Source organism: Astatotilapia calliptera, chromosome 3, assembly GCF_964374335.1.
Source record: "Astatotilapia calliptera chromosome 3, fAstCal68.1, whole genome shotgun sequence".
Taxonomy (NCBI): Eukaryota; Metazoa; Chordata; class Actinopteri; order Cichliformes; family Cichlidae; genus Astatotilapia; species Astatotilapia calliptera.
The window spans coordinates 81,113,264-81,257,442 of NC_137424.1; the positions used below are offsets into that span (position 1 = coordinate 81,113,264).

The 144,179-nt window shown below is 43.5% G+C and overlaps 6 protein-coding genes and 3 long non-coding RNA genes across 10 annotated transcripts in view; 4 read left to right on the top strand and 5 right to left on the bottom strand.

Moving 5' to 3' along the window:
- Positions 1-5,967: 5,967 nt before the first annotated feature.
- LOC145425953 (uncharacterized) lies at positions 5,968-9,417 on the top strand. The gene is made up of 6 exons (XR_013906722.1): positions 5,968-6,307; positions 6,497-6,766; positions 6,886-7,128; positions 7,212-7,391; positions 8,365-8,428; positions 8,746-9,417. It is a non-coding gene; the product is annotated as an uncharacterized LOC145425953 (long non-coding RNA).
- Positions 9,418-15,697: 6,280 nt separating this feature from the next.
- Positions 15,698-19,216, top strand: LOC145423559 (butyrophilin-like protein 10). The gene is made up of 4 exons (XM_080296215.1): positions 15,698-15,779; positions 16,113-16,469; positions 19,028-19,144; positions 19,200-19,216. The coding sequence occupies exons 1-4, from the start codon at positions 15,698-15,700 to the stop codon at positions 19,214-19,216; spliced, it is 573 nt and encodes a 190-aa protein (XP_080152341.1).
- A 126-nt stretch (positions 19,217-19,342) lies between these two features.
- On the top strand, positions 19,343-32,106 carry LOC113014861 (uncharacterized). The gene is made up of 7 exons (XM_080299431.1): positions 19,343-19,825; positions 20,861-21,199; positions 28,833-29,174; positions 29,249-29,584; positions 30,502-30,586; positions 30,933-30,996; positions 31,113-32,106. The coding sequence occupies exons 1-6, from the start codon at positions 19,606-19,608 to the stop codon at positions 30,973-30,975; spliced, it is 1,365 nt and encodes a 454-aa protein (XP_080155557.1). The 5' UTR covers positions 19,343-19,605; the 3' UTR covers positions 30,976-30,996; positions 31,113-32,106.
- Positions 32,107-46,461: 14,355 nt separating this feature from the next.
- On the bottom strand, positions 46,462-66,559 carry LOC145423560 (uncharacterized). Its single transcript, XM_080296223.1, has 10 exons — positions 66,492-66,559; positions 64,216-64,620; positions 63,877-64,140; positions 63,514-63,768; positions 63,182-63,430; positions 62,793-63,050; positions 50,428-50,730; positions 50,065-50,334; positions 49,860-49,943; positions 46,462-49,737 (listed from the first exon to the last, which is right to left on the bottom strand). Exons 1-10 carry the CDS (start codon positions 66,557-66,559, stop codon positions 49,671-49,673), a joined length of 2,223 nt encoding a protein of 740 aa, XP_080152349.1. The 3' UTR covers positions 46,462-49,670.
- LOC145425930 (uncharacterized) lies at positions 51,690-56,547 on the bottom strand. Its single transcript, XM_080299424.1, has 2 exons — positions 53,592-56,547; positions 51,690-53,525 (listed from the first exon to the last, which is right to left on the bottom strand). Exon 1 carries the CDS (start codon positions 55,369-55,371, stop codon positions 53,707-53,709), a length of 1,665 nt encoding a protein of 554 aa, XP_080155550.1. The 5' UTR covers positions 55,372-56,547; the 3' UTR covers positions 51,690-53,525; positions 53,592-53,706.
- A 16,738-nt stretch (positions 66,560-83,297) lies between the features above and the next one.
- Positions 83,298-110,729, bottom strand: LOC113010230 (uncharacterized). 2 transcript variants are annotated; one of them, XR_013906718.1, is made up of 4 exons: positions 110,514-110,729; positions 104,158-104,306; positions 83,479-83,807; positions 83,298-83,398 (listed from the first exon to the last, which is right to left on the bottom strand). It is a non-coding gene; the product is annotated as an uncharacterized LOC113010230 (long non-coding RNA). The 2 variants fall into 2 exon arrangements; XR_003270305.2 differs by having other exon boundaries at positions 104,158-110,726.
- LOC113029744 (uncharacterized) lies at positions 89,590-95,113 on the bottom strand. The gene is made up of 4 exons (XR_013906710.1): positions 94,708-95,113; positions 91,862-91,951; positions 91,424-91,503; positions 89,590-91,174 (listed from the first exon to the last, which is right to left on the bottom strand). It is a non-coding gene; the product is annotated as an uncharacterized LOC113029744 (long non-coding RNA).
- Positions 110,730-113,423: 2,694 nt separating the features above from the next.
- On the top strand, positions 113,424-137,356 carry LOC113014876 (uncharacterized). The gene is made up of 10 exons (XM_026156673.2): positions 113,424-113,523; positions 121,723-122,079; positions 123,860-123,973; positions 124,404-124,748; positions 125,317-125,655; positions 133,761-134,102; positions 134,177-134,512; positions 135,052-135,136; positions 135,498-135,564; positions 135,682-137,356. Exons 1-9 carry the CDS (start codon positions 113,487-113,489, stop codon positions 135,538-135,540), a joined length of 1,998 nt encoding a protein of 665 aa, XP_026012458.2. The 5' UTR covers positions 113,424-113,486; the 3' UTR covers positions 135,541-135,564; positions 135,682-137,356.
- LOC145425963 (uncharacterized) overlaps positions 136,661-144,179 on the bottom strand; it is an 8,040-nt gene continuing 521 nt past the window's right edge. The window contains exons 2-6 of the mRNA XM_080299487.1: positions 142,222-142,263; positions 141,875-142,141; positions 139,860-140,099; positions 139,310-139,546; positions 136,661-137,989 (exon numbers count right to left, since the gene is read on the bottom strand). Of these exons, the coding sequence (XP_080155613.1) occupies positions 137,892-137,989; positions 139,310-139,546; positions 139,860-140,099; positions 141,875-142,141; positions 142,222-142,263 (884 nt within the window). The 3' untranslated portion in view covers positions 136,661-137,891. The remainder of the gene's footprint in view (positions 137,990-139,309; positions 139,547-139,859; positions 140,100-141,874; positions 142,142-142,221; positions 142,264-144,179) is intronic.

The following is a 144,179-nucleotide window of genomic DNA, read 5'->3' on the forward strand; positions in this document are numbered from 1 at the left end:
ACGAGCACGGTAACTAGTTATTATGCCAAAATCAGGAACGCGTTACTCGTTACTGGGATTTAGATAGGATCGTTACTCGTTACTTCGTGTGGTGGCTATCGCGGAGCTTCCACAGATTCAGTAACATTAGCAAGTGGTGGAGGCCAGCAGGTGGATGAAGGAAAAGGGAGGCAGAAGGAAAAGAGACCCGAAGCGGCCGCCCAGTGAACTGAACTTCAGGTAAGAAGTTATGACCTGCAGTCCATCTGGGTCAGATATAAACCAAGTTTAGGTGGAGTTTATTTTCGTTATGCTGACTTTTTCGTACTGCGTGCTAGCTAGCATGACGGAGTTTCTATACAGCTGGGTGGGTGCTATGTTACTGATGTTGAACTTTATTTTGTTCATAAGGTTAGTTAGTAGAGTTGCCAACCGTCCCGTAAAAAACGGAATCGTCTCATATTCAGAGAAAATATTACGCGTTTCTTATTGAGGTGAAAAGGAACAGTTTGTCCCGTACTTCAGCTAGAATGAAAAAGACACAAAGCTGGAGTTATTCTGTCTTTCCTGCACAGCTGCCTCTTCTTCTCTCATTCTCTCACCCTCCCTCTCCTGTTTCTACTTCAATCATGAAACTGATCAATGATCAGCTGATCTGCTTTTCTCTCTTGTTTGTTTATCGCCCACTTTGCGCCAGAAAGAGGAAACCAGCAGATGTCGCGCTAAACAACAGCAGCACGTTTAAGTTTGATCAGCTGTTGTTAGAATTTATTTAATATTAATTTCTAGTATCAGCTGATGTTTGCTGGAGCCACAGCTGTAAAGCTGCTGGTCATGATGTCGGTTTGGATATGTGGTGAGAGGGAAACATGAAGATGAAACCAGGAGATGTCCTTACTGAATCATCAGAGCTGAACAGGTGATAGAGAAACAGGTTTACCTTTTAGGTGACATGAATGAGTTGAAGGGAAGTTATGAACTGTTTCTGAGAGACAAATAACACCAGGATCCTTTTTTAGGTAGCTGACAGCTGGTAACTGTGCAGGGGCGGATCTAGCAAAGTGTTGCCAGGGGGCCAGGAAGGGCTCTATTCAAATTCCCCAGGACGATTTTTTTGTCCCAGTCCAGCCCTGTATGCAGCTCATCTGCAGTCTGGTGTTACCAACATCTTCCTACTCAGAATATGTTTGAAAACATATTCAGCGATGCTTCATCTCCTGCTTTGCATTTGTGTAGGCAGCCGTGCTAGCAGTGTCCAAGCGTTTGTTTATTGGTTTTGTTTTTTCCCCCCTTTGGGAAGGTCTGGTCTAGCACAACCCCTCACTGGAATGAGACAATTCTACAACAACAGGAAAAGCAAGACGCAAGTCACCAGAGCTCTTTTTGTTACTTGTGCACGAGGGAGAGAACTCTGTGTGTCCTCCAGTGTCTCTGTCTGTCAGTCCAAACCTTCAGCAGGTCTTCAGAGGATCTTCTTCAGTGTCTCTGAGTTGTGTTGATGATGGACAGACAGCTGATGGATGGACAGTGAAGAGGACCAGAGGAGGACTCACTGAGGACTGTGGAGCAGCTGCAGGCTTTGGGAGGGTTCATGGTTCCTCCTGTGTTCTGGATCGCTCCGTCTCCTCTGGGGGAAGTTACTTCTGTGAGAACTCATCTGGACAGCAGAGCGATGAAGTGTCCATCAGTGTTTCAGGTACAGACAGTCAGCTGTTCCAGCTGTGTCTCCGTTATCATTAACTCTGTCTCTGCATCACTGTTTCTGTGTCTGTTCCTCAGATAAAGGGCTGGTCCAGGAGATCCCTGCAGTGAGGACAGGCGATGATGTGGTTCTGCCTTGCAGACGGGTGCATGGGGACATCATCACAGCTCATTTCTTCATTAATGGAAGTCATGCCGATGGACGACCTCGTCCTTAATTCTTCTTCATTCTGTCTTTTTTTTTCAGACATGACAGATGTGACCGTGTATGTATTACACAGTTTCTCTGCTTTAGTGATAAAATGGTAAAATGGTAAATGGCCTGTATTTATATAGCGCTTTACTAGTCCCTAAGGATCCCAAAGCGCTTTACATATCCAGTCATCCACCCATTCACACACACATTCACTATTAACTATTAAAGTTTCTCACCACAAACATTCCTGTCTGAGTCTTTGTCCAAATGAACTCTGCCTGCTAAGAGTTTCCATCCATAATTCCATAATTGTCTTTGTAAGTTGTAAGCTGTTCCCTGTTAATGAGTTTCATTGAGGTTTATTTGTTATTTTGGGGAAAATGATGTCTGAAATCACATTTAAAAAATTACACTTAGCACCTAGCATCAATCAATATTACAGTAGATAAGATATCTATTAACACTCACTGTATGAACCTTTCTATTTCACGCTACCCTTTCAACATCACGGCTCACACCTGCAAAAGCGCTTAATCATGGCTTGTTTTTGTTGTGTTTGGTGGTTGTAGATAATGGTTTCTATGAGCTTTTAGCTGAGATTCAGAGGTTTCTGTGGAACTTATATTTCTGACCTGTGTTATAACTGATTGAACGTGCCCCCTTTTGCCCCCGGTACCAGGGGCGTGGAGCTTAACAGGATTCAATAATTCATCCCTGAAGTTAAACTCTTACACGTCAAACACAAAGCTGATGTCACGATCGAGACAGTGAATCCGTTTAATTGTCAAGGAACTCAAAGCATTAGCACCATCTTGCATAACAATGTAAATGACCTAATTAAGCCTAATGACACAATGACATTAAATAAATGGCATCATAAGGTTATGTGAGGCAGCAAAATTTTACCCCAACCCACACAAACATATTAAAAATAGATAATAAAGGGAAACAGTGTAGCTGCACTTTGTGTTAAATCTCTTACAGAAACTCAAACGACATCTCAGCTGCTTTAAAGCATACATGACTTTAAACATCTGTCACAGCAGCAGGTTTGGTCAGTGACGCTGGAGGTGTGAACAGGGAAGTGACGGTGCTGTCGCTGAAGTCCTTGTTCTGTCGCACTTCAGTCGGTCGTCATCCAGACAGCATGAAGACTGCATGTGTCTGTCTGCTCCTCGGTGAGTCCATCACACACTTCCTACTCTCAGCTCTAACCAGTGTTGGGAAGGTTACTTTTAAAATGTATTCCACTACAGATTACAGAATACATGCCCAAAAATGTATTTTGTAATGTATTCAGAAAACATTACTCAATTCAGAATACTCTGGATTACTTAATATATTATCATGCTTCCTAAAACTACATGAATGTACTATTGCTGTGTGATATATTACTATTACTGAAGGCTACTCGCCATATCAATACAAACTAGATTTTTAAATCTTAATATACATGAGTAACAGTAGGTGGACATTAGGTAAGGCTGCACTTTTTGCAGCGATCTTGTATAGAAAACTATTCAGCGGCAGGTCCGCGGCTCGAGCCGTATTAAAGGGACCTCTGGTTAATACGTCGGGTTCGTGTCAGGCTCGTAGCTGAAAACTAGCTTTACTTTGTTGTCTGGGTCAACTTTGCAAGCGAGAGACAGAGAGGTCGAGTCTTAATAGTTCAATTAAAACTGGGGTCGTCAGGCACTCTTTGGTTATTATTATATTTACATGCTTCATACATGATATACCTGTAACACTCTCTCAATTGCCTCCATATAATTTTTTGAATAATAATTTTTACAAATATTTCTTCACATCATTTATGCAGGCCGCAAGTAGAGGTGACATGGGCCGTAAGATTGAGACACAGACATTTGAGCCTCTTAATGCGTGTTTTGTTTGAGTTTCCACCGGCGTGAAATAACCACAAATAGAGAGGGGACAGCCTAACATATGAAACAGGAAAAGAACGATGTGTAGTCCATTTATTTCAACAAAGTAACTGTATTCTGAAAACCACCTTTTTAAACGATAACTGTAACAGAATACAGTTACTCACATTTCCCAGTAACTAATTACTGATTACTTCCCCCCAAAAGTAATCCCGTTACTTTACTGATTACTTATTTTCAAAAGTAATTAATTACTTAGTTACTTAGTTACTTTTTAAAAACACGATTTACAACCTGAATAGGTGATAAAGTGATACATCTTTCAGCCCAATTCTACTTTTTCTGTATAATCCATCATACAAAATGTAATCAAATGGAAAAGTCTCTTTTTTTTAACTTGTTTTATCAGTTATATGCAACATTCTCTGCCTGGAAGAAATTTATTTAACATTTAAACCTATTTTCTGCACATTCCAGCACATAAAATAAAATAGGTTTTTGTGTTTACACTCACTCTTTCAAATACATGCAAGTGAAACACAGCAGAAGATAAATAAAAATTAAAGACTCAGCGGTCCTGTTGCTCTATTTTTACCTGTAAAGCTGTAAAGCAGGAGTGGGGTAGGCGGAGGTTTACCCTGGTGCAGGTGTGCCGCGGCGGTCAGTGGAAGAATCCACGAGATTCTCTGTGAATTGGTAGCGCACTCCCGGTGCTTGCTTGGAGGTTTAGGAGGGCGGGGGGGGGGGGTTTGCTGTAAAAAGAAGTTTTCTTCCCACGCACAACGGACACTAACGTTTTTGTCACTTTTTATGGAATCAAACTCAAAGTAAGGTCAGTACTTCCACATAGGGATGGGTATCATTTAGGTTTTATCCTATACCAGTACAAAACCGTTCCTTTTCAAATGGTGCCGGTGCTTAAACGGTACTCAAACCGGTGCTTAAAGAATGGAGAACACAAACTTTGTCCAAAAACCTCTCATGTTCAGCTGTTTTTTTTCGTAAAAAGATAACAATGTTAGCCTTTTCTGCAGCTATAGGGTATATATGGTATCACTCTTGGCTGGAAGCAGTGATTAAACAATGGAAAAAACACAAACTTTGTCCAAAAACCTCTCATGTTCAGCTGTTTTTCACTTTTTCTTTGGTCATTTTAGCCTTTTTGGCCAAGGTGAAGGGAGTATCTGCCATCATCATCTGCCATGGGTTTTTCTCTGTACCTATGAAGCGCCTTGAGGCAACTTTTGTTGTGATTTGGCGCTATATAAAAAATTAAAAGTGAATTGAATTGAAAATTGAATTTAGGCCCACAATACTTTATAGTTTTGCTTCATCTCATTGAGGTTTGCATCATTCATTCTAAGGAGCTTGGAAAGAAAAGCATCTAGACTTCTTTAAGTTTCTTGAAGAGGTTTCATCCGAGAAGCTTCTTCTGTTTTAGGGTCAAATGGTGGAGAGTCCCAGATTTAAGCCCCGAGGGAGTGTCCCCCCTCAACGGGGACAATTGACCCCTGTTGATCCTCTACCTAATCACATGAGCCTAGGTGTGAAAATGGGTGTAGGTCACAATCAGCCAAGATTTCACGTGAATTCATTGTCAAACCTGGCTCCACCCTATCATGTGATTTCCTGAGGTCAGATGGCTCAGATGGCCCAGGATGTGAGTGGGCGTTAAGGATTCTGGGAAAGGATCTCAACACTGGATTATAGATAGCAGATAGTTGCTGTGGCTTTTTTCACTCCTCTTTAAAACCATCTATCTTCTCTGTCCAAAATGTGAACTTTGGCATCCACACACAGTGACCTTTGCCCCTTAGATGCAGCTAGACCGCCGAGTCTTGTCCCATCTATGTTGTGCCATGAATCTGAATCTGCCCAAATAGCAAAATTGGTATGGCCCCGAACTGGCCCACACAATGTGCTTACACATGGCCCACATACTGCAAAGAATGACGGCCCTTCAATGGCCCAGATCTGGTTTGCCAGAGGTGGCCCACACATGGGCCAGCACAAAGCCAGTTGATTCTGGCCCCAGATGTCAGCCTAATGTGTATCTTAATCACCTTAATGTGCCAGAACATTATAATGCAAAAGAAACACGACAAAACTCTGTTCAGACAGTGAATGGACTGATTCCTATATAGCACTTTTCTACTCTCCCAGATTACTCAAAGTGCTCTATACAATAGCAGACCCCCCAAAATCACTACCTTTATAGTTCTCTGTGTCCATAAGGCACCAAAAGACTGGTGCCTGCTCTGAGGTGGAGGTGATTTTGCAACGTTAGGCGTTCAGTCTCTCTTTCCAGCAGTAATGTATCAGTTTTGCATCCAGTTTTATTTAGTAGCTTCTAACAACTTTCAGACGGTTAGTGAATGGAGCAGTTTCACTATTATACGTTTTTGATGTTAGTTCACAGTATTTGATGAGGCTATATTCTCAGGAATTATAGTAATTCCCACACAGTGACCTCTGACCTTTACTGACCTTTGTCCTCCTGTTACAGGTGTGTGTGTGCTGCTGCTGTCTGCACCGACTGTTTCTGCAGGTGAGTTGATGAAATGAAAACAATCAGTGAGACTCCAACAAGAACACAAATACATTTACTCTGTGTGTGTGTGTGTGCGCGTGTGTGCGTGTGTGTGCGTGTGTGTGTGTGTGTGTGTGTGTGTGTGCGCGCGCGTGTGTGTGTGTGTGTGTGTGTGTGTGTGTGTGTGTGTGTGTGTGTGTCCTCCAGTGTCTCTGTCTGTCAGTCCAAACCTTCAGCAGGTCTTCAGTGGATCTTCTTCAGTGTATCTGAGTTGTGTTGATGATGGACAGACAGCTGATGGATGGACAGTGAAGAGGACCAGAGGAGGACCCACTGAGGACTGTAGAGCAGCTGGAGGCTTTGGGAGGGTTCATGGTTCCTCCTGTGTTCTGGATCGCTCCGTCTCCTCTGGGGGAAGTTACTTCTGTGAGAACTCATCTGGACAGCAGAGCGATGAAGTGTCCATCAGTGTTTCAGGTACAGACAGTCAGCTGTTCCAGCTGTGTCTCTGTGCAGATGTTTCCAGAGGTTGGATGTAAAATTCCTGTTTTTCCAAAGACGTTGTGTCATGCTCTGTTTGTGTTTCTGTTGGTTAGATAAACATGTGATCCTGGAGATTCCTGCACTTCCTGTGAGGACAGGAAGTAACATGACCTTGCGTTGCAGACAGAGGAATGGTGGCACAGTCAGAGCTTATTTCTTCATTAATGGAAGTCATGTTGGGTCTGAATCTAAATCGGAGCTCATCATCACAAATGTCCAGCAGTCTGATGAAGGTCTCTACTCATGTTCTACTGACACATTTGGAGAATCTCATCAGAGCTTTCTGCGGGTCAGAGGTCAGAACACTGACATCACTTTTGTTTTAATGACCTGCTGACCTGACAATGAACTGACTGAACCATCTTCATCCTCACCACAGCCTGCACCTCTCCTGTTAACTCTCCCGATACTTCTGCATGTCCGTGTACTGGCACAGCATCGCCTCCTCTCTCCTCCTCCTCCTCCTCCTCCATCGTTGCCATGATAGCCGGTCTGGTTTCTGTGATTCTTCTGGTTCTAGTTCTGCTTGGAGCTCTGCTCCTCTATAGGAAATTAAAAGGTATAAAGTCTTTTAGATTTAACAGTTTGCAGTCAGATCAGTGTGGATCATATAAGAGTCTACAAGAGTGCAGCAGTGTCACATTCCTAAACCGTCCTCTGAAAGGCAGTGGGAAACCATTTTAACAGTGCTTCAGATGCTTTGCGATAATAATAATAATAACAACAACAACAACAACAACAACAACAACAACAATAATAATAATAATAATAATAATAATAATAATAACAATAATAAAAATAAAAATGATGTGAGAGCTGTTTCTCCTCTACCGTCATGATCAGTGCCCGGGCCTATAAAAGGGTTCACTCTGTTAAGTTGTTAGAGTTTAAACCAGTGCAGGACCAGAGTACTGTTTAGTTTACTTGCTCTTGTACTTTAAGAATTAAGTGATTATTTAATTAATCTTTAGCTGAGTGTTAATGTCCACTCTGGGCTCTACAATATATTTTGCATTAGAGTTTAAACAAGTAAGACCTGTGTGGTTTCATCTGCTTCTGACATACTTTATAATGTGAAAGTTTATGAGCTCTCATCTCTGTCAACAGGAAGCAGCCCATGTGTAAACTTCATATCCTGTGGTCTACATACCTTATATGTACCTGTGTCTGTGACAGGATGTGGTGTTTATGCTGCTACTCTTTGTGTTTGATGCTTGGTCAGCTCAGCATGAAAGCATTAAATTAAACATAACCTCATCCAACCAACACATTTTACAGGCATGTGTTACTGACTGACCTCCCAATAAAAAATAATCATAATAATCATTTTCATCATTATCATCATCATCATAATTAACAGGATGAAACCTTGAGCAGAACCTGGAGCCCAGATCTGCTGTATAACTGCAGTATAACTAAGGAAGGATTTGAAGTGCTCTAATAGGGTCATATGGTACTATAAGGTCACAAAGGACTTCAAACGAACAGTTTATTCACTAGAATATGTTTTTGTTTCCTGCTTCATTTATCAGGAAGGAGTGACTCATCTCCTCTTTCAGATGTCACCTATGCTGATGTCTCCTTCACACAGGACAGGTGTGTGTCACCAAAACACCAAACAACACCAACACCAAAACAACCCACCCACACACCATCCTTTATAGTTTCAGTCAACACACAATTTCTCACTGTGTGTGTGTGTGTGTGTGTGTGTGTGTGTGTGTGTGTGTGTGTGTGTGTGTGTGTGTGTGTGTGTGTGTCCAGACAAACATCCTGCTGATCCATTGAATGCCCACTTGGACGTAAGGTCTTACCCTTCAGGTAAACTTGAGCAAAAACTGATGATGATGGTGGTGATTCAGTGTTCACCTTCACATCTACCTGATATTATTCCCTCATATTTCTGTCCCCAGGGTGTGCTCAGGTCAGTTATAGTCAGGTGGTCTTTAAAAAAAAGAAGAAATCTGATGGGTTGACAGGTAACCTTGACAACAACTCCTGAAATAAAACGCCATCAGCAAACTCAAAATAACCACCTCAACCTGACATTACATGTTCTGTTTGAGCTTGTAGGGGGAGGTAGAGACAGCTTCTGTGCTCACTGACATTAAACACAAAATGTTAGTTCTGCTGGATCAGTTCAATTTATTTTATTTTAGCTGTGAACATTAACCATCTGAGCTTACAAGTGTAAGGGCAAGTGGAAATGTGGTCCCAAATCTTAAATTGCACAAAGTCAGTGCAAATCCAAAAAAGGAAGCAGGAAGCGAGGGCGACCCAAAAGTTGGACATCTCAAAGGATGAGGAGAGGAAGATCAGAGATGCACAGCTCCCACCGCCAATCAGGATCTCGCCTCGACAACAACATATGACAACTCCATCACCCCCAACCGGGTGGACCTGAGTCTGGTTCTGCTTAAAAGCTCTTCCTGTTAAATGGGAGTTTTTCCTTCCCACTGTCACCAAAGCCCTTGCTGATAGCGGGTCGTAAGATTCTCTGTATGTAATATTGTAGGTTCTACCTCACCTGGAGGTGACTGTTGTTGTGATTTGGTGCTGTATAAATAAAACTGAATTGAACAGGAGAGGATCAGGGTTCCTGAGTGCACAGGAACACTCAGCTGATCTGTGCGTCACGTATGTTTTACAGCACCGGCCTCCAAACGTTTGGTACCAGGCCACGAGAGTTGAGGCTCGGGTGGGAAATTTATGGTTTTCAGGGCCTTTATCGTTACATTTTTAAATGTTTTTATCATTAACTCGGTTTCCCTGGGTCCGCGTGTTATGAATAAGTCCTCTTTTTTTGTCACTGGTTTTATTTTGTTGTATTTATCCACAACACCTAGAGGCCTGTTACCTAAGGTGACCATGAGTGGTAACAGGATGCAGAGAGAGAGCAGACATTGTGGGCTGGAGAAACATGATGGAATAAAACACAAGCAGGGAAACAAGGCACCAGAACTCACACAGCTATATAAACACAGACACAAAGACAGAGGGCAACAACGCGGGGAAATCTAATAAACAAATCTAAACAGAGTAATCTAGGTTATCTAGAATTAGCTCCACACTGACAAAGTGGACCTAAAACATAAGTAATAATACAAAATGACACAAGAAAATTCAAAACACTCAAATGACCCAGGAACGTGACAGCTTCCTGTTACAACAGAAGTTACTAGTAGATGTTGAGCACAAGTCTGAATCAGTCTTAACAGCAGTTTTTCTTTTTTCTTTTAGTGAATTAATTAGAAAATTACACTTTTACTTCACATTTTCTGGTCGAGGTTTATTCATTAGTACCCTGAGATGAAGTTTATTTCTACAGCACCTTTGGAGACAAGCATCAAGTTCATCGCAATAAACTACGATTACAGAGCTCAGTGGCGGTCCTAGTCTGTTTGGTGCCCCGGGCGAACACTCCCTCTACACACACATTAACCAGGTAAAATACATATTTAGGCAGAATTTTGAAAATATCTTTTTTCATTTTTTAGCAGAATAGTGCATTTTTTCCAATTCTGTTTTAAAAGTCAGGTCAAGGCTCCAAAAGCCCAAAGGCGATATAAGGGTGGCAGCTCACAACAGTTTTTGTTTGCTGGATCATTGTAGTTCAGCTGGGTGTCTTTCCTTTTGTTATATTTTAGTTCAAAATGTGTTAATTACATAAATAAAATGTAATTTTCTCTGTAGCACTTCATGGATTTCATAAGCAACACACCTTAGTTGTTCATACAAAGCATAAAAGTGTAAAAAAAAATAATATATAGTGTTATCTTCATTTTAGATGTCAAAAAGTATTTGCGGCTCCCAGTGTTTTCTTTTGCGTGGAAACCGGGTCCAAACGGCTCTTTCTGTGTTAAAGGTTGCTGACCCCTGTTCCACACCTTAGTTCACAGATTCACTTTGTCTTGGGTTTATTTCTGGGATTTCACACAACCCAGGATTCAGATCATGAATACATAATGGGCTTGGATTTACAACATTATGAATGAAATGTGGTCTAATTGGAAGAAGCAGGGCCCCCCTCCCCTTTCCACGGGTTGTGTGTGAGACTTTAAATCATCAGACTGTAAATTATAAATTTTAAATTGTTATTGATCCCTTTACCCCGAGTCCTAAAGTGTATATTTATTTTCTTACTTGTGCAAATTCCCTGCTGACTCGGCCTCAGGATGTCTAGAGGGAAGAATCAAGCGCACCCAAATGAGCGCATCAGTGATCATGTGCGCATCACGCAGAAGGAGAGTGAGAGACGAAAAGCAGCAGCAGAGGATGGCAGTGGTGTCGCAGTTTGTGTGATTCCGTGTACGTTAGTGAGAATCCCCCGCCGCCCCGCCCTCTCCTCCCTGTGCCGCAAGCAGCAGGCGCACCTCGCAAACGGAGGGCGCCCTTACTCCCAGCAAATGGGCGATAGAAAACCGATCGGTGCCTGTACCATTCCCAATATGGCTGGCTGATGTCGGGGCAGCATGAGTACGAGCATTTTTTTTATTTTTCATTTTTTTGCCGAGGCCCGTGATGCCGCCCCCCACCACGATGCCGCCCCGGGCAACCGCCCGGGCAACCGCCCGTGTCGCCCGTATCAAAAACCGCTACTGACAGAGCTTTACAAACTACAAACTCTTTACATTACAATTGTGATACACAATGTAACTGTAATGTAATTTAATATGTAATTGTAAAATACAATGTTACAATTGCAAACTACGACACAGAGCGATTTAAAAAAAAGAATAATAGAGAGAATAAAAATAGAGCTTTTACTGAGCTCCTGCTGTCACTGACTGCAGCACTTTTCCCTCGGATGGAATAAGGAAGTCTCTGAATACGTCTCTATGAGCTTTGTCTTTGAAGGTTGAAACCGAAAGTAAAACTTTCTTGTACAGCTGGAAAGTTAGAGCCGTGTGAGTTTTTGGGTGTCGGGTGGAGCAGAGTTGGTTTTCGTCTCTGCCAGGAGGATGAAGAACCTCGTGTCCTTCCTGCTGCTCGTGCACGGTAAGAACTTTGAACCCGTGTATAGTTGGGCTGCCGTCAGCCACAGGGGGATGTTTTCAGTATTTACCGGTCCCTGCTTCAACTCAGTGAATAACAGAATGCTGGATGAGTCACACTCAGTCACAGCTTAGTCTGTTACTCTCCAGGTTTTACAAGTAGTTTTGTATTTTACAAATGAAGCTTTGTCTCCGACTGAATGCAGAGTTTATTTTAACTCTTATATGTTAACCCAGTTTTTTTTAAAACTTTTAACCTTCCTCTTGTGTTAGGGTCTGCACCGACCCATTTTAAATTTTAAATGCATACAAGAATCACATAAATTTGTCTATTGCATCAAGGCTTTTTGACTTTGTCAGGAACCTTTATTTAAACAAAATAAAACAAAAAAAAATTTATTGCTGAATTATAAAATGCTCTGGTAGAAATTATGACCTTTGTGTTGTTAGGGTCGGTTTTGACCCAGTTATGATAATACGATGATAAAGCAATAATTGGAGCTAAAACTGAAATCCTAAGTGCTGAAACACTGACAACCAGCTCCTCTTCTATTCATGTGAGCTTTCTCATTTTGCGTGGCTTTCCAGTATACCTGCACAAAAACATAACAAACAAAGACAGGCATGTCTATACATGTCAGGTGAATTCTCTTATTTGAATGGTCATTTGACTTGCAGAGTGCACATTTACAATTTGTAGCATGCAAAAATGAGAAGAAGATTTACAGTGAGCCAAGTTCTGGATCACATTTTTGGTGAAAATGAAGGAGAGGACACAGAGCAGCATAGTGATTCAGATGAGGAGGTTTCTGAGGAGGAAGACAATGTGGAGTATTATCCAGAAGACACAGACACATCTGATGAGTCAGATGAGGAAGTCACTGGTGCTGAAGCTGCTCCTGCTGAACGATTCCAAAAGTGGTAAGATCTTTTGGAGCTCAGTACCTCATGATGTACATGGCAGGGCAGCTGCTGCAAATGTCATCAAAATGACCCCTGGAATCACAAGGTTTGCTCTGACCAGAGTCAGTGACATCAAGACATGTTTTGAGCTATTTATGCCATTGTCACTAAAAAGAATCATCATTACTATGACGAACCTTGAAGGAAAAAAGGTCCACGGCCACATGTGGAAAGACATTGATGAGGAATACCTGGATGCTTTCATTGGTGTTCTTCTTCTTGCTGGAGTGTACAGATCCTGCAATGAGGCCACTGATAGTCTATGGGACGCATCAACAGGTAGAAATATTTTCCGGGCAACAATATCACTTCAGACATTTCAAATGATATCAAGAGTCCTCAGATTTGACAACAGAGAGACCAGAGTGAGATCTGACAAGCTTGCTCCCATCAGGGATGTCTGGGAGAGATGGGTGCAGCTCCTTCCGCTGATGTTCATCCCAGGGCCAGAGGTGACAGTGGATGAACGTCTTGTTCCTTTTCGAGGAAAATGCCCCTTCCGGCAATACATACCCAGTAAGCCAGGGAAATATGGCATAGAAATCTGGGCAGCCTGTGACGCATGAACCAGCTGGAATCTGCAGATTTACACAGGCAAAGCTGCAAGTGGCATCCCTGAGAAAAACCAAGGAAAACGTGTGGTCCTCGATATGACCAGTGGACTGCAGGGTCACAATATCACTTGTGACAATTTTTTTACCAGCTATGACCTCGGACAAGAACTTCACAAGAGGAACTTACCATGGTGGGAACAGTGAAGAAAAATAAACCTGAGTTGCCTGCTGAAATCTTTCAGGTGAAGGGCAGGGCTCCACTTTCCTCAAAGTTTGCTTTTACAGACACCACCACTGTTGTCTCATATTGTCCAAAAAGAAACCGAAATGTGATACTCATGTCTACTCTTCACAAAGATGCAGCTGTATCATCAGGAAGTGACAAAAAGCCCACAATTATCCACGACTATAACAAAAACAAAGGAGGAGTGGACAACCTGGACAAGCTGACAGCCACGTACACATGCCAGAGAATGACCAGAAGATGGCCAATGGTTGTGTTTTACAACATCCTTGATGTGTCTGCATATAATGCATTGTGTTGTGGAGCCACATCCACGAAGGGTGGAACTCAACCAAGAAAAAAACAAGCGGAGACTGTTTCTTGAAGAGTTGGGAAATTCCCTTGTCAAGCCACACATTAGACCAAGATGCTGCAGCCTTTGTCAGACAGCTGCAGAGCTCACCCAGCACTCCATCCATACCATCAGCAACACAGAGAGAATCTGCATCAGCATCCTCCTCAGCCAGCGCTGCCTCAACATCAACCAGAACAGCCCCAACCCCAGTCAGGCCACCTGATTCGAAAAGAAAGAGGTGTCAGGTCTGCCCAAGCAGTAAGGACAGAAAGACAAATGTATTGTGTTTCAACTGCAAGAAATATCTCTGCAAAGAACACACAAAAAGTGTCACTTTTTGCCACACATGCCTCTAAAGCCACACATACACAAGCATGTTCTTGCACATAGAGGTTTTCACTCTGATTTAGCTTTGTATTAGTTTTGGAACTTGTAATTGATTTCTATTTGTTTGATTTTCTTGATTGGCTGTTGTTTATTTGACCATGCAAATATATATTTTGCGTCATGACCTGTTCTGCTTTACAAATTTTTCAGTTTATATTAAAGTTCTATTGCTAAAAAAAAAATACTTTTTTGCCTTTTCTTGATGTAAATATATATGGGTCGAAATTGACAATAGATGTCACTTTAGTTATTAATATTAATTTAAAAAAAAAAAAAATTTATTTAAGAGATGGTTTCTGTGCCCCTCAGTATTAATCAGGTAACATAACAACCTTTTATTTATATATGTTTCTCCTGAGGTTCATTTTACCTTTTTTTTTAATTGAAATTGAGGGGTGTACTTACAAAAAAGGCCCAAAGGTCCACACCGAAAGTATTAACACCAACATTTTCATGGATAAGGAAGCCTAACTAGGTAACCAAGAGATGAGAAACAAATTGCATGATAGCATATTCTTTTTAGTGTATTTTATAACTGATTTAATACACGGGTCAAAATCGACCTGTTAACATGAGAGATGATAACAGAAAGCTAACCCAAGAGGAGGGTTAAGAGCATGATTAGCATGTTTCAGAACCTTTTCACAGTAAAGGAAGCGGTTGGCTGATCTCGGGTGACCTGTAGGAACTTTTATTAATGTCTTTCAAACAGAAGCAACACAAATGGTTGACATTTGTGTTGCTTCTGCTTCTTCTCAGCTTTACGTCATTAATACACCATAATCCCTGAGCTCTGACCAGGAATGCTCCCACACAATCTGCAGTGATCAAACGTTTGCATTTCACTGATTTTACTGTCAAAGTAGAGGATGATGCTGGTGTGCCAGGAAGAAGTTTGCGTGTGTGTTTTTAGCTGGACTGAAAAGGATTTTTACCCTGAGGCAGGAATGTTCAGGCTTAAAATGACTTTATATCATTTATGACAGATTAGATTAGATTAGACCAACAAGTCATTTACAGCAATTTGAATACAGGCAATAATTTTTTTGCCAATTAGCAGAAAATGTGTGTGTGAGCAGACAGCAGACAGAGAAGCGCATATGCTGAATGAGCTGCTTTTAAGGAAATAAACATGTCTGAGGTCAGGTTAATCAGGGTACAGTAGGTGTGCAGTTACGTGAGATAATGAGCTTGTTTCAAATGTAAAAAGTGGAGTTTTGAAAACATAGAAGGTAAAAATATGAGCTCCCCGAGAAATACTCAAGTACAGAAACCTGAAAACGAAACATCTGGAATTCAGAGAAGCGCTGGAGTTTGAAAATGGAAAATGGTCCATGTTTCCTCTTTAACATCAGTCTGTGAGCTGAGGATAGCAGCGGTTCTGGTCTGATGGAGGGTTCTAGCTGCTCAGCTGTCCTGGCTCTGCTTCGTCCTGTTGTTGAGCTCATGATGCTCCAGATGTTGTCAGCTGGTGAAAGGTCCAGACGGTTCAGCAGCCGGACTCGTCTCTTATGAAGCTGTGTTGCTGGAATAGATGAAGTCTGCGGTTTAGCATCCTTTGCTCAAACATGAAGGCCTTCCATTAAAACTTGTCTGCATGGAGCAGATGTTTCTTTGGCACCAATTTATACCTTTGAGCGCTGATGGAGGCTCCTGATGAGCTTCAATATGTTTTCAAAGGTTTCTAGTGTTACACACTGTGGTCATTACTGGTACTAATTTAAAACCTCTTGTTATAACTCATCCCGACATGTGACCCACCCTGTGGACAGACTGAATGACGACACTCTGTTTCTCTTATCAGTTTCCCATCATGCCTCAGGGGTGGAGGTGTATCAGGTGTATGAGGGGGAGGAGTCTGTCCTGCTGCCCTGTCAGGTACCTGTTAATGTTTCCAGTAGCTCCACAGCAGTGGTCTGGGACCGTGATGAGTTCAAGATCCCAACAGTCCACATGCGTGTGCAGAGCGGCGATGATATTCTGAACGATCAGAACCATCGTTACACCAACCGAACATCGCTGAAAGCCGACGGCCTGCAGACTGGAGACCTCAGCCTCACCCTGAGGAACCCTACAGTCTCTGATGGTGGGACCTACACCTGCATCGTCCGCAAATATGGACAAGATCAGAGCAAGACGCATGTGCAACTGAAGGTCAAAGGTCAGTGTGTGAAGCTGTCTGTACTGTCGTTATGATGTGTGTACAGTAATGTCTGACTGGAGTCTGAGATGTTGTAACTCTGAGCTCACACATCACCACTGGCTGATAACTAGGGCTGCCACAAACGATTATTTTGATAGTCGACTAGTCAGATCATCATCCATTGGATGTAAAACACCGGGACCCCAGAGTAAATTCTGAGCATCTCACACTTCTGATGATCAGCTGTCTGCTTGACGTTTATTCAGCTGTGTAAAAACTATAACTTTAATCTCAGCCAAACCGATTTACTCAGGAACAAATAAAATACTGACAAAAGCCAAACAGTAACATTTTTAAGTTATCTAAGTGACTCATATATCATGTTTAACCTGAGTAGCGAAAGACGGCGGTGGGTTTGAAAGCGATTTGCCGGGAGTCCGGTGTTCTCACGGCTCTAGTTAGCCTCGCCCCCGGCTAGCTATCGAGCTAGTGGGTAACAGACGTCTCCGAAAACGTCGGAGCGCTTTTGAAAATATGTGGTGTCTTGATAAACTGAGCAGATATTTGAGGTTTACACAGCTACATTCTCGCCTGAAAATATGTTAAACGTTTATTTTGTGACCCAGAAAGAATAATAAGAGTAATATTAAAACTAACTAGCTGCCGCCATTGTTGGAAACTGAGCTGGGCTGCGCTATGAATTCTGGGACACAGCTTCTTCTTCTTCGGGGTTTAACGGCAGCTGGCATCCTTGTACATGCACTGCTGCCATCTTCTGTTTCAGTCCGTTATTACACTCTTAAATCCTGCTACTTATTCCTGCGTCTTTTGTGATCTTACAAAGCTTCAAACGACGCGTCGACTATTAAATCAGTCGTCGACGATTTTGATAGTCGACGTAATCGTGACTAGTCGACTAATCGTGTCAGCCCTACTGATAACACACATTCCAAAACACTTAGTACAGGTTAGTGGAATTATACAAGTTCCATGGCCATTATGGGACACTTCATTAGGTACACCTGTAAGCTGTTCATTGATTTAAATATCTAATCAGCCAGTCACATGACACCAACTTACTGCACCTAGGCATGTAGACATGCTGAAAAAAACCTGCAGAAGTTCAAACTAACCAACAGAATGGATTCAATTCAATTCAGTTAAATTCAGTTTTATTTATATAGCACCAAATCACAAGAACAGTCGCCCCAAGGCGCTTTATATTGTACGGAAGGACAATGATGGAGAAGGAACAATGATTTTAGTGACTCTAAATGTGGCAATGAGTGCTGGTTTGAATACTTCACAAACTGGTGATTTGCAGGGATTTTCCCTCCAATCATTTGTGAGTTTACAGAGAAGGTCTGAAACACAGCTGCAGGCTAAGGCCACACCTTGGTAAATGGTAAACGGACTGGTTCTTATATAGCGCTTTTGTACTGTTCTGAGCACTCAAAGCGCTTTACACAACTTGTGCATTCACCCACTCACACCCATTCGCACAAGCACATTGTTCTAAGTGCTTTCTAAGTAACATTCACACACATTCATACTCTGATGGATGCATCGGAGAGCAATTTGGGGTTAATATCTTGCCCAAGGATATTTGGCATGCAGACTAGGGGAAGACAGGAATCGAATCACCAACCTTCTGATCAGCAGATGACCTGCTCTACCGCCTGAGCTACAGCCACATCTGTCTGCTAAGACCAGAGCACAGACTCACTGGACAACAGAGGGGTAGCATCTGTTTCCTGGCTTCTGCTGCAACATTCAGATGGTAGAGTCAGAGTTTGGTGAAAACATCTTGAAAGCATGGACACTTTTGGCCACTTAAATACCAACTGAGCATTGTTTAAACCCCACAGCCATGACTGCTAATGCTGACCGTGTCCATCCCACAATGACCTCAGTGTATGCTTCCTGCAGGGTAACAAAGCTGAGATCATCTCAGACATGACAATGAGTTTACTGCACTCTGACGGCCTCCACAGTAACACATCTCAGTCCAACAGAGCGTCCTTGGTATGTGCTGGAACAGAAGAGTCACATGATAAATGTGCAGCGTGTGAGTGATGATGTCACATCTGAGCCATTAACAAGCAAAGGAACAGGATACCAGCAAGGTGTACCTAATAAAGTGTCCAGCAAGGCTCTGTGACAGTGGCTCTGTAATGGTGTGAAATCTAAACTGAGAGATGTCCAAGTGTCTCCAGCAGGGGACACAATTCAACTTCAACACATATACACTCACTGCCACTTTATTAGGCACACCTGTTCAGCTTTTCTTTAATGCAAATATCTAATCAACCAATCACATGGCAGCAGCTCAGTGCATGCTGTAACTAATAAAATGTCTGCTTAGTAAGAACCCATCATGTTTTCACTTATAGGTTGCTGACATCTTGCTAGTTGAGCTGTAGATTGTATGGTCCACTTTTGTTACATTAAATAAAAATTGCACCTAAAATGATTTTATTTTGTGAATGAGCTCATTGATCAGGACACAGAGTAGTGAACGAGTGAGGAAATCTGCTGTGAATGTTTCATGTTCAGGTTTCTTCTGTTCACCACAGAGCGGCCTCCGACCTGGCCCTGGGTCCTCTCTGGCATCCTGGCTATCTTGGCTCTCCTGGCTGTCAGCAGTGGGATCGTCATGTGTTATAGATATAAAAGGATGAAATGCCCAGCAGGTATGATGACCTTGTATCTGCGTGTGCTGCTGTTTGGTTTGTTGTTGTAAACCAGAACTGGACAGGAAGTAATGAGTGAATGATTTTCCTCTTATTCTTCCTTTGTGGGCACTCATTTGATCTGAGCTTTGTGCAGTTGTGGCTTGATGCTAATTTGCAACATTTGAGATTTGTGGCCCTAAAGATCTCCAGTGGATACAGTTGTTCTTATTTTTCTGTCCTTCATGACTTGGGCACTGAAACAATCAAACACGTTCTCTTTGAGGTCCTGGTAGAATGATGTGTTGGTTGTTGGTGTTGTGTGCACACCTCATGTTCTGCTCTGTTTCCTCACAGACAGTCAGGTATTGTTGGTGGAGATTTCAGAGGGAGAGAAAAAGTCTGTCCTGCTGCCCTTTAAAACCACAGAGGATCTTCCCCAGGACGCAACAGTGGAGTGGAGACTCACTGACCCCAAACACATGCAGGTTCACGTGTATGACAGTGGAAAAAATCAGCCGGACAAACAGGACGAGGTGTACCAAGGCCGCACAGAGATGAAGGAAGAGCCACTGAGAGATAAAGACCTCAGTCTGAAACTAAAGGAGCCCCGTGTTACTGACACCGGAGTCTACACCTGCAACGTCAGCAGCAAGGATGGAAGCCTCCTACTTCAGAAAGTGGTGTCTCTCACTGTCAGAGGTGAGTGGAACAGCTTTGATTGTCTTCTGGATCCATATCTGTACAAGATCAAACTGCTGCTGACACATTTTCATTTGAATGAATAAATGCAGACATTTTGATTAAACTTGCGAACTGAGGGAGCTGTGTGAATCCGATTAAGGCCTGCACAGACCTCTGAATGAAAAAAAAAACATGGGATAACATCTGCCACTTAATTCCCTGTTTCAGCTCATTAACTCATTAATTTCCACACTGCTTGTTTCTTCTACAGAACTTAACATCTGGCTGTACTATGTCAGATCTCAAAGGAGCTTGCAAAGAAAAGCGTCTGGACTTCTTTAAGTTACTTGAAGACGTTTCACCTCTCATCCGAGAAGCTTCTTCAGTTCTAAGGTCAAATGGTGGAGAGCATGTGGGGGGTTACTCCCACTAGGTTTATATCTGGGACTCTCCACCATTTGACCTTAGAACTGAAGAAGCTTCTCGGATGAGAGGTGAAACGTCTTCAAGTAACTTAAAGAAGTCCAGACGCTTTTCTTTGCAAGCTCCTTTGACTATGATGACCTGGATGACTGAGAACCTTCACAGACATATGTCAGATCTCCATGGCAACATATCCATGACAAGAATTTTTGTCAATAAATTTACCACTGTCAATATAACAACACAAAAATAAGGGTCCATCACACCACATGTGACACACACAGAAGCAGAGTCAAAACAAAAGTTTGATCCATGCTGTGTAGCAGAGGCTGTGATTCCTGCTGACTCACTGCTTTGTTAAAAACACAAATTCCCCAGCATCATGCTGAAGGGTAGACGCTGTAAGTTTCTGCAGGTGTGACAGAATAAATCCAGAAGACTAAAGAAAGCAGCAGATAGCAGAGCAAAGCAGCAATTTGTGGAGCCTCACACATCAACACACAAGCAGTCGAGCTCCAAGTCAGAGAAACACTGGAAACAGGAGCTGCTGGTTACACAGCAGAGGACATGATGGAGGATCCACCTCACTGATGTCTGTCTGTCTCATGTTCTACTGTGTTCTCCTCTCAGAGAGCCAGATGGAGATGGTGGAGGTGACAGAATGGAACAAGTCTGTCCTGCTGCCCTTTAAAACCAAAGATGACCTTTCTCAGGATGCCACAGTGGAGTGGAGACGCTCAGACTCCAAACACAAAAAAGTTCACATGTTTCAGGGCAGCCAGCACCTTTCAGGTGAACAGGAGGAGATTTACAGAGGTCGCACAGAGATGAACAAAGAGGCGCTGAGAATCGGAGACCTCAGTCTGACCCTGAAAGACCTCCGACTAACTGACAGTGGAGTCTACACCTGTACTGTCTGCACGCATGGAAAAGTCCTGAAACAGAAAGTGGTGGTGCTCAGTGTCAGAGGTCAGTAAGCACATCAGAGAGGCTGTGGTATGTTGTCATTTCCTGTTGTCAACACTCTGGACTCCATTGACTGTATGAAAAACATGAAAAAAGGAAATCTGCACTACTGGCCAAAAGTTTTAGAACACCCCACTTTTTCCAGGTATTTATTGGAATACATGTTGTTCAATTCCAATGAATAGCTTGAAATGGTACCAAGGTAAGATGTGAACTGCCAGAGAAATCTTCACTTTCTAGTTTGTACAATACTTTCATTTCAAAGTGCAATTTTACGACATAATTTTCAATAAAAAACTGTGGTGTTCTACAACTTTTGACAGGTAGTACATCTGACCAAGCATAACCATCTTAAACTTAACATAAATAAGCAGTTAGCAGTGGCACTTCATTACTTTGTGTGTTAGATATTTAATAGTTGTTCTGCCTCGATTAGAGTTAACATGTTTATAGTCAGTGTTGGGGAGTAACGGAATACATGTTACGTATTTAAAATACAAAATATGAGTAACTGTATTCCGTTACAGTTACCATTTAAAAAGGTGGTATTCAGAATACAGTTACTTTGTTGAAATAAATGGATTACACGGCGGTTCTTTCCTTGTTTCATATTGTGGCGGGTCAGGACTGTTTGGGTTTTGTTTGACAGCTATGTTCTGTTGTTCCAGGCGGCAGCGTTACGGTTGCCATGGTTACAGGGTGACGCTCTCTCTCTGCGTGTTTCCTGGGTGAGAGAGCGCCTTTTTGTTGTTGTTGTGCTAAGCTAATTGAGCCTGTGCACGAGACAATGCTAACTTCCTGGTTTGAGACCGGATGTGGGGTTGTGCATTTCCGGTAGTTTTACTTTGCGGTCAATCGCTACTGCGAAGATATCCTCCAAAATCATGTCCAAAACTCGAAAATGGAAAGATCGCGTTAGGTTACAAAGAGCAGAAGGCGGGAACACTCACCACTGTTGTGTCATAAAAAATCTAATGACCAACTTTGATGTTTAAAGAGTTTAGATCGATCAGTTGTTTACGTCACTCAACACAAGCAGAACTGCAGCAGAAGACACCTCGTCCACACTCAGAAGCACATCTCTGTGTAGTGACTGGTCTTATGATTTAAACAGGCAAATGTTCAGCATTCAAACTACAGGTGAAGAATAGTCAAACCAGATGTTTCCCCGTTATGTCGAGACCAGCTAGTCAAGTACACACCTACACAGCATGTTAACAAACTGTGAAAAAAGCCACACAAAAAATGAATGATTGCTGGTAACGGTTTCTATACATTAGTATTTACGAAGGGTATGTTGTGACTTACCTTCAAAATTACAGCGGTCCCTCGCTATAACGCGGTTCACCTTTCACCTGCTGTTTCACAGATTTTTTAGTGCAAGTTTGCTACTTATTTTTTTACGTCACATTGTGTCCTGCGTCCTGATCGCTGCAGACGATCTCCTCTGTGACGTCTCTCCTGTACAGTACAGAATCGCTGCATCAATGCTGGCAGTGTGACTCTGAAGTGCAGTGCTGTATGTCCACGATGCCCACAAAACGTTTTGCTTGATTTCACCTATTGCTGGTTATTTTTAGAACATAACACCCGCGATAAACGAGGGACCGCTGAGAAATATAACATTTGAATCCCTTTTCTCTTTTGCTCTGAGGCGCGGGGGGAAAATATCGACAAGTCGATGAACATCATTTACAGATATATTGGGTAAATGCCCGAGACATCTATAGAAATGTAAATCGCCGCTTGATTCATTCATTTGCTTAACTTGTTTTGGACTGTAAACAGGGCGTGAATAGGACACCGGAAACAAAGCTCCCCACAGGAGTTTCCGCACCGGAAGTAGCATATGCTAACGTGCAAATAGTCTATAGGCAGAATGCTACCAGTATAGCTCTAAAGAATGTAGCATCATAGGCAGTGTAGTCCGTGCTGCAGGGAGAATGGACTGTCATACTCGTTATGTGTCTGTGAGCGAGGGAGGGAGAAAAAGGAAAAGTACGAGTTGTCATCGAGCAGAAACGGGAGCTGGAAGCATGTAAATATAATAACAACCACTGCAGCCAAGAAGAGTGCCTGACGAGCCCAGCTGTAAGTAAGCTATTAAGACTCGTAGGGCTGCTCAATTAATCGAATTTTAATCACGATTACGATCTGGGCTTTCAACGATCATTAAAAATGACTGAGCCAATTATTAGCCCCTCCCTCGTGCTTTACTCTCGCGCTGCTCCATGTGGCAAATCGAGCGCACCTCTCTGCATTTCGAACACGCACCACAACAATTAAGAGGACCCAAGGGAAGCTCGGAAAGCTCGGAAAGCTAAGCAGAAGTTATTTGGAGAGGAGAGTGACTGCCGTTGGTTGAAAAGAGAGGTAAAAAAAACAAACTTCAGTGGTGTGGAAACATTATGGGTTCGCGGAGTCAGACGTGGATCAAGTAGACATAGTGGTCGTGTCCAAATTCATGGGCTGCATCCTCCTGAGGCCGCATTTGTAGACCGATTACGTCACAGCGACGCGCCGAAGGCTGTCCAAATTCGTAGACTCCTCCGAATGCAGCCGACAAATGCGTCCTCCTTTTCCCCGAATTTGAAGGATGGGTCGGGTGTGTCCTTTGTGGCCTACCATATCCCAGAATTCATAGCGCGGCCCAGCCAAACTCCAGTTTCCAACAATGGCGGCCGCTACTAAGTTTTAAAATTACTCATACTAATCTTTCTGGCTCACAAAATAAACTTTTAACATATTTTCAGGCGAGGAAGTAGCTGTGTAAACATCAAATATCTGCTCGGTTTATCAAGATATCGCATATTTGCAAAAGTGCTTCGACGTTTTCAGAGACATCTGCTACCCACCAGCTCGACAGCTAGCCGGGAGCTCGAGGGTTACTGATGCGGCCGAGAGAACGGCACAACTCCCGGCACATCATTTTCAGATCACCGCGGACTTTCGCTGCTCGGGTTAAACGTAAAATATAAGTCACTTAGACAATCTAAAAATGTTATTGTTGGGCTTTTTTTCAGTGTTTTGTTTGTTCGTGAGTAAATCGGTTTGGCTGAGATTAAAGTTATTAGATTAGATAAAATAAAACTTTATTAATCCCCCGGGTGGGTTTATCGAGGAAAACATCTTATTTTACTGTCACTATATATCATTCATAAAGCACCGTCATTATTTCATCGTTACTTCATTAGTCTGTATTACTTATCTTCAGTTTATCATGTATCATTTATCGTTTATTTCAGAGCACGTAGGATAAAACCCATTCTAGATGTAATACTCTATTATGAAAAAACCACCAGTTTCGCTGTGGGTCCAGTCAGGCCGCAGTAAAAAGTCATATGAGGACACGGTGAACTTTTGTTGGCTTGGACCTACACTCACAAAACTACACAACATATCACACACTTTTTTTTCTCTAAAGTAGCAGCTGATGTCTATATAAGGAGAACTTTTGGAGTGAGGGGAACTTCCTGAGTTCTGAGAACTGACTGATACTTATCATGTGACTTGACGTCATCATTGCAATAAAAACCTTGTGAAGAGATTGTTCGAGGGAGATCAGCTCTTAAAGGCTTGTGATGCTCATCTTCCCCATATGTACATATGTATAATAAAAATCACTATTTTGACATCTACTGAGGACCATGCAGTCGTTTGTCTCCTCCTCAAAAACTCGAACCTTGACAGGTTCCTCCTTGGTTTTTACACAGCTGACTAAACGTGAAACAGAAAACTGATTAAACAGAAGTGTGAGACAGTCGAGAATTTACGCCAGTGTCCTGTTATATTTTAGATAGCAAGGATCAGACGGCTGAGTTTATTAAACTCCACCAAGACAGCGGTGACGCTAATCAGAAGGCTAGACCGTCCAATTTCACGGCCGTTTACTTCCGGCCTACCCGACCTTCTGAGGACCCGGCCTTCGCGGTCTACGTGGGCCGGGTCCTCAGAAGGATGCAGCCCATGAATTTGGACACGACCGCCGTGTAAACTTTGCTACGGTGTCATAGCTGCACCACAGAGCAACACTGCAAAGTTCACTAAACATAGATGTTTAGATTTTTCATTTATTTTTTATATTGCAAACATTTGCACTGTTATCAGTATTTGCACACTGTTTTATATTATTTTTTAAAGTCATTATTCAATACATTGTTATTGTTAACCCTTTAAATCCCTGTAGAACCGGAACCGTAAGCTAGCGCAATAATTTTTTTGCATATGAAACCAGAGGAGTTGTACTTACATCTTATGCCATCAGCTTGTCCTAGGTCACGGTTTCCTTCCACATAAAGCTTTGCAAAAATTGCATTAAACGCGCTTGCAGGAACAAAAATATAATATTCCAGAAACAGGCTTTGCCGATCCGATCAGCTGTTCGTAACACTTCCCACATTGAAAAAGACGTCAAGACGAACTATCGCATGTCCGCCATTTCCTGTTCGAAACCGGAAGTGACGTCATTTTTCGCAGAAAATGTAGTTTTTTACTTGTAGGCCTTAAAAGCCTATACTGGTGTTTTTATAAGTCATTTTTGCCTTTTCTGAATAGTTTCTGGGATGCTTAGAACTCGAATTGCACTGCTGGAAATAGTTTATTTTGATGCACATGCTGTTTTCTTTGCAAATTTGCATCATAGGATTGTTTTTTGTTTTTCCTGCAGTATATAAAAATTGCTGTATCTCCAAAATAAAACTATGAAGACACTCAAAATAAATTTCCTGTGGTGGGAAACTATTTTTTGCAACTTTTTTGTATTTAAAGTTTTGAGGGATAAACCTCTTAAATTTCTCCAAGTAGAAATATATGTAAAAAAACAAAAACGATTTTTTTGTAGTTTATTGCACTTTTTGCAATTAATGTAATTACTATGGACTTAATGCATACATATTATTAAAATATGGGCTATAACAGTTGTATTGATATATAGCAACTTGAAATGCTCCCAAAAATGGCTACACAGCATGTAAAAAAAATAATATAAGCTCTGGCGGACTTGGTTCTATGGTAGGTCTTAAAGGGTTAAATAAATATCGTCAAATAATCGAGATCTCAATTTCAGTGAAAATAATCGTGATTATCATTTTTGCCATAATCGAGCAGCCCTAAAGACTCGACTGTACACTGTGTTCGTGTTTTCCTCCAAAAACAATAAGCTCCATTGCAGCAGCCTTTCAACTCCTCTCCCTGTCTCTCGCTAGCAAACTTGACCCAGACAACAAAGTAAAGCTATTTTTCGGCTACGAGCCCGACACGAACCCAACGTATTAGCCAGAGGTCCCTTTACTACGGTTCTGAGCCGCGGACCTTCAGTAATAGTAATAAATCACACAGCAATAGTACATTCACGTAGTTGTAAACAGCATGATAATATATTAAGTAATCCAAAGTATTCAGAATACTCTGATTGAGTAACGTAACGGAATACGTTACAGAATACATTTCGGGGCATGTATTCTGTATTCTGTAATGGAATACATTTTAAAAGTAACCTTCCCAACACTGTTTATAGTAAATCCCAAAAAGTTGATTCTGTTCATCTGGATGTCACATTTTCAGTGGGAGAAACATTTCATTGTGTGTGCTCAGCCCGTGTGAGGTTTATGTGTGTATAGATGTGTGTATTACTTTGTGTGCCTCCGACTGAGTGTGAAAGAAACTCATCCCAACACCTTCCTACCAAGTCCAAGGTGTTCTGGTTGTGGTGTTTAGAGCTGCCTACCAGTGGGTTCAGGATCGAAGCCAAAAACTTTGATCTTTCAGTTTCAGTACTGAGTAAAAAAATGTGTGGTTTATTTTAATCAATGGGTTTGAAAAGCAAGGGCTGAAATTTCTTTGAGTTTCTCTGTAAGCACTCATTTAAATCCTGCTGTTAAAGGTATTTTACTATTTATTTGAATTTTTCTAAACATCTGCTAGGGCAAACTCACCTGCAGCTAGAGTATCATTGAGAGAGTAAAGAGCTGGTCCAGTTTCAGTGACCTAGAAGAAAACCACATTGTTCTTCCTCTATCCAAAGTACGACTAACGGATGGACTCTCCCTTCCAGCACCGTGGCACAGACTTTCCCAGGGAGGGTGAGGAGTGTGATCCTCCTATAGCTGGAACACACCCTCAGGTCCCCCTTCTTAAGCTCCTAAGACCCGAACAACAAATTACCAGATTTATTTTTACCTGATTTTTGTTTCTAAGAAAATGAGAGCCACATATGAGGATATTTGTTTAAAATTTCAATAGAACAGTAACAGTATAATGTCCTCGTAAGTGGATATCAGGGGTATGTAGAGCGAGATTTAGTATTTTGGTCTAAATAACCCAAAATGTGATTTCCAAATATGTGGATGCCAGGTCCTAGGAGGTTAACCATCTTAAAGCCAACCAGACTCTGCTTCTTGGAGTGGAGTCCTGCTGACTCCAACTACACACAAGGCCCATGACAGAATCCCAACAAGACAGTTTTTTTTCCATGGCTTCTCTGAACCCTTCCCACATCCTAGTTTTTCCTTCAGCTACCACCCAAGCCACGTTCTGCTTAGCCTGTTGGTACTCATCAGCTGCCTCCTAATTCCCACAGGGAAACAGAGCCCGATAGGACTCTTTCTTCTGCCTGATGTCTCAGTCAGAATGCTGTAGGTGATGGGAGTTGAAGATCTTAGAGACCAGGACTTGTGCCAGGTATTCCCAGAGAAACCTTGCTATATATTTAGGTGCGCCAGGTCTCCAATGCATACAGTGTCCAAGACATTCGGCTTCAGATTGATCATCAATCACATGCATACACATGCTTACAAGTGCACACACATACACACATAGTGCCTTGTCTTTTGTAACCATAGGGGGGTTTTACAATGGGAGGTGCTTGTGTGTACTGTAACTGTTTTCAATAAAAGGCGGTAAGTTGAGTCGAGGTCGTCTGTGGTTGGATTCAGTGCTTTCCTGAGACACCAAGCGGGCCTCCCTTGGTAGCAAGTAAAAGATGTTCGTCTTGTTTGTCGTTAATGACAATAAGTTTCTTAACCAGCGGGGCCTGTGGAAGCGCAGACCCAACATCTGTAGTGTCTGTTTGTCTATTCTGGCAAGTACATTGAAAGTAAAGCAAAAGATGGAGTACTTGTATATGTATACACATAAAGGGCCAACAAATGTGCCTGTGTGAACATTCACATTAAATAAATATTGTACCTGGAACTGCTTATATCCCTCATACACGCTCCTACAGGCTTTGGGGGTTTCCGATGATGCACTAAACAAATTTTTTTCATGCCCATATTTCACTCCCTGTATGTTCATACGCCACTAGTTCATGTCCTGAACTTTGTCTTCTCTCTGCTGCAGTTTGTTATTTGTCCTGTTTGTTATGTGTGGTCTCTCTGATCTTCTTCCTCTACCCCCTCACCACCCAAAAGATGGCTACACCTCCTTGATCCTGTTTCTATTGGAAGTATCTTCTTTTAAAATGAATGAGATTACCTGATCAGTGTGGTTCTCTCTTTGGTATTTTAGAGTTATTTTCATTGTAAAGCACTCGGATATACTTTTGTCGGGATCTGACACTACATAAATCAAACTGATATGAATTAACTGCAGCACATAACTTCTGCCTGTCTGTACAACTTGTTTCTCCTTTCTTCAGTCTACGAGCTTCAGACAGTGGAGGTGACACCGGGGGTGAAGCCTGTTCTGCTTCCCTTCAAAACCACAGCTGACCTGCCTGAGGACGTCAGAGTGGAGTGGAGACGTTCAGACCTTGAAGATGTGAAGGTCCTTGTTTATGAGAACAGCCAAAAAAAGCATGAAGAGCAACACCAGGACTATCAAGGCCGCCCTGAGATGAATGAAGAGCTACTGAGAACCGGAGACCTCAGTCTGACCCTGAAAGACCTCCGACCTACTGACAGTGGAGTCTACACCTGCACCGTCTACAAAAATGATGGAGCCATCCTGAAACAGAAAGTAGTGATACTCACTATCAGAGGTCAGTAAACTCATCTGAGGTCAGTAAATGTATAACTTGTGTCTGTATTTACAGCTCATGTTGTATTTTATCAGGCTACAAGGTGGAAATAGTTGAAGTAACAAAGGGGAAGAAGTCTGTGCTGCTACCCTTTAAAACCACTCTTGATCTTCCCGATGATGTCACAGTCGAGTGGAGGCGTGGTGATTCCAGAGACACAGTCCACACCTATCAGCACGGCCAAAACCTGCTAGAAGAACAGGGACAGGATTATAGAGGTCGCACAGAGATGAATGAAGAGCCACTGAGGACTGGAGACCTCAGTCTGACCCTGAAAGACCCCCAAAACACCCACAGTGGTTTCTACATGTGCACAGTCTCCCAGGGTGAAGACATCCTGACACAGAAAATTGTGATGCTTACTGTCAGAGGTCAGTGAATGCAGCTTCCTCCACCCACTGCTCTTTTAGTTGAGGAACTGCTGTGAAAACATCAAGTGTCCATTTTTGTTGAGTGTCAGATGCCAAATAGATTCACTTAATACACTCATTCTGAAACAATATTTAAATGTTAACCATTAGTGTAATTTTATGGTTCTGCTTTGTCTTGAAATGAGGAAAGGTTCCCATAGTTTTCTTTGATATCACTGAGTAATGTCATGGTCCTGGGCCATGTGGGCCCAGTATTCTTAGTTTTCATGCATTTTTGTATTTTGTTCTTTATTTAGGCCATGTTTTCTGAGTTGCCCTGTTGTGTTGTTCCCTAAGTGTTTTCCCTTCATGGCTCTTCCCCCCTGTGTGCCCTCTATGTATTGATGAGCCCTCGTCTCCCCTTGTGGTTGTTTCATGTTTCCCCAGCCCGTTATGTCGGTGTTTTCCCCGTGCTCTCTCTCCTCCTGTCGGAACCTCTGCCTCTACATGTCATGTTCAGTTCACCCCGCCCTGTCTCGTTATGGTTATCTGTGTCACCTGTGTTCCCCGTGTGTTCCCACTTTCCTCGTTAACCCTCTGTGTATTTCTGTCTGCGTCTTCCTCTGTTCGGCGTCGCGTTCTCCCTCATGTCGTGTGGATCTCCCTGTGTCTCTCCGCGTATGTTAGTTTACTTTTCCCAGTTTAGTTTTGTATTTCCTATGTTCTGCCATTCCAGCATTAAAGCTGTGATTTTGAGTTCATCCCCGTGTCTGTGAGTTTTGCTATTGGGTCCTTCTCCTGCCTGCCACACAACGTATCATGACAAGTAATGGTTGCAGTCCTGATTCCGATGTTTCAAATATTCTTGATAACTCGCACCAGAGATTGAAGACAAGTTAAATGAGACTCTGAATCAATGTTGTCTGTTTCCTCTGCAGGAAAACATGGTGCAAGCTTTACAGAGCAGTTTCAAGGCTTCAGAAATAAGAGAAAACCCATGACTGATGGACCTTCTCCCACTGTGTAAAGTCCTCTTCCTCTTCCTCTTCTTGTTGTTGTCTGTTGTAAAGTTGGTGTGAAATGTAAAGACTGGAGCTGGACCATTTATAATGAATCTTTAACTCAGCGCACATCCTGCAGGTTTAAATCCAATATTTGCTAAAACCTCAGCTCACATCAGAACCTGAATCATTCATCCTTCTTTCAGTCTTCTTTACTGATCAAGTTTGTTTTATTTATATTAAATATCTAAGTGTAATCATGTGACTCATTATTTGGAACTTGGTGTCAAACTGGAAATACCAATGTTACATATGTTGATCTTTCGCTTGCTTCTTCCTGGCTGACTGTTCTGTCTTCTCTGGACCAGGATTCATGAATCTATTCCACTCACTACTAAAGAAGCAAGTTAAATGGAGGAGAAGAGCTGGCAGGTAGGTCATTGTGCACAGCCGTCCTTCTCACAAATGTTTGATTCAAATTACATGCAGATCTGTGTTTGATCCAGTGTGTATCTCTGACTGACTGTTCTCTCACACCTTTGGAAAAGGACGATCTTTCGGATTACCTTTATATTGGGGCCACTTAGTTTTCCCTGTATACTCCTCTTTGGTTCCACTTTTAGAAAACATAATCTCGGATGGACACCTGCTCATTCTCTGCAGCTGGATCCTTCACTTCCTGTCTGACAGACGCCGAGTGGTCAGACTGGGCAGCATCACCTCATCCCCCATCACACTGAACACTGGTGCTCCACAGGGGTGTGTACTGAGCCCTCTCCTGTACTCACTCTACACCTACGACTGCACAGCCACTAACAACTCCAACATCATTGTGAAGTATGTGGACAACACCACAGTGGTGGGTCTTATCACCAACAGTGATGAGACGGCTTACAGGGAGGAGGTCACTGTTGCCGAGACAACCATCTTACCCTCAACATCGCAAAGACAAAGGAGTTGATAGTGGACTTCCGGAGGTGCAGAGAAGTACACACCCCCATCACCATCAACGAAGCTGCTGTGGAGAGAGTAAGCAGCTTCCGTTTCCTGGGTGTACATCTGGAAGACGATCTCACATAGTCAGTACACACAAACAAAACAGTCTCCTTCTTTCTCAGGAGACTGAAAAGATTTGGCGTAAGCCCCCATATCCTCAGGACCTTCTACCGCTGTGCCACTGAGAGCATCCTCACTGGATGCATCGCCACCTGGTATGGCAACAGCACTGCTTACAACTGCAAAGCTCATCAAAGAGTAGTGCGGTGTGCTGAACGGATAATTGGAGGTGAGCTTCCCTCCCTCCAGGACATCTACAGGTCGACATTCGTGTAATTGTCGATTTCGACACTATGCATATTCAGTAATGCACATACACTCTTATATTTTTACATGTATTTATCCATTCATATATTTTGCTTTGTTCTTATGTTTTTGTATTTTGCACACCTGTTGCTTGTGAAGCTTGCACACAAGAATTTCACTCTCATGTGCTGTTCCAGTGTACCAGTAATGGGATGTGACAATAAAAGTGATTTGATTTGATTAGAAGTTTAAAGACGGTCTGTCTTTCAAGCTTTGAGAGTTCCTAGTGCATACATCTGACACGTTTTCTTTGGATTTTCTTTATTGATTGTCTGGGTCAGCTGCTACAACTACTCAGATTCATGAGCATGTGGATGCCGAGGGTCCGGGCTGATGCAAAAATGTTTATGTACCCCCTCTGCTGAGTTCTCCTGATACAATTTACTTTCTCTAGTAAAATTAGGTCTGAGACTTCATTAATGATAAAGTTAAAGCTCTGATAGATTGTTGCAGTAGCGACCCAAGCTCATTAAGCAGACCAACTTGTGTTATTACAGACCTAATAGGCTGTTGTCTTACTGACCATGAAAGCAACCCTGGGTAAGATATTGATCCTAAGATATTGTTTTGGTCTCAAGTGGTCTCGATGACCGACCTCGTCAGGTACCCTTCATGTCCCTTTTGGAGCTAAAAAGAGGTCAGGCTAGCTTTCCTGCTTGTCAATACAAATGAACATGTGTAGACCTTCAGTGTGCTCACAGACATGCTCCAGTGTGAGGGGAGTTCATTGATCAAGTCTGCACCTGGAGAAAAAGTGTCTCCTCTTTATTACACTGTGACTTGTAAGAGACATTTTTACATTCTTATACCTGTTGTTGTCTCCATCCATCCATCCATTTGCTTCCGCTTCTCCTTTTCAGGGTCGCGGGGGGCGCTGGAGCCTATCCCAGCTGTCATAGGGCGAGAGGCGGGGTACACCCTGGACAGGTCGCCAGTCTGTCGCAGGGCCAACACACAAGGACAGACAACCATTCACACTCACATTCATTCACGCATTCACACCTAGTGGCAATTTGGATTATCCAATTAACCTATCCCCACAAGCTGCATGTCTTTGGACGGTGGGAGGAAGCCGGAGTACCCGGAGAGAACCCACGCAAACACGGGGAGAACATGCAAACTCCAGAAAGACAGAAAGACCCCGGCCTGATGGTGGAATTGAACTCGGGACCTTCTTGCTGTGCGGCAACAGTGCTAACCACCGTGCCACCGTGCTGCCCTCTGTTGTTGTCTGTGAAGTAAATATACAAAGCAGGTCACGATGCAGTTTAAAGTAACCTGTGTAAAAGTGACTTTGTTGTCTGGCTTCTGAAGATGGTCCAGTTTATACAATACAGATACATTAGATTAGCTCTCTTCGTATTTAATGTTTTAATTTATTTTCATGAATTTATTTAATTAAAAAGGAGAGACTTTAGAGAAATCCCCCCCCCCCCGTCAAAAGTTGGCTATCAATCCAGTCCATATGCTCTGGCACAGGCCCTGCCCACTGATCACCCGGCAGTGCATGAACTTGACTTTTACTTTCATCTTTCTGCACATTCACAGTTCCAGCTCATGTTTGTACTGCAGGTTATCAGAAATGACCATTAATGCTGAAGCAATGAAGATGTGACAATGACCGATAGTGAAACTGAGACACTGACCAGAGAAGTTCAGGATTCTGGTCAGACCAGAGACACAAAAACACAAAAATAAAAACAAATAGTGGATTTGTATGATCTCTGTAACCAGTTTTATGGATTATCCTTATGGCCCTTTTTTGTAATAGAAAGATTGATGATAGCGAACATTTGTAAGTATTGCCCGAAACCTCTGCACAGTAATTCAAATACGGTGCAATCAGGGAACAATAGAGAATGTGGAGTGATTTGTGGTCCAGAATGTGTTTTACTTTACTCAAGATTGAGACACTTCTTGAAATTTTGTTATGTATATGATTTATATGAGACTTCCAGTTTAATTTATCATCTATAATCACACCAAGAAACTTATGTTCAAGTACTCTTTCAATTTCCACACCATCTACATGAAGCTGCACTTGTGCATTTCTAAGGGAATTCCCAAATAAGATAATTTTAGTTTTACTTAGATTTAGCGATAGTTTGTTCCTGTTAAACCATTTTTTAATTTTGCACATTTCTGAAGTAATTGTATCCAGCAGCTCCTTTAGATTCCCCCCAGAACAAAAAACATTTGTGTGATTTGCAAATAATACTAATTTTAATATATCAGATGCCTTACAAATATCATTTATATAAATAACAAATAATTTTGGACCCAGTATAGAGCCTTGTGGAACACCACAAGCAATGTCCAAGCATGATGAGGAATGGACACCCAGCTTCACAAATTGTTTCCTGTCACTGAAATAATTTTTCACCCATTGCAGTACAACCCCCCTGATCCCGTACCGTTCCAGTTTATTAATTATTATGTCATGATTGATTGTGTCGAATGCTTTCTTGAGATCCAGAAATACTCCAGCTGCATACTGTTTCTGATCTATAGCATTTGTAATCTCCTCAATTGATTTGATTAATGCCAGAGATGTTGATCTTTTTGATCTGAATCCATATTGACTGTCAGAGAGTAATTTATATTTATCTAAGAATTTGTCTAATCGTTTATTAAACAGGTTTTCTAGGATTTTGGAGAATTGTGGTAGTAAAGAAACAGGCCTGTAATTTGTGAAGTGGCGTCTATCCCCGGTTTTATACAGCGGCACAACTTTAGCTATTTTCATTTTGTTTGGCACTTTTCCCGTCTGAAATGATAAGTTGCAAATATATGTTAGAGGTCCTACAATTCCTTCAATGACCTTCTTGACGATTTTCATGTCAATATCATGACAATCAGTAGATGTTTTATATTTACACATGTGTACAATGTCAATTATTTCTTTTTCCTCCACTGGTGTGAGGAACATTGAGTTAGGGTTCCTATCAATCAGGTTTTCACTTGTATCGGTTACAGTCCACTGATGACAGTGACTCAGGAATTTGTTCTGCCAGTTTTGGTCCAATATTTACAAAATAATGATTAAAGCTGTTGACCTTATCAGCAGTGTTTTCCATAATATTTCCATTGTCGATAAAGTATTGTGGATAACTTTGTTGTCCAGAATTATTTTTAATGATACCGTTTAAAACATCCCATATTCCCTTCATATTATGTTTATTGTTGTTCAATATTTTACTATAATACTCCTTTCTACATACACGTATAATATTGGTCAACTTATTTTTGTATTTTTTATATTTATTTTCAGCATCTTTTGTTCTTTGTTTTAGGTATTCCCTATAGAGTGTATTTTTCTTTTTACATGCATTTTGTAAACCCTTAGTGATCCATGGTCTATCTGAATATTTGTGCTTTCTGTTGTATTTTATTGTTGGACAGTTTTTATCATACAATTCTTAAAAATATGCCATATGCAATATCAGTATCAGTTTCTTTGTACACATTGTCCCAGTCCTGATTTAATAGATCATTCTTAAATGCATTCATAGTTTCTTCTGTCCTTACACGTCTGTATCTCAGTTGTTCTTCATGCTGATTTCTCTTATAATTGGTGTCATAAACTGCAAAAACTGGTAGGTGATCACTGATGTCATTAATTAATATTCCGCTCACAATGTTGTTTTCCATATTGTTAGTGAAAATTTTGTCAAGTAAGGTGGCACAATGTGGTGTAATTCTGCTAGGCCTGGTTATTTTAGGAATACAGCTAAATACAGCTAATTATTACATTTTTCTCTTTTTCCTTATAAATTTCAATTGTTATACATTGTAATAAATTATCAATTACAGTTGTCATACTTTCTACCACCTTGTAATTTAGGTTTTTATCCACATACACAGCTACTCCCCCTCCACTCTTGTTCCTTCTATTTACAAAATTCACTTCATATCCCTCCAGTCCAAAGTCCAGTCCTTTCTCCGCATTGATCCATGTTTCAGAAATGGCACACATGGATCAATGCTTGCCATTAATATATATGCTTGCAGAAGGAAGGTCATGACATTTCATACATTGGAATAAATGTCTTCATTTTGATATTTTATAATGTAAAAGAGCACATGTCACATATCATTGTGTGACATTTATCATTATCATCGTTTATTTATAAATAAGAGTTTAATAAAGACACGGCACGCTTAATTTCTTAGGCATGAAGATAGAGCGACCTTTATCCAGAAGTGACAATTATGCTTGTGGCTAAACCATTCTAAACAGACTTCCAAAATCTTAGAGTGCATGATGCTGTGTCAGTAAAGGGTGACTTATTACACAGAGTTTATTACACAGGTGTGCCCTTGTTTAATGAACCATCTGTTGGGGTTCATGGATTTGACACCTTAGCATTGTGAAAGCGGGTGTACATGCTTCTGGCTGAGCACAAGATTTCTGCTTTCAACTTCAAATTTCACTTCTAAATGAAATTCAAAATGTTTTTGTAAATATGTCTAATTTGACTTCTAAGGCGCACACACACACACACACACACACACACACACACACAGAGAAAAAGAGGATAGTTTACTACACATCATAAAACACAATCATTAATCTTTAATGCTCCTACGCTATCTTTCTGTTCTGACTTTAGAGATTTCACTAGCTCTGCTAACAGTCAGCATGCAGAGTGCACCCAGGGGGTTACGTTAACCGGTTTGTTTACATATTCCACTCTCCGTGTTCCACATGTTGGATTCACAGATTCTCATTTTCACCGAACGATCGTCTCTTTCCGCCTGGTCTTGTGTCTCTGTGCTTCTGCAACATAAAGAACGAGCTGACATTTTTCTCACGAAACCAGCGATCAGCTCAACAGACCCTCAGTTTACCTGCATGCATCCTCCAACTCATCTGTCAGCTGTTTAACACCTGCTGCTAATTCAAGAAACACGCCCACGTTACCTGGTGATAGTCACAGTTTAACTGGGCAGCCGGTGCTTGATATAAAGCAATGTCAGCGCATTTTTCTGCACAAGATAAGTAAATATAGTGTTTTCCCAGAGCGCAGAGCTGCTGCAGCTTGTTTCCTTACAGAGCACTTTATAGGCGAACCAGCTTCATCAGCTGCTGATGTCCAATCACCGGCACACAGCTTTGAACCTCAGCTGAGTTTTAGCTCTCAGTGGTTAAACGCTGGACTTCATTCACTCAGGTTCTGTCTGTCGGGTCACGTTTACTTCGCTGTTTTATTTACAACTGAGCAAATCGGTTTGGCTGAGGTTAAAGTTATGTGAAACCGGGAAGGAAAAAGGAAACGAGAAAACAAAAAAAAATTCAAAGTGGAATCCCAGACTAAAACACAAACATATGAGACCAACTAACCCAACCCTGGGGGACAAGCAAAAAGTCCAATATTCAAAGTTTCAGGAGGCAGACCCAGATGACAGCAGTACAAGAGTTCACACGGTTCAGGTGGCCGACCAGGAGGCCAACGGTTCAGTAGTCCATAGTTCAAGGGTTCAGGGGGCCAGCCACGAGTCCAACGGTGGCGATGGAGCAGATCAGGAGGCCAACAACGTGGAAAATGGCAGTGGCGAAGCAGGCATGGCTGACCACACCTGGAGAGCCTGGCTGGCTGCCGGCGGCGACTTGGGTATGTACGAAGACGGTCAGGGGGCTTGGCTGGTGGCTGGCGGCGGCGTGGGCACGTACAAAGACCGTCGGGCGGCTTGGCTGGCGGCCGGCGGCGATGTGGGCGCGTACGAAGACCGTCGGGCGGCTTGGCTGGCGGCCGGCTTGGCTGGCGGGCGGCGGCGACGTGGGCGCGTACGAAGACCGTCGGGCGACTTGGCTGGCGGCCGGCGGCGTGAACAAGAATTGGCTGGTGGTCGATGGCGTGGACGATAATCCTTGGATGGTTTGGTTGGTTTCCGTCGACAGGCTGTCCTGACAGGCTCCAGAAACAGCCGTGCTGGACCTGGACGTGGCTTGGCAGGTGGAAGGAGACCAGGCTGAGGCGTGGCAGGCACAGGCGAGGCGTTGTCCTCCGGCTGGGTCGCGTCGAGACCAGACGAGGCGTCGTCCTCCGGCTGAGGCGTGGCAGGGCCAGAAGCCGAGGCTGGACCAGGCGTGGCAGAAGCAGTGACATGGGCTGGACCAGACGAGGATGAAGACTCAGATGAAGCTGGACCAGGCAACGGCGTGGGCGGAGACACGGAGGCCGCAGCTGGCGTGGATGAAGACACGGCTGCTGCAAACGTGGATGAGGCTGCTGGTGGAGCAGCTGGTGGCTGAACGGGCCCCTCGGACCCTCCAGCGGAGACAGGAGGCTGAACGGGCCCCTCGGACCCTCCAGCGGAGACAGGAGGCTGAACGGGCTCGCCAGAACCCCCAGCGGATGAGGCATGAGGCTGGACGGGCTCCTCGGGCCCTCCAGCTGACGTGGCATGAGGCTGGACGGGCTCCTCAGGCCCTCCAGTTGACGAGGCATGAGGCTGGTGCGGTTCTCCTGAACCCCCAGCTGACGAGGAAGGTTGCTGGATGGGCTCCTTGGGCCCTCCAGCTGACGTGGCATGGGGCTGGATGGGCTCCTCGGGCCCTCCAGCTGACGTGGCATGGGGCTGGACGGGCTCCTCGGGCCCTCCAGCGGACACTGGAAAAGGCTGCACAAACTGCAACTCAGCCCCTGGCTCCAACCTGGCCTGGATTACAGTCCCACAGCGGCTTAGCTGAGCCTGATGGCTAGCATTTCCAGTGCAAACAGTCTTATAATTTTGGCTTCTTGGAAGCATAGTTCGTGGCATGATCATCGTACAGAGAAGCTAGATAATTTTGCAAAGGGATAAGATGGTCCGTGGAAGACTTGGCCGAAACATTCTCAGTCTTAGTAACTTCAAAATCATAAACAATCTTTTTATAGCCGGGCCCATGAACTGGTAAGGCAGTGTTACTTTTAATATTCACCTTAGAAAAAACATGAGGAGCCACTCACTTCAAACCTTTGTGAGGTACGTTGACGACGTGAACGCCGCTTTTTTCTAGAAGCAGTTGTGACTGAAGCAGGGCTAATTGTGGGGTCTGGCTCCTCATCCTCTGACCACAACCTCGCCAGAAATGAGGCTGGAGATATGAAGTCTGAATGAGAATGTGAGGGTGAGTGACTAATCCGTGATGGCGAAGAGGAAACTGGCGAGCTGGGGGGCAGTGCCGGCACCGAAGGGAGGGGCGCTGTGGCAAACCTCAGCGAGCCGACACGGACACACTCAGGTTCTAGAGGCAGTGGTGGAGACGACTGGTTGTGGGGTTGCTGTGACTGGTAGGCGCTGGAGGCCATTACATGACTCGACAGATCCTGGGCCTGCAGCATCTCCTTTATCCTTGTAAAAGCATCAACTATGGCAGGTGAGTCTGGGAGCTGGAGGAGGCGGGGATCCCTCTTCATAATAGCCTCAGCGACGTTTACCATTACAAGCTTGCTCTTCAAATCGGGTGCTGTGAGGACGCGGTTGAGGATTGCTTGGATCCGAGCCATCTCCTCCAGACACTCAGTGAGAGCTGAGTCTGCTGGGTCCATGACTGGTCAGATCGTTCTGTCACAATCAGCAGGGCTGACTGTGTGTAGAGTGAAGGGTGGACCCAAATGCAGACGGAAACAAAATGTGAAACATGACTTGAATAACAGAAAACGAGCCATTTATTGAGGCTGGCAAAATAGCTGTAAAGAAAAGGCAAAATGCAAGGCTAACAATAAACTAAACTGGGTGAGCTAAATTAACTTAAAAACCTACAACAGGAATATGGACTTGACATGAGGAAACTTGACGCAACTTCTTGGCTTGCAAACAAAGCAGACAATCTGACAATGACATACTGAAAACACAGGACTTAATACACAGGAGGTGATTAGTAGGGGTGCAACGACACACAAAATTCACGGTTCGATTCGGTTCGATACTTTGGTGTCACGGTTCGATATTTTTTCGATACAAAAAAAATGTTCATGCCTTTTTAATTTGTCATTTATTAAAATTATAAATATATATTTTAACTCAAAAGTACAGTTTTTAAATTTAACCCTAACCCTTGTGCGTGTTTTTTATTTTGACAGCGAATGCGCACCTGCGGACCACTTATGTGCACCCCTGGTTATTTAGCTCATCATATTGCAGCCACAGAAATTCTTTTGTCCATGAAACCATAAAGCTGCACTTTCTTTTTGCCTTATAGTCTGATTTGTCATAACTTCTCCGTTTTGCGGTAAGTTTTTCTTTGGCTGTCACTTCTTCACCCTGACCTGTCTTATTTGGCTCAGCAGAACTGAAATATATATCTGTCTGTGAAGGTTCTCAGTCATCCAGGTCATCGTAGTCAAATATATATCCTGCTGCTTTTACACACGCACTCACATAACGCTCAGCGATTCTCTGCGCGATCAACCTCTCACATGTTTAAGCTTGCTGCGGGAGATTTCACTTGTCATGTTTGCATAGTAAGCTAACGATTAATAAGACGATGTCAGAGGAATTGGTGCGCAAATTATCATCACTCACAGATCAGTGCTGTCGCTCTCTATACACAGTTCGCACGATTGCAAAGTGAAAGCAAAAAAACAAGCGCAAATTCAAACGCGATTTCAATATGTCACATATTGACAGTGGCTCACCGATGCCAATGACATAATTACCCAGCTACATTTCTGAAAGAATGCAAAAGCATTGACATATATTTTTCCTTCCTACAATAGCCCGACGGGCAGGGAAGAGATAGATTTTGGTAGACCGACTGAAAAAATCGCTAACCCCGGGACGTCGGGCTATATTCTCAGCAGCATATTAAACAGCTGTCTAAATGACTCGGCTAAAGTTAGTAGCATGCTTGCTTGTTTTTGTCTGCTTCCACTTGTCTTTGCACTAGGATGATGTCGGCGTAAATGTGCAGTCATATTCGTTGTGTTCCCACTAGTGCTTTCAGGTTAATCTCGTTGAAATGACCTTAACGCCACAACACGGCAAATCTCCGTTAACCAGCTACCGCCAATCACCCCGTGCATGGGGCTAGACAGCCAACACGTTAACGAGCTAACTGCGCTAACACACTAGTTCCCACCCATGTAATTGAGCATTGCATGGCACATCCAACATACTGTTTTACTTTAGTCCATGACGCGCTTACCTTCAGGGTCATACGTCACATGAAAACCAAAATAATTCCAAACGCCAGATCTGAATGAGGGTGGGGGAGGTCCATGTTGCAAGGAGAGCTTAACTTCTGTCTCGCTAGCTTGCCCTGCTCTCTTCCTTCTGACGATGCTGTCTGTGTTGAGCGCTCAGTGGATCTGCGCTCGACAGTGCAGTCTAGGCGGAGTAGTCGAACGCAGATTCACTGAGCGCTCAACACAGACAGCATCGTCAGAAGGAAAGTTGATAAAATAAATTACAAATTTTGTATTGTTCGATACATATGCGTACCGAACCGAAAGCACTGTATCGAACGGTTCAATATCGATACGAATATCGTTGCACCCCTAGTGATTAGGGGAAGTGGGAACACATGGAGGAACAGCTGACTGACATGAACCTAATGACAGGACAGGGGAAGTGAAACTAAATACAATGAACAAAGAACACACGACTCCTTCAAAATAAGACATAAAACACTGAAACTAGACATGACAACACAAGCTTAACAGACCTAACACGTGATGAATGATACAAGAACTCAAACATAGAAACCAAGGAAACAATAAATAATAACTGCCTTTCCTTAACTAAAGCTAAATAGGAATGACACAAACTAATCACATATCTAAAATGAGACAAATACAAAATGAACTCAGAGCACTGGGTCAGAGACCCAGCCTGTGACATTATGTTTCATAACTGCATAGTTTTACAGACGTTTAATGGTTCACTGGCACATGTGTTAGACTGAACTATTCATTTTTCTTTATCTGGTGTGTTTTGGATTTAACAGTGAATTTTGAGATTAAACTGACTTTTAAAATGTTTTATACAAAGAGGAAAGAGAAGGCGCATTTCCACCGAGAGGAGCAGTTTGCAACAGCATGTTCATCATGAAGTCTGCAACCTGCACAGAAATATTATATCGTCTGTTTTTTTTAATAGTTATTCAACTGTATTCTAAGCACCAGCTGTCTGTTAGAATGTGATTTTTTTCTCTCTCTCTTTTTTTTTTTGCTTTTTCGGTCATGTTATGTTTACCTGTCAAAGGCTTGTTACAAACTATGAAACACATCGTGCAGACTTCTGGATGTTAGAAGAAAACTAATACTGCTCATGAAGGAGACTAAAGGCAGGAAGGTGTCCTTTAAAACTAAACATGTTAATAGGACCTCCCTATTTATATCATAGTTTATGATATAGCACGTGTATTTCAGTAATAGCCTGCTGATTTCAGTGTAGTGGTGAACAGTCGCACAGCTCACATAGGCGTTATCTGTGATACTCCTTAACTATAATTTATCCAAGTTAACTTCAGTTAACCATTCAGACGGTTCTTTTGCAATGAAAAACATAAACACCCATGCTGCCGGTAGGTTTCCTCAGTGCCAGCTGTTAACATTATAGCTGATTATGCGGTAACCATGGTAACCACGGACTCTGAGCGGCTGGATTGACGGAGGTCAGACAACAATTTTACATGTATGATCTTAAAACAGGACACAGCCACTATACGTGCTGGCCTCATATCAAATGTGAAGGCAGACTGAGTCTATGTTTGACGTTTTTTATATCTAATCTTCCTTTTCAAACATTTAAACAGCAGCGAGTCTGCAGCTGAGGGAATACAAATTCAAATTGTCGGAACAGGTTTGCTCGTTTCTTGGATTCATTTGGTGATTTATTAAATGTATAACTGTTATTCTAATCTGCTGCTGAGTCTCTTACACTTTTCTTTATGCTGTATATTTTCACGTCTCTGGAATAGTTGGCAGTTAGATAGTCAGCTGGGAAACTTTGTGTTAACTCATGGAGCTGAGGATATCGTGGATATGCTGACCTCGCTCCGTGGTGTACAGGGCCGTTTACTCTCATGATTAATATTCACAATAAAAATATTAGCCGAACATCATGAAGTCTATATGTTTTTCATAGTGTCGAACAACCTTTGTACAGTTAAAGCCAGCAGTTACTACATGACAGAAACACCAACGTTATCTCTTTTATGCGTTTATACACAGGTCACGCTGATTACTGAACAAAAACCCAAAGATCAGATGTTAAACAGATTTATTTGCTCTCTGTCCTCCTTAAACATGTTTTTAATGTTAGTTATAATTCAGACTGAAACACGTAGGACACATAAGAACATCAGGAAATAAAACACCGATAAATATAACCTCAGTAAAAGAAGTCAGCGGGGGTTACTACAGCTGTGTACCGGGGCCTGCACTTTGTCAGGGGTAATAACAGCTCGATTGCTTGCGAGGCGAGCGGGTCTATCCACGCTTTGCCGTGAGACTGGGCAGACATCTCCGAAATCATCAAAGCACTTTTGCAAAGAGGCTGTATCTTGACAAACCGACTAGGCACATGAAGATTAAACCGCTACATGCTCGGCTAAAAAAACATTAAAACGGTATTTGGTAACACACAAACAGGGTTTTTCAAAGTTCAGTTCTGTTAGCTTCCACATGCCGGTTGTTGTGTGCTAGAAACAATGGCCACCAGGCCAAAGCAATGGTTTTGACTCGATCAGCGTTAACCCCGCCCCCTGAGTTTGATGGGTGAGGCTGACAGATAAAATTAATCCAAGATGAGAGCCAGGCGCCAGGACTGCCAAAATGAAATAAATAAATATATCATTAAATAATTAATTAAATGTGTCAATAATTAATTAAATGTGAAATACATGAATAATTAATTAAATGTGTCAATAATTAATTACATGTGTCATAACTATCTATTTAATTAATTAATTCCAATTTTAATTAATTATTGCCACATTTAATTAAATATTTAATGGTGTATTTAATTAATTCATTATGGCGTGCTTAGGGCGTCGGGGGGTTCCCCGGAGGCATCTTCCTTGGGGGGCTCAACCCGAGGTAGCGGTCATGTCCGGTTGGGGGCTCTTTTCTGACTGTTTCCTCGTGGCTGCGTGCAGCGGGGCTAGGGGAGGGTCTGTGCTGACGGACGTGGGTTACTGACCTGGTAGCCTGGCTGCAGCTGGGTGGGTCCGTGATGGGCGTGAGGTTCTGGGGGCGCTCCATCTCTGGGCTGGGGCCCTGGTCGGGCCTCGGGGCCTTGGGTCCTGGTTTGTGTGTTGCCGGGGTTGTGGGCGGGTGGGTGCATGGGGGCCCATCCCTGGCGCATGGTGCCGCCGGTGTGTCGAGCCACCTGGGGGGCTCTTCAACTGGTGGGGGAGATTGTCACACCTTGCAGGAGCTTTCCTCTCCTCAGGAACTCTCTGCAGGAGGGGGAGATACAGGAGAGGTGGAGGAAGATCTCAGCCTGGGCGTCTATTGTCTCATGTAATCTGGAAGATGAGTGGATGGGGGGGTGGGTGCAGTTTTCTCTGTGGTGGGGTTGGGTGAACTGTCCCGGGCTCTGTGGGGCCGGGAGGCGCTGCTGCACTGGGCCCCGGTCTGGATGGGCCTGGGCCCCCTTTCCCTGGCGGGTCACGGAGTATGGGACTGCCTACTGGGGTCAGCGGGGGAGCTGGCCCCAGGGAGGGGCCGCTTGCCCCTCCCTTTCTTCCCTCCCCATCTCCAGCTGCCTCCCTCTTCCCGCTCCACCACAACCACCCACACATGCAGGGCCTTGGAGTAGGGGTATGTCACCAGGGTGCAGAGGAAGCTACCCCCCCCCCCCCCCCCCCTGTCCCCTTCTGGCTGCCTCTGCCTCAATTTTATCTCACAACTTAGACATTCACATTACTCACACTCTCATTACACATACATATAGGATCTTGGGGGTGGGCACGATACACGGAATCCAAATTACCATCAGGGTGTACACCTCACCCCTGGCGTCGTTGCCCACCTCTCAATTTTAAATACACGTAGACATTGAGGGCTAGCAGGAGGGACTATGCGCTTACCTGCTGCTCTCTGGCAGGTAGCTCCATGCCCTCCTGGGTTTTAAATGCACCTTAGAACACACATGCATCAACACTACAATGAGCGGGTGGAGGGAGGTTTGGAGTCTTCTCTCACCACCGTTCTCTGCGGCCTGCTGGAGCGGGGGGGCTAGGAGGAGTTGGCCGTCCGACTGCGGTCTGGGGTGTGGGGCCTCCCTGCTGCTACGGAGTCGGGGTGGTCTGTCTCTCCCCACCGCAGGGAAAAGGGTAACACCACCTGGGTCTGGGTGCAGTTCCCCCCTCCAGGGGCAAGGGTACCTAGACCCGGTTCGTAGAGTACGCTTGGGGAGTGTGATCGTGTATACAGCGTCTTTTTATGTCTGTCTCCACATCGGTTGAGTGTGGAGTAAGTGCATATGGGAGCATGAGGGTGGGAATGGATGTTTGTATCTGTGTGTGCCTGTATGTCTGTGTCTATATGTCAGGTTGGGTATCAGACGCCACCTCTCTGGGGACATCTCAGGCCCTCCAAGGTTTAATAATAATAATAATAATAATGGATTGGATTTATATAGCGCTTTTTAAGGCACCCAAAGCGCTTTACAATACCACTATTCATTCACTCTCACATTCATACACTGGTGGAGGCAGCTACAGTTGTAGCCACAGCTGCCCTGGGGCAGACTGACAGAAGCGAGGCTGCCATATCGCGCCATCGGCCCCTCTGGCCAACACCAGTAGGCGGTAGGTGAAGTGTCTTGCCCAGGGACACAACGACCAGGACAGAGAGCCCAGGGATCGAACCAGCGACCTTCCGGTTACAGATGCGATTCCCAACCCCCTGAGCCACGGTCGCCCACGTTTGGAGGCCTATCTCCACCCACCACCACTTCCCCTGCCAGTGACGGACTCCCTCAGGTGTCGGTGCGTTGGTGGTTCTTTGTATCTGGGGGTGGGCGTCCGGGTACACACCGGCTCACTCCTTGGTGGCCGCTTATTGGGGCTCGCTCGGGCCACTTCGGAGGTGGGGTGCTCCCGGCCTGGGGCTCGGTCACTCGGGCACAGCTGGCTGCCGGCGGAGCTCACGGGCGCGTCACTGCAACTCCCCCTGGCTTCTGCTCCGCGGCTGCTGAGTGAGCCCTCATCTGGGACTCTCCTCAGCTCTTACTGGGACAGTGGCGCGGCTGCCCCTCTGTGGGTCTTCCTTGGTCTCTTGTGTTCTGGGGGCCTCTGGATGTCTGGAGTTTTGATCTCCTCCATACCTGCTTGATACCATAGAGGACAGGGCTGTGGCCCCCCACACTCCCTAGCAGATCATTACATGGAGGAAACCTTTGGAATACAAGCATGCTGATCCACACAGGTATGCACACAGGTGTACACATGGGTATTCACAGACGCGGGCTACAGCTTTCTTGGCTGCTGCCTCAAAGCACACTGTGCGCTGTCTATCTTGCGTGCTGCACAATATCGTTTATTATTTAGTAACTATTGATATCTACTGCTAGCTAGTTTATTGTGATGGTGCTGTATTTATTATGTTGCTCTTTGTTGTTTGCTTTCTCTTCTGTTTTTTTTTCTCCATACAGGTGACCCAGGTGTTTTTTTTTTTGTTTGTTTGTTTTTTTCTCTCTTCCCCCCCTTCTCACCGTCTCTTCTCCCCTTTGGTTTTCTTTCTCTCCCTCTCTTTCTTTCATTCTTTCCCCCTGTCCTATCCCACAGTCATGTCTGTCCCGTTTGCAACTGAAAATAAAATAAATTCATAATTATAATAAAGGTCAATCAAATGGACCAATATGGCAAGGCCATGATGATCCACTTGGTAAAATAAATCCGCTTGGCATCTTTCTTGGCCTTAAGACAACAATTCTGATGGCTATAGATCCAAACGGGACAAAAAAAAAAAAAAAATTTATTCATTATGGCAGTCCTGGCGTTCCATAGTCTGAGAGATAGGCGGTAAACCAGGTAAGTGGGCTATGACTAATACCAAAAGAAGCTAACCTGTTCAGGAGAATATTGTGAGAAATGGTATCAAACGCCACACTAAGATCAAGAAGGATAAGAATGGATAGGAGACCAGAATCACCTGCCATCAGAGGGCCATTAGTAATTCTTAACAGAGCAGTTTCTGTGTTATGATTGGGGCGGAAACCAGATTGAAATTGTTCATAGAGATTATGGTCATTGAGATGTAAATGAAGCTGGGCGGCGACAACTTTTTCAAGAATTTTTGAAATAAAGGGGAGATTTGATATAGGGCGAAGATTATCAAAGTTATTGGGGTCTGCACCTGTCATGAACTGGCTGTGTGGAGGCAGATGAGGACCCAAACGCAAAACTCACGGAGACAAAAATCTGAACTCAAAATCACTGCTTTATTGCAGGCTTCACAAAGAAACAGAACTAAACTGGGAATGCTAATTGAGGACCGAGGGAACACAGAAAAGCACACAGGTTCGGGGAGGAGACATAGACGACGCGACCCTGAACTGAGGGAGACATGCACATAAATACACAGAGGGTGACACAGATAATCATAATGCCTCCGGTGAATTATCGCGAGACCTCCGCCCCTCCCCGAGATGCGAGGTTGACAAGTGTAAACAAACTCAGATGGAGTGGAGTAGTTGAGAGAAACAAAGTCATTAGGCTTGTTTCAGTCAAACAAAGAAAGTCCAACTTGCGATCACAGAGGAGATGTCCCTTACCAGTGAGAGAGCGGATGTTTAATAGACCGAAGTTGATGCTGGAGTTACCATGCCTGACAGTCATAGGGCGAGATGCAGGGTACACCTCAGACAGGTCGCCAGTCTGTCGCAGGGCTAACACAAAGGTTAATTTAAAAATCGAAATTGCCCATAGGTGTGAATGCGGGAGTGAATGTGAGTCTGTTCCTATCCCCACAGGTCTTATATTCTAAGGTAAAGACTGTACAATAATACAGTGACTCATAATTAAATGCAGAGTGTATAAGCACATGGTGAGTGAAAAAGAAACACCCAGTGGATAATAGTAATTTCTTAGCAGTCAACATCTATTGCAGCATAACTAAGGGAGGATTCAGGGTCACCTGGTCCAGCCCTAACTATATGCTTTAGCAAAAAGGAAAGTTTTAAGCCTAATCTTAAAAGTAGAGATAGTGTCTGTCTCCTGAATCCTAACAGGAAGCCAATGGCTTCCTGTTATTTTTTTTTTGTCCATACAGGTGACCCAGGTGTTTTGTTTTTTTTGTTTGTTTGTTTTTTACTCTCTTCCCCCCCTTCTCACCGTCTCTTCTCCCCTTTGGTTTTCTTTCTCTCCCTCTCTTTCTTTCATTCTTTCTCCCTGTCCTATCCCACAGTCATGTCTGTCCCGTTTGTAGCAACCGAAAATAAAATAAATTCATAATTATAATAAAGGTCAATCAAATGGACCAATATGGCAAGGCCATGATGATCCACTTGGTAAAATAAATCCGCTTGGCATCTTTCTTGGCCTTAAGACAACAATACTGATGGCTATAGATCCAAACGGGACACAAAAAAAAATGTTGCTTAAGACAACAATTCTGAAATAATAAAAAATAAAGGGGGTAGAAAACTGGGCGACACTTGATGGTTTAAACATGCGAGAAGCAGTAGGAGGACACAAGTAGTGATGTTACAGGGAAAAGAAGTTTCAAACAATACAGGCAAATGATCAGGAAAGACGACATCATAAATTTGAAGATTATAAACAGGTAAACCATGAGACAAAACCAGAGTGTGTCCATGTTTATGAGTGGGACCAGTGACAGACTGCAACACATTAAAAGCATCAAGTAGGTTTAAAAAGTCCTTTGCCAGTGGTTTAGTAGGACAACACACATGAATATCACCCAGGATTAAACTTTGTCCTACTTTGTCATTATTTCAGCCAAGAACTCAGAGAAGTCATGAACAAAGTTGCTGTTATATTTAGGTGGACGGTAGATCAGCGCACAGAGAACAGGATGACCAGGCTCAAACATATTCAGGTCAAAACTGGAGAAAGTGACAGGTGACAGTTGGCGAAAAGTATTTCTGTAAACTGTGGCCACTCCTCCACCTCGGCCCGTAGTCCTCGGTGAGTTAAAATACGAACAGTTTGGCGGTGACAGTTCTGAGAAAGCGCTTAACTCACCGTCACTTAGCCAGGTTTCTGTCACACAGAGGAAATCAACATGAACGTTTTATTTGCTAACGACCGAGCGTTAACAAGGGCGATCCTGGTAGGGTCCATCAGACCGGTGACAGCCATCCAGGGAACCGGTTTCAGTGGCCACAGATTCCGCGGATTCACTGCAGCGAAGACGAGGTGAGAGAAGGCGGGGACGCTGGATCTCCTCAGCCGAGCCAACCACAGGTGCCGATAGATTCTTACTTAAATTAAATTTAAATTATATCAAATTGTTTAGTATGAAGCAATTGTGAGAGTTTTTACTGAGACCATAAAACTACATCTCCCTGATGATGACGACCATGACGACGATGTTAAAGATGATGGCGAGTGCTTCACCAGATCTCAAACTGCGTGTGCTCCTTGAAGGCTGCTCTGATGATGATGATGACGACCAGGATGATAATGATGACCAGGAGAATGATGATAATGACGATGGTGATGATGGCGAGCGCTTCACCAGATCTCAAACTGCGTGTGCTCTTTGAAGGCTGCTCTGATGATGATGATGATGATGACCAGGAGGATGATGATGATGACGATGGTGATGATGGCGAGCGCTTCACCAGATCTCAAACTGCGTGTGCTCCTTGAAGGCTGCTCTGTGCACGATGTTGTTGCTGAAGAGTCTAGAAAGAGACCAAAGCAGAGAGCAGACGTCACTCACACAGAACAACATGAATCCACGTGAGCTCAGGCTGTGAATGATTCCTCTCAGAGTCTGAGAAGAAACTCCTTCATGTTGGCTCACCGCACACAGTGGATGGAGGGGTTGATGGAGAGCAGCTGCAGTAACACATCGGTCGAAGCATCAGTGATCTGATTGTGACTCAGACTGTAACACAAACACAACATGTGGCTCTAACTGATCGCTGCACATTATATTACTGTAGTGTGTGTGAACAGGCTGATGGTTGTTGGTGCCTCCCACAGGAGGATCAGTGTGTGACACTCACTCTAGGACTTGGACTTTGTGCAGATGTGTGATGAGAGGGAGCAGCAGCTGGTCAGTGAGCTGACAGTGACTGAGGTCCAGCTCTGTCAGCCCTTCACACGAGTCCAGCATCTGGACCAAAGCCCCGCAGACCCTCTGATCCAGCGTGCTGTGACTGAGATCCAGCTCTCCACCCAGGGCTGTACACAGGGACACCGCCCGCCTCACTGCGTCCCTCTCACTGTTCACAGGAACCAGAGACAGCAGCTGGAGGAGGACAGTGTTACTGACTCTAAACAGGACAAACAGAGAAACTGTCAGGATGCATCAACACCAGCGTGAACAAGGTTCTCTCTGGTTCAGACTCTTCGGTGGTCTTTCCCACCTGAGGCGGACCCTGTGGAGGACAGGAAACAGCAGGTCCAGCACGCTGTCCTCCACCTCACAGTCTCGCAGGTCCAGCTGTGTGTCCCGGCTGCCCTGTGTCAGGATGGTGGAGACGGCCCTGCAGTCATCAGCAGTCAGACTCAGAGGCTCAGTCTGATCCTCCTCCGGTAGCTCCACACAGGAGGAGCAGGACAGATCCAAGCTGTGCTGCAGAGTCCTCAGCAGGCCTGACGCTGCCTCCTGCTGGACGTCACAGGCAGCACAGCAGTGGATGAACCTCAGCAGCTGGTTCCTGTCAACACTGGAAAGAAACGCATGGAGACAGAAAATCTAAAATGATAGATGCTGCAAACAAACTGCTGGCTCCAATAAAATGTGTTGATCTTTAAAACTAAAGGATTTTAAGAACAGCATCTATGAACTAGCAGCAGATACATTATTGTAATTAGATGTTGGATTTATCCACAGCACTCATGTTATTAAGACAAAGTCACACTGAGCCCAGTTTCCCTGCTTGGGCTGATTGTGCAGGTGGATGTTAACAGATAACAGCTTTAAATGAATAAGGACTCAGTTCATCTGGTAACTCGTTGTTCATAATTTACTGCATTTATCAGATTAAAAGCATCATTTGTCAGCAGTGATGAAGAGTAAATGTCTCCTTTGTGTCCAGGAAGCCACAGAAACACAGCATGTAGCAGATTATTTTAATGGGTCCAGTTCAAATGTGTCTGCAGACAAACTTGTGATTTCCAGCCTTCAGCTTGTTGTTCGAGCAGCTGATAAAAGTAGCCCAGGAGGTGTAATGACAACACTTGATAATAACTATAATTAATACAATTAAATTGTTAATTCGACCAATTTTAATTCACTAAGATTAAAATGACAATAACGCTGATGATACCATTTGGTAAAACCACAAATGAGACACACAAATCAGAAGCAACAAGTCAGAGGCTGCAGTTTGGGAAACACTGAAGATCACCAGAAATGTTTGGGCCTCATTTGTAAACTTCACCAAATGATTTCCAATAATATATTTTTAAACAATTATCTGTATAATTAATGAGAAATTGCAAAGCTGACATTTGTAAACTTTGTAAATAATTCATGAATATTGTGTGACATCTAAAAACAGGACGGCTAATGCTAAGCTGCAGTGTGTTCAGCGATAAGTCGGCCCTTGGGTAATGTTAAGATTCAAGAATTGAGAAAGGGTACAAGAGGTGACCGAAAAATAATCACACTGGTCCGGCCGGGTGAAGTCAAACGAAGATTTTAATTCACATGTGGGAAGATCACTGAACACAGCAATTGATCTTCAACTTACTAAAGCACAAACAATTATTTTATAACATCAGGGTTTGTTTACTGACGCCCCTTCATGCGTCACAGATACATTTTATACATAGATCAGATCAATATCATCATGACTTTTCACCTAGAAAATCATCTTCTATTTTCATGGCTAGCCCTTCCTGTCTACCTTTCAGTTCTTGTCTTGTTCCTCTTTCTTGCCGAGACACCAAGAAACGGTTCCTCTTTTACCAAGACAATTTTGCAGTTACAGCCAAACATAACTAACCTCTCCTCTAAATAAATCTAATTTAAAGTGTGTGTAAGTGTGTGTGTGTTGACCTCACATGCTCTTTGTGTCACCTCTTCACCTACTGTCTGTGTCTCGTCCTCAAATGCTCTTTCTCAATTCACCTGTTGCACTTCTGACCTTTTACCAGACCAGAAGCTCACTGAGACTATGTGTATGTCTTCTACTAAATAAATGTTTTAACCAAGAACCTCTACTAAAACCTTAATACAAGAATATGAACATATAAAAGATAATAAAATAAACTGATATAAGTGTTTTGTAAGCATGTATTGCAATTCCTTCTATGTTCTAGTTTTCCCTCAACATGTATCACCTGAACAGTCACGTCAGTGAGGCTTACGACCTTTAAAGAACCTGAACATCAACTCAAATAAGCACAGATATGCAATATGTATAAAATAGTTATAACTGCACCTGAAATACAAAGTTAGCATCATCATAAACATCTTAAGGCCATCTTAAAGCTATCTGTTACATTGTTAAAGCAATGATCATACTGCAGATTATATTATGCTGGTAAAATACTTTTTGTTCATCCCCACAATTCCCCCTTTCGACCTCTGGCACACCAGAGGTCGATACATAGGTTGTTGTTCACTCCTCATTCCACTCGGCTACCTCCAGATCCATCATCGGCATCATGGACATAGGGGCCACCGCCCCAGGGTCCACTGCCTTTACAATCACTTTCTCTACCAACCTTCGGGCACAAGGAATGAGACAACAACCACAGGTCACCAAAATACCCACCAATACAGATAGAGACAACATAATTGACAGAACAAGCCCCTTCCACTTTCCCTTTTTTACTCTTTTTATTTAAACCACCCCTTTTCAAACTCTCAATTTATTACCACTCCTTTCTGTAGGCGCGGCGATCTCCTCCTAGGCTGCTCTTCTTTCTTCGGCCTTCCAGGTGGACTACTGGTCGGCCCGTGGCACAGGTGAAGAGGTTTATTCTGCCTCTGTTTCTTGACACCTGCGTTCTTTGAAGACGAATTTTCCTCCACCAAGCTCTCGTGTGCGGGTGCACACTGCGACCAGTGGTACCAGGTGTCGCCTTTCCCTTTCAGCTGGACTGCTGTAGCCGTCCGGGCGGTCACCTCATACGGACCAGTCCAGCGGGGCTCCTTCCACTTTCGCTTAATGACCTTCAGCCACACTGCCTTTGCGTCCGGGACCTCTCCGTTCCCCGTGGGTCTCTCACAAGTGACCTGTTTTGTAAAGCTGGACACAAGAGCTTTCAACTCATTAAAATATTCTGCATGAGACCTGTTGCTTGTCCTGGGCTGCTCCACCGGGACCACTGTCCAGGGTGCTGGAAACTGTCTCCCAGTCAGCAGCTCATAAGGGGTGAAACCTGTGGATTAGTTAACAGAACATCTTATTGTCATCAAAGCAATGGGCAGGGCTGCGACCCAATTTAGCCCTGTCTGCGCACAAATTTTAGCCAACTTGTTTTTCAAATTTAGGTTCATCCTCTCTACCTTTCCTTGAGATTGAGGATGATAGACCGTCCCGAACTTATGTTGCACTCCCAACATCCTCTCTACCTCTTGCAAATCTTTATTCTTGAAGTGAGTACCATTGTCTGATCTAATTCTCTTGGGAAACCCATGCCTTGGAATGTAATGATTGATTAAGCACTTAATCACACTTTTCGCATCTTCACATTTGGTCGCCCATGCTTCGGGCCATCCAGTCAGAACATCCACACACCAACAAATACCTCACCCCACCTGGGCCTGTATCAATCATATCGGTATAATCAATCACGACCTCTTCTCCTGGCCTTTCTGGCATGAGAAACTTACCAGCTTCAGGTTTTACTGCTGGCTTTGGGTTGTGTGCCCCACAAATTAGGCACGTTCTGGCCTTTTCCAATATCATCCTTCTCAAATCAGGATGCCACCATCGGCACAAATTTCTCTCCATCTGTTTCACTCCCACGTGACCAAGCCCGTGAGCCTCATTCACCTTTTGTTCCGCCATTTTGGCCGTTAAAGCGGGACGCCCATCTGGCCCCCTCCACAAACCGCCATCTTGCCAGGCTCCTTTGTTTTCCCACACCCCCTTTTCCTCTGGGGATGTCTCCTCCTGAGCCTTTCTACCTTCTTCCATGCTGTTAGTGCTAACCTCCTCTTCTGGGGTTACCTGCACCAGTTGTCTCTGTCCTTTGTAGCCCGCTGCTTCCTTTGCGGCTTCATCAGCTTTCTGATTTCCTCTTGCCACCATACTGTCTGCTTGTGAGTGGCCTTTGCATTTTATAATACTTACCTCGTCTGGGTCCTCCAGGGCCTTTTCCAGTTCCTCCATTTCCTTTTTGTGACAGATGGGTGCATTAGTGGCCGTTCTAAACCCGGCTCTCTTCCACTGAGCCAGTTCCACATGAGCTGCTCCAAACGCATATGCTGAGTCAGTGTAGATGTTCACTCTCATGTTTTTAGCCAACCTCAGGGCTCGAGTTAGGGCTATCACTTCAGCTCTCTGGGCCGACTGTTGTCCCTCAATTTTTCCTGCTTCTTTCACCTGAAACTCAGTTCCTACTCTACAGACTACTGCATAGCCGGCTTTCAATCCTTCTTCATCTCTGTGGCAGCATCCATCTGTGAACCAATCCTCAGCTCCAAGTATGGGCTCTGCCTTTAGGTCTTCCCTGATTTTTCCTTCAACTTGGGCTTTCTTAATACAGTCATGTGGTTCTCCTGACCCCAATAGGTCCGCCATATTTATTCCTTCATGTGTGAATATCAAATTTGGCGCCTCTAAAATTTTGCTCAACCTTTGTTGCGTCAATGGAGTCATTGTGAATACCTGTGAGTTCACATAGGCCACTACACTGTGTGTAGTAAGCACTTTCAGTGGGTGTTCCCTCACTATATGTGCTGTTTTCTGAATTATCTTTGCTACTCCTGCTGCGTGTTGTGTGCATGTGGGATGCCTTGCTTCTGTTGAATTTAATCTTATGCTGACATACATAAGTACATCCCTACCTCCCCCTTTTTTCTGAAACAACACACCATTCACAACTCCCTTTGTTTCTGAAACATCAAGATAAAATGCCTCCTCATAGTTAGGAGTGGCCAGATCTGTGGCTCTTGACAAATCCTGTTTTAGCGAAATGAACGCTGTCTCTGTGTCCGGCGTCCAAGGCAACTCAGCCTTCAGATTTCGAACACCAACTTTCTTGATCAGGTCCCTTAAAGGGGCCGTTTTACCCGCATAGTTCGGAATGAACTGCCTGCTGTAACCTGTCAAGCCAAGAAAGGAAAGCAACTCCTTCACAGTTCTTGGTTTTGGATGTGTCAGAATTTGGTCTCTGTGTGTGTTCATTAACCCCACTGATCTGTGTGCGATCACCCGGCCCAGGAATGTTACCTCTGGCCGGACCAACTGCAGTTTTTCTTTGCTCACTTTGAAGCCACACTCCGCCAATCTGTTCAACACCACGAGCGATGCTGCCGTACAGGCCGCTGCTGACGGGGCTGCAATAAGAAGATCATCAACATACTGTATTAATTTACAGCCCCCTGGCAGTTGACATGGGGACAATGCCTCTTTCAACACCTGATTAAAAATTCCTGGTGAGAGTGCAAAGCCTTGTGGTAGGCGTGTGTACCTAAATTTGCGGCCTCTGTATGTGAATTAGAAAACGTCTCTGAGTGACTCGTGCAGTGGGAGACAAAAGAATGCATTCGCTAGGTCAATACATGTGAACCACTTTTGGTCCCCAGTAATTTCGGTCAGAGCCGTGTAGGGATTTGGTACAGGCACAGTGTCAGTCCTCAGCATGGCATTTATTGCTCTCAAATCATGTGCCATACGGTACTTCCCTGTCCCATGTTTTTCCACTGGCAAAATAGGTGTGTTCCAAAATGACCATGAGGGCTCAAGCACTCCTGCCTTCCACAGTCCTTCAATGGTTTCAGCTATACCTTCTTCTGCTTCAGTTTTGTGCTTATATTGTGGTCTGTTAATTGGTATGTCAGACTTCAGCTGGAACAGGACAGGCGAACAGTTAGCTAGACCTACATCTGTGGGCCCTGCAGACCACAAAGTACCAGGCAATTTTGAGAGCTCAGCTACTGCATCAGGATGATCCATTCTTTCCCTGCCATGTATTCTGGAGATTTCTTTATGTTCTAAGATCACTGCATCGTTGGACAAACAAGTTATGCGATATATTTTACATTTTGGTGCATACCAGACATTTGGAATTTGGGTGCTTTGCCAGCATGCGTCGTCCAGCGCCCGCTTGACCATTGGTCCCAGATCTCTTGGCCCATGACCCTCGTGGACCGCCAATGTAATGTGAGGGGCTGAATCCTCTCCCACATTGTACCAAGGCAGTTGTTCATCAGTAAATTTCACAGCCGCGGCCACACCTTCTGGTCCAACATAAATGTTATGTGTTTGCACATTCCACGTCTGTCCCTCAAGATCAGACTGGAACTGTTCCCGATAGATATCGTTATCTTCCCTATCATAAAAGAGTGTAACGTGGAAAGGATCTCGCGGAGGGGAGTAGACGGCCAGGCTCATTATCCAGGGTTTCCATAGCTGATAATGTCTCAGAATGCCTTCTTCCACCAGCCTCCCCCAGTAGATTTCGGCAGTGGGTTGTTCAGAGTTCTGGACTAGATATTGAGTCTTTGAAGGTGATCCCAGTTTCACAAGCAGGTCCCTGCCCATGAGATTTTCCAGGCACCTGTGAGGACACCACATATTGGTGCTTCAAAGTCTGTTTTCCCAGCTGTGTCAATGCTGGATCTGTCAATGGCAGTGTCATTGGAATCCCGGAAAAGCCTACCACATTAACTGTGTGACAGGAGAGTGTTGCACTGTCTGGTGTGTCTTTCAATGTTGAGTATGTTGCTCCAGTATCCACCAGGAAGGGCAATTCAGTGCCTTCCACGGTCATCGACAGCATGGGTTCTGCCGTTCCCACGCTGTTCGGTTTCTCCGGGCTCCGTCAGTATTGCTCCCCCTCCCAGCCCCAGTCGGCTACTGGGTACTGGGGGGCTGGTGCTGCATTCGGGTTTGGAGCTTGATGTGCTCCCCTGTAAGCAGCTCTTTGTCTTGGGCCTCCTCGTGCCTGGGATTGATAGCCTCGCCCCTGATAGTTCTGCGGCGGTTCAGGGCAATCTCGGGCCCAGTGTCCTTCTGCTCCACATCTCAGACACGCAGTCCAAGACACTCTGCCAGGATTCCCCGGATTCCGAGCCCTTTGTCCTCCCCTCACGGATCCACCACGCCCTCTCTGCGGTCCACCGGTCCCCCAATTCCCTACGGGTTGACGCTGCCTTGGTGCATTGGCGGGCCAACGGTCATCAGGGTAGAGACCCGGATCCTGATCTGGCCAGTCAGGCACAGGATCGGGCTGAGGCCTTGCCACCATTATTTTCCTTGCGCTCTCTTTATCCTCTTTCTTTCTGTCACCTGCCTTGTTTTTTGCTTCTGCCAGCTGCAACTTGACCAGCCACGCCTGGGCTTCCTCCAACTCTTTCTTTTGTTTGTTTGCCAAATCCTGTTCCTGCTGAAGTCTGTAGGTCACATGTCTGTCCCACTGCACCGAGTCTGCAACGGCAAAATCTGGGTTCTTTTCCAAGTCAACTGCAACCTGGTTGGGCAGCCCTGCCAGCACTGCCGAACGAAACCACGCTCTACTTTCACCCTCCTTCCCCGGATGTATTCCTGTTCCTAACAACCATTGTTCCTTTGCTTTAGCTAAACACTCTCTGGGTGTGTTTTTGGGATCCCAAATAATTTTTGGAATGGCTCCAGAGTTAGGAGTTGGGTCCTTCTCCCGGACTGCATCTGCTAAGTCATTCTGCACCTCATGATATTTCAGGTCATTTGCATATCTGGTTGTTTGAGCTATCTGCTCTACATCTGCTAACCCACCACCCAGCATACAACGTCCGGCCAAAGCGCGAAAGTCGCCCTGCGCTAATTCTTCTCCTTCCCAATGTTCTCCCTTGGTTATTGGTGGAAGTTGTTTAACCAATGCTTCCAAATCTCTCACCTTATAGGCGCGATAAACTGGTTCGTTCTTTGGACCTGCTATTAGAGGCAGACTTAAACCAGGGTCAGGAGCTCCTTGTTCAAAACTCACTTTTCTACTCTTTGAGCTCTTAAATATGGGCCGTCTCTGTGCTTGGTCTCTCTTCACACTTCTTTTCCTCAAAATTAGGCTTGTACTTGGTTGAGGTTCAGCTCCTCCATCTTCGTCCTCCTTATCATCCTCTTCTTCTGATGACGTCGCACGGCCTTCATTCTCCTCTTCTGGCCCTCCCTGCATTACTCTCTGCTTTATAACCTCCAATGCCGTTAATGCCTCTATGGACGCACGTAGGGCCTCATGCATTTGTCCGTACACTTCTCCTTCAGTTTTTAACACCAAGCTCAGAGGTATTTTATCACCCAGCCCTTTCTGTTGGGATGTAATAAGTTTACTTACCTCAACCTCCATCGCTTGGCACTCTTTCTCTGCTGCTTTTAATGCTCCAGGTGAAGCCAAACGAATAGCTTTCTTAAGCTGTTCAAGCTGATCCTTCAGAGGTTTGCATCCCCTTTTCCCACTAGGTGTCGCACCCAAGCTGTCAGCCATTCTCTGAAACACAGACTTACCTCTTCCAATGGCGTTGGTCGACTCTACCTTCTTGGTCTAGGTCACCCAGACACGCTTAACTTTCGGTTTCAGTCTTCGTCTCGCTGTTCTCGCAACCACTGGCTCCTCTTCCCCTGCTCGGTGATACACAAAGTTTAACCCAGCACTTTAGACGCTGCCCTCGCGTTCTCAAGCGTTGACACTCAATCAAAATTATTCGCCCTCAAAGTGTTAATATATGACACCAGCAATCCTTATGCGCAACGCGCTCACCTCCGTATACTTACCTCTCCAATAGTTCCTCGGATTAGTGTTTTTTCATTTATTTTAAACCCATTAACGGCGCTGCGCGTCCCTTATATACTTTACAGCAACACACCCTCAAGGGTCCCTCAACTTGTCCCGTACTAATAAGTCTAAAACCAAGAAATCACCTTTATGACATTATGTCAAAGCTTTCTCCATGTTGCACAGCCTGCCACAGGTTTAACAAAAAAATCGCTGCCCGAGAAGGCTCCCACATATCAAACGCACACGCACACATACAATTTCAACCACGCACTCTCAAGCACACATTTGTCTCCTTTAAATCTACTAATCGCTTGGAGACATCTCCACAGATAATTACATTATTTCCCAGGCAAGCATATCAGAATCAAAACCGTCTAGTACCGACTCTACCATAACCTGAGCAAAGTGGGCAGCCTCTGTGGGCTCCCAATTTGGATCATTTTCATGCTCAGTCATCTCCTTTAAGCCTTGAAATAGAAATAGACAACGTTGTATATAGGCATTTAGCTCATGCAGCTCAATCTCGGACCACACTGTCATCTCATAAGGTGAAACACCTTCCTCAGTCACTATGTGACATTTGCAGGTCACCTCTAGTCGACTCTCTTCCTCTGCAATTTGTATGTTACAGATTGCAAAATGAAGCACAGGCATGTTTGCTTATTCTATTTAAACAACGATTTTACAGTATTAAATGGGACTGTTTAGTGCATGGGACACAATATAATCATTTATTGTTAAAGCGACAAATGTCAAACAGGTTCTAACAGGTCCACTTTATTGCGTGCTCATTGAGTTACTCCTATCAAAACTATTTAACAAGTTCAATTTACACATACTCATTAATTTGTCACGCTTATTAGTGGCTCATGGTTGCTTAAAGCCTATGTCTGACTTGACCACAGAGTTAGAGCATCATTCAATCCTCTCAGGATGACCACTCCATTTACTCTGCATCCAGTCAGCTCATGAATTAACAACCCTTGCAGACTGTAACCCTTTTATTTTTTGTTTATGCCTTCAAATCCACCTTAAATCTTCTTTACCTAAACGTTGGTTTTAAACACAAACAATTCTTATATTCTATTTTGAAACGTTGTCACCATTCATATATTTACAATGTTATTATTTACTAAGCCAGCATTTTAATTGCAGACATTTATCCACATTTGCAAACAATAGTTATAGAGCTGAATGACACACAAAACCGAAAGCATAGTCCTCTCATGCGCTCTGCATCTGTTGCCTCATTTGCATGCACACACACTCTTCATCTAAGAATAGCAGCAGGCAGTCAGTGCATTGCTGACTCGACCCACAGAGATCTTTTTTATTACAGAGACGTCTTATATTTACAACTGCACAGATTTTAAACCTTTTAACACCTATCGAATTTCGACAAATTTAACATAACAGTTTAACCGATAAACTCCCTGAGTTTTTTGCGATCAATTAACCAGTATCTGTCCAACAGTTTCTGGCCTCATCTCTAAACTCCCTAACTCAATTTAAAAGTGTCCAACACCCAAGGTCCAACCTTTGCTGCCCAAAAAAGCGCAGATACCGTTCCAAACGGTAAGGAGATTCTAACTCCTAGTTATTCTGGAGTGCCCCAAGCTCCACAGTGACCAACTGACTATCCCTCTTCGAGGACAATGCATAAGCGTCCTTTGCATTGGCAAGCGTTACCTCTGAGCACTGCGCTTCCTACCAGTCCAACTGGCGTTCTTGAGTAATTTATAATACTTTGGAACAACAGTAAAACACCCAACCAAGTGTAAGACTGAAGCAGGTCCAACCTTATAACCAAAAAATAACCAAATTCCCTAACCTACTAAACGGTCCAACCGTATTCAATCATTACCAGCAGTCCAACTGCTTTAAATCCTCAGATTCTTATCAAAATCAAAACAGACATGCACCAGTAATTTCAGTGAGTAGACTTAAATTTTATCATGTCCAATTTGGCACACTTTGGAAATAATTCAACAGGTAGTGCCTTACCTTTTGGATAAGCCGGCTTATGCCCACTCACTTCGGCCACTGGAATTCATGTCTGCCCGTCTGACCACCTCGGACCACCGCTCACACCTCCACTTTTTTCCCTTACTCAACCACCGGACGAAGCCCCCAAATGTTAAGATTCAAGAATTGAGAAAGGGTACAAGAGGTGACCGAAAAATAATCACACTGGTCCGGCCGGGTGAAGTCAAACGAAGATTTTAATTCACATGTGGGAAGATCACTGAACACAGCAATTGATCTTCAACTTACTAAAGCACAAACAATTATTTTATAACATCAGGGTTTGTTTACTGACGCCCCTTCATGCGTCACAGATACATTTTATACATAGATCAGATCAATATCATCATGACTTTTCACCTAGAAAATCATCTTCTATTTTCATGGCTAGCCCTTCCTGTCTACCTTTCAGTTCTTGTCTTGTTCCTCTTTCTTGCCGAGACACCAAGAAACGGTTCCTCTTTTACCAAGACAATTTTGCAGTTACAGCCAAACATAACTAACCTCTCCTCTAAATAAATCTAATTTAAAGTGTGTGTAAGTGTGTGTGTGTTGACCTCACATGCTCTTTGTGTCACCTCTTCACCTACTGTCTGTGTCTCGTCCTCAAATGCTCTTTCTCAATTCACCTGTTGCACTTCTGACCTTTTACCAGACCAGAAGCTCACTGAGACTATGTGTATGTCTTCTACTAAATAAATGTTTTAACCAAGAACCTCTACTAAAACCTTAATACAAGAATATGAACATATAAAAGATAATAAAATAAACTGATATAAGTGTTTTGTAAGCATGTATTGCAATTCCTTCTATGTTCTAGTTTTCCCTCAACATGTATCACCTGAACAGTCACGTCAGTGAGGCTTACGACCTTTAAAGAACCTGAACATCAACTCAAATAAGCACAGATATGCAATATGTATAAAATAGTTATAACTGCACCTGAAATACAAAGTTAGCATCATCATAAACATCTTAAGGCCATCTTAAAGCTATCTGTTACATTGTTAAAGCAATGATCATACTGCAGATTATATTATGCTGGTAAAATACTTTTTGTTCATCCCCACAGTGTAAATAAAAAAAATCTAACTTTTGATTAGTCTGAATTTCTTTGTTGTTTAGTAAAGTTTGTGTTGGATTAAAATACAACAAACGGCTCTCACTGTTGCCATGACAGCGGGCTAATGCTAAAGAAAAGCGTGTGTGAATCTCTGAGACTAAACAACAGTCGGGGGCGGGGCATCTGTGATGAAACCCTCGATGATAAGTAGTGAAATAAACATCTGGTCATCATTAAAGAACACATACCATAGTGAGAACATGTTGTTTGTGTCATCAGAGTGTAATTATCGTCTCTTTCCAACTATGATATATAAGATAGGAAGCTTCACCACATTGTTGTTCGTACATGTCGCCACTATGAGCGCCACTATCAGCGGCTCTGGGATTCTTTTCCAGGAAAACTGAACTCAAAGCCGTCTTCAAACCAGCTTACTGTCTGTAAACATCAACATGAACCAGTTACTGTTTGATCCTGTTTCCTGTTCCGTGTTTGCTACGGTGACCCTGGGTTGTTAGACAGGCGCCCACTAATAAAATGTGTTATTGTTGCTGTTGTTGTTATTATTACTGCTCTACCTTTAAATGATGTTCACTCTGCCTGCTGTTTGAAACTTTCCTTGTAGTTTCTTGTTCGACTGTTCACGTAATCTGTTCCACACTAACAGTAAAATGTTAGCTTGTTTTTGAAGCATTATGTTACAATAAAGTGTGTTGTTCAGCAATCACACAGTGCAGCACAGAGAAACGAGCTCTAATATCGGACCTGAGACGAGAAACGCTGTCCAGCATGAGCAGGATGGACTCTACTCCCCCTGCTGGTATGGAGGTCCACAGCAGGTTCAGTCTGACTCCGTCTCCGTGTCTGAGGATGAAGATCAGAGCAGCACAGTCCACTGAGTCCAGCTGTCTGCAGCTCAGGCTGATCACATGACCGAGTGACCTCAGCAAACTGGGAACAGCGTGACTGTCGTGAGCTCTGTAGAGCTCTCTGATGGAGCTCATCACAAAGCTGGGACTGGGCCTGAAAACAAAGAGTTTATTTCCAACTTTGTTTAAAGGATCCATGAAGTGCTGATTAAAGATGAGACAGCATTTCAAATCCTCCTGATTAATCAGCAGAAACTGTGTAAAAGATCAAACCACATTCAGCACCTTGTAAACACAATCCTGTCCAGAAAGGGAAGCAGACGTGTGGTCTCCTCCTGTAAGAACAGGTTCTTCCTCAGGTCCACAGTGATGGTCGGAGCCGACGGCTGCTGCAGCAGATAGTGAAGCAGCTCCCAGCTCAGGCAGCAGGAGGTCAGGTCTCCACCAACCTTACTCAAGAAGGACAACGTCAAGTCCTTGTCCTGGGTTTCATGGAGGAGAGACAGGAGCTGCTGGAAGCTCTCTTCACTCAGTCTGCAGAGATCATCAATATAAAATAAGCTTTGAAGTAAAAATCGACATTTTATTTGTCCTGTGATGTTCAGAAAGACATTTACTTGACTGTCAGAGGACCATGATGGAGCAGCAGTGCAATGAGACCCTGAGCAGGGATGCAGGTCTCAGTCAGGTCTAACCGTCCGACTGTCCAGTATCTCAGCAGGGAAGCCAAACTACTGACGGCCCTCAACAATACTCTGTGTGATGGTCGGGCTTTCTTAGGCACAAGAGAAAGCTCTTCAACAGCCAGCCGACGGGCCGCTCTGCCTCTTCTTACCCACTGAGACAGCAGCAAGGACATGTCGATGGAAAGCCTGAAGAACGAAGAGACGAAAGAGCAGAAATGATGAACACCAAGAACTAAAGATTCACATAGAAATGATGTTAGAAGAGCAGGAGAGAGTCATGGTTTCACTTCCTGCCTCAGACTGTGTAGTTGTGTTGTGTGTCTGAAGAGCAGAGCGCCTCCTCTGGCAGACATCTTGCTGGGTGTGAGGATGAGATCCACTTTAGAGCCACACAGTTTGAGAACTCTCCCCACAGACCAGCAGCTTTTCCTGTGTAACGCTCCTGTTAGCAGCAGCTGGAAGCCCAGCAGCTGCAGCAGAGACTCCAGCTGCTGGGCCTCCTCTCTGGATCTTACAGACATGGATGTGCACACACTCTGGAAGAACTCTGGATCACAGCTGGAACACAGCGAAGATGGGATCAGAGAACATGCTGGAAACGTTCTGCAAATGAAATCATCACGACTTATTTACCTGAGCTGTGAGATAAAAGGCAGACACTGCAGCAAACTCCTCACTTCACTCTCTTCATGTGAGCAGCCTGTCAGCTCCACTTGTTTCTTCTCTGGTTGGAGTTTCAGCAGCTCCAGGAGGATGGAGGTCTTTCTCTCTGAGAGGTCTATGGACCAGACTGCAGGAGCTGACTGGAAAACTGGCTGTAATGATGGAAGGACACTCAGACCTGTTTTAGTCTCATAAGAGTACAGGTCCAGGAGGAAGTCACACCATTTCTCTTTAAGAGGACTGTTTTTGTATGTGCACACTGATGCTAACAGCTCCAGGATCTTCTCTCCTGTCTGCTGCTCTCTCTCTGCTGCTGCACAGAACAGACTCACAAAGATCCTCGTTCGGTCTTCATCTGATGTCTCAGCATCAACCCTGGAACAATAAGAAGGAAACATTCAGTGATGATTTGATGTGAGCTGCATTGAAACAACCACACACTGCTGACACACTTTGCAATGTTTGTGAGTTTAATCTGGATCTTTGCTGATTTTCTGTCTTCAGTAAAATGAAACTTTGATAAAAATCAGAGTCTGTTTATTTCTTTGGAAGTCAGCAAACTCATAAATTGAGCAGAGGATCAAATAATTATGTCACTGCTGTAAAAAGGTAGAACACTGTGAGAACAGCTGTAATACAGTGTTGTATTATTCATGTACGTCGGAGTATTTGGAGAGTTTAGATTTTATATTTGCTATGGTCACTGAATCCTGGTGTTTCTTGGTTTAATGCAGTAACGTCTGTTTTCTACAATGTTTATATGACAGGAAATGCTGTTTGCGTTGGATTCTCTATGATGAAGGAGATGGCGAGCCACCTCTGAACCTCATCACCTCCTTAGCCTGAGCAGCTGCTCTGAGTTTTCACTGTGCCAGACGAGGAGGCCACGCCCCCTTTTTCAGCCTTCACCTGAGTTCACCTGTGTGAAAGCACAGCACCAAACAGCTTAGCTGCTGTGTTTCACTCAGGAGCACTTTGGAAGTGAACCTGACTGGACGTCTTTACTAAAACTGACTGACTACAAACCAGAGGAGCCAACGACAGAACTTCCAAACTCTTCAACATCCCAGAGACACTTTGTTGCATCATCAGGTGACTCCTTGTGATGAGGGAGCAGCTAAAGTAGCCTTGATCGCTTCAATATCAACACTGTGTCTGTGCTGTTTACACTCGTCTGTGACGCTGTGTGAAATATTCACTAGTGTTTTGTGATCATTCACATTTGATTTGATAGAAGAAGTTTCAGGACATTGAAGTTACAGCTCTGAGTGGCTCCAGCTGCTCAGTGAGTCTCTTCCTCTCTTAAAGCCTCAAACTCACACTCTGGCCCTGCTCATTTAATATTCTGCAAACCTTCAGTGAGTTATGTTTGCACTGTGTGATCAATATTTGTATGTTCTGTATCACTTTGTGCGTTTTCCTTTTCCTGTCATGAAGACAGCTCAGACCTGCTGGCGTCTCCAGGTCCTGCTGAGCTTTCAGGTTATGTGATAAATGCTTTGGAAGCCATGGATGGGCCTCACTTTAGACCAGCTCACACAACATACTTCACTAACAACCAGTAACTGTCTGAATTAACTCAGGAATATCTGTAACACATGTACAACTTTATAAAGTGTTCGTCCATCATTGGAAAAGTATCAGACTGCTGTCATTGAACATGTTATATTTGAGCCTCTTCAGCAAAACTTCATCATGTGTATCCATGTTTATGAACGACATACTGAGGAGGAGCAATGCTTCATAAATGATGAAACAAGTATTAACTAACACTAATGCTGAAGAGTGTGCAGCTGTTATAAAGTGTTAGCAGCAAAACACTAAACATCAACAATACAGAAACACACAGAGGGGAACAACAACATCTACAACAGCAGCTTCACCTGCTGCTCACATCACACACGTGGAAATCACATATTTACTAACATTTTACAGTTAATTCATTTAGATTAAGATTTGTTTACACTGAAAATTAGACTCAATTAATATTTTCTGGTTCAGAAAAGTCTTAAACACAAAGATTCACATGTTAGTGGCCACGTTGAGCCTCCTGTCAGTGTTTAGTTTCACCAGACTAGCTCTCTGTACCTGGCTATATCACCATGGTAACAGATGCTGAACACAGCCTGGTGTAGATCAGGTTATGTTCAGTGTCAGATTAAAATCAGCTGTAAGTGACACATTTTCTCTGAGTCTTTTATGTCCAGTCTGCTCTGAGCTGGAGCTCATGATAACATGAACGTCACTTTGATGTGGTGACAAACTCCTTCACCAGATTGTGTGTCAGAGCTGAATGCAGCGAGTAACCTTTCATGTTTAAGTGGATCGAGGTCAAAGTGTCACAGCTGTCAGCTTACAAATAAACTGCAGCACAGAGCGCTCACACACATTCATTCATTCACATGTTAATGATTGCTACCAGCATCGCTTAGTCTCCTTTGATGCAGCAACAGTGTTGCCTGTGTTGTTATAGTTACATATTGCTTATAGCTCTGTGTCACCTGTTAATGTAACAATATTTCTTATTAATGGAGGTGAAATCAGTGGGTCTACTTTGTGTGGAAGAAGACAGAAATAACGTATGAATGGTCGTTGTGTGGATGTGGAGAAGAGAGGCCCCAAATGCAGGCTGAAGCTGAACATCCTGGATGACTCAAACTGTTTCCCTCTGCAGTGACAGCTGCTTGATGCTGTTTTGTTTTAAAGCCCATCAGAAACACATAAATACCTTAACAGTACAACTTTTATTAATATTTTTAATGAAGCTTTTTTCCCAGGAGGTCTTAGTGATGCTGTAAATGTCACTAAGTGCAGTTTTATTCTCACAGACAAACTGTCACATGTTAAAAAACTGTTGAAGGTAAACGTTACAAATTTGTGGACTCATTTCTATGAACTGGCTTCAATCAAGCAGCAACTAAATTGTCAAATAGAGCTAAAATATTTTCATGAATTATTTTCAGCACTCATTTATTGACAGACAGACTTTATTGTGTGAAGAGCATGTTATTTACCTGAGCTGTGAGATAAAAGGCAGACACTGCAGCAAACTCCTCACTTCACTCTCGTCATGTGAGCAGCCTGTCAGCTCCACTTGTTTCTTCTCTGGTTGGAGTTTCAGCAGCTCCAGGAGGATGGAGGTCTTTCTCTCTGAGAGGTCTATGGACCAGACTGCAGGAGCTGACTGGAAAACTGGCTGTAATGATGGAAGGACACTCAGACCTGTTTTAGTCTCACAGTCCTTCACATGGGAGCACAGATCCAGCAGGAAGTCACTCTGATATTTGTCATTGTAATGAGAATGAAGAGGGAATGTCTGATAAGAGCAGACTGATGATAGCATGTTGAGGATCTTCTCTCCTGTCCTCTGTTCTCTCTCTGCTGCTACAATGAAGAGATTCATCAACAACTCAGTTTGATCTGAGAGATTTCCTGATGACTGACAGAAACTGGAAGAAAGAAAAGGAAACACGATGTGATGATTTGATCTGAGCACAACAAACAGAAACAAGCAGCACTGACACCGTCCTAGATATGTCTCAGATAAATATCTCCAGCATTAAAAGTACATTAAAGACATATAAGGTCAGTACTACAGTTGGTTCAATTATTTCTATAAAGTAACTCAACTGGATTTTAAACCACAATTGAAGATCACATGAAAACATTGAGTGTTTAATAAGTAAAACCAAAGAGCATACCTGAGTGAGTGGATGTGGGGTAAATGGTGTAAGAGGAACGAGCTCGCACTTTGACAGACTCTGTGATCACAGTGAAGGCAGACTTTCACCTTCCTCTTCCTCTTCTGCAGGACTCTCACAGCTCGGTCATACAGTTGTGTTTCACTGTTGACTGGGAGGTGCAGCTGATTCTCAGTGAAGTCAAGTAAACTCACGTAATCCACTTCCCCATCAGTCAGAAGAGAAATGCTCCACAGCTGGCGTGACATGGAGTCACTCCTACAGTTGGAAGGTTGGTAGAGAAATTCATTAGTTCACATGTAATCAGCTGCTGAGAACAAAGTCTATTTGTGTAGATTCATGCTGAAACTGAAGAACCATGTTCGCCTTTTTTCATGCAAAACTCCTAATTTGTGCAAAGCTGCCAGAGGCTTAAGAGGATTGACTCTGCATACGATATAAAGAGACGGGTGAGCTGATGTGAGTTTGCAGCCTTCAAGGTTTAGAAAGTAAATCTTAAACAAGTGTAAAATGTACATTCAAAATACGAACAGATATAGTCAGCAGAGTCACCGCAGTTTGAACAGGATGTAAGAATCATTCTGTCTACAGAAATAACACCATATAAGACACATGTGGAGCTTCAAATGTTAGAGATCCTGCAACTGGCTTTTGGGGCTGTGCAGGGCTCTCTCTTCTGGAAGATGATTGAATAAAAAGAAATATAAAATGTTTTGACCACTATGAGTCAGATTTTCTCTGTTCTATCATGGGGACAAAAGAATCGGGGTTTAATACCAATTTACCTCTTGTAGCAGTTTTTATCTCTGGTTATAAGGACAACTTTACCCTCCTAGGATGTGGCGTCCACATATGGGGACATCACATTTTGGTTGCCTAGTAGGGCTGCCACGATTAGTCGACTAGTCACGATTACGTCGACTATCAAAATCATCGACGACTGATTTAATAGTCGACACGTCGTTTGAAGGTTTGTAAGATCGCAAAAGACACAGGAATAAGTAGTAGGATTTAAGAGTGTAATAACAGACTGAAACAGAAGAGGGCAGCACTGCATGTACAAGGATGCCAGCTGCCGTTAAACCCCGAAGAAGAAGAAGCTGTATCCCAGAATTCATAGCACGGCCCAGCTCAGTTTCCAACAATGGCGGCAGCCACTTAGTTTTAATATTACTCTTATTATTCTTTCTGGGTCACAAAATAAATGTTTAACATATTTTCAGGCGAGAATGTAGCTGTGTAAACCTCAAATATCTGCTCAGTTTATCAAGACACCACATATTTTCAAAAGCGCTCCGACGTTTTCGGAGACGTCTGTTACCCACCAGCTCGATAGCTAGCCGGGGGCTAGGCTCACTAGAGCCGTGAGAACACCGGACTCCCAGCAAATCGTTTTCAAACCCACCGCCTACTCAGGTTAAACATGATATATAAGTCACTTAGATAATTTAAAAATGTTATTGTTTGGCTTTTTTTTAGTATCTTATTTGTTCCTGAGTAAATCGGTTTGGCTGAGATTAAAGTTATAGTTTTTACACAGCTGAATAAAGGTCAAGCAGACAGCTGATCATCAGAAGTGTGAGATGCTCGAGAATTTACTCCGGTGTCCTGTTATATTTTAGATAGCAAGGAGTTTATTAAACTTCACCGAAACAATCTGCAAACTTCATTGAAATTTAACAAACTATCATCTTGTCTTTATTTTTAGTTTGCACAGACCTTAAACACTTAAAGCTGTAAGCTAATGATAGTTATATAAGAGCAGATGCTGCTGGTGCAATAAGCTGTACGTTTTACGTCCAATGGATGATGATCTGATTAGTCAACTATCAAAATAATCGTTTGTGGCAGCCCTATTGCCTAGACAACAATACTAAGTTTTGCTCTTTCAAATGAACCATGTGGCTCAAAGGGGCACAATTGTTGTTTCTCATTTTGTTTTTGTACTCAGGAAAAATGCTGCTGTGTTCAGACACCAAATAAAGAGTTTTGTACATCATTACTCAATTGTGACTGTATAGTGTTCTACTATAAAGTCACAAGAGCAAAAAGAAATGTAAAATGCATGAAAGAGTTCAGGTGTTAGGAGGTTAATGGACTGATCATTGCTGACGTGTTTGGGTCTTGCTGTTTGGTTAGAAACTAAAAAACAAAGATACTTCTCTTAAATCTTAAAGGTTTTGACTCACTGTCAGCTTGTTTGTTGTGTTCAGGAGATGAGCTAATATTTACACTGAACAAAAATATAAACGCAACACCTTTGTTACTGCTCCCATTCCCCATGGGATGGACGTAGAGACCTAAAATTCATTCCAGATACACAATATAACCATCCCTCCCAAACAGTGGTCACAAATCAGTCCAAATGTGTGGTAGTGGGCACATCTGCCATATTGAGATAATCCATCCCACCTCACAGGTGTGCCACATCAGGATGCTGATCTGACATCATGAGTAGTGCACAGGTGTACCTCAGACTGCCCACAACAAAAGGCCACCCTGGAATGTGCAGTTTTTTGCGCTATTGGGGGTCTGGGGACCCAGAACCGGTCAGTATCTGGTGTGACCACCATTTGCCTCATGCAGTGCAACACATCGTCGCATGGAGTCTATCAGATTGTCAATTGTGGCCTGTGGAATGTTGGTCCACTCCACTTCAATGGCTGTGCGTGGTTGTTGGATATTCGTGGGAACTGGTACACGCTGTCGTATACGCCGGTCAAGCACATCCCGAACATGCTCAATGGGTGACATGTCCGGTGAGTATGCTGGCCATGCAAGAACTGGGACATTCTCAGCTGCCATCTGCCCTGAACAATGTGAACCATGATTCATCCGTGAAGCGCACACCTCTCCAACGTGCCAGACGCCATCGAATGTGAGCATTTACCCACACAAGTCTGTTACGGCGACGAGCTGGAGTCAGGTCAAGACCCCGATGAGGACGACGGGCATGCAGTTGAGCGTCCCCGAGACGGTTTCTGACAGTTTGTGCAGAAATTGTTTGGTTGTGCAAACCAATTGTTCCAGCAGCTGTCTGGGTGGCTGGTCTCAGACGATCTTGGAGGTGAACCTGCTGGATGTGGAGGTCCTGGGCTGGTGTGGTTACACGAGGTCTGCGGTTGTGAGGCCGGTTGGATGTGCTGCCATATTCTCTGAAACGCCTGTGGAGACGGCTTATGGTTGAGAAATGAACATTCAATGCACGGGCGACAGATCTGGTTGACATTCCTGCTGTCAGCATGCCAGTTGCACACTCCCTCATTGCTTGTGGCATCTGTGGCATTTTGCTGTGAGACAAAACTGCACATTCCAGGGTGGCCTTTTGTTGTGGGCAGTCTGAGGTACACCTGTGCACTACTCATGATGTCAGATCAGCATCCTGATGTGGCACACCTGTGAGGTGGGATGGATTATCTCAATATGGCAGATGTGCCCACTACCACACATTTGGACTGATTTGTGACCACTGTTTGGGAGGGATGGTTATATTGTGTATCTGGAATGAATTTTAGGTCTCTACGTCCATCCCATGGGGAATGGGAGCAGTAACAAAGGTGTTGCGTTTATATTTTTGTTGAGTGTATATATATATATACATTCTAGCCTCCTTCTCCATGGAGGGTACTGCCCCTTGTGGCTGTTCAACTTGTAGCCAAGCATCTCACTGATCACTGCTGCCGTATTGTAGATCAGCTTGTTAGTGTCGGTAATCGTGGTTGTAGGTATTGTCCATAGTGCTGCATTAACATCATCTAGCAGACCTTCTGAGGGTACTTCACGTAATCTTGGTAACCGGCTACGGGGGATCCAGGTTTCAAGCTTGGCCATGATCCTATTTTTCAGGTCAGTTCCTCTCGCACTCAACGATCCTTCTCCTATCGCACTTGGGGCTATGTACCCAATCTCGGGTGGGGGTGATGATATCTCCCCCCTGACCTGGCGTCCTGACTCCTCCTTGCCGTAGCATTTGTGTTGTACCTCGTCAATCTCTAGCTGTGAGAGCAGTCCCTTCTTTCGAATGTTGGAACACTGAGCTACTAGTTGTTTCGCCGTCATTGTGGAGGTTGGGTATCGAAGAATCCATAGGTCCGTCATCCTATTCATCATATATATGTATATATATATATATATATACATACATATTGTCACGGTCCTGGGTCGGGTCGACCCAGCATTTTGAGTTTCTTATGTTTTGGTTTATTTTTGCACTATGGATTGGTTATTCTCTGGTGATACTGTTTTGATTACAATTATATTCTGATTCTTTAGTTATCTGATGATGATGTTGATGACGATGATGATTGTCTGGTTTAGGTTTTGTTATCTTGCCCTTATGTTTGGTTTAGGTTGCCTGTGCTTGGTCTTCTCTGCCCGTATGTCCCTCTGTTTGTCCATGACGTCATTATGCCTGTTTACGAGTCTGTCTCTGTCTGGCGTGTCTCTGTCTGGCGTGTGCTTCCTGTCTTATTTTGTAGGTCTGTGTCCTTTGTCAGTGCGTTCAGCTTTGTGCTCTCCCTGTCTCGTCAGTGTAATCAACGTCAGCCGTGTCTCCCAGCTGTTTCCTCTTTGCTCCGTTCACCTCTTGTATTTAGTGTCTGTGTCTTCCCCTACTCGGTGTCGCATCGTTAACGTCTGTTCACCCTCACTTGCTGCGTGTTTAGGATTTCCAGTCCTCCTGCATCTCTGTTTAGAGTTTTGTTTGCTTTTGTGAGTTTTATTTTATCTTGATGTTCTGCTCCAGCAATAAAGCTGCATTTTCTGTCTAAACCTCCTGTCCTGAGAATCCTGCATTTTGGGTCCACCACTCCTGCCTGCCTGCCACACAGCCGACCATGACAGAACGATGCGACCATTTCCTGGACCCAGCGGATTCATCCCGGGAACATGACCTCTCCCGCATCCACCGCCTGATCGAGCGGGTCTCCCACACTAAGGACGCTAAGACTATGGCAGTTGGGATTAACGCTATAGAAGCGATCCTGGAGGGGAATCCTCATTTGCGCACACTAAAGGGATTTAGGGGCTTCATAGACCAGCTGCATGAAGCCCAGGAGGTGCTACAGGCTCGGGAGCTTGCAGCTTTTGTCCGCGCCCAGTATTCTTCGCCGAAGCCGTCGCATCGGCAGCAGCCGCAACACAAGGAGCTCTCCGCGGAGTCGGCCGCCGTACAGCAGCAATTGCAACAGAGGAAAGGCGTTTCCGCACCGCGGCCACAGAGCTCCACTTCTTGCCGCTCAGGGCTTAATTCACCTGCCTCCTGCCTGGCGGCGATGTGGTCGCAGGACGAGGACGAGGACGTCTTTTCTCCATCGTCACCAGTTTCTCCTGTCGCCTCAGCCCCTGCCGCCAGGAGGAAGCGGCGCCACCGCCGTCATTCCTCACTACAACCGGAGCCCAATCACTCGTCAGAACAGCAGGCAATGGTGAGTGATATTGACTGTACCCCTATTGCTTCACCTGCAAATAGTAATGGGAACTGTTTTCTTCTCACGGCTAAGAGTAGTGAGGTGAAGGCGGTTTGTTCCATGGACGTTCACCCCGGCCCAGTAGAAAGAAAAGACTCCCTGACTCATTATGTTGATGCTTTTTCCGCTGAAGAACCAGAATGTATGGGCAAAACTCTGATTGTGCACCCTCTGTTGGAGCCTGCTAAGAACTTTTCTGTCGATACAGAGTTAACCCCGGACAGTTTGAATTCAGTTTTGAGATGTACTGCTGAATCTATGAATGGCGCTGTGGGTTCGCAACCCAAGAATGGGGAGGGGGACTTAACGGGCTGTTTCAGCCCTGTTCTCTTAGAGCAGAGAAGCCTAAGCAGAACTGTTTCTTCTGAACTCCTTCAGCTAGTTAAACCGAGCCCTAGAGGCTCAGGGGAGCCTATACCACCCCCTGCATCACGCTCACTACAAACACCTCCTCAACCGTTAGCCCGTTCAGCAGCCCAGCTAGCTGTTCAGCTGCCCTCAGCTCAGTCAGCTGCCCAGTTAGCCACTCCGTTACCCGCAGCTCAATCATCTGCTCCTTCACTAGTTTCATTCTCCCCACAACGGTCACTTCAGTCTTTCTCAACCTGGTCTCCTGCTGAGCAGCCATCTTTTCTCACTCGTATTAAGCAGGAAAACATGCTCAACAGGACTGTTTTCGTTCCTCGAAAGCTGGCCCGATTAGAGACATTTACTACCTCCAGGGCCTCCCCAGAGTCCGAGTTTCAACCCGCAGTTGACTCTGGACCCCTGGGGGCTAAGGAGTCAGCCGATGACTGCACCCAACTGTTGCCTCCTGAGCCTAACCTATGTGTTGCTCAGCCCCAGTCAGCATCAACGCTGCCAGAGGCCCGTGTGCCTGCTGGTCCTGTTCTGTCCCTGCCAGAGGCCCGTGTGCCTGCTGGTCCTGTTCTGTCCCTGCCAGAGGCCCGTGTGCCTGCTGGTCCTGTTGCGTTCCTGCCAGAGGCCCGTGTGCCTGCTGGTTCTGTTGTGTTCCTGCCAGAGGTCTCCGCACCTGCTGGTTCTGTTCTGTGTGTGCCAGGGGCTCCAGTGCCCACTGGTTCTGAGACTGTTTTTGCTGGGGGGCCCGAGGAGCCCGTCCAGCCTCCTTCCTCGTCAGCTGGGGGGCCCGAGGAGCCCGTCCAGCCTCCTTCCTCGTCAGCTGGGGGGCCCGAGGAGCCCGTCCAGCCACCAGCTGCTCCACCAGCAGCCTCATCCACGCTTGCAGCAGCAGTTTCATCCATGCCGCCACCTGCTGCAGCGCCTCCGTCTCCGGCTTCCACGCCGCCACCAGCTGCAGCCTCTGTGTCTTCATCCTCGCCAGCTGCAGCCTCTGTGTCTCCACCCACGCCAGCTGCAGCCTCTGTGTCTCCACCCACGCCAGCTGCAGCCTCTGTGTCTCCACCCACGCCGTCGCCGGGTCGAGCTTCAGGTCCACCCACGCCGTCATCGCCTGGTCCAGCCTCCGCATCCTCGTCAGCCTCGTCTGGTCCAGCCTCCGCATCCTCGTCATCCTCGTCTGGTCCAGCCTCCGCATCCTCGTCATCCTCGTCTGGTCCAGCCTCCGCTTCGCCTGGGGCTGCAGGGGCCACGCAGCCTTCAGGTCCCCTACTACCGCCTCCACATCGTCGGTCATCTGCCAGGCCGCTTGTTGGGCATCTCCGCCACCGTGGACGCCCTCCTGAACACCCTCCTGAATGCCGCCACTGCCTTCCGCGTGGCCGGCCCCCGGAACTGTTTGCCCGTCGTCGCAGTTGCCGTCCACACGGTCGGCCCCCGGAACTGAACTGTTTTGGCCTCCTGCACTGTCGGCCTCCGGGTCGGCCCCCTGAACTTGACCTTCTGGGTCTTTCTGGGCTCTGTCCCTCCTTCCTGGTCCCCCGCCGCCCACCCTGGTTGGGTTGTTTTCTGTTTTTGGCTGTTTTTTGTGCTTCTGTTGGGCGGTCTGGAGCCCGCCCTTGTGGGGGGGGTACTGTCACGGTCCTGGGTCGGGTCGACCCAGCATTTTGAGTTTCTTATGTTTTGGTTTATTTTTGCACTATGGATTGGTTATTCTCTGGTGATACTGTTTTGATTACAATTATATTCTGATTCTTTAGTTATCTGATGATGATGTTGATGACGATGATGATTGTCTGGTTTAGGTTTTGTTATCTTGCCCTTATGTTTGGTTTAGGTTGCCTGTGCTTGGTCTTCTCTGCCCGTATGTCCCTCTGTTTGTCCATGACGTCATTATGCCTGTTTACGAGTCTGTCTCTGTCTGGCGTGTCTCTGTCTGGCGTGTGCTTCCTGTCTTATTTTGTAGGTCTGTGTCCTTTGTCAATGCGTTCAGCTTTGTGCTCTCCCTGTCTCGTCAGTGTAATCAATGTCAGCCGTGTCTCCCAGCTGTTTCCTCTTTGCTCCGTTCACCTCTTGTATTTAGTGTCTGTGTCTTCCCCTACTCGGTGTCGCATCGTTAATGTCTGTTCACCCTCACTTGCTGCGTGTTTAGGATTTCCAGTCCTCCTGCATCTCTGTTTAGAGTTTTGTTTGCTTTTGTGAGTTTTATTTTATCTTGATGTTCTGCTCCAGCAATAAAGCTGCATTTTCTGTCTAAACCTCCTGTCCTGAGAATCCTGCATTTTGGGTCCACCACTCCTGCCTGCCTGCCACACAGCCGACCATGACACATATAGCCACTGGATATCCTACCAGTGGCTGGACAAAGCTGGACTGAAAGACAGCACAGAGGCACTAATCATGGCAGCACAAGAACAAGCTCTGAGTACAAGATCCATAGAGGCTGGGGTCTATCACACCAGGCAAGACCCCAGGTGCAGGCTGTGTAAAGATGCCCCAGAGACAATCCAGCACATAACAGCAGGGTGCAAGATGCTAGCAGGCAAGGCATACATGGAACGCCATAACCAAGTGGCCGGCATAGTGTACAGGAACATCTGTGCCGAGTATAACCTGGAAGTCACGAGGTCAAAATGGGAGATGCCCCCAAGGGTGGTGGAGAATGACCGAGCTAAGATCCTGTGGGACTTCCAGATACAGACGGACAAAATGGTGGTGGCTAACCAACCGGACATAGTGGTGGTAGACAAACAGAAGAAGACGGCCGTAGTGATCGATGTAGCGGTTCCGAATGACAGCAATATCAGGAAGAAGGAACACGAGAAGCTGGAGAAATACCAAGGGCTCAGAGAAGAGCTCGAGAGGATGTGGAGGGTGAAGGTAACGGTGGTCCCCGTGGTAATCGGAGCACTAGGTGCGGTGACTCCCAAGCTAGGCGAGTGGCTCCAGCAGATCCCGGGAATAACATCGGAGATCTCTGTCCAGAAGAGCGCAGTCCTGGGAACAGCTAAGATACTGCGCAGGACCCTCAAGCTCCCAGGCCTCTGGCAGAGGACCCAAGCTTGAAGGATAAACCGCCCGCAGGGGCGTGCTGGGTGTTTTTATATATATATATATATATATATATATATATATATATATATATATATATCCATAGGTCCCTCATCCTATTGGAAACTGCCAAGCAAAGACTCACAGCCTTGGCCAGCCGCTTGAGGAGGTACACCAGAGAGATAGAAGGCAGGAGAATAAACCAGCTGTTCTCCACAGAACCAGCAAAGGTGTACTCTCAGTGGCAAGGGAACAATAAGAGAACAGCACCACCAAGGCTGGAGACGGAGCAATACTGGAAGAGCATATGGGAGAAGGATGCAACCCATAACGGCAATGCTCAGTGGCTAGAGGATCTGAGGGCAGACCACAGCGACCTCCCTGAACAGGGTCCAGTAACCATCACAGTGGCAGATATCCAAGAAAGGGTCTCCAGTATGAAGAGTTGGACAGCACCAGGGCCCGACATGGTTCACGCCTACTGGCTGAAGAAGCTGACTGCACTCCACGAGCGTCTGGCAGCACAAATGAACCAGCTGCTAGTTAACGAGAGACACCCGGAATGGCTAACTGAAGGCCGGACGGTCCTGATCCCCAAGGACCCCAAGAAGGGACCGGTCCCCTCCAACTACCGACCAATAACCTGCCTCAGTACTACATGGAAGCTCCTGTCAGGCATCATATCGGCTAAGATGAACAGGCACATGGGTCAATACATGAGCGGGACACAGAAAGGAATTGGCAAGAATACCAGAGGCGCAAAACACCAGCTACTGGTAGACAGAACAATCAGCCGAGACTGCAAGACCAGACTGACCAACCTGTGCACTGCCTGGATTGATTACAAGAAGGCCTATGACTCAATGCCCCACAGCTGGATACTGGAATGCCTAGAATTGTACAAGATCAATGGGACCCTAAGAGCCTTCATCAGGAACTCAATGGGGATGTGGCGTACAACACTAGAGGCCAACTCCAAGCCCATAGCACAAGTCACCATCAAGTGCGGGATCTACCAAGGAGATGCTCTGTCCCCACTGCTGTTCTGCATAGGCCTGAACCCCCTCAGTGAGATCATTCACAAGACTGGCTACGGATACCGACTACGGAACGGAGCAGTTGTCAGCCACCTCCTGTACATGGATGACATCAAGCTGTATGCCAAGAGTGAACGAGACATCGATTCACTGATCCACACTACCAGGCTATACAGCAATGACATTGGAATGTCGTTCGGACTGGAGAAGTGTAGTCGGATGGTAACAAAGAGAGGGAAGGTAGTCAGAACTGAGGGGATTGAACTACCAGAAGGCAACATTGCAGACATAGAGGACAGTTACAAGTACTTGGGGATCCCACAGGCGAATGGGAACCATGAAGAGGCCGCTAGAAAAGCTGCAACCACCAAGTACCTGCAGAGGGTCAGGCAAGTCCTGAGGAGTCAGCTGAATGGTAAGAACAAGATCCGGGCCATCAACACGTACGCCCTGCCTGTGATCAGGTACCCTGCTGGGGTAATAGGCTGGCCAAAGGAGGAGATAGAAGCCACTGACATAAAGACAAGAAAGCTCCTTACCATGCATGGAGGGTTTCACCCCAAATCCAGCACCCTGAGGCTGTACGCTAAGCGGAAGGAAGGGGGCCGGGGACTGGTGAGTGTCAGCACCACAGTCCAGGATGAGACAATGAACATCCAAGAATACATTGGGAAGATGGCCCCAACTGACCGAGTGCTCAGTGAATACCTCAGGCAGCAGAAACCCAAGAAAGAGGAGGGAGACGAGGAACCATCATGGAAGGACAGGCCCCTGCACGGTATGTACCACCGGCAGATAGAGGAGGTGGCTGATATCCAGAAATCCTACCAGTGGCTGGACAAAGCTGGACTGAAAGACAGCACAGAAGCACTAATCATGGCAGCACAAGAACAAGCTCTGAGCACAAGATCCATAGAGGCTGGGGTCTATCACACCAGGCAAGACCCCAGGTGCAGGCTGTGTAAAGATGCCCCAGAGACAATCCAGCACATAACAGCAGGGTGCAAGATGCTAGCAGGCAAGGCATACATGGAACGCCATAACCAAGTGGCCGGCATAGTGTACAGGAACATCTGTGCCGAGTATAACCTGGAAGTCCCGAGGTCAAAATGGGAGATGCCCCCAAGGGTGGTGGAGAATGACCGAGCTAAGATCCTGTGGGACTTCCAGATACAGACGGACAAAATGGTGGTGGCTAACCAACCGGACATAGTGGTGGTAGACAAACAGAAGAAGACGGCCGTAGTGATCGATGTAGCGGTTCCGAATGACAGCAATATCAGGAAGAAGGAACACGAGAAGCTGGAGAAATACCAAGGGCTCAGAGAAGAGCTCGAGAGGATGTGGAGGGTGAAGGTAACGGTGGTCCCCGTGGTAATCGGAGCACTAGGTGCGGTGACTCCCAAGCTAGGCGAGTGGCTCCAGCAGATCCCGGGAACAACATCGGAGATCTCTGTCCAGAAGAGCGCAGTCCTGGGAACAGCTAAGATACTGCGCAGGACCCTCAAGCTCCCAGGCCTCTGGTAGAGGACCCGAGCTTGAAGGATAAACCGCCCGCAGGGGCGTGCTGGGTGTTTTTTTTTTTATATATATGACACCACGGTGATTGGCCTCATCAGTGACAATGATGAGGCCGCCTACAGGGAGGAGGTGGATCGTCTGGCTGAGTGGTGCGACAGAAACAACCTGCTGCTTAACACCGAGAAGACCAAGGAGCTCATCGTGGACTACAAGAGGAATGCTGACCCACATCCACCCATCCACATTAAGGGGACGGCTGTGGAGTGTGTGAGCAGCATCAAGCTCCTGGGAGTCCACATCTCCGAGGATCTCATCTGGACGACCAACTGCTCCAAGCTGGTCAAGAAGGCTCACCAGCGCCTCCTCTTCTTGAGGACTCTGAGGAAGAACCACCTGTCCTCAGACATCCTGGTGAACTTCTATCGCTGCACCATTGAGAGCATCCTGACCAACTGTATAACAGTCTGGTACGGGAACTGCTCTGCCTCGGACCGGAAGGCGTTGCAGAGGGTCGTGAAAACTGCCCAGTGCATCGCCGGAGCACCACTTCCTGCCATAAAGGACATCTACAGGAAGCGGTGTCTTAAAAGGGCTGGGAAAATCATCAAAGATCCCAGTCACCCATCACATGGACTCTTCACCCTCCTGCCCTCTGGGAGCCTCCGGACTAAGACCACCAGGTACCGGAACAGCTTCTTCCCCACAGCTGTCAGACTCCTGAACTCTGCCTCCTGACATCTGACCCACGTTAAACTCATGGACTGAACATACACACACCCACAACCACCTACACACACAATGGACAACTGTACCCTCAAACACACAATAATAACATGGACTGAACCACCACTCACAACCTCTAGCACTTTATATAGCCTCTGTAGAAATTATCCACATATCTCACTTATCTTAACTGCACTACTGTATAGTTCTGTGTAAATAATCATTCTGTACATACGATAATTTTTAATCCTACAACTGTTTATAACTTGCATAGTTCACATTTCTTTATAACTGTATATCTCAGATTTCTGTATAGTTTTTTATTTCATATTTATATCCTGTTCATAGCCTTTACATAGCTTGTACTCACTACAGCCTGTACATACTTATAGTTATAAAATATTCATAACATACTTCATACCGTGTACTTTATAACATACCATAATAGACCCTTTTTCGTAATATACTTACATATCTATATTATTGGTAATATATATTGTAATATATCTATATCACTAAAGCACTTCTGGATGGATGCAAACTGCATTTCGATGCCCTGTACCTGTGCATGTGCAATGACAATAAAGTTGAATTCTATTCTATTCTATTCTATTTTTTATATATATATATATATATATAAATATATATATATATATATATATATATATATATTAGAGATGGCACGATACCACTTTTTTATGTCCGATACCGATACCGATATCATAAATTTGGATATCTGCCGATACCGATATGAATCCGATATAGTGTTTTTTAATCAACAAAACTGTTTTTTAAAATATCTTGCTGCATTTTGCAAGTCTGCAAGTTCATACTCAAGTTTAAAACAACAACTACACTAAAGCTATTCTGTTATACCTGTATACAAAAAAAATATTTCATAGTTCAGCAATACTGATCAATCTAATAAACTTAAACCTACACCATCCTCACTATTCTGGTATTTTAAAGAGTACTTAGCGTAAATATTAAGAAACCTAACTAATAGGGTTCCAACTCCCAGCAACAACAAAAATTAAAAAAATAGGGAACCACCCCTCACGCTCCACCTCATGATGCTTAATCGACGTAATCAACCTTAATTTGATGAAGTGTGAAAAAAATGCACAGAAATCAATTATTTTTCAAGAAATATTAAATAGATTCAACATCTTTCTTCAACAAAATTGCAGACTGCACAGATGGTACCTTCCCAAAGGAAAAAGTACTATAGCTTACTAGGGTGTATATATTAGACTTAATAGTCACTATATACAGTAATTGACTTTATTCATTTTGCATCAAATTAAAACTTTGGGTGTCAAATAATTATTTATTAAAAGCTCGACATTTTAAATGAGAATAAGAAAGAAAAGTCTGTCTTTGTGCCCCCTTTTCCCTGTTCATGCCCTATCGACCCCCCTGGCTAAACTTTGCTAGATCCGCCCCTGCACAGTTACCAGCGTCAGCTACGTAGAAAAAGATCCTCGAGTAGAAAGTAATATTAAATAAATTCTAACAACAGCTGATCAAGCTTAAACGTGCTGCTGTTGTTCAGCCGCTGGTTTCCTCTTTCTGGTGCAAAGTGGGCCAAAAGCAAACAAGAGAGACGGACTCGTGACAGAAAAGCCGATCAGCTGATCGTTAAGCAGTTTCACAATTGAAGTAGCAGCCGGAGAGCGAGAGGCAGTCGCTTGTTAAGCTTAACGCAGGAATGCTTTACAAACATTCAGAGATGGACTTACACACTTGCTTTACTTCTCTCGGGGATAACTTTGTCGGAGATGAAATGCCAGGTTGCTAGCGAAGCTCCACATGCTATCCAGACCACCGACAGGTCCTGTATGCCACAGCTGCTCTATCACGTGATGCATACGTTCTGAGGTGAGTTACGGCGTGTTGCAAGTTTTGTGAGGTGCTTTCGTGATATTTAATGGATCGGATTACATTTTTTATTTTTCTCCGATATCCGATCCAGTAATTTAGGTCAGTATCGGACCGATACCGATACGTAATATCGGATCGGTCCATCTCTAATATATATATATATATATATATATATATATATATATATATATATATATATATATATATATATATATATATATTTACTGTATCTACAGGAATTTGCTAGCTTAACATGGTATTAGCTTAGTTCTTAATTGAAAGACTGGCAGTATGACAGCAGCAAGTGACACCAACACTTTCCTGCTCAGTTAGTCACACCTCAGTTAGTCAGTTGTATTCCCGAGGCCAGAGGAGGTGACATTTAAGTAAATCTGAAAATGTTGGCTCAGGATAACCATAAATTAGGTAAAAAAATTACATTGACAGTAATGGGCGATCGTGGCTCAAGAGTTGGGAGTTCGCCTTGTAATCGGAAGGTTGCTGGTTCGAGCCCTGGCTTGGACAGTCTCGGTCGTTGTGTCTTTGGGCGAGACACTTCACCCGTTGCCTACTGGTGGTGGTCAGAGGGCCCGGTGGCGCCAGTGTCCGGCAGCCTCACCTCTGTCAGTGCGCCCCAGGGTGGCTATGGCTACAATGTAGCTTGCCATCACCAGTGTGTGAATGGGTGGATGACTGGTTGTGTAAAGCGCTTTGGGGTCCTTAGGGACTAGAAAAGCGCTATACAAATACAGGCCATTTACCATTTAATGACACCCGGATTAAATCAACACCAGCAAGTAATACTGTCAGAATTAACAAAGCGCTGGTTGATCAAGAGTGGCAGCAATCTGATCTTGTGGAGGGAAATGTTGTTTGGTAGTGGAGTGAGTAACCAAATGCAGGTCTCAGCAGGCATAAGTCAAACTTAAAACACAGCTTACCCAGCTAACACAGCTAACAAGTAACCAAACATGGCAAAGAAAAACCAGACACCGGTGACTCAAGTTAGCAACTTGGGAAACAAAACTGAACACAATACATACAGGACAAGAGACAGAATAACCAGTATAAAACACAAAACTGACACACCAAAGTAAAATTATAATGTAAAAACTGGTTGAGAAAGGCAATTCTTATTGGTTGTGCTTGTATCTCATGCTCAGTGGTGCAGTGAAACTACACCAACACCCTTTGTGCAGGTTTTTGCACTAAGGGTGTTGGTGTAGCTTAATTTTAGCTGATGCTGACTCTCAGAGAGAAGCTGACCTTGCAAAATAAAAAATACATACTGGGACGACGGAGACACCACACGAAAACAAGCAAAACGTTTTTGCATTAAAAACATTTCCTAAGAGTATTTAACTCTTACCTTCTGATGAAAGTAATGAAGGTGCCTGAACTGAGGGATTTCCTGTTGGATGAAAGAACATTTTGAATCATGGCCTCTTAAAAGTGATTTATTAATTAGATTAGATAGTAATTTATTAATACCTTGAGTGGGTTCCTCCGAGAAACTCAGTATAATGTTGTGCCTGCATATTGCATTACTGTGTTGAGTGTCTCTTTTCTCAGACTGACCTTGACTCATCATCTCTAAAATGGATGTCGCCAATTCTATCACATGGTCAGTAGTATATGTCTGCACCATCAAATCTATAGTTTCCAGTCTGTTTGCTTTCTCCAGATGGCACTTCCGAATGGTAGTGAAATCACCTACAGGTACATTCTGTAGGTACCAGTGGAAATGTTTCAGCTCCTCTTCTCCCAGATTCTGCAGCATATACAACAGCTGCTCATGTACAGACCGTTCCATATTGCATCTATAGACACATTAAAAACATCAATGCAGAGACAATGTAATCTTTTACTAATGTACATTTACAAAGAAATATGTAATATTTCTTACTTTTTTGAGAAGGTTATGTATGTGTGGTTGTTTAGGACTACAGTGAATAGGGGGGTGCTTGTTCCACAAACTGCGGTTACAGTACTTTTGCATATAAAAGAAAATCTGTTACATTTCAGGTCTTGTCAATGATTTCACAAAACACTGAAAAACCCTATCAACATGAGATCCTTGGGCAAGATACTAACCCCAAATTGCTTTCCGATGCATCCATCGGAGTGTGAATGTTAGTCAGAAAGCACTAAGAAAAATGTGCTTGTGTCAATGGGCACAAGTTATATAACACGCTTTGAGTGCTCAGAAAAGCGCTATATAAGAACTAGTGCATTTACCATTGGAATCTGGTGACTTCTGGTTAGGCCAGATGGAACAGACCCATCATAACTTTACATATGAAAACAGATTTTTTGGTTATCGTAACATTAGATAAAATAAAGACTTAATAGATTTAGTGAGTGAAAAAGAAACAGTCAGCAGCCTACACCTATTGCAGCATAACTAAAGGGAGGATTCAGGGTCACCTGGTCCAGCCTACTAACACACACACATGCATTGAACCTGCCTACTAACACACACACATGCATTGAACCTACCTACTAACACACACACATGCAGTGAAGATCAGCTTGTTATCTGTCGTCAGTGTTAAAATTGTGCAAATTTCACAGACACTTGTTATCAAACGCTGAGTGTATCCACTGCTGACAGTTAACTCTCTGGGTTACAGGACAACAGTTTAACTTTTGTGGGAAAAAATTCTGGTTTGACCAACCAGTGATCAGACAATAAATTTAGTTGTTGATATAGTAAATTGTCAAATACTTTCTGCTTGATTGGTGCAGCACAAGTAATTTACTGTATGAAGTAAATTCTCTTTTGTCATAATATTTTGAACATGCATCTCTGTTGTCCTGTCAACTTGGTGGGTTAATAGCTGATATGCAAATTAGCTGATTGTTACTAGATCAGGGAAGGATGGGGCACAGGCCACCCCCACAAGCAGACTGGCCACCCCAGGTGCTAAAACAATAAAATTCAATCAAATATCAAATGTCCGATTATGTTTTCACAGTGAAGCTCAGATATCCGAGTGCAAGTGAATGCAGCATCGGCTTCTGCACTATGAGCATCACGTTAGCAAAGGTAGGAGAGCCAAGCATGAAAGATGGCACTGCAAGAAACAGTTTTTCGGAGAAAGATTAACAGGTTAAGATAGCTGGACAGGCCATCGGACATACCGGGTGTGCTGATGACTTATTTTATTTATTTTTTTTGTAACGGCATGAACAATGAGAGGTGGTGGATTGGCCAGATGCAGGTCGATGTGTAAAAATAAGTCAGTTGTTTGGTGGTGGCTATGGCGGAGCTTCCACAGAGGCCAGCAGGTGGATGAGGGAAGGGGAGGCAGGAGGAGAGCCCCGAAGCAGCCGCCAGTCCGAGTGTCAGGTGAACTGAACTTCAGGTAAGAAGTTATGAGCTGCAGTCTATCTGGGTCAGATATAAACCAAGTTTAGGTGCAGTTTATTTTCCTTGTGCTGACTTTTTACCGTCAGTTACAATAACTCGTACTGTGTGAGCTAGCATGACGGAGTTTCTATACTGCTGTTCGGTTGCTATGATGTTACTGATAGTGAACTTTATTTTATTCATAAGGTTAGTAGAGTTGCCAACGGCTCCTTAAAAAATGGAATGGTCCCTCATTCAGAGAAAATATTACACGTTTCGTATTGAGCTGAGAAGAGACGCAGTTTGTCCCGAACTTCAGCTAGGATGGAAAAAGACACAAAGCTGGATTTATTCTGTGTTTACGCTGCACAGCTGCCTCTTCTTCTCTCATTCTCCCCCCTCCCTCTCCTGTTTCTACTTCAATCATGAAACTGATCAATGATCAGCTGATCGTCTCTCTTGTTTGTTTATCGCCCACTTTGTGCCAGAAAGAGGAAACCAGCAGATGTCGCGCTAAACAACAGCAGCACGTTTAAGCTTGATCAGCTGTTGTTAGAATTTATTTAATATTAATTTCTAGTATCAGCTGATGTTTGCTGGAGCCACAGCTGTAAAGCTGCTGGTCATGATGTCTGTTTAGATATGTGGTGAGAGGGAAACATGCAGATGAAACCAGGAGATGTCCTTACTGAACCATCAGAGCTGTGATGGAGAAACAGGTTTACCTTTTAGGTGACATGGATGAGTTGAAGTTATGAACTGTTTCTGAGAGACAAATAACACCAGGATCCTTTTCTAAGCAGCTGACAGCTGGTAACTGTGCAGGGGCGGGTCTAGCAAAGTTTTGCCAGGGGGCCAGGTAGGACATTAACAGGGAGAGGGGGGCACAAAGAAATACTTTTCTTTCTTATTCTCATTTAAAATATCTCGCTTTTATTAAATAATTATCTAAATCTTACAACCAAAGTTTTTATCTGACGTAAAATGTATAGAAATCATACATATACCAAAAAGACTGTACATCACTGTCACAACAGGGTTTGTTTTCAGTCTTTATGGCTTTACTACCTGGTGGGCCGGTCTGTAGTCAAAATGCCCGATTTTCTGTCCCAGTCCAGCCCTGCAGGTTAATACTGGCAGTGTCACCATGCCAGCTGACTGTATTTTATCATCAGCCAGTGTTGTTCTTTATCAATATTACCAAAGTTTACCATAAGGCAGCATAGAAAGTATTTACTTGCTTTCAGGTTTTATTCAAATGTTAGTCTTTTCATTCGTTTCTCCACTTTTTTCCTGTTTCAAAATCAAACACCAGTTTGTGAGAAGATTATCTTCTTTTTTTAACAGGCAGATAAAGTTTTGCATTGGCATTGGCTAATTTGTCAATTGTTTGTTACAAATGTTCATATTTTAATATTCAAAAATGTTTTTGCCCAAAACATATGTGCACTACATGTCAGTAAAAATACTATGCAAATATTGCTGTCCTTGAATGCTGAGTAAACACTGACAAAGCACTGATTGTATCTCTTGTACTTTATCAACGCAGTATCTAAAAACTTTGCACCGTAGTGGTTAAAATCTCATTCTAATAAGAGTTAAAAGCGCATTCGGTTATTAGGTTTATAGGATTATTGAATTATGGTTAACGGTTGGTAGAATTGTTTTTAACATTATCTGCCAATTACATCTGCCACCCTTCTCCAAATCTGTGCCCCTACCTGGCCCCCCCAACAAACATTTCTAGACACGCCACTGGCAGCAGCCAGAGTATTGCTGGAAGAAATCATCCCAAGGGTGGAATCTCCAGACTGGGATTGAGACTGGGTGCTGATCAGAAGTCTTCAGAGACCCAGCGAAAACTTGGAAACACTCATGGCATAGCTGACAGCCCAGGCAGTGGTTGAGGTCAAAGGTCGTGCGGTTTGGGGCCCTAGTAGTCATTATGAGAAGATTCCAGAACCACAGCAATAACCATAAAGCTGCATTGGAATGAGAGGGTGAGGGGTGAAAAGAGCGCCCTCCTCCAACAAGGGCGTGCCAAGCTCCAACTCAGCGACAGCAGAGCAGACTCTGTGTCACCCAAGAGGGATCAGCGAATGAATGCAGATAACACCTGCTTAAACAACCAATCAGTTTCCCTGGAAAGCTTAGTATGTTTTTAGGTTAAGGAGGTCGTTGGTGTGACGTTAATAATCATTTTATAAATTATATGCATTCACATAACTCTCCGAACATCACAAACTCCGTTAGAGTCCTGAGCCTGAGTAGAAGTGATTGGAGTAATTAGAGCATGCACGTTTTACAGCAACTTGTGCGCGTTTTGTAGGGTAGGTAGACTGATTATCTAGCATGTCAGTTCCTGATGCGTACGTGCATTAGGCCCTCATTGTCTGAGTAAACATAGTAACAATAGTTGTGAGTTCTTTTGACATGTGTACTCAGCTTTGACATGTTGTTTGACACTGTAAAGTAGGATTTTGGGTTCATCACATTTCAACGATTGATTTTGATAGGTCTCAAACATGCTGGAAGCACCTAAAAAATGAGGTTGTTCTTCTAGAGTTAAATGTGGTTGTTTTGGTTTCCCCAATCACTGCTGTGGGCACAGTAAAGATAATTGTAAATGCCTTTGAGAGGGTTTACACTGTGTAAATGGGTCTACAGTAGTAACGAGTACAGCACAATGTACTGACTGATAGAGAGGAAAGATCGATCTCTCTGTTGTAAATGTAGCTCAGAAGTGTTTGATATATGTTGGCTGTGTGGAAATTCATGGCTACTTCTGGGTTTTACCCCAGACTTTGGGAAGCACTAACTTTGAAGTTAGTTTAGGTTTGTGGTATTCACTTAGGTACAGATATAGTCACTGTCCTTGATGGCAAACATCTGGACAGGGCAAAGCAAACAACAACATATCTAAACAACAGGTTCTTATGAAAGAGCAGCTTGATGTAACTAAGGGTAAAGTTTTCTTTGCAGATGAACAACAGAGGCTGTTTCATTTTGTATATGGTCTCATATTGTGTTTTCTTTTATGGTATCTGCCATCCTTCAAACAAAGGGTGGAGACTCAGATGGAGCGAAGATGACCATAAAGTGTGAATTAGTTTTTTTCCTTCTGACTATAGGGAGGATGCACATTATGGAATTTCTTTGAGTATGTAATTGTGCTGATGTTCAGTAGTTAGAAAAGAAATCTCCATGTTTTTATGTGATTCTTAATTGTGGCATCACAAAGGGTGGAGTGTGGTGGCGGATTTCTTTTCTCATGTATTAATCACATATTTAATCTCATTAGTTATAGTAATATCACTTTCTCACTTTACCATAGTGAGAGCACTCCTGTCACTAGTTTACATGCACGTGGAAAGTTACCACAGGGAGGCCGTTGTAATGGGAGACGTTAAACAGATAGTGGGACTCCTGCTTATCAGGGATGTAAATCTTTAGGTGACGGCCAAGCAGAAAACAAGGTCATAATTCTCTGTGTGAGGGAGGAGGTATAGCCCCCTGTGAGAGGGGGGGCTATACCAACATGTGAGAGTCTGTGGATGTTCTTTGTCTGTGTGTCTGTATAGAAGATGTGAGGGCGGTGGCCACAGAGATGGTCCTGGTGTTTCACTGGGATGCTCTCTCCACATTGCAGTGTGTTTATTAAACCCACAAATCAAGCTCACTGACTGTGTTGCAGGTTATTGTTAAATTTTCCATAACAACATCAACTAAAGAAGGATTTTTAATTAATTTTTGAATACGATGGAATATTTCAGTTAACCCTTAATGGCTTTGAGGATAAGTGTCCTTTAATTTATGAGGAACATTATCTGTCTCGCTCATGTCTGCGGTGGGCTCGCTTAGCAAGGGTCGAACCTTAGGACCCTTACTGGATACAGACGCCCCAGAATGAAGAGAATATCTATGGTTTTGTAGTTTTTCTCAGGAAATCATCCTTCAGTCTTCCTCAGTTTCTTTAAGTCACCAACTGGACCTGCTTGCTGAGATTTGGTCAAACCTGCAAAAACTGAAGTTTATGTGAGACGTCGTGGCCCTTTTTACACATGAGCTCTGGTTTCCATTTTATCAAGATATTTGCTAATAAATAAATGTTACTGTCAGCTGACCAGGAGGGCAAAGTGGTAGCAATCATGTACAACAATGTGTATAACCTCACACATTTTTCCCAAACTGAAACCAGATCAGTAAAGTAGATGAGATGTCAGTGAATAAAGCACAGGGGCAAGTTAAAGTAAAGTCTAATTTATTTATTGGTTTAGGGCTCAGAAAACAAAGAATCACATGTTGAAATTAATGCACAGGAAACATCAAATTAGTATTTTGTCATGGCTGTGTGCAGGCTGGCAGGGAGAAAGGACCCAAAATGCAGGACTCAAAGGCAGACGTAAACTCGAAAACACTCAGCTTTGTTGCTGATAGCAACAGAACAGGAACTTTACTAAATTGAGACAAAAACAAACTAAGCAGGCAGGCAGAACACACAGTAACGTGAGAGTACGATGCAACAGGGAGCACAGGAAAACACAGGGCTTAAATACACAGGGAGTAATCAGGGAATGGAAACAGGAGGGGAACACAGCTGGAAGAAACCACACCCGACGAGACAGGCGAAACGTGACCTGAACCCACAGAACCAACAAAAGATTATTAAATCTTTGAAATCTTCCTTCCTCAAAGTTTAGTGATGATTTTCTAAAAAACACTTGGTGGAGCGTTTCAGTCTGATTTCATCAATAATCCAACTCAGTACATCCCATCCACGCAAGCATGTGTTACCTGCTCAGCTGATCTTTAATGATTCGATGTTAAAACTTTATTTTTAAACAACTAAAGCTTTTAACTCCAGAGAATTTTGCTCATTCGGGTTACTTCAGGGTTAACCCTGAGTTTTCTGTCCTACGGAGCTGGTTCACAATCGCAAACAGCTGCAGCTGAGAGAACATAAACTCAAACTGTCAGGAGCAGGTTATGTCTTTTAAAGCGTGCTTTCAGTGACATATTGATTATCTGCTGGGTGAAATGTGTTCGTGTGATCAGAAAATGATTCTGCTCTGCTGATGAGTCTGTTCCACTGCCACAAACATGAAACACACCTCGATACCTGTTCAACCAACCACACCTGTGAAATAAACAGCCATACTGAGCGTTGATCGCTTTTACGACAGGATTGTATTTTACTGGTATTTCTTTTATACTCCTTTTTTATTCCTAATGTCTGTTGTGTTGTAAGGACCGTTTTCTGTGGAAGATGGGGGAACCCTGGGTTAACTCAAGTTTATATCTGTTTATCCTGATAAGTAAAAATAATACTAATGAAGGGTGATCAGGCCTTTCCTCAAGATCTGCCCCAAAAACAATCAGAGCTCATATTTGCATAATTACTTTATTTTTTATTCAATTACTTTATTGTGTACTTCAACTTTCAGCGTTGCAACGCTGAAGTTTGTCATGCTGGATTTAATGGTGACATTAAAATCTGTGTGAGTCAGATCATAGCCATCAGCTTTTCCTCTGACAAACCCTCTCTCAGGAGTGCGATACATCTTATGATAAAGAGCACTATCACTGTTTGTTTCCCCGTCAAAGACTCCGACGGCGCACCAGTTAGAGTACAGGCCGTAGTCAAAAGGAACCGAGAACAGGACGGCTATTTTCTTATCAGCTCTGTCTGCAGCTGTATCGTAGAGATCGTAGGTGAAGACTCCAACAGATCCTCGCGCTGTGCCGCCAGTCTTAGAGAACAGAGCGCTGCCACATTCAGAAGGCCCAAGTTTTGTTGGCAAAGGGATTTGGCAGAGTCCGCTAACAAGATGCAGACTAGTGAGGAAAAAGAAAAATATGAATTAATATTCTTATTCCAACAGGACCCTAACTCTCATAATGAGTCAGGTGGATGAGTTTGTTTAGAGAAAGAAACATGGACAGGGCTATTGCTGCTGAGATGACAACATCATGTCAGTGTTCAGAAGAAATTTACTGCTCGTCTGATTCCTTCTGTTACTTTTATCAGTGAGGTGTCAGGTGATGTGCAGGCAGCATCTCAGTCACAGTAAGAAGTGTGGTCACCTGGGGTTTTGAAGGGTGTAGCCCCGAGTCTTGTTCGTAATATGAATGACGGACTGCCGAGCGCCCATGGTGTCCGCAAACTAAAGAACAAAAAGAGAGAGAAGAACGTGTTCCTGTCTGTGGGAGCATCTCTGTTCGTAAGACAGTAAACGTGATACAAACACCATCATGTCGTCCACTGTTACAGCCCCAGTGCTCCACCCTGTGGGACTTTTCCAATAAGAGAGACTTTACCTAAAAAGTTTCCTTCAAAAGGCTCTGCAGCTTTATTATTTATTAAAAACAGTTTGAACATGGAGCACCGTGTGTGTGAGCAGCTGTGACTCACGTTTCCACAGCGAGCGCTCCGAACGAAACGATGGAAAACAGATTCTGAACACGTCAGAGAAAGGAACATCTTTGTCTGTGTTTCAGTCAAATAAACAAGCTCGGACTCACAGTGATGAGATGAATTCAGCTGATCGGTCACCAGTGTTCGTGTGCAGTCCTTGCAGTCTGACTGAGACCAAACAATCCTCTGTTTGTACCCTGAAAGTGAAGCAGAACGTCTGTTCATGAACTAAAGGAGATTTGTAGAGAGATTTTTTTTCCCTTTCCAGAAAAAAATACTACCTCATTTTTTTTCTGGAGATTCGAGAAAAATGTTTTTTTACTCTGACATGTTTTGGTTTATTTCTTTTTGATTGGTCACTAAGATATTTAAAGCAAATCCCCCTCTCGCCCCTGTGGGCTGTCTTTATTGTTCAAGCTCGTATTTGATAGCTAAAGGCTCCACACTAAAACTGGTGATTATTCACTCTGAATTATTCTTATAGGTCGTCCAACTATAAGGTTGCTTTGAAGGTAACATTGTGGTGTTTATCCAGTTGGATTAAGTTTGCAAATGTGCAAAGGGCTGATTATGTTTGCAAGCAGCATATTCCATTAATATTAATTGCAAATCACTGAATGCAGGACATCATGATCGGGAGCTAAATGAAAGCCTGCTAGTGGAGCCCAGCTCACTCAACACAAGCTGAACAGCAGAGAGGGAGGAGAGCAGTGAAGAGTGTTTCCTGGCTACACTAAGTAACAGTTACTGTGGAATAGCTCAGCCCGCATTCAGTGTGTTTCGTCTGATTCCTGGACTCTGATCACGCACTAACAGGTCATGGCGGACACGCTCGGCCTCGTTGGGCCAGCTGTGAGTCCGTTACCGTGAACTATGGAGCGGCAGATTTGTGCTGGAACTGAGCTGCACACAGCGGATGTTGATGTGTACATCGGAGACCATTCAGATGGAAACCTGCAGACCCACAGAGCTGAGAACTGTCTCTGCACATCTGCCTGTGTTAGAACAGGAAGTAGTTTCTAATTTCATCAAGCTTGTCAACATCCTGTGGTCGCAGAGATGTTAAAAACAGGAAGTGTGGTTGCTAAGCTGTTGCTATGTGTGCTGATGTCACACAGACTAGGATGAGGTGCAATATATTGGACAATTCACACAATTCACAGTATATCAGTTTAGTATTCAAAAAATGTGTTTTCCTATTAAAGGTGACACATTTTGTAATGTAATGTGATGCGTTACACACAAACAAGCCTTACTGCTCGTATTTATCAGGTCTTCTCCTCGTGCATTTAACAAAATAGAAATACAGGTGTAGTTTAACAGAATAAAGTTCATTACCCCGTCTGCTTTTTGTAAAGATTACTTTATTCTGATGTCATTATTTGATAGAAACACGTCTGTCTAGTGGCTAGAATGCTCGCAGTCCGCCCAGTCACCGCTCACTGTTTTAGGACATTTAAATGCAAAAATGAGCCAAGTTCTTGGGCACATTTTAATGTCCGGTAAAGGTAGCGTTGTAATAGCAAAAAAGTATTTTTGATGCAATTGCATTTAAAAACAAAAGTGACATTTTTTTCTCCCCTCTGAGGTCAGTGGGAGGAGGCACAGACCCACCATTTAAACTGAACCCTTTTTGGTTACACACTTTTGGTTGTGAAATCACAACAGTCCAATGGGCTTGTACAGGGCGATGGCTGTGTAGATTTTTACCAGAGGTAGAACGTGAAATATGTGACTCTTTCTATCACTGAAACTGATCCTGTGACTACTGCTGTTTCACACTAATGGATTCAGAGGACTCGCCAAGAAAAGAAAAGCAGCCCAGTCAAGAAGAGCAATGGAAAAACAAGAGAAAAACAAAGCAAAGTATAAGAAAGATTATAGGAAAGTACTTGACAAATCACTCAAGAAACAAGACACATTGCTAATTACATTATCGTATTTATTCAATTTACACTGAAATATTGATCCAATTTTTAAATACATTCAATGAGTTAAAGAAAACTAAATTCCTGCACGACTGATTTTTCACAAGGTACCCCTGTGTGTCTACCATCCTCTCAGTGTTGGGATGGTGAAAGAAGGAGTTTTGTGCAGTTCCAGCAGAGACACTAAAACACAGCAGTGATTGTGTCCAAACAGACAAACATGAACTAAATGCAGTGAAGCTGCTGTTTGCATCAAATGTCTGAGGGAGCTCACTGCACAGGAACGTTTACTTTTATTTCACTGTGAAGGCTGAACCCTCTCTGAAGGCAGCAGCATCATTTCAGAGTTTTAGAGTCGAACATTTCTAACAGGAAGTGATCAGAAGTCTACAAAAGGCTCTGAATCCTCAAACACTGAGAGGAAATCTGCTGTTCAAGCTGCTGATCGTGTTGTCAACATTTCAACACTAACTCCAGATGTTTCCAGTTGCACATCCATCACATCAGGGAAGTTCTGGCAGCAAAAACTGATCAAAGGCTGAAAACACTCATTTATCTGTGAGCAGCATCAACTTTTAGACAACAGGAAACATCAGAAAACATTTTTACATCAGTCCCAAAATGAACAGAGCTGCTGCCTCCATCTACAAACTGCCCCACATGCAGAACCACAAACTCCACCCTGCACTGAGAACTGAAAAAGTCTTCACTGTTACTTTTCTACAGATCATCACTGAAAATATCATAACTGACTCATCATGGAGTCTTTTTTCCTTCAAACTACAAACATCCTGGACATTAAATGTTTCTGTAAACAGCAGCTGAAACTTTCAGGAACTGAAGACAAAACTTCAGACTTCAACACAAACAAATGTATGAACCCGGTCTCTGCCGCCATCTTTTATATACAAGCTATAGATAGTCTACAGTGGAAATAATAATTGAAACCAGCAAACACACAATCACGAAAAAGCAGAAGTTATACTGATGTTAGCCAGGAAAACATTACAGACTGCTTCCATTACCTTCACAGCGTCAGTCACAAACATTTACTTCAGGAAAGTGAAATTAAAGTTTGAACAGGAAGGAAACACCCACAGAGGCATCTGAGGACACCGAAACAAACACACTCTGTGCTGCGTTCTAGTGCATCTTGGAAACTCCCAAAGCTCTTGCAGGTTATCTAAAGGTGATTTATTTCTGCTGGTTTTCCTGTTTGAAGCACAAACATCCGTCATCACTTTGTTGTTCTTCTTCCTGCAGCGTTTGAATGTTTCAGCACTGAACTGATGTTGGTTCAAAGCTCATTTCAACCTGTTGAAGTCATGATTGAAAGTGCAGACTGAGAGTGGATCACATGATGTTTAAGGTGTGTCATGTGACATGTTCAGTATTGTCACACATGTCTAGATTGTCCCTGATATCATAACTGCTCAAACACTGATGATTATATTTGAAGAATTATTCCTGATGGCAGCAAAGTTTGAATGGAGCTCTCTGTCTGTGCTGATTTGTCGCCCTCTGGAGGTCAAAGCACAAACTGCATGATGTCACTGTAACCACCACAGAGACAGGAAGTGTTTTTATGACTGAAACACTGAAATGATGCTAACGGCTGTCGTTAGGCTCACTGACAGCAGTGCTGATGTGTTCATGTCAAACACTGGCTCAGGTCAGACTCCTTCATCCTTCTCCAACATGAATGGTAAATGGCCTGCATTTGTATAGCGCTGTACTCAGTCCCTAAGGACCCCAAAGTGCTTTACACTACATTCAGTCATTCACCCATTCACACACACATTCACACACTGGTGATGCTACATTGTAGCCACAGCCACCCTGGGGCACACTGACAGAGGCGAGGCTGCCGGACACTGGCGCCACCGGGCCCTCTGACCACCACCAGTAGGCAAATCTTGCCCAAGGATATTTGGCATGCAGCCAGGAGGCAGCCTGGGATCGAACCACCGACCTTCTGATTAGTGGCTGACCTGCTCTGCCACCTGAGCTACAGCTACCCCATGAGGCTGCCCTCAGACCCACAGGAGCTCTGACCTTTGACCTCCTGACCCTAACCATTTTAGTCTCTTTGCCTCTTTAATGCAAATCCATCTAAACTGTAGCCGAGCAAAAGACGCTGTAAGCTGTTCTATGACTGATGTTCATACCAGAGTTTCTGTTTCCAGCTCAGACGTGTTAAACGCTGCTGCTGTGCTACATTTGTCATTTCCTGCTTTCACTGCCATCCATGTCAAAGTGCTGAAGTCATCACTTTAATGCAGTAAAGCAGGAGCTGTAAGTCTGACATTTATTTACTGTCATCACAAACACACACAGCTGGATCAGCACCCAGACAAAGGGCTGAAAAGATGAAAATCAGCATCTGATTTCTATTATATATCCTTTTTATGTGGATGCACTTTTCTATCTGTCGGTGCTGAAGCAGACGTCACTGATCACATGACTCTGAGGGATGTTTCCAGCACCTCACTGAATCTGAGCCATGAAGATTTAAGGTGGCTCTGAAAGCAAAGCAGGTCTGAGGCTACGTCCACATGTACCCGGGTATTTTTGAAAACGCAGATTTTTCTATGCGTTTGCACCTTCTGTCCACACGTAAACGGCGTTTTCTGTCACTGAAAACAGGGATTTCTAAAAACGCCGGCCAGGGTGGATATTTTCGAAAACTCCGTTTTTGCGTTTACGTGTGGACGAGAAAAACGGAGAAAACGCAGCGTCAAAGATATGCGCCTTTTTTGACGTCACACTGTGCGCCACGTTATTGTTTCGGTGAAATGAATTTCTACAATACTGTTAATTCTACTCTCTGCAGTGTTTAAATGCTTACATATACACACAGTTACTGTCCCTCCACACATACGACTCAGTTCTGCTTCTATGCCCCAGCTTTGTTTACTATTTCCCACCGAGGCTTCTAGACTTCTGATTGGCCAACATTTCTGCACGGTTAGGAATATATCGCCACCTGTTGCTTTGGCATGTTCATAGCAGCGTTTTCCTTCATTTCTGCCTTTATGTGTGGACGGGATTATTTTTTAAAATGAAAACGGAAAATCTCCGTTTTCAAAAATACCCGTGTACGTGTGGACAACCTGAGCCTGTGTTAGGAAGCTGTACCTAATAAAGTGGAGAGTCATGTGGTCAAAGCAAGGCCCTGGTACCCTGACAGAGAGCGAGCGCAGTCATCCTAATGTGTGACATCACTTCTAACCAGAGAGCATTCAGCTTTCACAGCAGCCAACATCCTGTCACACTGAGCATGTGCAAACACAGCAGCCAACATCCTGTCACACTGAGCATGTGCAAACACAGCAGCCAACATCCTGTCACACTGAGCATGTGCAAACACAGCTCTCAGCTTCCATCACTCACAAGCTCCACCCTCCATTTATGTCACAGCTGCTAAATTAGACTGAAGCCAGACTCAAACAGAACACAGACTGAAAGAGAGAGCGCTGCTCCATCTCTGGACCCAAATATATGTTCCACCACCACGCTGCAATGCATCCTGGGATAGGGTGGGCCCACCTGTCCTTCAAATCCAGGGAGAAGGAGGACACGTTTGTGGGAGCCTGGTTTTAATGTTTTATTTGGGAACAGAATGGTGTGTATGTGTGAGTTTGGTGATTGAGTTTTTATTATGAATTTTTTATGAATTATTATGTCTTTTTTTTATGTTTATGGACAACAGATGGAAATTAGCCCTTGGCTATAATCTGGTATGTTTACATTCATGTAATTTTTTTACATTTATGTTCATTACCATGCACTGTCCAAAAATAAATAAATTAAATATTTCAACATTGAATTGATGTTTCTTTAAAGCTCATTTCAACCTGTTGAAGTCATGACTGAAAGTGCAGAATGAGAGTGGATCACATGATGTTTGAGGTGTGTCATGTGACATGTTCAGTATTGTCACACATGTCTAGATTGTCCCTGATATCATAACTGCTCAAACACTGATGATTATATTTGAAGCATTATTACTGATGGCAGCAAAGTTTGAATGGAGCTCTCTGTCTGTGCTGATTTGTCGCCCTCTGGAGGTCAAAACACAGTTTGCACGTGTTTTGGATTTTGAAAAACAAACCATAATTGCCGTGACAGGCGATCTTGTTTCACACACACACACACACACACACACACACACACACACACACACACACACACACACACACACAAAACAGAGACCCGAAGGATGAGAAAAAACAAAAAACCGCGGTGTGTGTGTGTGTGTGTGTGTGTGTGTGTGTGTGTGTGTGTGTGTGTGTGTGTGTGTGTGTGTGTGTGAAACAAGATCGCCTGTCACGGCAATTATGGTCTGTTTTTCAGTCCCTTGTAAAAAGGACTCTCAAAAGGAAAAGTAGTATTCAAAGAAGACTATTCACTAAGGGGTATTTATTCATTTTTACACATACGGGGTAGGCAGCCTGTAGGTTACAAGCGGATAGAAAGTTCTTCTTTTCATCACAAGCTATGGTGTAGCCTAAAAATTGCAATTTGTTGCTAGGCTGATCATCTTAAAGGTTTTTTTTTACTGCGTCTGTATTATAGGAAAATAAAATATTATTGAAAGAAACGGTTCTCTACAGGCAACAGGAAGTCACTCTTTTTTCCCATTACAGGCGCCGGTGCAGCTTAAGAAAGTAAAATTACATCTGCTATTGTAAAAAAAAAAAATACAGAGAAAATTGTCATAATATTGAAACAGAATGAAAGGATCCATCTTGCGTCTGTGCCTAGAAATTGTGACGGCCTCCTCTCTGCTTTTATTCCCCTTCCCTGCCGCAGACCCTCCCTCCCTCTAAAAACTTTTTTCTTTTTTTTCCAACAACAGGTGGCGCGCTTCCGGGGGTTTCCCCCTCCCTTCTCCGGATGCAATTCGTCACGCTTAGGGGATCAAATTACACACTTCCGGGGGGGAGGGGGGAGGTCAAAAGGTCATGATTAGGGTCATCAATCAAATCGAATCAAATTTTGTCACATACTGTATGGGAGTATCTCTCTACTGTGTATATTTGTACTGGCAGTATGGAAAATGATCATTTAGAAATGCTTAAAATGGAAATGATCATTTACTGTGAGGTGAGGTGTGGTTGGGGTGTGGACAGTGGTTGTGCTTTTGTAACGTTGAGGTATGGACAGCTACACACTGAGCCTCAGTCCTGCCCATATTTTATTCAGTAAAAACTAAATTTTCACTGCTTCTATAACCTTTAGTGGGGAGAACATAGCTGGGATTTAATGATTCAACAAATCTTTTGAATCCTTTGTCCTCCACAATGCTAAATGGCTGGGAGTCCTCAATCACCATGGTAACCAGGTCTTCATCTATTTGAGATTGTTCTCCTGAGGAAAGACAATAAAGACAAAGCACGAATATAAATATCACACACGTAACTTATAACAGTTGTATAATATTGTTATATCATTTAGTAACATTACTGCATCCTATATTATCATTGCATTTGATGGCTCAGCTGGTCTTGCTCCACAATCGGTGTTCCCCTTATTCTCATGCAAAGCTCTGTAGTGCCTAAGCATGGATGAGGTGTTGTTGTTATATCCCAGCTCCCTGGCACATAGCAAACACTTCACCTTGTACAAAAGTAAAGCCGCTTAACAGTAATTGTATTGCACCATCAGTATTATGAAAATACATCTTCTGTAGAAATTTACATACCTTGTTGGGAGGAATAAAATCACAATGTTCCCACACAGGGGAGGACATCCTCCTCTTCTTAGCTGGCTCCATTCTCTCCTGACTTTCTCTCCTAACTCTCATAAACCTCCAAACGGTCTCCAAACTCTCACTAACCGCAACTCTCCATCAAACACCCACATTTTGAATGAAGTCTGAGGGGTTTATATCGCTGTCATATCTCGCAGCAAAGTTCGAACCACTTCATGAACCAGTCACGTGGTACAGCCGGGCAGCGAGGCTTCGGACGTCATCATTTTCAGCTCCTCCCATAAATGAAGCAAGCCTCGATACGCGCATCGCGGAAACGCCCCCTCCATTACTCGACACACGCTTCGAAGCCTCGATACAGAACGTCACATCACTACCTGAAGGAGGTCTCAGACACAGGTGGTAAAAGTACACACAGTCTGTACTGAAGTAGAAGTACTACTGTTAAAAATACTCCAGGTACTAATTCAACCTCTTTACTCAAGTAAAAGTAAAAAAGTAGTGGCTGTGAAATGAGAGTAAAAAGAGCTGATTGAAGAACATTTCTAACATGTGTTTATACAAAGCTAACTGACTGTGTGACTAACTAACTGACTAACTGCTGTGGTTTGGAGTAGAGATTCCTGAATTTACCAGGTGCACCTGAAGGCAGCACAATTTAAACCGTAAATAATGATGTAGGTGCGCAAATCCTTTTCAAGCTTCACACCATCAAATGAGCCGGCTTACCTTTGTTGCACTTCTACACCAAGTTTTACGCTCGCGTTTCTTCGTTGCTGATTTTTGTTCCACAAACCAAAAGAACAAAGAATCAACCTTTAATATATTTTCATGTGTGTTTCAAGCACTATGACATATCACACACACACATGCTGAGTGTGTCACTGATAAAGCTGTGACACAGCAGCTCACTCAGTCCAGTCCAGGTAACAGACTCACCTGTTAGCAGCAGCTCTGCCCTCACAGAGCTCAGCTGCTTATTTCAGTCAGCAGGAAACATTAATATTATGGACTACAGCCGTCTGTCAGGGCCGTTCAAGGACACAACGTCACACACAGGTTTAAACTGTTAGACTCATGAATACCCACAACGTTCGATGCACATTTCTCTTTAACAGGAGCAAACGGCCTGATCAGATAATATAAGAACTCATAAAAGCTCATTTATGTAAATCTCTGCTTGGACCAGTGAAACAGTCTCACACTGATTAAACACCATCACTACTTCAGTAATGACAGAGGGGCGTAGGCGTGCTCGTGGGACAGCTTCCTCCAGCTGTGGAAACCAGATGTGGAAGCAGACTCCCTGATGTTGCAGTCCAACACCAGTGTGAGCAGAGAGGACTCAGCTGCTGGGCGGAGCTTATCTTCCTGTCCTGTTCAAATCCAGCATGAAACTCTTCTTATGTTCCCTCTTCAGTCTGATCCTGTCTAACAAACATCACTGTTCACCTCCTCCTCCCTCTGTGACTCCTTCATGTCCACTTTACTCCTCAGTAAGTCTCCACAGCTCCAAGCCAGCTCTGCATTCAGAGTTAGTCCACGTTCTCACCTCCATCTTCAAGCTTTCCTCAGCCAGAGTGTTGTGTCTGTGCTTCCACAGGCCCCGCTGGTTTACAAACTTGTTCCTGTTAACGGAAACAAGACGAACAGCTTTTACTTGCTAGCAAGGGAGGACCGCTCGGTGTGTCAGGAAAGCACTGAATCCACCCACAGACGACCTTTTACTGAACACAGTTACAGTACACACAAGCACCACCCATTGTAAAACCCCCTATGGTCAACAAACATAAGGCACTATGTGTGTGTGTGTGTTTGGGGTGCGTTTGTGTGACCTCCTGCCCACAAAGGATGATAAAGCAGGAAGCTTACTAAGCAGCAAACAGAGCCCTCACATAGATGAGCCTATAACAAAACACTGCAGCCTCCCCACCAACAAACTGGCTGGAGAGGTGGTCAGAGACAAAGGAACGTCTTTGATCAGGCTGCTTGAACCAAGACTTACAAACTTAAGTAACACAATGACAACATTTAACAATTTGACTCCAACACAGAGCACTATCCCCACATGCTTCAAGACCACAACCATCATGCCCCTCCCCAAGAAAAGCCCAGCCACTAAACGCCTGCAGACCAGTCGCACTGACTCCCATCATTGCAAAGTGCTTTGAGAGAGTGGTGCTGGCCTACATCCAGAGCAACATCCCAGACACTCTGGACCCCCTGCAGTCTGCCTACCGGCCCAATAGGTCCACGTCAGACGCCATCGCTGCTGCCCCTCACTACTCCCTCTCCCACCTGGAAAACAAAGACCTCAGGGTGCTTTTTGTTGATTATAGCTCCGCCTTCAATACAGTCATCCCTCACAAACTCATTCACAAGATCCTCAGCAGCTTCTACAGCTGCACTGTGGAGAGCACACTGACCAGCTGCATCACTGCAAGGTACGGCAGCACTACTGCTATGGACCAAACGCCTGCAGAGAAGATGATCAGGACCCCGCTGCCCTCTGCATCCACCATCGCAGAGTCCAGAGGAGAGCTGCCTCCATCCTCAAAGACCCCACATCCCCCCAACACGGCTGTTCACACTTCTACCCTCAGGACGAAGGTTCAGAAGTTCAAAATCCAGAACATCCAGACTCAACAACTCCTTCTTCCCACTGCTGTCAGACTCTTGGACAGCTGACCTGTTTTAACAGTAATGTTTGCACATCAGGTCATCTTTCATATCAAGCTCATAGCTCCTTTGCACATACATCTACCTCACACTTACATTTAGTCTCCACTCATTTATTCATAGTATTTGTATTTTATCTTGTTCTATTTGTATTTATTAGCGTGCATCTGTGTGTGGACAGCAAAGAAAGAGTTTCATTGCACAGAGAAATGCTTTTCTGAGAAGCTTCTTCAGTTCTAAGGGTCAATGGTGGGCCCCACCCTATTGATAGGGTGGGGCCCACCATTGACCCTTAGAACTGAAGAAGCTTCTCGGATGAGAGGTGAAACGTCTTCAAGCAACTTAAGAAGTCCAGACGCTTTTCTTTCCAAGCTCCTTAGACTACGATGACCTGGATGACTGAACCTTCACAGACACGATGGAAGCTGAGGATCAAATGATGGAGTTAGTTGTCAATCAGAGTGACTGACAGGAAGTGTGGGTGTGGCCTCAGGGCCTCCATCATGGCTCGTTCCTGCTCTGATTGGAGCTCTGAGGTCAGAGGGGTGTTTCATGATGTTTTGTCTGATTCAATTCAATTTTCAATTCAATTTTATTTATATTGCGCCAAATCACAACAAAAGTCGCCTCAAGGCGCTTCATAGATACAGAGAAAAACCCAACAATCATATGACCCCCTATGAGCAAGCACTTTGGCGACAGTGGGAAGGAAAAACTCCCTTTTAACAGGAAGAAACCTCCGGCAGAACCAGGCTCAGGGAGGGGCGGGGCCTTCTGCTGTGATTGGTTGGGGTGAGAGAAGGAAGACAGGATAAAGACATGCTGTGGAAGAGAGACAGAGATTAATAACAGATATGATTCAATGCAGAGAGGTCTGTTAACACATAGTGAGTGAGAAAGGTGACTGGAAAGGAAAAACTCAATGCATCATGGGAATCCCCCGGCAGCCTACATCTATTGCAGCATAACTAAGGGAGGATTCAGGGTCACCTGGTCCAGCCCTAACTATATGCTTTAGCAAAAAGGAAAGTTTGAAGCCTAATCTTAAAAGTAGAGATAGTGTCTGTCTCCCGAATCCAAACTGGAAGCTGGTTCCACAGAAGAGGGGCCTGAAAACTGAAGGCTCTGCCTCCCATTCTACTTTTAAATACTCTAGGAACAACAAGTAGGCCTGCAGTGTAAAAGCGAAGTGCTCTAATAGGCTGATATGGTGGTGACTGTGCTGAAGAGGAAGCGTGTGTGTGGATTACGCCCTCTCTCTGGAGCCCCTTCCAACTCACTGCACATATATGTAGCACTGAGTTGTTCCCTGTTGTAAATAAACTGTCTTCTTTTGATTGCAAAGAACTCTGTCTGCACGTGAGTCCATCCAGTAGCCATGACACTAAAATTAAGTTATTGACTTGTTGAATGCTTTGACATAACTTGTTTTGGTTAATTATTCAGTTTTGTTTACCAAGCGTTATTTTGCGATCTTATTAGACAAACATGATGCTCGTTCGGTTAGCTTGCTAGATCTGGAGACTTGGAGCTGTTTCTTTGGTGAGAAAAGTAACAGTTGCAGTTGCTAAACATGCTGAAATGCTTGGTCACCATTGTTGTTATAATTTTGTACCAAGTCAGCTGCCTTAAACGAACAGTATGGATTAAATCCTTTAGTTTCATGAGTGGTGGGGACGAGATTACGATTTATTACAATTATTACAAGTAAAGAAAAGTGGAAGCAATTAAAAAAAATCCCTAAAAGTCAGCTGTGGTGGAAGATTCTAAAATAAAATTGCTTCTGTCAGATTCAGAAGTGTTTTCATTAAAATGTAAACATTAGGGACAACGTCTGATTTAACAGCATGTTCAGGACATAAATATAGAAGTTGTATTTTAATTTTATAACAAGTTCAGCTATTAAAGTGCAGAGCAGAAAATGGGGAAATGTTCAAATGGAGCAGACAAACTTAAAGAGAACAGAGAAGAAAATTCAAGGATCTCAAACCTTTAAAGAACGAAGTGCCTCTAATGTCTGAGTGTAAAGATTAATTCAAAAAGAGCCCTGCTGCTGCTCTTATTCCAGATTTATACTCACATGTGCTAAAAGACGGAAGACAGCAGCCTCGTTGGTCCAGCTGTGAGTCCGTCGCCGTGAACTATGGAATAGCAAATTTGTGCTTTTTGTGCTGGAACTAAGCTGCATACAGCTGATGTTAGCCAGGAAAGCATTACCTTGACATGGAGCTTCAGACAAACACGATAATTTCAGGTCAGGAAAGAGAATTGAAATTTTAATGAGGAACCAAACACTGAAGAGGCATTTATAGGGAAATTAGAATTGAGCAAAAGCAGAAATGGATCTGTGTGGATCAGCTGCACTTTGACAGAAACTTTTATACCGAGAATATTTCCTACATATTTTAGACATGAAGCAAAAATGTATTTGATTTCTTACATGTTCATGGACGGATGGACGTGTTTAAACTGCTTCAATGTCCCATGTCTTCTATTTAAGTATGTCTGTCTGTGCTGATTTGTCGCCCTCTCGAGGTCAAAACACAAAGTGCATGATGTCAGAGGTCAAAGGTCAGAGCTCCTGTCGGTCTGAGGGCGGCCTCATGCTGGAGAAGGATGAAGGAGTCTGACCTGAGCCAGTGTTTGACATGAACACATCAGCACTGCTGTCAGTGAGCCTAACGACAGCCGTTAGCATCATTTTAGTGTTTCAGTCATTTAAAAACACTTCCTGTCACTGTGGAGGTTAATAACCATAACCATTTTAGTCTCTTTGCATCTTTAAATGCAAATCCATCCAGACTGTAGCAGAGCAAAAGAAGGTGGAAGCTGTTCTATGATGTTCCTGTTTCCAGCTCAGACGTGTTAAACGCTGCTGCTGTGCTACATTTGTCACTTCCTGCTTTCACTACCATCCATGTCAAAGTGCTGATGTCATCTTAACACTTTAACACTAAGTCTGACATTTATTCACTGTCATCACAAACACACACAGCTGGACTAGCACCCAGACAAAGGTCTGAAAAGCTGAAAATCAGCATTTGATTATTATTATTACATATCCTGTTTTTGTGGATGCACTTTTCTATCTGTCAGTGCTGAAGCAGACGTCACTGATCACATGACTCTGAGGGATGTTTCCAGCACCTTGCTGAATCTGAGCCATGAAGATTTAAGGCTCAGCTCTGAAGGCAAAGCAGGTCTGAGCCTATGTTAGCAAGCTGTACCTAATAAAGTGGCAGCAAGGACTCAGTCAGTAATGATCAAAGCCAGCAGGGGGCAGCACAGAGAGGTGATGTCATAGAAGCAGGCTGACATCAGACTGGTCATATTCCACAATCTATACCTGAAATAATCACCAAACACACGGCAGAGCAGAAACATGTGGAAACATCTGGACCTCAGTCTCAGCCTCAGACCTGCTCCTCTGCTTCCTGTTTACAGCGCACACATCATGCTGTGTACTGAGAGTCATGTGGTCAAAGCGAGGACCTGGTACTCTGACAGAGAGCTAGCACAGTTATCCTAATGTGTGACATCACTTCTAACCAGAGAGCATTCAGCTTTCACAGCAGCCAACATCCTGTCACACTGAGCATGTGCAAACACAGCAGCCAACATCCTGTCACACTGAGCATGTGCAAACACAGCTCTCAGCTTCCATCACTCACAAGCTCCAGCCTCCACTTAAAAGCCCAGAACAAAGCTTGTGACCAACACAGCGCAGACAGAGGTGATGTCCACACTCTGTTTCTGGGTGGGAAACTCAGCTGTGGGTGTGGCTGTTCCTCCCCTACAATCTCTGATGTCACAGCTGCTAAATTAGACTGAAGCCAGACTCAAACAGAAAACAGCCTCAAAGACTCAGAGAGAGCGCTGCTCCATCTCTAGACCCAAATATATGTTCCAACACCACGCTGCAATGCATCTTGGGATAGGGTGGGCCCACCTGTCCTTCAAATCCAGGGAGAAGGAGGACATGTTTGTGGGAGCCTGGGAGCCTGGGAGTCTGGACGGCCTTTGTGGCCTCGCTGTTATGTCATCAACCTTCAGAGGAAGCAGAGGCTGAATTCAAACACAGCCGCTGACTTCCTGTGTTCTGCTCTGACAGCTGCCATGTGTCACAGCCTGGATAATAAAGCCATCAAACTTCACTCAGCTCCAATAACACCATCAGTGTTTGATGTCCAGAGGATTAATCAGCTTTAACCATGATAGAAGCAGGAAGTTAAGATGAACCATGTTGTGCCTGAAGGACAAAGCTGAAACATACAGATGTGTACAGATGTGTCAAGCTTTGGACGTAAACACAGGTGGAAAACGAAGCAGCAGTCATGTTTGGAGGCTCACTGAAATCATCCCAGCTGACAGTAGAAAAGTTTGACTTTTAAAAGCAGCAAATGTATTTAATGAATCATTTTTAGAACTTCAAAGCTTCAAGTCTATATACAAGCTTTACATGAAATGAAGCAAATGCAAACTCAGCTATCATCTATACAAATACTTTAAAGTGTTTCCACTACAATCAGCTTCAGTTTTATGCAAGTTAGCATATGACAAATAAAACTGTCACAAAGTCAATATTGCAATTATATGTATTTTCACAGGACTGTAAAACTTGATTATTGGGCTTCATTTATGTACTGAACAGTCATTTAAGATTAGTTAGTAAATAACAATTAGCTTATGTTGTTCATGAGACCAAAATCATCTCACTTTGGTAATGTAAATATAATATGGCCAATATGAAAGTTATTATTACATTAATCGTTATTAGTTATTACAGCAGTGAACTTGAACTCTGTGTCGAATACTGAGCTTCAGTAAAGATTCAAGTTTTAGTTATTTATATTTCCTATCACCTTAAATCTTCACAGTCTCTGTTACGCCTTTTCCATTAGTACTTAGCTCGGCTCATCACAGCTCCACTTGGTTCTTATGGTTTAAGTGGAGGAGAGGAAGACAAGAGCGAGTGAGGGAACATGAGGTAGAGCACAGACATGACAGGCTGGGGAAACATGATGGAATAAAACACAAGGAGAGGAAACCAGGCACAAGGACTCACACAACTAAATAAATACAGAGGGCAAAGACACAAGGGAAAATATAATAAACCATACTGGACAGAATAACCTAGGAACCATAGAATACAAGTGAACTCAAAAATAATAGAGAATTATCAAAATTGCATGAAAATTCAAAACACTGCATCAAAATGGGGGACCATGATAGATATAGTGGGATTCATATTAGATTCTTTATGAGTGTGGGTTGTTGTTATTCAGCCTGGTTCTATGCACCTGTTTTTAGCTTTAACATGTCTGCACAGCACTGTGTAGGAGTGTTTATTACAAGCACACGAAGAAGCTCTTGTTTCACTGTTTACAGAGAGGAAATCTGCTTCTGTGAATCAGCCTGCAGTACAGAAAGGAGTTCCAGCAGAACAGCTCATTCCTGTGGTCACAGTCAAAGGAATGTGTTGCTAAGCAGCAGTTATTATTCCATGTATGGGGTTGTTGACTTTTCTTTCTATGACTCCGCCCAGATTAAAGAGTGGACTTTGGATTTTCCTCTTTTTCTGTGACTGTTACTGTCAGGGGTGCAGACATTTGTTCACAAGTAAGAGAAATAAGACACTGCAGACCGACTCAGAGAGTTTTAAGACATGCGCATGGGTGTGTGCCTCTCAGCAAAATCACACACACTCAAGCGCAGGCTGGTTGCTTTATTTATAAGGCAAAATGGGTTACATAGTACTTCCTCTTTTAACAGAAAGGGGAAAGTTCAGACATTATCTCAGCTTATCTGACCTCTACACACAAACTAAAAATAAAAACATAGAAGTATATCATGCTTATCTGACATCACACACACTGGGTTAAAGAATACATCTTATATCATGACTTGTCAAACATCTCAGACACTGAAGTAAGGAATGCATTATGTTCTCCTTAACAATAAGCTTGGTTATGTGAAAATATATGAACACTCGATTATAAGGCACACTTGATTATACTTGATTTCATAAAAATCCTCTCACAGTTACACAAATGTGATCCTTCACCATCACTGACGGTTTTCAGATGTTCAGGAGTTTGTCTCATAGCAAAAAATATTACCTTTATCAGGTTCTGGGAAGATATTTTAAATATTCACTAAACTAACTTTTTTATTTTTGTCACAGTTTGAAGTTTAGGATTTATTCTGTTTATAGTAATATTGACTCCTAATATTCACAGCTCTGCTCCACAAACACAACATATCATTCTTTGATTTCTGCGGTCAAATATTTTCTTCCAGGAGTGTCACTGCAGGGAATCAAACCTGGTCCTGCAGTTTGTTCCTCCTGACATGTATCTGAGTATAAATGCAGTCTGTGCTCATTAACTGAGGCTGTCCTGCTTCTAAGTTCGCCTGCTTTAATTTAAAGATGACATGAATCCATGTAAAGCTTTCAGTGAGAGTAAACACAGAGAATCAAAGCATCAACATGAAGAGTCTGAGAAACTGAATCAAGCACATGAACAAAGACTTCCTGACTCTGACTGAACACCTGAAGTCCAGTCTATGAGATGAGCTGTGAAGGTGACTGTGAGCCAGTAAAGATCCACTAAACTCTGCTGTGTTTGAAACAGCTGCAGGGTTTTCAGCCTGAGCTGAATCGAATGAATGAAGCTGTGCGTGAGCTTTAAAAGAAGAAGCCCTGTTAGAGATGCTGCTCACTGACAGGAGAATTCACGTCAAATCAAAGGTTACTGAAGAGACAACTCATTATAATGAAGCTTTCATCAAGCTGGGTATTATAGTATCTGGGGTCTTGCCAGTTTGATACAAAGATCCATTAATTCTTAAATCAACAGATTTAATGCAGACTAAACGTATTCTCTGTGTTTTTCTACTTTTAATAGAAAATCTTATGTGCTGCGTTCAATGAGTCCCTACTCTCTGACTGTTACTGACACTCAGCACAGCCACCAACTGACTGTACTTAACTGCTGTGAGAAAAATAACAGAAAAAAATAGAAACGCAACAAACAAAGTGAATTTTGGGGAGCTGTGATTGTTCCTTAAAAAAAAAAGAAGAAAATTCAGTCCCTGGTGAGGGAGGCGGGCTCTAGCCCCTAGTGATGGGATTTCTGGCTCTTTTTAGAGAACCGGCTCTTTCGGCTCGGCTCACTAAAAAGAACCGGCTCTTCAGGTTTTGGTTGCTTTAATTAATTTATTATTAACAACAATATAAAATTATGCACAGAATGAATTACTAATGTAAAAAAAACTATTGTTTTATTTATATATGCTTATATATAAATATATGCAGTGGCCCCTAGAGACAAAGCACGTAAAAACTCAAAAACACATTTCTAGCATGAACTGAACTTCAAAGCAGAGCTACTAGATCACTTAAATTACACAATTGAAAGCATGTGTGTATTGTTTGTGTATTTATACACAGGCACTCATATATATTCAAATAATTTAAAAAATGTTCATTTTCCTGTTACTACCACACACCAAATCTGGTCGTTGGTACTTCCTGGCTTGTGTAGCCACCAGGTAACAAAAGCTCAACACTGCCCCCTAGCATCCTGGAGCACTTCTGTTGTGTTTTGTACATGTTTTGTCCTAGTGGCCACCGTAAATATACTTTTATTTATTTACTCCACATAAAATGTAATAAATAAATCATATAATACAAAAACCAACTCTTCACATTTCAACTTTTAACTATTTAAATTTTCAGCTTTTTCCTTTTAAACAAATTTAAAGTGAAACAACACAAAACACTGCAAACCACAACACAATTAAATATAAATATGAAAAAATATGAAAACAAAAAGAAGATGCATATTCTCTGTCATATGGACCTGCATGAATAAACTTTCTGAATCCTTTATCATCTGCAGTGGAAAATAGTTGTGGATGATTACTGTACCTTTATATATTACTATACTATACTATACTATATTATACCTTTCTAATGTGACGTTGTTGTCCCTGGCTCTCTTTCTCTCCCTCTGTCTCTGTTCCTGTGCTACTGCAAGTGTAACTACCGCCCCTCCTCCCCTTCCCAGCGTAAAGCACAAGGCTCACGTGCGGAGTGAAGCGGAAAAAACGTGTGAGAGGGAGAGAGAGGGTGAGAGAAAGAAAAAAAAACACATCTCCCAATAAGGAGCCGGCTCGCGTCGTTCACTTCAAAGAGTCAGATCTAAGAGCCGTTTCGTTCGTGACCGACACATCACTACTGGCCCCTCAGGCCCACCCACAAACAACTCTGGGTTTTTCCTTCTTTCCCAAACTTTTTCTCTCCTGATCTTTGTGTCTTTCCTGACGCTGATCGTCTCCATGTGAAAGTAAGTGAGGCAGTGTCTAAAGTTTTCCTGACTTACATCAGCTTTATTCAGCATTAGTTCTTCTGTGAAACAGCAGCAGAGTTACCTGATGGTCAGCAGCTGACACATTGAATGCGGAATGAAGTCGTCCAGAGAGCCGCTCCAGAGACTCTGAGCTCTGGTCTTTATACTCAGAGAAAGAGGTCACAGTTGGTTTCATAAGCTGTGTCCCAATCCAGCGACCGCACGCTCCGGAGTACGCGCAGTTCGCGTACTAGGTACAGCACGTACTAGGAAGTACGAGAAGTGCGGATGTGACAGCAGAGTGAAGCTGACCCCCCACCCACTTGAAACGTAAAGGCAAATAGGCGGAGCGGTTAGTGCTACTTTATTTTATAGGTCATTCAAATGTCACCATCCCCCCAGACTGCTCCAAAACAGACCAAAATGGTCTCCTTTTTTAGTGCTACGTTTGTGCAGATTTGTGCAGGTAAAATTAGTAGGGCAGGGACAGTTAGCAGGGCAGGGATAGCTCAGTAGGTAGCGTGGTCGCCCCATGATCGGAAGGTCGGGGGTTCGAATCCACTAAATGGCTATCCTGAGGTACCCTCACTGCTCCCCGAGAGGTTCACTGAGTGAGTGAGTCAAATGAAGAGAAAAACAAGTAGTTTCCCCACAGGGATCAATAAATATTAGCGTTTGTGCTGCTACGGTTTCTGAGATATTCTGTTATGGTATTACTGCTGAAAAATGTCTTTTTAAAATGACTTTGCGCTTTGTGTGTTCACTTGTTCAATAAAGTTTTGTTAAAAAAAACTTGTGTTATTCTATTTAATCAGCTAAATTTGTAATGAGTGTAATTTTTTTTTAATTTCAATTTCTTTACTTCAATCACTTTTCGTTCATAAACCTACGATGCAAATCTTGAGGATTTTTTTTAGAGTGGATTAAAAAAACTATTGAAAACTACATTTGAACATTTTACACTCCCATGAACACTTTTTGAGAAACGAACAAGCTAGCAGTCTTTTGCATCAAATGCACATTTTTTGGTAGAAATGAGTATTTATTGGCATTACTGTGTCTGAAGGATTCCTAGAACAGCGTGTTAAATCTGATTTCTGAACAAGGTAAGCTTACATTTAAAATACTGCAGTTTTAGTTACTGAGTTAATACATGATATAGCTAACTCTCTGGATCAAAGGGATTTTTTTTCAATGCTAAACATTTTACAGCAATTGCAAATTTGCAAATCGAAGAATACAACACGTGTTAATGGGTTAAACACTCAGACTCAAGTCAATAAAACTCACAAATTAAATAGCTCCATCGTAAAAACAAGAATTCAACAAAATATGAAAGTGTAGATTGGGGGAGGGGTATGGGCTCAAAATGTGGTCATAAATATTTTGTACTTGTAAAAAAGATTTGTGAGTAGCCAGCAGTTCAGCGCAGGTTTTGAGGCAGGAGGGTGAAACACCATCTGGTCCGGGGGCTTTCCTGGGCTTCTGTTTCTGAAATAGAATCCAGGAATTTCCTTTCCAGGGTGGTGATCTGGTCAGCCAGCTCGCACAGTGCGTTGTTTGGCCTGAGGAGGGATGTAAACTCCGACCAGCATGAAGGAAGAAAACTCCCACGGTGAATAAAACGGTTTACATCCATCCATTCGCTTCCTCTTATCCTTTTCAGGGTCGCGGGGGGCGCTGGAGCCTATCCCAGCTGTCATAGGGCGAGAGGCGGGGTACACCCTGGACAGGTCGCCAGTCTGTCGCAGGGCCAACACACAGGGACAGACAACCATTCACACTCACATTCACTCGCACATTCACACCTAGTGACAATTTGGATTATCCAATTAACCTATCCCCACAAGTTGCATGTCTTTGGACGGTGGGAGGGAGCTGGAGTACCCGGAGGGAACCCACGCAAACACGGGGAGAACATGCAAACTCCACACAGAAAGACCCCGGCCTGATGGTGGAATTGAACTCAGGACCTTCTTGCTGTGCGGCAACAGTGCTAACCACCGTGCCTAAAACGGTTTACAATTGATGAAAAAAGTTTCCAAGTTTGGGCTGCAGTGTTTCTGTAACACTGTGACATCAGTACACCAACCTCCATTAATGTAGAAGCAGACTCCACCACCCTTTGTTTTCCCTGAGAGCTTCGTTTCGCAGTCCACCCGGTGAAGTTGGAAGCCCGGCAGATTTAAGACAGCGTCTGGGACTCACTCACTGAACCAGGTTTCAGTGAAGCAGAGTTCAGCAGAGCCTGCAAAGTCCTTGTCAGTCCGGTTTAAGAGCAGTAATTCGTGGACTTTGTTTGGAAGAGAGCGGAGACGCCAACATAGTTTCATTAGCGCACCAGGGCGACTCCCCCGTCTACGTCTCCTCCAGGAGCCACAGAGAGCTGCTGCGCATCCAACTAAAATCTCCCAAAAACTTTCTGGGTTTGTGAAAAATGGATAAGAACTATTGTGACACGACTGCCTGATGTTTAGCAGTTGATCTCTGGAGAAAGTGATGTGTTCTGAGTAACCAAAAGCGTAGAAAATAAACAAAAACAAGAAAAGTGCAAGAGAGCGCAGTACCGAGGCTGCCATCCGTGGCACCATCTAGAAAGTTTCTTTCGTGGAGATACGGTGGCTTTCAAAAGTATTCGGCCCCCTTGAACTTTTCCACATTTTATCACATTACAGCCACAAACATGAATCAATTTTATTGGAATTCCAGGTGAAAGACCAACACAAAGTGGTGCACACGTGAGAAGTGGAACGAAAATCAGACATGATTCCAAACATTTTTTTACAAATAAATAACTTAAAATTGGGGTGTGCGTAAAAAAAGAATGATAGAGAGAATAAAAATAGAGCTTTAACAGAGTTCCTGCTGCCACTGCAGCACTTTTCTCTCAAATGGGAGAATGAAGTCTCTGAATACGTCTCTACGAGCTTTTACTTTGAAGGTTGAAACTGAAAGTAAAACTTTCTCATTACAGCTGGAAAGTTAGAGCCGTGTGAGTATTTGGGTGTTGGGTGGAGCAGAGGTGGGACCAGGTTATAGTCTTTGTCACAGGGGGATGGAGAGCCTCATGCCCTTCCTGCTGCTCGTGCACGGTAAGAACTTTGAACCCGTGTGTAGTTGGGCTGCCGTCAGCCACAGGGGGATGTTTTCAGTATTTACCGTTCCCTGCTGCAGTCAGTGAATAACAGAGTGCTGGGTGAGCCACTCTCAATCCGTTACTCTCCAGGGTTATCTGCTTTCAATCCATCCAGTCTTCATCAAAAGACGCAGGTGGCTCCTGGCCTACATGTGAAGTAGTTTTATATTTTACAAATAAAGTTTTTTCTCCAACTGAACACACAATTTGTTTTAACTCTTATATGTAGTTAGTTTAAAACGTGTGATCAGGATGTTTCACAACCTTTTCACAATAAAGCAAGGAGTTGGCTGACCTTGGGTGACCAGTAGAAACTTTTATTAATATTTTTAAAACAGAAGCAGCACAAACATTTGACATCAGTTTGGTCTGATTTGAAGAAGGGAGGGGGGCAACTTCACTCACTTTGTTTCAGCACTAGCACAGGGACAGACAACCCTTCTTTTCCTTCGTCTCTGCATTACCTCATAAATACGTCATAATGCTTGAACTCTAATCTTGAATGCTTCCACACCCTCTGCCGTGATCAAACGTTTGCATTTCACTGCTGCTTGTGTGCCAGGAAGAAATTTCCGTGCGTGTTTTTTTTAGCTGGATAAAAAGGAATTTTTTACCCTGTGGCAGGAATGTTCAGGCTCAAAATGTCTCCATATCATTCACGACAAATTATAGGCCAACAAGTCATTTCCAGCAGTTTGGATGCAGGCAATACATTTTTTGCTAAATAACATCAAATGTGTGTGTGAGGATTTGTCTGACAGAGAAGTGCATGTGCTGAAAGAGCTACTTTTACGGAACAGCTACTAAAAAAAAAGGAAATAAGCATGACTCGTGTCATGTGAGAGGACTTTACACTGAGTTTCAGGTCAGATTAATAAGGGGAGGTTTGCATTGACGTGAAACAACAAGCTTGCTGGAAAGGAAAAAGTGGAGTTTTAAAAAGATAGAGGGTAAAAATATGAGCTTCCCGAGAAATGCTCAAAGTACAGAAAACCGAAAATGAAACATCTGAAACTCAGAGAAGCGCTGGAGTTTGAAAATGGGAAGTTTACTCATTTCATTTTATATAAACTCAGTTCCACAAAAGTCCTGACTGTAAAATCTGAATAAAAACAGAGTGCAATGATTTGTAAATGTCATGAAACAACAATTTACAGTTGTTTACAGTAGAAAACAAAACATTTTTCAGCTGTCTCTGAAGTATTACAGTTCCATGTGTCCTCTCCAGTGATGCGAATAACGGCGTTACAAGTAATGGCGTTATTACTTTACTTTTTTCAGTAAAGTAAGTTATAGTTACTAACAAGAAAATGCGGTCCGTTACTATTTTTCAACAAACAGACGGTTGAAGCTGTGTTCAGCTTACTGCACCTTATATTAGCTGCAGGAAGTAGCTGACTACGTAAGTAATCTGGGCGCTACAGCTTTAAGCAGCTGCGCGCTCCCGCGGACGGTTTTCACGATCTAGCACAACACCTGGAGCTAAGGGGGCAAAACAATCACATGAGTGCTGCTGTTTGACTGAGGAAGAATAAAGTAATCGTGGTAAGCTAATTACATGACCACTTAAAGGCAAAACAACAAGGTGATATATACCAGTTTTAAATTGTGTTGAAAAACCAGAGTCATCATAAACAATACACGTGTTTTTTTCCTCAATAATTCCATCACGTTTACTGTCTAATGTTAGCGCAGCAAGAACTCTCTGCTTATGAGCAAAAACAAACAAACAAACCAAAAAAATAAGTTTTAGGAGTGACTGAGAGAGAGAGAGAGAGAGAGAGAGAGAGAGAGCAGAAAAAGAGAGAGAGCAGGTTTTGAAATGTGAGAGATTTGTGACGTTTAGCGTGTCTGGAGTGTGTAGTTAATGTGTTGTCTTGTGTAGTTAGTGTGTAGTGTTGTGGATAGTTTTGTGTTGTGTATCAGAACAATGAGGCGACTGCTGTCTCCAGGTAGAAACAGGAGTGATACACCTGCTGCTGTCAGACCTGCAGGTATCAGGCTGTGATGTTCTCGTTTATAGTGGACAGAAATTATGTTTTTGGAGTGGCACAAATAAATTGTGGCATCTTATTGAAGAACAGCTGATTGTTCTGTAAATAGTTTGAAATGGTTATTTAAAAAAAGGGTAAAAGATAAATGGATGCAAATAACTTTGTTGTTTACAAAACTTGTGCATAGGATTTTAAAACTGACAATTTATATTTGCATTTAAAGTTATGAAATATGATTCATTAAACATGTTTGTGGTTGTTACAGTAAAAAATATAACTTTTTCTACTCTGATTTTGTGTTTTTTGTCTGATTTTAGATCAATTGTGTTAATACAGTATGTCAAAATGAAAAATAACTGTAAATTCAGACACATTAGGTTGTGCTGAAAAGAATGATACCAAACAAGGCAAAGTAAATAGTCTTTAAAGGTAAAGATCAAAAGTAGTTAAAAATGGCCAATTATACCCTGGACCCCAGAGGGTTAAATGTTTTTTCTTTTTTTAAGTAACGCGATAGTTACTTTTCAAGTAATTAACTTTTTAATTTAACTAGTAATTAACTTACTTTTAGAATATTGTAACTCAGTTACTTTTTTCTGTTATTTTATTATGTATGTTGTATTCTTGTACAGCACTTTGGTCAACGCTCCTGTTGTAATTAAATGTGCTATATAAATAATTAAACAATTAAAGAATTTTTAAAAGAAGTAGTAACTAGTAACTATAATTAATTACTTTTTCAAAGTAACTTGCCCAACACTGGTCCTCTCTAACATCAGTCTGTGACCTCGGGACAGCAGCGCTTCTGGTCTGATGGAGGGTTCCAGCTGTTCCAGCAGTCCTGGCTCTGCTTCGTCCTGTCGTTGAGCTCATGATGCTCCAGATGTTGTCGCTGGTGACAGGTCTGAACTGCAGGCAGGAGTAGATGCAATCTGCAGATTAGCATTCTTCTGCTCAAATATTAAGGCCATCAATCCATCCATCCATCCATCCATCTTCATCCGCTTTATCCGAGGCCGGGTCGCGGGGGCAGCAGCCTAAGCAAAGAGGCCCAGACCTCCCTCTCCCCAGCCACCTCCTCCAGCTTATCCGGGGGAACACCAAGGCGTTCCCAGGCCAGCCGAGAGATATAATCTCTCCAGCATGTCCTGGGTCTGCCCCGGGGCCTCCTCCCGGTGGGACATGCCTGGAACACCTCACCCAGGAGGCGCCCAGGGGGCATCCTTGTCTGATGCCCGAACCACCTCAGCTGGCTCCTTTCGATGTGGAGCAGCAGCTGCTCTACTCTGAGCCCCTCCCGGATGGCCGAACTTCTCACCCTATCTCTAAGGGAGAGGCCAGCCACCCTTCGGAGGAAGCTCATTTCTGCCGCTTGTATCCGTGATCTCGTTCTTTCGGTCACTACCCACAGCTCGTGGCCATAGGTGAGGGTAGGGACGTAGATCGACCGGTAAATTGAGAGCTTCGCTTTTACACTCAGCTCCCTCTTCACCACGACGGACCGGTGCAGCGTCTGCATTACTGCAGCTGCAGCCCCAATCCGTCTGTCGATCTCCGGCTTCCTTCTCCCATCACTCGCGAACAAGACCCCGAGATACTTGAACTCCTCCACTTGGGGCAAGAACTCATCCCCGACCCGGAGTGGGCACTCCACCCTTTTCCAGCTGAGAACCATGGCCTCAGATTTGGAGGTGCTGATCCTCATTCCCGCTGCTTCACACTTGGCTGCGAACCGTTCCAGTGCGAGCTGGAGGCCCTCACCCGATGAAGCCAACAGAACCACATCATCCGCAAAAATCAGAGATGAGATTCTGAGGCCACCAAAGCGAAAGCCCTCCGCCACTTGGCTGCGCCTAGAAATCCTGTCCATAAAAATTATGAACAGAACCGGAGACAAAGGGCAGCCCTGGCGGAGCCCATCACCCACCGGGAACGAGTCCGACTTATTGCCGGCAATGCGAACCAAGCTCTTGCAACGGTTGTATGTATAGGGATCGAATGGACCGTAGCAATGGGCCAGACACCCCATACTCCCGCAACACCTCCCACAGGACACCCCGAGGGACACGGTCGAATGCCTTCTCCAAGTCCACAAAACACATGTAGACTGGTTGGGCAAACTCCCATGCACCCTCAAGTATCCTGGAGAGGATAAAGAGCTGGTCCAGTGTTCCGCGACCAGGACGAAAACCGCATTGTTCCTCCTGTATCTGAGGTTCGACTAGCGGATGAACTCTCCTTTCCAGCACCCTGGCATAGACTTTCCCAGGGAGGCTGAGGAATGTGATCCCCCTGTAGTTGGAACACACCCTCCGGTCCCCCTTCTTAAAGATGGGGACCACCACCCCGGTCTGCCAGTCCACAGGTACTGCCCCTGATCTCCACGCAACATTGCAGAGGCGTGTCAACCAGGACAGCCCTACAACGTCCAGAGCCTTCAGGAACTCGGGGCGGACCTCATCAACACCAGGGGCTCTGCCACCAAGGAGTTGTTTAACTGCCTCAGTGACCTCGCCCCTGGAAAATGGCGGGTCATTCCCCTCATCCCCAGACTCTGCTTCCTCCTCGGAAGACGTGACAGTGGGATTAAGGAGGTCCTCGAAGTATTCCTTCCACCGCCTGACAATTTTCTCAGTCGACGTCAGCAGCGCTCCGCCAGCACTATACACAGTGCAGGTAGAGCACCGCTTTCCCCCCCTGAGACGCCTGACGGTTTGCCAGAATCTCTTCGAGGCAGTCCAAAAGTCTTTTTCCACAGCCTCTCCAAACTCCTCCCACACCCGAGTTTTTGCTTCAGCCACTGCCTGAGCCGCATTCCGCTTGGCCTGTCGATACCTGTCGGCTGCCTCCGGAGTCCCACCGGCTAACCATGCCTGATAGGACTCCTTCTTCAGCCTGGTGGCTCCCTTCACCTCTGGTGTCCACCATTTGGTTCGGGGATTACCACCACGGCAGGCACCAACCACCTTGCGGCCGCAGCTCAATGCAGCAGCTTCGGCAATGGAGACGCTGAACATGGTCCATTCAGACTCAATGTCCCCAGTCTCCCTCCTCCTTGAATCGCTACCTTATCATGGTGGAGGGGTTTGTGTGTCCCAGGGATCCCAGGGGCTATGTTGTCTGGGGGCTTTTGCCCCCTGGTAGGGTCTCCCATGGCAAATTGGTCCTGGGTGAGGGACCAGACAAAGAGCGATTCAGAAGACCCTTATGAAAAGAATATCGAGGGAACAGTTTACCCTGCCCGGGATAGGGTTACCGGGGCCCCGCCCTGGAGCCAGGCCCGGGGAGGGTGCCTGAGGGCGAGCGTCTGGTGGCCGGGTCTTAGTCCATGGGGCCCGGCCGGGCACAGCCCGAAGAGGAGACATGGGCCCATCCTCCCGCAGGCCCACCACCCGCAGGAGGCGCCATAGGGGTCGGGTGCATTGTGTGCCGGGTGGCGGCCAGGAGCGGAGGCCCTGGCGGACTGACCCCCGGCTGCCAAGACTGGCAATAGGGACAAACATTAAGGCCTTCCATGAAAACACATCTGCATCTTTTTAATTTATTTATTTTATTTACTTTACACCATTTCCCCAGCTTTGGAAAACTCACAGGCATAGATGAAGCTGGGGTACACAAACTGTAAAGCCAGGTGGAAAAGGTTCTGATAAGATGTATTCCTCATTCCCCAGTACGTTAAAGGATCCTCTGATCTTGGAATGTTTCTCTTCGACACAATACTAAGGGGTTGGCAGTCCAGGGGTTGGCAATTATTTCAAAATAATGAAACCAATATCATTAAAAAAACTGATGATAAAGCTGTTCAGTGTCAATATAGGCGGACCTGTGTTCATTCTCAGTGTGTTTGTCTCCTCATTTTCATGTTTGGCTCTGTAATACCTAAACACTGAGGAGGTGCTTGTGTTTGTGTAAAAAGCTCCACAGAACAGATGCGACATTCAACTTGCATAAAATGAAATAAATAATTTACACTGCAAGTCACATTGTTGTTTTTCTTATTCTGATAGATTACACTGAAACAGAGACAGACAAACAGTCTGGTCAAACTATTCCCTTATTTGCAGATAAAAGATAGATGATCCCACACAGCAGTAACATTTCTTTTTCTTTCGGGCTCCATTTTGTTATGGAGAGATGTGTATTGTCATTTGTTGTAGAGAGATATGTATTTTTTTATATATCTTTGCGAGAGTAATTTTGTGTTTTTTCTTTGGTGGCAACTCATTCCGTTGGCAGATGCGGTACCTTTTAAACATAGTTTGGCGCGTTGCCAATGAGCGATACAGCAGCTGTATCGATCACCTGACTTTTTCTTAAAGCGACGCACGCATTGATACAGGTTTCGCTCAATGAGCTTGATACATGCGTCGGCGCGTCAGTGTTGCTGGACCCATCACTAGCGTAACTCAGCTCATAACCTTAGCACCTCGGAGCAGTGTGCTCATGTGATAGAGCGGCTGTGCGAGACCTCTTGGCGGTCTGGTTTAGTATTAGGAGCCTCGCTATAAACTGGCATTTCATTTCCGAGGAAGTGATCCCAGAGAGAAGTAAAGCAAGTTCATCTCTGAATGTTTGTAAAGCATTCCCACGTTAAGATTAACAACAACAGATATATGGAGCGACTGCCTCTCTCTCTCCTGCTGCTACTTCAATCATGAAACTGATCAATGATCATCTGATCTGCTTTTCTGTCGGACTCCCGTCTCTATTGTTTGTTTTTGCACCAGAAAGAGGAAACCAGCGACTGAACAACAGCAGCACGTTCAAGCTTGAGAAGCTGTTGTTAGAATTTATTATATTTAATATTACTTTCTACACCAGGATCTTTTTCTACGTAGCTGACAGCTGGTAACTGTGCAGGGGCAGATCTAGCAAAGTTTAGCCAGGGGGGCCCAGGTAGGGCATCAACAGGGAAAAGGGGGCACAAAGACATACTTTTCTTTCTTATTCTCATTTAAAATGTCGAGCTTTTAATAAATAATTATCTGAATCTTACACCCAAAGTTTTAATCTGATGTAAAATGTATAGAAGTCCTTTGCTGTATATAATTAAATCTAATTGGCTGTAGCTCAGGTGGCACAGCAGGTCAGCCACTAATCAGAAGGTCGGTGGTTCGATCCCAGGCTGCCTCCTGGCTGCATGCCAAATATCCATGTTTGCCTACTAGTGATGGTCAGAGAGTGACTGGCAGCCTCGCCTCTGTCTGAGTAAAAACCGCTATAAAAATGCAGGCCATTTACCATTTAATATATATCCCAGCAAGCTGTAGTACTTTTTCCTTTGGGAAGGTACCATCTGTGCAGTCTGCAGTCCTGTTGAAGAAAGATGTTGAATCTTTTTAAATATTGTAGAAAAATAATTGATTTCTGTGCTTTTTTTATTTTTATTTTTTAAACACACATGCATTAAATTAATGTTGATTGCGTTGATTAAGCATCACGAGGCAGAGGGTGGAGGGTGGTTCCCTATTTTTTTTTTTTTGTTGGGAGTTGGAACCCTATTAGTTAGGTTGCTTAATATTTCTGCTAAGCACTCTTTAAAATACCAGAATAGGGAGGATGGTGCAGGTTTAAGTTCATTAGATTGATCAGTATCGCTGAACTATGAAATATTTTGGGTGCAGTGTATTTTTTTATTTATTTATTTATTTATTTTTTTACATACAGGTATAACAGAATAGCTTTAGTGTTTTGTTTTTAAACTTGAGTATGAAATTATACAAAATGAAGCAAGATATAAAAAAAAGTTTTATTGATTATTAAATACACTATAATGGATTCATATCGATATCAGCAGATATCTAAGTTTATGATATCGGTATCGGACATAAAAAAGTGGTATCGTGCCATCTCTAGTTAAAACCAGTCAGAGCGGGCACGCTCCGTTTTGCCTAACTATTTTTAAACCCCTGTAGCACTGCAACCACGTAAGCTAGCACAATAAAAGTTTTTGCATATGAAACCCAAGGAGTTGTACTTAGGCCTATATCTTATGCCATCGGGTTGTCCTAGGTCATGGTTTCCTTCCACTTATAGCTTTGCAAATATTGCACACTGTCGTCATTACTGGTACTAATTTAAAACCTGTTGTTAGAACTCATCCCTACATGTGACCCACACTGTGGACAGACTGAATGATGGGACACTGTTTCTCTCCTCAGTTTCCCATCATGCCTCAGGGGTGGAGGTGTATCAGGTGTATGAGGGGGAGGAGTCTGTCCTGCTGCCCTGTCAGGTACCTGTTAATGCTTCCAGTAGCTCCACAGCAGTGGTCTGGGACCGTGATGAGTTCAAGATCCCAACAGTCCACATGCGTGTGCAGAGCGGAGATGATATTCTGAATGATCAGAACCATCGTTACACCAACCGAACATCGATGAAAGCCGACGCCCTGCAGACTGGAGACCTCAGCCTCACCCTGAGGAACCCTACAGTCTCTGATGGTGGGACCTACATCTGCATCGTCCGCAAATATGGACAAGATCAGAGCAAGACCCATGTGCAACTGAAGGTCAAAGGTCAGTGTGTGAATCAGTCAGTACTCAGTATGATGCCTTTAAAATATTGTCTGTCTGAGATGTTGTTGCTCTGAGCTCACAAATCATGACTGACTAATAATACACATTCCAAAACACTGACTAAAGGTTCCTGGGCACTTCATTAGGTACACCTGTAAGCTGCTCATTGATCTAAATATCTAATCAGCCAATGTCATGACACCAACTTACTGCACTTAAAACAACCTGCAGAAGTTCAAACTAACCAACATAATGGAGAAGAAACGATGATTTCAGTGACTTTAAATGTGGCAATGATTGCTGGTTTGTGTATTTCACAAACTGGTGATTTGCAGGGATTTTCCCTCCAGTCAGTTTACAGAGGTCTGAAACACAGAAACACAGCACACCACACTTATCCACACCAATCAGGTTAGACCAGAGCACAGACTCACTGGACAACAGAAGGTTGACACATGTTTACTGGTTTCTGCTGCAACATTCAGATGGTAGAGTCACAGTTTGGTGAAAACATCATGAAAGCATGGATCCATACTGACTTGTACCAAAGGCTCAGCTTGCTGGTGGTATAATGGTGTAGTGGAGATTTTCCTGAGACACCTTTGGCCTCTTAAATACCAAAAGAGCATTGTTTAAACCCCACAGCCATGAGTACTGTTGCTGACTGTGTCCATCCCAGAATGACCTCAGTGTACCGTCCTCTGATGCTTCCTGCAGGATAACAAATGAGTAACAATGAGTTTGCTGCACTCAGAGGGCTTACAGATCCCAGTCCAACAGAGCATCTTTTGTCATGTGAAGGCTGTGTGCAGGCAGGAATAGGACCCAAAGTGCAGACTCACGGCAGGCAAAAGTGTACTTCAAAACTCAACTTTTATTGCTGGATGGCAAAACGTAACTAAAATCCAAATAAACTTAGATAAGCAGGCAGCCGGCGCGCGCGCACACACACACACACACACACACACACAACATAAATGAGGGTCGGTCGGTCGGAAGCAATTCCAGATACATTAACATCAGACAAGGACCTTCAAAATAAAACAGGAAACATAACACAAATTGAACTAAAGACACAGACTCACATGCAGGCACTGCAACAGAGGGAACAAAGACATGGGACCAGGGCAGACAGACACTGACTGGACACGAGGATATAGCAACTAAGGATTACACAGAGACATAAACCATAAGACATAACTCTGAAACCAAAGACTAGAAATGATAAATAATATAATAAACTCAAAAACCCTGGGTCAACGACCCAGGCATCCTAACATCTTTGGTATGTGCTGGAACAAAAGAGTCACATGATAAATGTGCAACATGTCTGTGATGATGTCACATCTGAGCCATTAACAAGCAAAGGAACAGGATACCAGCAAGGTGTACCTAATAAAGTGTCCAGTAAGGCTCTGTGACAGTGGCTCTGTAATGGTGTGAAAGAAAAACAGATGTCCGAGTGACTCCAGCAGGGGGAGCAATCTGACTTCAACACACATATACACTCACTGCCACTTTATTAGGCACACCTGTTCAGCTGTTCTTTAACAAAAATATCTAATCAACCAATCACATGGCAGCAGTTTAGTGGATGCTAATAAAGTATCTGGTTAGTAAAAACCTATCATCTTTTCACTTATAGGTTGCTGACATCTTGCTAGTTTATCAGGAATGGCACATCTCTGAGCCGTAGATTGTACAGTTCGCCAGCCCACACTTTTGTCATCTGCTGTGAATTTATCATGTTTCATGTTCAGGTTTCTTCTGTTCACCACAGAGCGACCTCCGACTTGGCTCTGGGCTCTCTTTGTTGTCCTGGCTATCTTGGCTCTCCTGGCTGTCAGTGGGATCATCATGTGTTATAGATATAAATGGATCAAACGCCCAGCAGGTATGGTAGTTTGGTTTGTTGTTGGTTCTTTAAAGCAGCAATAAAAAAACAAACAAAAAAAACAAACAAACAAAACTCACTTTTGCAGGGATCTAATGAAGAATTCCCAATACTTATGAAAATAATCATGATTATCATTTTGATCGGGGTTGTGCATTATACACATTATATACATTGTACGATAAAGCAGCACTGGACAGGCAGTAATAAAAGAATGATTATTTCCTCATCGGGGCTTTGTGGGCACTCATTTCCCTGCAGAGGAAGCTGGAACCAGATCAGGAGAAGCTAGCTAATGTGAACGTGACTAAATGATACATTGTTAGTAGCTCCACTTCAATCTGAAAAATCACCTGCTCTTTGAGGTCCTGGTAGACTGATGTGTTGGTGTTGTGTGCACATGTCATGATCTGCTCTGTTGTCCTCACAGACAGCCAGGTATTGATGGTGGAGATCTTGGAGGGAGAGAAAAAGTCTGTCCTGCTGCCCTTTAAGACCACAGAGGATCTTCCCCAGGACGCAACAGTGGAGTGGAGACTCACTGACCACAAACACATGCAGGTTCACGTGTATGACAGTGGAAAAAATCAGCCGGACAAACAGGACGAGGTGTACCAAGGCCGCACAGAGATGAAGGAAGAGCCACTGAGAGATAAAGACCTCAGTCTGAAACTAAAGGAGCCCCGCGTTACTGACACCGGAGTCTACACCTGCACCGTCAGCAGCAAGGATGGAAGCCTCCTACTTCAGAAAGTGGTGTCTCTCACTGTCAGAGGTGAGTGGAACAGCTTTGATTGTCTTCTGGATCCATATCTGTACAAGATCAAACTGCTGGTGACACATTTTCGATTGATTGAGTTTAATGTATCGTCTCGTTAACTCAGGAATTAGACTTCCACACTGCTGTTTTGTTCTACGGAGCTTAACATATGGCCATACTATGTCAGGTCTCCATGGCAACCTATTCTACCTATATGACAACAAATTTACCACCGTCAATACAAAAACACAAAAATGACACTGAACCCAAACAAAGGTTTGATCCATGCAGTTCAGCAGAGACTGTGATTCCTGCTGCCTCTCTGCTCTGATAAAACAAAAACGCTCTCAGTTTCATGCTGAAGGGTAGACACTGTATGTGTCTGCAGGTGTCACAGAATAAATCCAGAAAACTAAAGAAAGCAGCTGTTTGTGCAGCCTCACACATCAACACACAAGCTGTTCAGCTCCAAGTCAGAGAAACACTGAAAACAGGAGCTGCTGGTTACACAGCAGAGGACATGATGGAGGATCCACCTCACTGATGTCTGTCTGTCTCATGTTCTACTGTGTTCTCCTCTCAGAGAGCCAGATGGAGACGGTGGAGGTGACAGAATGGAACAAGTCTGTCCTGCTGCCCTTTAAAACCAAAGATGACCTTTCTCAGGATGCCACAGTGGAGTGGAGACGCTCAGACTCCAAACACAAAAAAGTTCACATGTTTCAGAGCAGCCAGCACCTTTCAGGTGAACAGGACGAGATTTACAGAGGTCGCACAGAGATGAACAAAGAGGCGCTGAGAATCGGAGACCTCAGTCTGACCCTGAAAGACCTCCGACTAACTGACAGCGGAGTCTACACCTGTACTGTCTGCACGCATGGAAAAGTCCTAAAACAGAAAGTGGTGGTGCTCAGTGTCAGAGGTCAGTAAGCACATCAGAGAGGCTGTGGTATGTTGTCATTTCCTTTTGTCAACTCTCTAGACTCCATTGACTGTATGAAAAACATGAATCTGTGGTCTTTACAAGAAATCTAGAGGTGTCCTATCTAGAGTTGGCTGAGATGCAATATGAAAAAGATCCATCTTTGGCAGGTCTTTTTCATATTGAATCTCAGCCAGTATTAAAAATATATGGTCTTTAGAGCTGCCTACCAATGGGTTGAGGATTGAAGCCAGAAACATTGATCTTTCACCATCTTACAGTGCTGTGATTGCAGGCATTCCCCAGCTCTCTGTAAATGGCATTTTTTTTTAAAAGAAGGCAACATTTTGAACTGTTTTTCATGTTTTATCATATGTCATTAATTACAAAGAAAAAGCTTAAAATAATTTTAACCTCCTTTTGGGCCTGGTATGAAAAATCAATGGGAATAAAGGATCAAAGGTGGGAAGAGATAAGAGTCTAAGGAGCTTGGAAAGAAAACCATCTGGACTTCTTTAAGTTGCTTGAAGACATTTCACCTCTTATACGAGAAGGTCCAACATTTGCTCTTAGAACTGAAGAAGCTTTTCAGATGAAACATCTTCATGCAATTTAACAAAGTCTAAGGAGATTTTCATTCCAAGCTCCTTAGACCTCAATGACCTACATGACTGAGAACCTTCACAGACAGAGATCATCAGTTTCAGTACTGAGTAAAGAATGGATGGTTTCCTTTGATCAACAGGTTAGAAAAGCAATGGCTGAAATTTCTCTGAGTTTCTCTGTAAGCACAACACTCATTTAAATCCTGCTGTTTACAGGTATTTTTCTATACAGTGGTCCAACGTTTATCGTGGGAGTTATATCCTAAAAATTACCCGCGATAGCTGTAATCTGCGTAGTAGTCAACGTTATTGTTTTAAAAATTATTATAGATGTTTTAATGCTGTAAATACCCCTCACTACACACTTTATACACTTTTCTCAGACAGGCATGAACAGTTTCATGTTTCTCTCTTAAAAACTCTCAAAGTTCAAACCTTCATAGAAAAATAAGTCCATTATTACAGAAGGAAACCAAAGATCAAACCCTGTTTTCAGGTCCAGAACATGGAAATAGAGCAGCTGCCAGAGAATTCAACATTAATGAATCAATGGTGCAGAATTGGAGAAAGCAAGAGTAAAAAGTTGAGTAAAGTTTCACTTATCTGACTGTTTTGTTTCACTTATTGCGCCTTATAATCTGAAAAATACGGTAACTTCTACCTTCCTTTAGCATGTCCAGAAGCCCAACTTCTTGTGCGATATTTAGCATCAGCCTCTGCCTTCTGGGTGCTACTGCAGGTGCCTTTGACAGTGCAAAATGTTTCGTCAACATTATTGTTTTTGTTGGCGAGAAAACTTACAAGCATACAGTACAGCACTTCAGAGTCACACTGCTAGCGATCGAAGATTTCTATAAGTTTGACAAGCTGAACACATTCTGTACTGTACAGGAGACAAAGAACAGGAGATGGACAGGAGATTGTTTGACAATGGTCTAGAGCCAATCAAGACACAGTACACAATGCACTGTTAAAAAAATGCATGCAAAATTGCACTCAAAAAAAATCTGTGAAACAGCAAGGCCGCGAAAGGTGAACCACGTTATAGCAAGGGACCACTGTACATCCATCCATTCATGCTGAGTGCTTTCTTTAACTCCACAAAACACATCTAGACTGGTTAATTTAATGAGAGATGATGAGATAGCCTTTATTTGTCAGTTGCAGGTCTTTTGCCCACAACCGAGATGACAGACCTTGCCGACCATACATACAATACACAAACATCACATTGGGGAGACAGGTCAGGCTAGGTAGCGAGGAAAGAAAACGTCGAAATGTGTAACACAGAAGGATAATACAGGAATGCAAAGGTATCAACACACCATAGCACAATAAACACAGACAGTAACATGGGAAAGTGTTCCAGTGTGTACATCTGATCTGGGACCGCTGCAATCTTTTGACTGCGCCTCCAACTGACCCAATGTCCACATCAGAGGGGAGGTAAGCGTTGGAGGTGGCGTTGGATCCGGGGTAGAGAGGGTGATGCATCAGTGAGTGCTTATCAGTATCAGTATATGTATGTGTATTCGTGTCCATAGTTCAGCTGTGACAGTGTCCTTCGCCCTGCCAGGCTAAGTAAACAGTCTTCCAGCCAACCCAGGTGGCCTTGCATGGAATGGGAAGGAACAGACTCAACACAGTCGTTATCAGGGAGTTTTTGTTCAGCTCCAGCCTTGAGCTCTGGCCTTGAGCCCACAGCTGGCGCCGAAGGGGTAGCCGGATTATGATGGTAATTTTTCTTTCTTTGCGACAAGTCATGAGAATTTCAAAGCTGTTCTTTAACACTCCGACACTGGTCTCTCAATCTCCCGTTGGAGAACGGCGAGCCTCCCGATGATGGTATCAAACTTGCTGGTGTTTTCATTCTTTTGCCCAAACAGGCGATTCTGAGAACTCACAACTGCAGTGAGCCGTTCTGCGATGCAATCCATCTTTCGCTCAAGGGTGTTATTTTGAGCAGGCCTCTCCTTGATGTATCCCATTATATGTTCAGAGGTGTTATTCTGAGTATTTACGGCACCTGTAAGCGCCTCCAAGGTCTTAACCATTCTGCTTTTGAGCCCGTTCTGAGAAGTCGCGGCTCGTCCCATCGTTTCAATCCCAGCTGGCAGCCTTGAGGGGGTTTGAACAGCCGGATCCGCTGTCTTAATTCTCCGATAAGCCAGGGCCAAGCCAGCTCCAATCAGCAAGAACCCTGTTATCATGGTTCCGAATAGGTAGATATCTTCAGCGTCCTCGATCGACAGTCCCGCCAGGCACACGACCCTCCATTTCTGCCACCTGTCCATCGTGTATCCGGCAGGGAAAGTCCCTCCAGGGCACTCGGGCTCTCCCAAGCCCAGACTTCTTGTTGAGAAAAGGGTGTCAATAGCATTCAGAGACCAGTTGATCAAATCCATAATTCTCTTTAGGTTTTTAAACCATTAAACCTCAAGTATCCTTGAGAGGATGAAGAGCTGGTCCAGTGTTGGTCAGTGACCTAGAAGGAAACTACATTGTTCTTCCAGTATCTGAGGTTCACCCTATCATAAACTTTGCAGAGGAGGCTATGGAGTGTGATCCCCCTTTAAGAATGGAAACTCCACCCCAGTCAGACTCTGCTTCCTCTACATAAAAAACAGTTTCTGGCGGACAGGATAAGGTCCTCAAAGTATTCCTTCCATTGCCCGACAATATCGTCATTAGAAGTCAGCAGCACTCACCCGGACTATAGACTGTGAGAGTAGCACACTGCTTTCCCCTCCTGAGTCGCTCGACAATTTGCCAGAATCCCTCTAGACAGACGGAAAGTCTTTTTCCAGACTCCTACCACAACCTGATTTTGCTTCAGCTACCGCCCAGGCCATGTTGTGCTTAGCCTGTTTGTACTCATCAGCTGTCTCCTAAGTATCACAGGGAAACAAAGCCTGATAAGACTCCTTCTTCAGCCTGATGCCTCCCTCAGAAAACTGTCAAAGCTCAGCTGGATGTGGGAGTTGAAGATACTATGGACAAATTCAAATTCAAATTTTATTTGTCACATACACAGTCATACACAGTACAATATGCAGTGAAATGCTCTGACAACTGCTCGTGACCTAAAATAAAAGACTATGAATAGGATAGGAAATAAATATAAAAATTAAAACGAAGGTTAAATTTAACTGGGAAAGAATAAAATAAAATATAAAAATTAAAGTTAAAAATAAAATAACTGTACAACAAAATACACAATACACAAAATACACAATATAGAAAATATATAAGAATATATGAAGAAATATAGAACAATGGGAGCAGCTGTACAAGTAATAAATGGTAATGAAAGAAATGTAATGTCCAGGGTTGTGCAATCCACATATTTAAGTGCCTTGTGCAGTGCAAATATGCTTAAAAGTGATTTATTTAAGTGACTTTAAGTGACTAAGCAAGTGATTTGATTAGATGTCCACGCAGTGTAGTTGTGCAGCGGCCACTAGTGTAAACAAATGTCCAGAATGTCCAGTGTGTGTAAGAACTATATGTGTGAGTCAGTACTATGTGGTGGTGTGATTGAGAGACCGTACCGCCTGCGGGAAGAAGCTCCTCCTCAGTCTCTCTGTGTTGGTCTTCAGGGAGCGGAATCACTTTCCTGACCTCAACAGAGAGAACAGTCTGTTGTTGGGATGGCTGAGGTCCTTCACGATCTTCCTGGCCTTGGTCCAGCACCGCCTGCTGTAGATTGAGTGCAGGTCAGGGAGCTCGGAGCGGATGGTGCGCTCAGCTGATCGCACAACCCTCTGTAGAGCTCGTCTGTCCTGCATGGTGCTGTTCCCGAACCAGGTTGAGATGTTTCCCGTCAGGATGCTCTCTATGGTGCACGAGTAAAAGTTCCTGAGCACCTTGGAGGGCAGTTGGAAGTCTCTCAAGCGTCTGAGGTGGTAGAGACGCTGTCGGCCTTTTTCACCACGGTGTTGATGTGACAGGACCATGACAGGTCCTGCGTGATGTGAACTCCGAGGTATTTGAAGCTGTCCACTCTCTCCACTGGGCACTCGTTGATGACGGGGGTCTGGTAGTTCCTCTCCTGCTTAGTGCTGAAGTCCACTATCAGCTCCTTTGTCTTACTGACGTTTAGAAGGAGGTTGTTCCTCTGGCACCAGTTCTCCAGATTCCTAATCTCCTTCAGGTAGGCCGCCTCGTTGTTGTCAGAGATCAGGCCCACCACGACGGTGTCGTCGGTAAACTTAATGATGGTGGTGGAGCTGGTAGTGGCCACACAGTCATATGTGTAAAAAGAGTACAGCAGGGGGCTCAGAACACACCCCTGGGGGGCTCCAGTGCTGAGAGTGGTGGAGGCTGAGACATGTCCGCCCATCCTTACTGCCTGTGGTCTGCCAATTAGGAAGTTGGTGATCCACTGACACATAGATGAGCTGAGTCCCAGATGCTCCAGCTTGGTGGTGAGTGTGGAGGGAATTATGGTATTAAATGCAGAGCTGTAGTCTATGAAGAGCATTTTAACATAATTCCCCTTCTAGAATCCAAGTGAGTGAGTGATGTGTGGAGGAGATGAGAGATGGCATCGTCTGTGGAACGATTTGGACGGTAAGCGAACTGTAGTGGGTCCAGTGTGTCTGGTAGTGAAGAAATGATGAAGTCTCTGACCAGGCGTTCAAAGCACTTCATCACTACTGAGGTGAGGGCTACAGCGCGATAGTCATTGAGAGAAGCAGGGTGGGGTTTCTTCGGGACAGGAACCATGATGGACTCCTTGAAGCATGTGGGGATCACCGACCGAGATAAAGAGATGTTGAATATCTCAGTGAACACAGGTGCTAGCTGGTTAGCGCAGACTCTGAGGATACAACCTATTTACATTGCAGATTCTTACTGAAAGCATCAAAACTATGAATGAACACATATGGAATTATTTAGTAAACAAAAACTGTGAAATAACTCAAAACATGTTTTAAATTTTTGATTTTTTGCAACAGCCACCCATTGCTTTGATTATTGCTTTGCACACTCTCAACAGTTTTTCGATGAGCTTCATGAGGTCATAAATGTCTTCCTGAAATGGTTTTCCAACACCCTTGAAGGAGTTCCCAGAGATGTTGAGCATTTGTTGGCCCTTTTGTCTTCACTCTGTGGCCTCCACTCTTGTCCCAAACCATCTCCATTGTGTTTAGGTCAGGTGACTGTGTAGGCCAGGCCATCCTTCTTGGTCAAATAGCCCTTACACAGCCTGGAGGTGTGTCGAAAAATAAATAGAATAGAATAGAATAGAATTCAACTTTATTGTCATTGCACATGCACAGGTACAGGGCAACGAAATGCAGTTTGCATCCATCCAGAAGTGCTTTAGTGATATAGATATATTACAATATATATTAGCAATAATATAGATATGTGAGTATATTACAGAAATGGGTCTATTATGGTATGTTATAATGTACACGGTATGAAATATGTTGTGAATATTCTATAACTATAAGTATGTACAGGCTGTAGTGAGTACAAGCTATGTACAGGATATGAACAGGATATAAATATGAAAAACTATACAGAATATGAAATAAATAACTTTACAGAATCTGGGATATACAGCTATACAGAAATGGGAACTATGCAAGTTGTAAACAGTTGTAGGATTAAAGATTATCGAATGTACAGAATGATTATTTACACAGAGCTATACATTAGTGCAGTTAAGATAAGTGAGGGTGTAGATAGTTTCTACAGAGGCTATATAAAGTGCTAGTGGTTGTGAGTGGTGGTTCAGTCCATGTTATTATTGTGTTTGAGGGTACAGTTGTCCATTGTGGGTGTGTGTATGTTCAGTCCATGAGTTTAACGTGGGTCAGATGTCAGGAGGCAGAGTTCAGGAGTCTGACAGCTGTGGGGAAGAAGCTGTTCCGGTACCTGGTGGTCTTAGTCCGGAGGCTCCTGTGGCGCCTCCCAGAGGGCAGGAGGGTGAAGAGTCCATGTGATGGGTGACTGGGGTCTTTGATGATTTTCCCAGCCCTTTTCAGACACCGCTTCCTGTAGATGTCTTTTATGGCAGGAAGTGGTGCTCCGGCGATGCGCTGGGCAGTTTTCACGACCCTCTGCAACGCCTTCCGGTCCGAGGCAGAGCAGTTCCCGTACCAGACTGTTATACAGTTGGTCAGGATGCTCTCGATGGTGCAGCAATAGAAGTTCACCAGGATGTCTGAGGACAGGTGGTTCTTCCTCAGAGTCCTCAAGAAGAAGAGGCGCTGGTGAGCCTTCTTGACCAGCTTGGAGCAGTTGGTCGTCCAGGTGAGATCCTCAGAGATGTGGACTCCCAGGAACTTGAAGCTGCTCACACGCTCCACAGCCGTCCCCAAATGGTGGTCCAACTAAATGCAAACCGCATAAGATGGCATGTGGTAGGATGTTGTGGTAGCCATGCTGGTTCAGTGTGCCTTTAGTTGTGAATACATCCCCCACAATGTCACCAACGTAAAACAGCAGGAGAATCCAAAAAACCAAAGATCTCAAATTTGGACTCATCAGACCAAAGCACAGATTTCCACTGGTCTAATGTCCATTCCTTGTGTTTCTTGACCCAAACAAATCTCTTCTGTTTGTTGTTTTTCCTTATTGTCTAGTCATTGTTTCTTAGCAGCTATTTGGCCTGATTCACACAGTCTCCTCTGAACAGCTGATGAAGAGATGTGTCTGCTACTGGAAATCTGTGTGGCATTTATCTGAGCTCTAATCTGAGGTGATGCTAAATTGTGATTTCTGAGGCTGGTGACTCAGATGAATTTATCCTCAGCAGCAGACGTGACTCTTGGTCTTCCCTTACTGGGGCGATTCTCATGTGAGCCAGTTTCATCGTAGCACTTGGTGGTTTTTGTGACTGCACTTGGAGACACATTCAAAGTTTTAGCATTTTTCCTGACTGACTGACCTTCATTTCTCTTTACTTAGCTGTAAAGAATTCTAACTGTTGTCAAATAGGGCCGTCAGCTGTGTACCAGCCTGACTTGTGCACACACACCTGATGGTGCCAACCCAATTAAGAAGGCAAGAAATTCAACCCTGACAGGCACACCTGTGACGTTAAAATCATTTCAGGTGACTACATCATGAAACTCATTGAGGGGAGGCCACAGTCAACAAAACAAAGAGTGCCGAAAAAGTTGATTCTGTTTAGCTGGACGTAGCGTTTTGTGGGAGAAATGTTTTGTCACTCATCCAAGTGACTTCTTCAGTGTCAGCTGACTGCAGTTTTCCCCAATCTTATAAACAGTACATTTGCATAATGACTGAAACCAGCCCACTAAAGGATCAATGGGTTTGAGGTCAGACAATTTGCACATTAATGATCAAGGAACTGACCTCACATGTGTTGCTCAGAGGAGATTTTTTGATCAGTGTGGTTCTCTCTTTGATTTTGTAGAGTTATTTTCCTCAGATATACTTTTGTTAGGATCTGACACTGTACAAATGAAATGCAGGACATAGCTTATGTGTGTCTGTACAACTTGTTTCTCTTTTCTTCAGTCTACGAGCTTCAGACAGTGGAGGTGACACCGGGGGTGAAGCGTGTTCTGCTTCCCTTCAAAACCAAAGCTGACCTGCCTGAGGACGTCAGAGTGGAGTGGAGACGTTCAGACCTTGAAGATGTGAAGGTCCTTGTTTATGAGAACAGCCAAAAAAAGCATGAAGAGCAACACCAGGACTATCAAGGCCGCCCTGAGATGAATGAAGAGCTACTGAGAACCGGAAACCTCAGTCTGACCCTTTACTACCCTCGACTTACTGACAGTGGAGTCTACACCTGCACCGTCTACAGAAAAGATGGAGCCATCCTGAAACAGAAAGTAGTGATACTCACTATCAGAGGTCAGTAAACTCATCTGAGGCCAGTAAATTTATAATTTGTGTCTGTATTTACAGCTCATGTTGTATTTTATCAGGCTACAAGGTGGAAATAGTCGAAGTAACAAAGGGGAAGAAGTCTGTGCTGCTGCCCTTTAAAACCACTCTTGATTTACCCGATGATGTCACAATCGAGTGGAGACGTGGTGATTCCAGAGACACAGTCCACACCTATCAGGATGGCCAAAACCTGCTAGAAGAACAGGGACAGGATTATAGAGGTCGCACAGAGATGAATGAAGAGCCACTGAGGACTGGAGACCTCAGTCTGACCCTGAAAGATCTCCAAAAAAACCACAGTGGTTTCTACATGTGCACAGTCTCCCAGGGTGAAGACATCCTGAGACAGAAAGGAGTGACGCTTACTTTCAGAGGTAAATGCATCACAGAGGTCAGTAAATGCAGCTTCCTCCAGCTTCTGCTACTTTAGTGGAGGAACTGCTGTGAAAACAGTAAGTAATCCATTTCTGTTGAGTGTTAGATGGGTCAGAAAGAGATTCACATAATAGACTTATTCTGAAACTATATATATATATATATATATATATATATATATTCAAACATTATCTATTAGTGTTATTTTTGGTTCTGCTTCGTGTTTAAATGAGGAAAGGTTCTCATAGATTTCTTCGATTTCTCTGGTTGCAGTCTTGATTCCAGTGATTCAAATATTCTTAATGAATCACACCTGAGGTTAAAGACACATTAAGAGCCACGTGATGTGTGTAACCACTCTGCTATTTTAAATTTGTTTTATGTCTCATGCTTTTATGATTGTGTAAACTAATTTTTTTTATCTTGCTTTTTATTATTCTGCTGTGTACAGTGTCCTTGAGTGTTCTGTGCTTTCAAATAAAATGTATTATTATTATTAACTGAGACTTTGAATCACAGTTGTCTGTTTCCTCTGCAGGAAAACATGGTGCAAGCTTTACAGAGCTGTTTCAAGGTTTCCGAAAGAAGAGAAAATCCATAATTGATGGACCTTCTTCCTCTGTGTAAAGTTATCTTCCTCCCTCTTTCTCTTTGTCATGTGTTGCAAAGTTGACGTGAAATGGACAGACTAAAACTGTATCATTTAAAATGTATTCTTAACGCATCAGCGCACATCCTGCAGGTTTAAATCCAATATTTGGTAAAGCCTCAACTTACATCAGAACCTGAATACTGAAAGCATTGCTCATCTATCTTTCAATCCCCTTTTATTGATCAAGTTTGTCTTATTTCTATTATATATCGAAATTGAATCAAGTGAATCATTATTTGATTGTCATGTTAAACTGGAAACTGGAAATAGCAATGTTACAAATGTCGATCATTTGGTTGCCCTGACCGTCTGTTTTGTATTCCCTGGACCAGGATTTATGAATCTATTCCTCTCACGGCTAATGAAACAACTTGATGTTAAATTGAGGAGAGCTGGCAGGTAAGTCATCGTCCACAGCCGTTCCTCTCAGAAATGTTTGATTCAAATTACATGCATATCTGGGTTTGGTTCGTTGTTGTATGTCTGACTGACTGTTCTCTCTCACATTTGGAACAGGATGATCCTCATCTGATCATCTCATCTGTTCATCTTCTGTCTTCCGGAGTACCACAAGATCTACATCAGGGCAACTTAGTTTTCCCTGAATATTCTTCTTTGGTTCCACTTTTGTGTGGAGTTTGCATGTTCTCCCCGTGTTTGCGTGGGTTCTCTCCGGGTACTCCGGCTTCCTCCCACCGTCCAAAGACATGCAGCTTGTGGGGATAGGTTAATTGGATAATCCAAATTGCCACTAGGTGTGAATGTGCGAGTGAATGGGAGTGTGAATGGTTGTCTGTCCCTATGTGTTAGCCCTGCGACAGACTGGCGACCTGTCCAGGGTGTACCCCGCCTTTCGCCCTATGACAGCTGGGATAGGCTCCAGCGCCCCCCGCGACCCTGAAAAGGATAAGCGGAAGCGAATGGATGGATGGATGGTTCCACTTTTAGAAAACATAATTTCCTCCTGCGACATCATGGATATTGTTTTTGTCTCAAGCGGTTCCAATGACCCACTTGAGACCACTTGAGGTACCCTTCATGTCCCTTTGGAGCTAAATAGATGTAAGGCTAGTTTTCCAGCTTGTAAAAACAAATGAACATGTGTCGACCGTCAGTGTGTTGCTCACAGACTGCAACATGTTCCAGTGTAAGGTGAGTTCATTGATCAAGTCTGCACCTGGAGGAAAGGTGTCTCCTGTTTCTTTACACTATGACATGAAAGAGCCATGTTTTTATTAGTTTTATATCTGTGGTACTGTGTGTGATTGTAATCATACAAACCGGTTTGTGAAACAGTTTAAAGTAACTGTTGACTTTGTTGTATATATCAGAGGAGCTCTGTCAATATTTAATCTTTTCATTTACTTTCATGAATTTATTTTATGAAAAAGCAAGCTTTTGTACTGCAGGTTATCAGACATGACCATTAATGCTGAAGCAAAGGAGAAGTAACATTGACCGATAGTGAAACTGAGACACTGACCAGAGAAGTGGATAAGAGGAAACAAGCTTTATTTACTGATCTCAGTTCAGGATTCTGCTCAGACGAGACACATAAAAACACAAATCAACTGTTAAAAATAAACACCAAAGATCAGGTGACATTTGTTTGCAAAGCACTTTATAAATAGTATTCTGTGTATAATAGTTTAAATGTATGTTTTAAGTTGAAAATATAGTGTATGAATGAAATATGAAATAAGAAAACTTACATGTGGTTTATCTGTGACCCCTGAGTTGGGTTTCTAGACACTGGAAACCAAACCAGTACTGTGCCATAATGACTCGTGAACCAGCCAAACCTCTGCCAAGTGGTGATTTCTACTGTCAGGCGACTTTTCGTCTGCATCACATCTACTGTCTTTTCACAAACTACTTTGTACTTTGTTTGATTTATACATGAGGTTTTGATGTTAATGTTTTTCTAAGAACTAGCTGGTGGGTTGCTAACAGATCCATGTCATAAAACACAATTACCAAATAATCACCAGCAAACTGTCTTATAGACAGGACGTTGACTCAAACAGTTTATCAGTTCATCATTTCATATTAATGACAAATATTCAGAATATTTTTATTTTTGATATACATGTATGATTTATGTTTCAGCCATAAATGGTTTTATATTCATATAAACATGACCGATGAATGTGTAGCTCAGTAAAGTTCCATTAAATCTGTCCACACTGTTGTGGGTTGTTTTGATTATTTAATTCTGCTTATCAGGATTTTTAAAAATGTGTTTTTATTTGATTGAATTTATCAGTCATATGAAACTATAATTTCATGTCTCTGTAAAGTTTCTCTGTCGTTGCTTTTTTAAAGAAGACATGGGCAGTGTTGCTCTTGTTCTTATGTTATACTCCTAAAAGAATGCTGTATAAAGCAGAAAGGCCCACTCTATTTTTTCTATTGTTTCATACATATTTATTTTATTAATATTGTGAATGTAGGAAATATATCTTTATTTATAGTTTTTAATGACAGACATAAAGTATATATAACAAGTTATTAACAGCCTCAGTGAGGCTCTGATGAAACAGCTTCAGGGGCTTCACAGGAAGTGAACAAGAGAAAACCAGAATTACGTTTTCCTTCTAATAAACAAGAAGCTGAAGCTTCCGATGAGCTGGTCGCTCTCTTTGATCATGTATCATAAAGTTTCATCAGAATTTAAGAAGATTGACATGTTTCAGGTCCCTGCTGCACTGAAACATTAATTTGGATCACTCAGAGAAGTCATGCTCAGTGGTGACATCAACAGCAACCTCCTCATTCTGCCCACCCTGGTGGGTCATCTCCATGGAAACAACAACTCTGTTTCCTGTGGACAGAGTAAAAACATCAGTGACCAGTACAATGAAACACGTCTAACATAACTATTGTGTCTTTAGGTTTCCTGGATTCGCTTCATTTAGCACTCACACAAAGATGTTTATTTAATCTAGATATAAGTATGAAGAAAGTGTGAAGACGTTTTACTTCCTTTGCCTACTGATTGATCATCAGTGGACCCAGATGCAGACACACTAATTAAAAAACAGCTTTTATTAGACACATGAATGACGGGTAAACAGGAGAGTATCTTAACAGAGACTCAAACAGTGTCATGGCTCGGCTGTGTGGCAGGCAGGAGGAGGACCCAAAATGCAAAACTCACACACACGGGGATGAACTCAAAAGGCAGCTTTATTGCTGACAAAAGATAATGGGAGATACAAAACTAAACTGGGAAAAACTAACGTAAAGCTCACCAGGAAACACGGGGGAATCACACACAGCATGAGGGAGAACACGACGCCGAACAGAGAGAGACTCAGACAGAAATACACAGAGGGTAAACGAGGAAAGTGGGCACACACGGGGAACACAGGTGACACTGATAATCATAACGAGACAGGGCGGGGTGAACTGAACATGACATGTAGAGGCACAGAGGTTCCGACAGGAGGAGAGAGAGCACGGGGAAAACAGACATAACGGGCTGGGGAAACATGAAACAACCACAAAGGGAGACGAGGGCTCATCAATACATAGAGGGCACACAGGGGGGAGAGAGCCATGAAGGGAAAAACACTTAGGGAACAACACAACAGGGCAACTCAGAAGACATGGCCTAAATAAGGAACGAAATACGAAAATACAAAGAACTAAGAATACTGGGCCCACATGGCCCAGGACCATGACAAACAGAAGACAAGTGAAAACTGTTGCTACACACAGTCACAATGAGGATGAATCAGGAAACACCAGAAAACAACAACAGCTGAAACTAATCAGGGACACTGAGAAAAGGGAAGCAAAACTAAATCAAGAACCGAAAAGATTAAAAAAAGCAACAACAAAAGTACAGTGACATAGACACACCAAACATGAAGTAAAAGCTGAAAAACAAGAAAGTGAGAATGAACTACAATTCTAACCACGATAATTTTACTTCTAAAAGGTTCCAAACGTAAGAAACATGAAGACTAAACTGAGAAAATAATCCAGGAACAATCTACTCCTACACCAGTAATAATAATTATGATAACATAAACTCAAAACACCATGAACACAGATATCTAAACTCAATGAAGCAAAACTAAAAACAATGAAACACATCACCTAGCTCACAGTGATGCACCTGTGTGCAGATATCTACCTGAGCGTGTGGCGGAGATCCGGTCGAGGTAAATAGACAGCAGCAGACCGGTTGTGATGAAATATGGACAGAAGACCAGCAGGTGGAAGAGAAGTCTGAACACAGACAGAGAGGAAGGAGGAGGTTGAGGAGCAGGTGAGGAAGAGCTGGTTGGATGAGAAGAAGAGGGAAGAGAGGAGCTGGAGCGCATGGTTTCAAGATGAGGAGCCACAGAAGATCTGAAAGCAGTTACAGGATCTGTAGGAGGAGAGGTGAGGGAGTGATTTCAGTTCATTAAATCGTATTGTCACTCAAAGTAAAATGTCTTGGTCCAAACTTGGCACCGCACGCTCAGAAACACTGCTAATGATTTCATTCCTCACTAATGGTTGTTGATAGGGAATTGTCTTAAATATATGATTCTACTCTTCCTCAGTTCTTCGTGACAACACCTTTCCTCCACCTCATGATGCTTTCCATCAAGGTCAAGGAAAGTGTTTAGGAAAATGTTAAACAGGTGACTTTTGTACTATGTAACCACAATGACATGAACTGATGTCAGTGTACTGACCTCTGATCTTCAGGAAGCTTTTAGGAGATGGTCCAGCCAGATCAGTAGCACACCAGTACAGACCCTCATTAGACTGCTGCACATTGGAGATGGTGTGCTCTTTATATCCAGATCCAAGAAGACGTCCACTGAAGAAGAAGTAAGCTGCCACCATGTCACCATTGATCTGTCTGCAACGCAGAGTAACATCACTTCCTGTTATCACAGGAAGTGCAGGGATCTCCAAGATCACTCCTTTTTCTGTATAAGAGACAAAACGATTCATAAAGAGAGACAGAGTTACACTAACAGAGCAGTCAGAAGCTAAAGCTTCAGCAGGGGTCATCAGTCACCTGTGACTTTGGAGTCAGTCAGACAGTACAGCCACTTTGGTTTTTGGCGTTATTTTTGTGCTACTATTCTGAGTGCATGTAAAAAAAAAATTGCAGGTGCAAGTGTTGCATTTTGAGGAGAAATTTATTTTGAGCGAAGAAAAGATAAATTTGAGTGAACAAAAGTCATTGCTGCGTGCAAAAACTGTATTTCAGTGTTTGCTATTGTCCATACACACACACACAACAGCAGCCCCTGTCACTCAGTTTTTGCATTTGCTCTTGCTCACATTGTGTTACTCGCGCTCTCAACATTTCTGCCCGTGGGCGCTCAACTCTTTCTGTACACTGTTGTATTTGTGCTACAAAACCAGCCAATCACAGACTTGGATGCAAAAAAAATCTGATTGGCTGTTTTGTTTTCCAATCAGCTTGAAATGACGGAATTCAATATCCCAGAATCCATTTTGTCCAAAACTCAAACAAGGCAGTGGCGGAGGAGCACAGAGTGGTTGAGTTTGAAATATTTGAAATGCAAAATCTATTTAGTTTTGGACACTGAGTCTCTTTAGTAAATCCAGCAGTGTTAAATGTCAAATAGAGGTTTTGTGCCACTACAGTGAATATGGACCTCTTTGTTCCTTCTTTAATATTCCAACATTTGTAACAATGGGATAGATTTCACTGGCTCTTCTAGTTTATGTGACTTGAATACATTAACAGGGGAAGAACATGTATCGTTAAAGTAAGATGTAAACTACAACCTTTCATTGATCTCTATGACATTTCTATTATAGTCAAGGAAAAGAGTTTGAATAAGGAAAAAGATCACTTCCTTCAGAATCAGATCTGATTCTATACATTACTATACATTAGAAAGGTATAGTAATCATCCACAACTATTTTCAGTTGCAGATGATAAAGGATTCAGAAAGTTTATTCATGCAGGTCCATATGACAGAGAATATGCATCTTCTTTTTGTTTTCATATTTTAATTTATATTTTATTGTGTTGTGGTTTGCAGTGTTTTGTGTTGTTTCATTTTAAATTTGTAAAAGGAAAAAGCTGAAAATTTAAATAGTTAAAAGTTGAAATGTGAAGAGTTGGTTTTTGTATTATATGATTTATTTATTACATTTTATGTGGAGTGAATAAATAAAATTATATTTACGGTGGCCACTAGAACAAAACACGTACAAACACAACAGAAGTGCTCCAGGATGCTAGGGGGCAGTGTTGAGCTTTTGTTACGTAGTGGCTACACAAGCCAGCAAGTACCAACGACCAGATTTGGTGTGTGGTAGTAACAGGTAAATGAACATTTTTTTTAATTATTTGAATATATATGAGTGCTTGTGTATAAATACACAAACAATACACACATGCTTTCAATTGTGTAATTTAAGTGATCTAGTAGCTCTGTTTTGAAGTCCAGTTAACGCTAGAAATGTGTTTTGGAGTTTGTACGTGCTTTGTCTCTAGGGGCAACTGCATATATTTATATATAAATAATACCACTTTTTTTTTACATTAGTAATTATTTTTGTGCATAATTTTATTTTGTTGTTAATACTAAATTAATTAAAGCAACAAAACAACCTGAAGAGCCGGTTTGGAGCCGAAGAAGCGGGCTCTTTTTAGTGAGCCGAACCGAAAGAGCCGGTTCTCTAAAAAGAGCCAGAAATCCCATCACTAATCTGTACCTGAAACAGTGATGTTAACTTCATCGCTACGCTGTCCAGATGAGCTTTCACAGAAGTAAGCTCCATCAGAGGGGCTGCACAAATTGAGATTACATTGAGAATCATCAAGATCAAAGCCTGCAGCTGCTCCACAGTCCTCAGTGAGTCCTCCTCTGGTCCTCTTCACTGTCCATCCATCAGCTGTCTGTTTATCGTCAACACAATGCAGAGACACTTGACCACAATTACTGAAGAACTGCTTTGAGTCTGGTTTAGCATGCAAAGAGACTGGAGGACAGACAGACAGAGCAAATTTATTTGTGTTCTTGTTGGAGTTTCACTGATTGTTTTCACTTCCATCGACTCACCTGCAGAAACAGTCGGTGCAGACAGCAGCAGCACACACACACCTGTAACAGGTGAAAAGTCCACAGAGTTAAAAGTCTTTAAACTCCTTCTTATTGTCCTCAGAGAAAAAAAAACTGCTGTTGCTCTTTTTCTAGGAGATATTCAACTCATAACAACTGTCGCCCCAAGGCGCTTTATATTGTATGGTAGACCCTACAATAATACATACAGAGATTGTTGGGTTTCAACAATCATATGACCCGCTATGAGCAAGCACTTTGGTGACAGTGGGAAGAAAAAACTCACTTGAAACAGGAAGAAACCTCCGGCAGAGCCAGGCTCAGGTAGGGGTGGCCATCTGCTGTGATATCCACGCTTGATGTCTTAGATGGCTATATTTAAAAGCATGACCTAATCTGGGCATGCCTGGATAAAGTTAGCCCAACCAAGTCATCAGCCTGTAAACTGTTAGAAGCACTTTACAAAAATCTGCTGGGTTACCAAAGCTCAACCATCTGTGCAGCACTTCATGTATCAGGCCTTTTGGGATAATGTCATCAGAGGAAGTCATTCCTCACTAAAGGCACCTGAACAGCTTTTAAATCATGACAAGCTAAATCCTAAATCTCAAGTTTGATTGACTTCACGAAGAATAATGAGTTTGTTTCCAGCTTACAGGGCCAGAGCTCCTCCTTTACTGATTTTTAATCCCTCAGCACTTCTCATCAGTGATTGGGAGATACAAACCTTTTCACATTGAAGATTTCTTCAGTCACGTACCTGAGCACAATCACACAGTGGCTTACAGGTGCTAATTCTGCTGTCTAATTAGCTTTCACAGCTAAAAAGATGCTGTCTGCAATATTTCCCCTATAATTGAGCAATTCATTTTGAGTAGTTTTGGAGGTTTTCTTGGCAGCCTGAGTCCTTAAAAGAATAGCAGCCAACTGGCTGCCCAAAACAGAGAGCTGGTTCTGGGTTTTTAAAAATTAGCCCATTTAGCTCATTCATATCCTTTCCTTTAAACTGACAAATGCCGTTGCTGAACTCGGTAGGACCAAATTTTAAACAATCTGTTTTAAGATGATTATCCATCTTCCTGAAACCCAGAAGAAAAAAAAATATGGTCTCGGGTCAGTTTAAGCAGTGTTTTTGAGTTTGGGACTTCAGCTTCCAAGTCATCTTGTGTTTCATTCTGTAATCACAGATATTCTGAAGATAATTTAGTTTTAATGCTCCTGCCAGAGAGGAGTTTCCTCCCTCTATTTTGTGTATTTAAATTATTATTTTTTCCATTCTTTCTAAACGTTGCTACTACTTGTTACTGACTCAGAGAACTATGTGTTTAGTGTTTGATGTTAAAAACAGCATGACATATTTAACATGAACCATCGGTATGGTCGAAACTGAACTGATAAAGACAGGAGACGTTGTAGGAGTGTTTAGCTTATTTTAGAGTTTAGAAATGTGTTAACATAGAATGTAGGATTATTGTAGAGACACTGTCTGTAAAGTAATAAAGGCCTCATTGGGTTGTGAAGTTAGGAGTAGATTTTAGAAGGCTTCTCCCCCATTGAGTGGAAATTCCCCAGAGGATGTTTTAAGGTGGGGGTGTTAACATTTGTAACTGTGGGGGGAGTTTTATGACCTCTAGGAAGATATCTTCACCCACAGTGTTTTAACTGTCACGCACACACATCCACACGCACACTCACTCATGTGCACTCACACATACACACAGGTATGCGCACGCACTCACTCACGAGCACTCACATAGACACGTGGGAACGTGCACATGTAGGCATTCACGTGCTCGTGCACATAGACACAGACAGAGTTTGCAGCACACCGTAGGGGGTTTTATGATGGGGTCACTTCTATAAAGCTGGCTGTAACTAACAAAGGGGTGAAGATTTTGGAGAGGGACACCGGCCTCGTCTTCCCTTCTAGAAGTGCATGCTTAAATGAAGATAAATGA

What these genes read in the sequence shown, in the direction of transcription:
- LOC113014861 (XM_080299431.1), top strand. Translation starts at nt 19,606, where the DNA reads ATGCAGGTTCACGTGTATGACAGTGGAAAAAATCAGCCGGACAAACAG. An exon ending in GGTGTCTCTCACTGTCAGAG is followed by an intron (nt 19,826 to 20,860) that starts GTGAGTGGAACA and finishes TTCTCCTCTCAG; the next exon opens with AGAGCCAGATGGAGATGGTG. An exon ending in TGTGATGCTTACTGTCAGAG is followed by an intron (nt 29,585 to 30,501) that starts GTCAGTGAATGC and finishes TTTCCTCTGCAG; the next exon opens with GAAAACATGGTGCAAGCTTT.
- LOC145425930 (XM_080299424.1), bottom strand. Translation starts at nt 55,371, where the DNA reads ATGAACACACACAGAGACCAAATTCTGACACATCCAAAACCAAGAACT.
- LOC113014876 (XM_026156673.2), top strand. Translation starts at nt 113,487, where the DNA reads ATGGAGAGCCTCATGCCCTTCCTGCTGCTCGTGCACG. An exon ending in CTTCCTGCTGCTCGTGCACG is followed by an intron (nt 113,524 to 121,722) that starts GTAAGAACTTTG and finishes TTCTCTCCTCAG; the next exon opens with TTTCCCATCATGCCTCAGGG. An exon ending in TGTGCAACTGAAGGTCAAAG is followed by an intron (nt 122,080 to 123,859) that starts GTCAGTGTGTGA and finishes TGTTCACCACAG; the next exon opens with AGCGACCTCCGACTTGGCTC.
- LOC145423559 (XM_080296215.1), top strand. Translation starts at nt 15,698, where the DNA reads ATGGAGGGTTCTAGCTGCTCAGCTGTCCTGGCTCTGCTTCGTCCTGTT. An exon ending in GCTCCAGATGTTGTCAGCTG is followed by an intron (nt 15,780 to 16,112) that starts GTGAAAGGTCCA and finishes TTCTCTTATCAG; the next exon opens with TTTCCCATCATGCCTCAGGG. An exon ending in TGTGCAACTGAAGGTCAAAG is followed by an intron (nt 16,470 to 19,027) that starts GTCAGTGTGTGA and finishes TGTTCACCACAG; the next exon opens with AGCGGCCTCCGACCTGGCCC.
- LOC145423560 (XM_080296223.1), bottom strand. Translation starts at nt 66,559, where the DNA reads ATGAAAGGTTACTCGCTGCATTCAGCTCTGACACACAATCTGGTGAAG. An exon ending in CTCCACAGGGTCCGCCTCAG is followed by an intron (nt 50,335 to 50,427) that starts GTGGGAAAGACC and finishes TGTCCTGTTTAG; the next exon opens with AGTCAGTAACACTGTCCTCC. An exon ending in CACAAAGTCCAAGTCCTAGA is followed by an intron (nt 49,944 to 50,064) that starts GTGAGTGTCACA and finishes TTTGTGTTACAG; the next exon opens with TCTGAGTCACAATCAGATCA.